At 42.0% G+C, this 144,179-nt stretch overlaps 4 protein-coding genes across 10 annotated transcripts; 3 read left to right on the top strand and 1 right to left on the bottom strand.

The window, feature by feature from the left end:
• The first annotated feature begins 52,010 nt into the window (after window positions 1-52,010).
• On the top strand, window positions 52,011-75,660 carry LOC143136138 (chloride anion exchanger-like). The gene is made up of 19 exons (XM_076296660.1): window positions 52,011-52,184; window positions 57,916-58,055; window positions 63,539-63,649; window positions 64,354-64,514; window positions 67,437-67,601; window positions 67,794-67,946; window positions 68,039-68,121; window positions 68,579-68,726; window positions 69,092-69,205; window positions 69,842-69,919; window positions 70,867-70,962; window positions 71,884-71,990; window positions 72,446-72,515; window positions 73,742-73,834; window positions 73,942-74,028; window positions 74,263-74,490; window positions 74,654-74,708; window positions 75,144-75,301; window positions 75,540-75,660. Exons 1-19 carry the CDS (start codon window positions 52,057-52,059, stop codon window positions 75,558-75,560), a joined length of 2,196 nt encoding a protein of 731 aa, XP_076152775.1. The 5' UTR covers window positions 52,011-52,056; the 3' UTR covers window positions 75,561-75,660.
• Window positions 75,661-75,839: 179 nt separating this feature from the next.
• cbll1 (Cbl proto-oncogene-like 1, E3 ubiquitin protein ligase) lies at window positions 75,840-80,548 on the bottom strand. Of its 2 annotated transcripts, none has more exons than XM_076296662.1 (6): window positions 80,469-80,548; window positions 79,543-79,710; window positions 79,221-79,327; window positions 78,885-78,968; window positions 78,478-78,551; window positions 75,840-77,833 (listed from the first exon to the last, which is right to left on the bottom strand). In XM_076296662.1, exons 1-6 carry the CDS (start codon window positions 80,479-80,481, stop codon window positions 76,777-76,779), a joined length of 1,503 nt encoding a protein of 500 aa, XP_076152777.1. In that variant the 5' UTR covers window positions 80,482-80,548; the 3' UTR covers window positions 75,840-76,776. The 2 variants fall into 2 exon arrangements, with proteins under 2 accessions (XP_076152777.1, XP_076152778.1); XM_076296663.1 differs by having other exon boundaries at window positions 80,404-80,476.
• Window positions 80,549-81,141: 593 nt separating this feature from the next.
• LOC143136135 (sortilin) lies at window positions 81,142-93,737 on the top strand. Of its 2 annotated transcripts, XM_076296652.1 has the most exons (21): window positions 81,142-81,461; window positions 81,688-81,750; window positions 81,890-81,966; window positions 82,110-82,212; window positions 82,813-82,980; window positions 83,440-83,513; window positions 84,027-84,073; window positions 84,321-84,457; window positions 84,595-84,678; window positions 85,948-86,008; window positions 87,046-87,201; window positions 87,710-87,807; window positions 88,013-88,112; window positions 88,433-88,604; window positions 89,212-89,405; window positions 89,638-89,830; window positions 89,993-90,109; window positions 90,352-90,478; window positions 91,499-91,605; window positions 92,244-92,361; window positions 92,992-93,737. In XM_076296652.1, the coding sequence occupies exons 1-21, from the start codon at window positions 81,213-81,215 to the stop codon at window positions 93,004-93,006; spliced, it is 2,460 nt and encodes an 819-aa protein (XP_076152767.1). In that variant the 5' UTR covers window positions 81,142-81,212; the 3' UTR covers window positions 93,007-93,737. The 2 variants fall into 2 exon arrangements, with proteins under 2 accessions (XP_076152767.1, XP_076152766.1); XM_076296651.1 differs by having other exon boundaries at window positions 92,244-93,737.
• A 1,199-nt stretch (window positions 93,738-94,936) lies between these two features.
• On the top strand, window positions 94,937-124,210 carry fam3c (FAM3 metabolism regulating signaling molecule C). Of its 5 annotated transcripts, none has more exons than XM_076296657.1 (11): window positions 94,937-95,036; window positions 95,188-95,323; window positions 95,798-95,841; window positions 96,054-96,158; window positions 96,621-96,647; window positions 98,934-99,057; window positions 99,467-99,525; window positions 99,949-99,999; window positions 100,125-100,209; window positions 118,774-118,900; window positions 121,285-124,210. In XM_076296657.1, exons 3-11 carry the CDS (start codon window positions 95,826-95,828, stop codon window positions 121,372-121,374), a joined length of 684 nt encoding a protein of 227 aa, XP_076152772.1. In that variant the 5' UTR covers window positions 94,937-95,036; window positions 95,188-95,323; window positions 95,798-95,825; the 3' UTR covers window positions 121,375-124,210. The 5 variants fall into 5 exon arrangements, with proteins under 5 accessions (XP_076152772.1, XP_076152769.1, XP_076152773.1 ...); XM_076296654.1 differs by having other exon boundaries at window positions 94,937-95,042; XM_076296655.1 differs by having other exon boundaries at window positions 94,938-95,055.
• The last annotated feature ends 19,969 nt before the right edge of the window (window positions 124,211-144,179 follow it).

Raw genomic sequence — 144,179 nt, 5'->3', positions numbered from 1 at the left:
GGATTGCACCATCTATTGTTAATGTACAGCACCAGTCCGCCTCCCTTCTTTTTGCCAGAAAGTTTACAGTCTCTGTCCAAACGAGCTACACTGAAGGTATAATCCATACTTATAATCAGGGTAGGAATTTCACGGCGGCCATGACGGCCATGGCCGTCGTTGCCCCTTGCGTTGGCCGTGATGCCCCTTTGAAAATCAGAGGTTTACAGGCCACGGTGGCCTTGGTGCCCCCTTCTTTCAATTCTGCTTTGCCTCTGACTAATAGCGATTTTTATTTAGCTTATGGCCTGTCAAAATAATCTTAGCATTCACAGCACAAATTAATTTAGTCTTTTACGCAGTGGAGAAAGTGACAGCGCACGGCAAGAAAGAAAGTGCGTCCAAATTCACCCATTCTTCTCAGTTGAACTACTCGCGAAGTAGCCTACTCATCACACAGACATCACAAGTATCACATCACATGAAAGAGCTTTTTCTCAGCTTTTAAACGATGTTAGCCATTAATTGCTGTGGTGAACGGTTCGCGAGAAAAGTAAATAATATAATTCAATTTAATCATAAATTCTACTTAAGGTTCTGCGCCCATCTCCCTACCCATTCATCTCGGTGGAATACTTCACGAACCCTTCGTTCAACACATGACAAACCATATATCAGAATAAACAGCAGATCTTACCGAACACAGAGGTGTAAAGCAGCCCCCTGTACAGTTAGCCGTTCCAGAGTAATCCAGTTTTGAATTTGCAGCAAATTTCGACATGCATTGATGTCTCCAAGTTTAGGCTTTAAGTTTTACAATGTGTTTAAATTGTTCTACATGGTTTTATAACGGGCCAAATACAAAATAAATGTTACAAATATCGCCTAGATATCTGTAAATATTCAAATCAGAAGACAGCTGACTAAGAGTTTGTGAAAGTAGCCTTAATGACCACAAAATGCTAAGCATGCATCTAGGCTATTTGAGTTTCTTAAAGCTGAGCTGTGCTTAAATTGTTCAATACATAATTTAATAACAGGCCAAATATAGAATAAATGTTAAATATAGCCTAGATATCTGTATATTAGATGATCAAATGATTTACAGTTCTATGTAATGTCATGTTTCATGTTTTTGTAATGTTTCATACAGTGATGGTCTACTGCTGTAAATAGGCTAAATACAACTTTGATCATTTTTATAGCCTACTACTGTAGTTAACTTTGGCCTTGGTGCCCTGACATGTGGCCTTTGTGCCCCCCACCAAATATGCCCAACTGAAGGCCAAGTGGCTTTGCCCCTAAAATGGTGAAATTCCAAGCCTGCTTATAATGGTGTTTCAATATTTTATGTTCCTATGGGTTACAGCTGAGTAGATTAACTGAACCTGAACAAATCTGATACATAGTGCAGCGGACAGGGAGTGAAACTCACCCTGGACACATCTTGTCTCCTTTCTTCTCTTGAAGCAACGCACAGTCAAGCAGAAGACGTGTTTACATGGAATCTACAAGAATAGACAAACATAATGTTAGCTTACACCAACTGATCTAGAGTTTACACCAACTGATCTAGACAGTTGAAGGCTGCTGTTGTGCATGTACATCTGCGGAATTGTGATTAATTGCACATTTATTACAAATTTGGAAACACTTTTCTTGACAGTATCGACATAAGTGGGACATGACAATGTCATAAACATATGACACTGTCATGACACATGAATCCTAACCCTAATCCTAACTCTATTCCTAATCCTAACCCTTAAACCTATGTTGTAAGAAAAATTGAGTGCAAGCAGACAGAGGCAGGTTTGAAAACTGAAAACATGGTGAAACATTTATTGGTTAACAATGGTGCTAGAACTACGAGCTCGGAGGCCAGCATATGAGCTCGGAGGCCAGCATAGCTCACCGCTTATGGCGGTGGCCAACTGAACCTCCAGAGCAGTGTCTTCCCTCTGCATTTAAAGCGTAGCCCACCCTCTTTGATTGTGTCAAGAGGAAAGGACTCATCATCAAATGATTAATTGTCGTCATGTGTCCTCATGTGGTTACAATGGGTCATGTGATACTAATTACATGTCAACTAATAGCCTCTGCGGTCTTAGGGCTGAGCTACACCAGATGCGTAACTGAAGCGTTCCGTTCGCGTAGCGTCTGCTGCAACAATTAGCTGCCACTATAATCAATGGAAGTAGCTACACCAGACGTGACAGCGGCGCGTACGTAAAAAAAAAATAGACCATTCATTTAAAATGGATTTTATGCATCGCGAACGGAACGCTTCAGTTACGCGCCTGGTGTAGCTCATACCTTAGAGAGAGACTTACAGCTTTAAGGCCTTTCATGGCGGACGTGTCAAGAAAGGACACGGTGGCGAAGTCCAGGACAAGGCAAAATATTTTTTTATCCGATTACTCGATTAATCGATGAAATAATCGCTAGAATACTCAATTCAAAAGAATCGATAGCTGCAGCCCTAGTCCAGTGCATTATGAAGAGTCTCATGTTTGTTTGTAAACAATTATAATTATTATTATAATGACTTATGATCGCCTAACAGTGACCTTCATAGAAAATGTTACCATTATGCTTAGTCTAAAATGCTGTCATTCTTATCATGCCAATGTGTTTTATTATCAGATAATCCTCTCACTCCAGTTGCGTTTGGTTTATGAACTGAACACTGTGGTCAGCTCTTCCTGTCGATACTTGATGGTCCCAATGTGTGTTAGTAATTGCTTTCAGTTTGCGTCAATAGTGTCTTGATTTTGGTTGATGAATACGTGAACACAAAATTCAAAGAAATGCAATGACGAACGAACTTCTGATAAGAAACAACATCTGAGCTGAAAGAACATCTCCGGGCCAATATTTTCTCAGAAGTGAAGTGTATTCTTAGAAGTGTTTCATGACCTTGGAATGGCTGTGTGTCTTCTAGTGTGATGACGTAATCCTGGGTTTGTTACAATTAAAACATTAGAAGAAATTCAATACATTTAACAACCATACAGCATATAATTCAATACAATATATAATTATCGATATCATTTGCCCTACACATAAGGTGATACACTAACGCCGCATCGGCAAGGGCTAGTTCTCCTGATTACAATGGTGTACGTAGCATGGCCACACAATAAGCCTTTTTGTCTCACAAGGGCATCAAGTATGAAAAAATGGAATGTTTCGTGCCGTCTGCAAAGGTCTAATAAATGTATCATAACTTTTGAACAAAAGGTGATACATTGATTCTGTCTTTATCAATGAGTAGAGGACAAAATTGTACAATTGACAAAATAGTTTTTCTCTATCTACAACAGAAATTGGGGAAAAAATTAGAGTAATTTTGACAAACTGATAGTTTTGTGTATATTTTATACCATTTGAAAGGGCTATTTCTCCTGATTATAATGGTGGGTAAATCTCTGTCATGTAGCATAATCACACAATAAGCCTTTTTTGTGCCATAATGCCATCGAGTATGAAAAAATGGAATGTTCGGCGCGGTCTGCAAAGGGTTAAAAGAAGCCAGGGCGACCGCTCAGTCATCAGTACTCATTCTGCTTGACTTATCGGCTGCCTTTGACACCGTTAATCACCGCAACCTTCTCTCTATACTCGCTAACATGGGAATCTCCGGTTCTGCTCTCTCCTGGTTTGAATCCTACCTCACAGGACGCTTGTTTAACGTATCATGGCTTGGTCAACTATCTGCACCTCACCATCTCACCACAGGGGTCCCCCAGCGCTCAATGCTGGGCCAACTTCTCTTTGCTATCTACACCACCTCCTTGGGACAGATTATCTGTTCGCATGGCTTCTCACCACTGCTATGCAGACGACACACAGCTCTATCTGTCCTTTCCACCTGATGACCCCTTGGTTTTCAGCACGGATCTCGGATTGCCTCTCAGACATATCTACATGGATGAAGGCACACCACCCCTAGCTGAACCTCTCAAAGACTGAACTGCTGGTCCTCCCAGCTAAACCTACCATACAGACATCAACATCAAATTTGACTCCCTGTCTGTTTCACCTACCAGGTCTGCAAGAAATCTAGGAGTTGTTCTCGACAACCAACTAAACTTCTCAGATCATGTTGCCTCAGTCGCCCGGTCATGCCGTTTCGCGGAAAATCAGGACTTACTTGACTCAAGATGCTACCCAACTTCTGGTTCAGGCAATAGTCATCTCACGACTCGACTACTGCAACGCCCTCCTGACAGGTCTCCCAGCCTGCGCAGTGAAACCCCTTCAGATGATCCAGAACACGGCAGCGCGCCTGGTCTACAAACAACCCAGGGCACATGTTACCCCGCTGCTCATCCAGCTACATTGGCTACCTATGGCGGCCCGCATCAAATTCAAGGCTCTCACCAGGGCCTGAAGTTAACTTTTTTGGCCACCAGCCACTGTGGCAGGTGAATTTTGAAATCCACCTGCCACAGTGGTTTTTTACCAGCCAAAATTATTTTGTGCCCAAAATAAAGGCGAACGACTCAGAAAATGCATAAGAATGGTTCTTGAACTTGTACAGAATACACATTACAGTACTCAAGTAAAAGTAAAAAAGTACTTTGTTAATAAATTACTCAAGTAGGCCTAACAAGTTACTTTTTTGTAGGCCTACATTTTTATATTTTTTATGGACCTTTAAAGGGATACAAAAGTAAGCTAATCATATAGTCAAACATATTTTAAAAGCCCAATTCAAATATATTTTATCATAGCCAGAATAAGCATTAGGCTACGTGGCTATGGATTGAAAAGCAGTCTTCCAATACATTGCAGCTGATCTTCTTCTGCTTTGCATTGCTAGAAGTCTGGTTATAACTTCACCATACAGACAATGTAACCTAAAAACAATGGCTATATTATGAGTAGACCTATATTTAGGCTATAGGTATATCCACTCGGGCAGGGCAGAGCGACAGAGCAGGCTATCTGTTTTCTCAGCCGACCGTCTCATGTCATGTCCTGCAACATTGCGCCTACATAAATTAATGCTAGGCTTTTTCTAACTTGTATGCTCGATTTCCAGTGCATTTGCTTTGCTTGTAAATTAAGTTGTAGGCCTACTTTCCTTGTCCAATGTGATTGTTGAACGATGCTGGCCAGAAATTAATATATGTGGAAGTTTCCGTGTCATGTCATACCTCTAGTCTCGTTGGCACTCTGGCAGGACGTCATTGCGTTAACTGAGTTGTTAGCTATATAGAACATATTTACTTCTGTATAGTAGGCTACATAGGCCAGCCATTACTTTTATAATCGCGGGGAAACGTAGCAATGCATTCTGAAGCCCTGTTTCTTTTCTCCCACGCCGTTGTGCACCGGGGGAGAGGTGCTCTTTTCTCCCTTGAGATACTTTCTCCAATAATAAACTTGTTCTCGTAACGAAAGGCAATTGAAAATGTAGCGGAGTAAAGAGTAGATTATTGGCTCAAAAATTGGCAATCCCGACAGTGCATCTCCTTGCTCAGTGTTGTGTTGTCTTATTGGCTACCCGCCAACGTGGCAGGTAGATTGACAGTTTCACCCGCCAATCACAAAAGTTACCCGCATTTGGCGTGTGGGCGGGTGCCAATTTCATGCCCTGGCTCTAACCCTTGCCTACAAAGTAGTCTCCGGTTCTGCTCCCACCTACTTGAATGCTCTCTAGCCCTACCACCGGTACACTCAGGCCAATCCAAACTTTTCTCTTCTGTTGTTCCTCGTTGGTGGAACACACTGCCAGTTCCTACAAGGGCAGGGACACCCCTCTCCATTTTCAAAAAACTCCTGAAGACCCAGCTCTTTAGAGAACATCTCCTCTCATAGCACCACTTACAACAAGTCTTGCTGATCCTAGCACTCACCAGCCGTCTTGAACTGACACGTAACTGTTAAAAACAGCACTCACTGATGGACTTATTCTTACTGTACAGAGTACTCTACCGTTTTTTTAATTGTCCTAAAATTGTTTAGAATTGCTTTAAAACTTAAACCGTTTACCATGTTGTTAGTCGCTTTGGCTAAAAATGCGTCAGCCAAATGTAATGTAATGTAATTAATTACCTTGGACCACCGCCACTAGTCCAGTGCTGACCCCGGAGACGATGTCATTCAGCAGCCTCTCCTTCAACCGGTGTCCTCTGCAGCTATAGTGCTGGAATTTATTTGACTGTAGACACCTGTACATCCTTGATGTCTTTAATGATTAACAACAATCTGAGAAATCCCTCTTGTAATGATTCCAGCTGCTTCATGCTAATTTGCTACTTTAAGCATCTGGCATGGTTAGGTCAGTGTGACCTTGACATTGGAGCACAGCCACTAGTCCGGTGTATCAGGTATACCTGAATATACAATTCAGGAAATCTGATTGGTTGTTGGAATCCTCCAATCTGATTTGCTATTGTAATTCTGCAATCTGATCGGGTTTTTGAATTAACATCCTGTATAACGACCAATTGGAATCGAACTTGGTTACCCATGTTTCTCATTTCTGGTTTCTTTCCTTATCTGTTACTCGGACAGTATTTCCTGGAAGACATTCCACAGGATGACTCCAAGCCATAAAATGATTGGGTGTCATTTAATCATTTTGTATAACCATGCAAGACCTACTTTTCCTCAATGACACACTTTCTGGTGCCCAAGGGGAAATTCAAGGTCTCAGTAGCATGCAGACATCACACACAACATGCACGTACAGCAGAAATGGTAAATATAAGTATAAACATATAACCAAACTCCACTGTACAATAGAGACAGTAGAAGATAAGAAAAACTAACAAAACAAAATACTAAATATACTATATAAATTAAATAAAAAAATCCACAGTGTGCTTGAGGGTAATCAAGCATGAGACGCTTCCAGTGACAGGGCTGGGACTGGCCTGTAGTTCTGTGTGCATGGTGAGGTGTTCAAGAGAGTGAGTGTCATGGTGAAGGTGCAAAAAGTAGTCCAACAGTAGTCCTGTAGTTCTGTGTGCATGGTAAGGTGCTCAAGAGAGTGAGTGTCATGGAGAAGGTGCAAAAAGTAGTCCAACAGTGCAACAGTGCAAGATTAAAGTCTAGCATAAGGTCTAGCATAGACCAGCATAAATAATATGGACAAATAAGAGAGTAAAGTATAATGTAGACAAGGTAATATAAAAAAAACTATGTCAGTGCAAGAATAGGTTGAGGTAATAGGGTTACAGCCAGGCGCGCCTGCAGGTGTACGTCCGTACGCACTGTGCGTACCATCACTCAACAACGAGAGAAAATTTACCTTGTGTGTGTGTATATTCACACCATATTGGCCTACCATACCTTTCCAACTATGCACAGTATCGCATTAGTTGCATGCCATCAGGCTATTTACAATTTTCTATTAAGTAAAGTTAGTGAACACTTATCAAAATTAACGCACACTTATCAAAATTAACGCGCACACATGTTTGAGCAGGAGAGAATACGCACGCAGGCACGCATAGGCTACTTGTTTTCTTTTACTCGGCTTTCTATATGGTTATCAGCACACAATGTTGAGCTAATTCACTAACTCAATACTCATCATGGATATCACAAGTTTAAACAACGAAAACAGAAAGGATGGAGGCAGCAACGCTAGAGGAGCTATTCAAGATGGGCAAGAACAAGGTTGGCTAAGCAATTGGTGTGCTTGTCAGAACGACTGCATTACAGCTGTTTAAAGCCAGACGTAGCTATAACACAACTAAAGGTAGCTTTAGCCTGTATAGGGATGTATAAAGTTGCCCAAATGAATAGGTAATTGTAGACGTTGTTGTTGCATTATTGCATGTGGATGTTGTTATGCTATGTATGCACGAACCTAAAGGAAAAATACTGTCCACGCGTGAACGTTTTTTTTTTTTTTTGGGGGGGGGATGGGTGTGCGTACCATAGCATTAATTCCTGTAGGCGCCCCTGGTTACAGCCATTCAGTATTGTAGCAGAAGCCATTGGTCATGTGTGCTAATATAGCATGAAAAACAGTGTCGCAGTAAAACAGTTGTAAAAGCATTAGGCTGTGGAAAGTAGTAAAACAGTAGTAAAGCAGTAGTGGGCAGTCAGCGGAGAAGTCTATCTCTCCTCTTCCCTTTAGTGAAGCATTGAACAGTTCAATGGCCCTGGGGACAAATGACTTCCTCAGCCTTTCAGTTGAGCATGGCAGTGAGCGAAGTCTCCAGTTGATCAAGCTCTTTTGCTTTTTAATAGTGCTGTAGAGTGGATGACATTCATTGTCCAAGATGTTGATCAGTTTGTTCAGGGTCCTTTTGTCAGATATTGACAAATGGATGTGAGGGGTAACACTTTACTTGACGGGTGAGTTCATAACACATTCATAGCAGCTGTCATAAACTGCACATAAAGCATTCATGACTGTTTCATGAGACATGACTCAACATTCATACCAAAACAACCTGATTTAATGCAATTTCAGTCAAATTTCTACCCTGCACATACGTCAATCCCATGCACACAGCAATCAGCATAGGCTACTAGACATAAAGGAAACCTATGGTGTGTTCATGTGCATGGGGAAAATAAATTCCCAGTGAAAATGTCATCTCATGTGGGAATAACTTATGTGAAACTGGGGAAAGTTTGCAAACAGAGTTGCCCAGTTATTGGCTTGTCGTCACTTTTGTCCTCATTCAAATGGGTGTACGTCATTTTGCATAAACTGTAATGGGACGATTAATCTGTCTGATCTGTCTTGACAACTTATATATAACTTAAACTAGATGTACCGCGTAGCGGTACAAAATATGACCGCCGCTCAGTCCTGCACATCCATTCCGCGAAAATAAATCCTACAATAAATTTGTCTCCATCTTCTACTCCATCCCCCACTCTTGAAACTTTTGTGTATGCTTGTTTGGAATGTGTGTTTGCACACATTCCGCACACAAAGTAGCCTACTGGCGCTGCAAAGGTGAATAGATTTGTTTCTGGGTCAAAAAATCTGTAACATTGTTATAAAACCTTTAAAATCTCTAAACAATCACAAGTAGGGCATCATCACAGTCCATCCATTGCAACTGGACTGATGAAAGGTACACCTGTAGGCTACATTGTATTTGAGAAAAAGCAGAAGGTAGCAGCATAATGTATTTATTTATTTATTATTAAACAAAACAATCCCTGTCAGTTCCATGCAGTTTTCAACAGCTATCAAGAAGAGAGGTCATGTCATGGATTTTTGTGAATGTTTCTTCTTCTACATATGCATAAGTTTAGTCATCTAGTTCAAATGATATTCAGCTTTATTGTCAATGCACAAATTAAATACCAGTAGTCTAAAACAAAATGCCGTTTTACCCAGTGGTGCAAATAACTGACATGTCCAAAAGGGCCTTCATGAAATGCGTTGCGAGACTGCTCATACACATTTTAACGGGCAAAGTTGAAGAGCTACTGTCCGTTATTGTTTGTGCAAATAATATGCTGATTCATGTTCCCTTGCATTTTGCAACCATGAGGTCCATGGTTAAGCTTAATCTTTTGACGCAATCTTTTGATTTTCACCCAGCCTAGTCCATGGTAGGCGCCCGATAGAAATATTGTTTAATTTTGCGATTGAGATATCCACGCACTGGCGCCCCCCCTGCGACGTGTTCGCCCCCCGATTTTAGAGCTATTCTAAATGCAAAAATGCATAGAGGGAGTTATGACAAAACCGTGACTGTTAACAAACTATAAGCTATATAAGGTAGGCCCTATGCTAGGCCTATTACACAACACAAATTGTCACTAGGCTATGCTGGCGACCCAAATAAAATCTCCGTTGGAACCAATGGCTTACACCTTACAGCAGGGGTCGGCAATTACGTTTGGACCCGGGCCAATTTTTTTTCAGACAATGGCATCGCGGGCCATAGCTTTTGTAATGGGGGGGGGGGGGGTGGGTTATAGGCCTACTATTTAAATTATTAATTATTATATTATATTAAAATAAACATCATCTAACTTTTAAAATGCATTTAATTTAATTCCATTAAAAACGTTTATTTGCTTATGTGCGCTGTTTTTATGCCGCCTGCTGCATCTCCTGTCGTCTCTCATGAAACAGGCGACTTGCCTAGCAACTTGCCGTAACTAATGTGTAGGCTACAAATATTATTCTTTTGGATGACGTGTAAATGATTAGCTGAACATTGCTATATGCTAGTTATCGATGCAAAATGTCGTTGTCAAAAGCCTTGAAAAGAAAAATTGATTCAGAATGCAGGACCTACAAAGAAGAATGGAAGCAGAGGTATGTGTTGAGCCTGCCTGCATTTCTTAATGCCAAGCCTATTAATTTAACGAAACATAGGCTATTTTTGACCTTGCCCACTGGAAGAGGGAGACAGGACACTGTTGTTGTTTTTTTGCACAAGATTACGCGCACTCGCGTGCCAATACCGTTCCGACCTGTGCGTCATGGATAACTGCAAGGATGTTCCACCTGTTTTGTCACTTTAGTAGGACTATCATCTATACCTCAATAAATGTTTTGAAATTTATGGGATTGCTGTAGGCCTTTTTTTCTTTTTAAAAACATGGGGTTAAAAAAAAAATTCATTCAACAGCAAATTAACGTCATCTCGCGGGCCAGATAGAATAGATGGCGGGCCAAAATTGGCCCGCGGGCCACTATTTGCCGACCCCTGCCTTACAGTATCAAGCTGCCACCTCTTGGCGAAAAGTTAATAGTTTTGCATATCAGTAGTAATACATTTCACGTAGCTGTGAATCACGGAAAGGGCGAATGAAGTGGACACTTATAAATGGAACCCAACCCACTGTACAGTAGCTCAAGGTCTGTGGCTAAAGCAGCCATAATGAAAGCGTTATCATTGTTTGGATACTTCACACACACGCGTTTTTTAATCGCATAGACTACAACTACCAAGCTGGAATCAAAGCACATCGACTCCCCTCTCACACCCTAAACACGCACTTCGAACAAACAAAAAGCGCCTCAGTCTCACGGAATAGCCATAGGCAAAACACGAGGCTGAACTTGGCACCAGATTCATTTCCGCGGGGGAAGACCACTTTCAGATCGCGGGGGAGTTAAGTTTCCGTTCCACCATAAATAATGCAATTTTCTACCTCGTCCACAAGGGGCCAGTGTTGACCGCAAATCCGCGATAACACAGGCATGTGCCTGTTGCAGATGAACAGGCATTGTTCACAGACGTTCAAAAGCCTGTATATCTTTTTTCTGTTAACTCTACTGCCGAATGTTTTGAGAAATGTTGCCTTTTGTGTTCTATTAAATAATTTGGTAATTTAGAGGGGGGGGTTATGTAGAGGGTGGCAGATTATGTCGTTTTTTCTTTATTTTCTGTGCTGGATCTTTTGATACATGTTGTGTTATGTTGTTTTCTATTAAACAATTTTGTCCATTTTACACTGGGGGGGGGGGGGGGGGGGGTGGGGGTGGTATGTAGTTGGTAGCAGATTTTGAAGTTTTTCTACAGTAAATGTATTCCCTACGGCCTACATGTCATTTTGCATCGGACTTTTCAACACATTCTGAAACTACACTCTCTCCTCTTTCCAATGACACCCCACTTGTGAAATTCTATGGTTGAAAATGCCCTTTTTTGCCCCTCTGAAAATATAATATGTATTTGTGAAATTGCAGAATCTCAGCACTTGAACAGGGACAGATAGCCCATGAAGGATTTTGCAAGGGATATTTCACCACATTCTATATCTACACTTCCTCCCCTTTCCAATGACACCCCACTTGTGAAATTCTATGGTAGAAAATGCCCTTTTTTGCCCCTCTGAAAATACAGTATATATTTGTGAAATTGCAGAATTTCAACACTAGAACAGGGACAGATAGCCCATGAAGGATTTTGCAAGGGATGTTTCACCACATTCTATATCTACACTTCCTCCCCTTTCCAATGACACCCCACTTGTGAAATTCTATGGTGGAAAATTGGATATTTAGCCCCTCTAAAAACAGTATATATTTTGTGAAATTGCAGAATTTCAACACTAGAACAGCGACTGATGTCCCATGAAGGATTTTGCAAGGGATCTTTCACCATATTCTGAAACTACACCTCCTCCCCTTTCCAATGACACCCCACTTGTGAAATTCTATGGTGAAAAATGCCCTTTTTTGCCCCTCTGAAAATACAGTATATATTGGTGAAATTGCAGAATTTCAACACTAGAACAGGGACAGATAGCCCATGAAGGATTTTGCAAGGGATGTTTCACCACATTCTGAAACTACACCTCCTCCCCTTTCCAATGACACCCCACTTGTGAAATTCTATGGTGGAAAATTGGATATTTAGCCCCTCTAAAAACAGTATATATTTTGTGAAATTGCAGAATTTCAGCACTTGAACAGGGACAGATAGCCCATGAAGGATTTTGCAAGGGATATTTCACCACATTCTGAAACTACACTCTCTCCTCTTTCCAATGACACCCCACTTGTGAAATTCTATGGTAGAAAATGCCCTTTTTTGCCCCTCTGAAAATATAATATGTATTTGTGAAATTGCAGAATTTCAACACTTGAACAGGGACAGATAGCCCATGAAGGATTTTGCAAGGGATATTTCACCACATTCTATATCTACACTTCCTCCCCTTTCCAATGACACCCCACTTGTGAAATTCTATTGTGGAAAATTGGATATTTAGCCCCTCTGAAAATATAATATGTATTTGTGAAAGTGCATAATTTCAGCACTTGAACAGGGACAGATAGCCCATAAAGGATTTTGCAAGGGATCTTTCACCACATTCTGAAACTACACCTCCTCCCCTTTCCAATGACATCCCACTTGTGAAATTCTAAGGTGGAAAATTGGATATTTAGCCCCTCTGAAAATACAGTAAATATTTGTGAAATTGCAGAATTTCAACACTAGAACAGGGACAGATAGCCCATGAAGGATTTTGCAAGGGATATTTCACCACATTCTATATCTACACTTCCTACCCTTTCCAATGACACCCCACTTGTGAAATTCTATGGTGGAAAATTGGATATTTAGCCCCTCTGAAAAAATAATATGTATTTGTGAAAGTGCATAATTTCAGCACTTGAACAGGGACACATAGCCCATGAAGGATTTTGCAAGGGATGTTTCACCACATTCTGAAACTACACTCTCTCCTCTTTCCAATGACACCCCACTTGTGAAATTCTATGGTGGAAAATTGGATATTTAGCCCCTCTGAAAATACAGTATATATTTGTGAAATTGCAGAATTTCAACACTAGAACAGGGACAGATAGCCCATGAAGGATTTTGCAAGGGATATTTCACCACATTCTATATCTACACTTCCTCCCCTTTCCAATGACACCCCACTTGTGAAATTCTATGGTGGAAAATTGGATATTTAGCCCCTCTGAAAAAATAATATGTATTTGTGAAAGTGCATAATTTCAGCACTTGAACAGGGACACATAGCCCATGAAGGATTTTGCAAGGGATGTTTCACCACATTCTGAAACTACACTCTCTCCTCTTTCCAATGACACCCCACTTGTGAAATTCTATGGTGAAAAATGGGATATTTAGCCCCTCTGAAAATACAGTATATATTTTGTGAAATTGCAGAATTTCAGCACTAGAACCGCGACAGATAGCCCATGAAGGATTTTGCAAGGGATGTTTCACCACATTATGAAACTACACCTCCTCCTCTTTCCAATGACACCCCACTTGTGAAATTCTATGGTGAAAAATTGCATATTTAGCCCCTCTGAAAATACAGTATATATTTTGTGAAATTGCATAATTTCAACACTTGAACAGCGACTGATGTCCCATGAAGGATTTTGCAAGGGATATTTCACCACATTCTGAAACTACACTTCCTCCCCTTTCCAATGACACCGCACTTGTGAAATTCTATGGTAGAAAATGCCCTTTTTTGCCCCTCTGAAAATACAGTATATATTTGTGAAATTGCAGAATTTCAACACTAGAACAGGGACAGATAGCCCATGAAGGATTTTGCAAGGGATGTTTTACCACATTCTGAAACTACACCTCCTCCCCTTTCCAATGACACCCCACTTGTGAAATTCTATGGTGGAAAATTGGATATTTAGCCCCTCTAAAAACAGTATATATTTTGTGAAATTGCAGAATTTCAGCACTTGAACAGGGACAGATAGCCCATGAAGGATTTTGCAAGGGATATTTCACCACATTCTATATCTACACTCTCTCCTCTTTCCAATGACACCCCACTTGTGAAATTCTATGGTTGAAAATGCCCTTTTTTGCCCCTCTGAAAATATAATATGTATTTGTGAAATTGCAGAATCTCAGCACTTGAACAGGGACAGATAGCCCATGAAGGATTTTGCAAGGGATATTTCACCACATTCTATATCTACACTTCCTCCCCTTTCCAATGACACCCCACTTGTGAAATTCTATTGTGGAAAATTGGATATTTAGCCCCTCTGAAAATATAATATGTATTTGTGAAAGTGCATAATTTCAGCACTTGAACAGGGACAGATAGCCCATAAAGGATTTTGCAAGGGATGTTTCACCACATTCTGAAACTACACCTCCTCCCCTTTCCAATGACATCCCACTTGTGAAATTCTATGGTGGAAAATTGGATATTTAGCCCCTCTGAAAATACAGTATATATTTGTGAAATTGCAGAATTTCAACACTAGAACAGGGACAGATAGCCCATGAAGGATTTTGCAAGGGATATTTCACCACATTCTATATCTACACTTCCTACCCTTTCCAATGACACCCCACTTGTGAAATTCTATGGTGGAAAATTGGATATTTAGCCCCTCTGAAAAAATAATATGTATTTGTGAAAGTGCATAATTTCAGCACTTGAACAGGGACACATAGCCCATGAAGGATTTTGCAAGGGATGTTTCACCACATTCTGAAACTACACTCTCTCCTCTTTCCAATGACACCCCACTTGTGAAATTCTATGGTGGAAAATTGGATATTTATCCCCTCTGAAAATACAGTATATATTTGTGAAATTGCAGAATTTCAACACTAGAACAGGGACAGATAGCCCATGAAGGATTTTGCAAGGGATATTTCACCACATTCTATATCTACACTTCCTCCCCTTTCCAATGACACCCCACTTGTGAAATTCTATGGTGGAAAATTGGATATTTAGCCCCTCTGAAAAAATAATATGTATTTGTGAAAGTGCATAATTTCAGCACTTGAACAGGGACACATAGCCCATGAAGGATTTTGCAAGGGATGTTTCACCACAGTCTGAAACTACACTCTCTCCTCTTTCCAATGACACCCCACTTGTGAAATTCTATGGTGAAAAATGGGATATTTAGCCCCTCTGAAAATACAGTATATATTTTGTGAAATTGCAGAATTTCAGCACTAGAACCGCGACAGATAGCCCATGAAGGATTTTGCAAGGGATGTTTCACCACATTATGAAACTACACCTCCTCCTCTTTCCAATGACACCCCACTTGTGAAATTCTATGGTGAAAAATTGCATATTTAGCCCCTCTGAAAATACAGTATATATTTTGTGAAATTGCATAATTTCAACACTTGAACAGCGACTGATGTCCCATGAAGGATTTTGCAAGGGATATTTCACCACATTCTGAAACTACACTTCCTCCCCTTTCCAATGACACCGCACTTGTGAAATTCTATGGTAGAAAATGCCCTTTTTTGCCCCTCTGAAAATACAGTATATATTTGTGAAATTGCAGAATTTCAACACTAGAACAGGGACAGATAGCCCATGAAGGATTTTGCAAGGGATGTTTTACCACATTCTGAAACTACACCTCCTCCCCTTTCCAATGACACCCCACTTGTGAAATTCTATGGTGGAAAATTGGATATTTAGCCCCTCTAAAAACAGTATATATTTTGTGAAATTGCAGAATTTCAGCACTTGAACAGGGACAGATAGCCCATGAAGGATTTTGCAAGGGATATTTCACCACATTCTATATCTACACTCTCTCCTCTTTCCAATGACACCCCACTTGTGAAATTCTATGGTTGAAAATGCCCTTTTTTGCCCCTCTGAAAATATAATATGTATTTGTGAAATTGCAGAATCTCAGCACTTGAACAGGGACAGATAGCCCATGAAGGATTTTGCAAGGGATATTTCACCACATTCTATATCTACCCTTCCTCCCCTTTCCAATGACACCCCACTTGTGAAATTCTATGGTGGAAAATTGGACATTTAGCCCCTCTAAAAACAGTATATATTTTGTGAAATTGCAGAATTTCAACACTAGAACAGCGACTGATGTCCCATGAAGGATTTTGCAAGGGATCTTTCACCATATTCTGAAACTACACCTCCTCCCCTTTCCAATGACACCCCATTTGTGAAATTCTATGGTGAAAAATTGGATATTTAGCCCCTCTAAAAACAGTATATATTTTGTGAAATTGCAGAATTTCAGCACTAGAACAGCGACTGATGTCCCATGAAGGATTTTGCAAGGGATATTTCACCACATTCTGAAACTACACCTCCTCCCCTTTCCAATGACACCCCACTTGTGAAATTCTATGGTAGAAAATGCCCTTTTTTGCCCCTCTGAAAATATAATATGTATTTGTGAAATTGCAGAATTTCAACACTTGAACAGGGACAGATAGCCCATGAAGGATTTTGCAAGGGATATTTCACCACATTCTATATCTACACTTCCTCCCCTTTCCAATGACACCCCACTTGTGAAATTCTATTGTGGAAAATTGGATATTTAGCCCCTCTGAAAATATAATATGTATTTGTGAAAGTGCATAATTTCAGCACTTGAACAGGGACAGATAGCCCATAAAGGATTTTGCAAGAGATCTTTCACCACATTCTGAAACTACACCTCCTCCCCTTTCCAATGACATCCCACTTGTGAAATTCTATGGTGGAAAATTGGATATTTAGCCCCTCTGAAAATACAGTATATATTTGTGAAATTGCAGAATTTCAACACTAGAACAGGGACAGATAGCCCATGAAGGATTTTGCAAGGGATATTTCACCACATTCTAAATCTACACTTCCTACCCTTTCCAATGACACCCCACTTGTGAAATTCTATGGTGGAAAATTGGATATTTAGCCCCTCTGAAAAAATAATATGTATTTGTGAAAGTGCATAATTTCAGCACTTGAACAGGGACACATAGCCCATGAAGGATTTTGCAAGGGATGTTTCACCACATTCTGAAACTACACTCTCTCCTCTTTCCAATGACACCCCACTTGTGAAATTCTATGGTGAAAAATGGGATATTTAGCCCCTCTGAAAATACAGTATATATTTTGTGAAATTGCAGAATTTCAGCACTAGAACCGCGACAGATAGCCCATGAAGGATTTTGCAAGGGATGTTTCACCACATTATGAAACTACACCTCCTCCTCTTTCCAATGACACCCAACTTGTGAAATTCTATGGTGAAAAATTGCATATTTAGCCCCTCTGAAAATACAGTATATATTTTGTGAAATTGCATAATTTCAACACTTGAACAGCGACTGATGTCCCATGAAGGATTTTGCAAGGGATATTTCACCACATTCTGAAACTACACTTCCTCCCCTTTCCAATGACACCGCACTTGTGAAATTCTATGGTAGAAAATGCCCTTTTTTGCCCCTCTGAAAATACAGTATATATTTGTGAAATTGCAGAATTTCAACACTAGAACAGGGACAGATAGCCCATGAAGGATTTTGCAAGGGATGTTTTACCACATTCTGAAACTACACCTCCTCCCCTTTCCAATGACACCCCACTTGTGAAATTCTATGGTGGAAAATTGGATATTTAGCCCCTCTAAAAACAGTATATATTTTGTGAAATTGCAGAATTTCAGCACTTGAACAGGGACAGATAGCCCATGAAGGATTTTGCAAGGGATATTTCACCACATTCTATATCTACACTCTCTCCTCTTTCCAATGACACCCCACTTGTGAAATTCTATGGTTGAAAATGCCCTTTTTTGCCCCTCTGAAAATATAATATGTATTTGTGAAATTGCAGAATCTCAGCACTTGAACAGGGACAGATAGCCCATGAAGGATTTTGCAAGGGATATTTCACCACATTCTATATCTACCCTTCCTCCCCTTTCCAATGACACCCCACTTGTGAAATTCTATGGTGGAAAATTGGACATTTAGCCCCTCTAAAAACAGTATATATTTTGTGAAATTGCAGAATTTCAACACTAGAACAGCGACTGATGTCCCATGAAGGATTTTGCAAGGGATCTTTCACCACATTCTGAAACTACACCTCCTCCCCTTTCCAATGACACCCCACTTGTGAAATTCTATGGTGGAAAATTGGATATTTAGCCCCTCTAAAAACAGTATATATTTTGTGAAATTGCAGAATTTCAGCACTTGAACAGGGACAGATAGCCCATGAAGGATTTTGCAAGGGATATTTCACCACATTCTGAAACTACACTCTCTCCTCTTTCCAATGACACCCCACTTGTGAAATTCTATGGTAGAAAATGCCCTTTTTTGCCCCTCTGAAAATATAATATGTATTTGTGAAATTGCAGAATTTCAACACTTGAACAGGGACAGATAGCCCATGAAGGATTTTGCAAGGGATATTTCACCACATTCTATATCTACACTTCCTCCCCTTTCCAATGACACCCCACTTGTGAAATTCTATTGTGGAAAATTGGATATTTAGCCCCTCTGAAAATATAATATGTATTTGTGAAATTGCAGAATTTCAGCACTTGAACAGGGACAGATAGCCCATGAAGGATTTTGCAAGGGATGTTTCACCACATTCTGAAACTACACCTCCTCCTCTTTCCAATGACACCCCACTTGTGAAATTCTATGGTGAAAAATTGCATATTTAGCCCCTCTGAAAATACAGTATATATTTGTGAAATTGCAGAATTTCAACACTAGAACAGGGACAGATAGCCCATGAAGGATTTTGCAAGGGATATTTCACCACATTCTATATCTACACTTCCTCCCCTTTCCAATGACACCCCACTTGTGAAATTCTATGGTGGAAAATTGGATATTTAGCCCCTCTGAAAAAATAATATGTATTTGTGAAAGTGCATAATTTCAGCACTTGAACAGGGACACATAGCCCATGAAGGATTTTGCAAGGGATGTTTCACCACATTCTGAAACTACACTCTCTCCTCTTTCCAATGACACCCCACTTGTGAAATTCTATGGTGAAAAATGGGATATTTAGCCCCTCTGAAAATACAGTATATATTTTGTGAAATTGCAGAATTTCAGCACTAGAACCGCGACAGATAGCCCATGAAGGATTTTGCAAGGGATGTTTCACCACATTATGAAACTACACCTCCTCCTCTTTCCAATGACACCCCACTTGTGAAATTCTATGGTGAAAAATTGCATATTTAGCCCCTCTGAAAATACAGTATATATTTTGTGAAATTGCATAATTTCAACACTTGAACAGCGACTGATGTCCCATGAAGGATTTTGCAAGGGATATTTCACCACATTCTGAAACTACACTCTCTCCTCTTTCCAATGACACCCCACTTGTGAAATTCTATGGTGAAAAATGGGATATTTAGCCCCTCTGAAAATACAGTATATATTTTGTGAAATTGCAGAATTTCAGCACTAGAACCGCGACAGATAGCCCATGAAGGATTTTGCAAGGGATGTTTCACCACATTATGAAACTACACCTCCTCCTCTTTCCAATGACACCCCACTTGTGAAATTCTATGGTGAAAAATTGCATATTTAGCCCCTCTGAAAATACAGTATATATTTTGTGAAATTGCATAATTTCAACACTTGAACAGCGACTGATGTCCCATGAAGGATTTTGCAAGGGATATTTCACCACATTCTGAAACTACACTTCCTCCCCTTTCCAATGACACCGCACTTGTGAAATTCTATGGTAGAAAATGCCCTTTTTTGCCCCTCTGAAAATACAGTATATATTTGTGAAATTGCAGAATTTCAACACTAGAACAGGGACAGATAGCCCATGAAGGATTTTGCAAGGGATGTTTTACCACATTCTGAAACTACACCTCCTCCCCTTTCCAATGACACCCCACTTGTGAAATTCTATGGTGGAAAATTGGATATTTAGCCCCTCTAAAAACAGTATATATTTTGTGAAATTGCAGAATTTCAGCACTTGAACAGGGACAGATAGCCCATGAAGGATTTTGCAAGGGATATTTCACCACATTCTATATCTACACTTCCTCCCCTTTCCAATGACACCCCACTTGTGAAATTCTATGGTGGAAAATTGGATATTTAGCCCCTCTGAAAATATAATATGTATTTGTGAAATTGCAGAATTTCAGCACTTGAACAGGGACAGATAGCCCATGAAGGATTTTGCAAGGGATGTTTCACCACATTCTGAAACTACACCTCCTCCCCTTTCCAATGACACCCCACTTGTGAAATTCTATGGTGGAAAATTGGATATTTAGCCCCTCTGAAAATACAGTATATATTTGTGAAATTGCAGAATTTCAACACTAGAACAGGGACAGATAGCCCATGAAGGATTTTGCAAGGGATATTTCACCACATTCTGAAACTACACTTCCTCCCCTTTCCAATGACACCGCACTTGTGAAATTCTATGGTAGAAAATGCCCTTTTTTGCCCCTCTGAAAATACAGTATATATTTGTGAAATTGCAGAATTTCAACACTAGAACAGGGACAGATAGCCCATGAAGGATTTTGCAAGGGATGTTTTACCACATTCTGAAACTACACCTCCTCCCCTTTCCAATGACACCCCACTTGTGAAATTCTATGGTGGAAAATTGGATATTTAGCCCCTCTAAAAACAGTATATATTTTGTGAAATTGCAGAATTTCAGCACTTGAACAGGGACAGATAGCCCATGAAGGATTTTGCAAGGGATATTTCACCACATTCTATATCTACACTTCCTCCCCTTTCCAATGACACCCCACTTGTGAAATTCTATTGTGGAAAATTGGATATTTAGCCCCTCTGAAAATATAATATGTATTTGTGAAATTGCAGAATTTCAGCACTTGAACAGGGACAGATAGCCCATGAAGGATTTTGCAAGGGATGTTTCACCACATTCTGAAACTACACCTCCTCCCCTTTCCAATGACACCCCACTTGTGAAATTCTATGGTGGAAAATTGGATATTTAGCCCCTCTGAAAATACAGTATATATTTGTGAAATTGCAGAATTTCAACACTAGAACAGGGACAGATAGCCCATGAAGGATTTTGCAAGGGATATTTCACCACATTCTATATCTACACTTCTTCCCCTTTCCAATGACACCCCACTTGTGAAATTCTATGGTGGAAAATTGGATATTTAGCCCCTCTGAAAAAATAATATGTATTTGTGAAAGTGCATAATTTCAGCACTTGAACAGGGACACATAGCCCATGAAGGATTTTGCAAGGGATGTTTCACCACATTCTGAAACTACACTCTCTCCTCTTTCCAATGACACCCCACTTGTGAAATTCTATGGTGAAAAATGGGATATTTAGCCCCTCTGAAAATACAGTATATATTTTGTGAAATTGCAGAATTTCAGCACTAGAACCGCGACAGATAGCCCATGAAGGATTTTGCAAGGGATGTTTCACCACATTATGAAACTACACCTCCTCCTCTTTCCAATGACACCCCACTTGTGAAATTCTATGGTGAAAAATTGCATATTTAGCCCCTCTGAAAATACAGTATATATTTTGTGAAATTGCATAATTTCAACACTTGAACAGCGACTGATGTCCCATGAAGGATTTTGCAAGGGATATTTCACCACATTCTGAAACTACACTTCCTCCCCTTTCCAATGACACCGCACTTGTGAAATTCTATGGTAGAAAATGCCCTTTTTTGCCCCTCTGAAAATACAGTATATATTTGTGAAATTGCAGAATTTCAACACTAGAACAGGGACAGATAGCCCATGAAGGATTTTGCAAGGGATGTTTTACCACATTCTGAAACTACACCTCCTCCCCTTTCCAATGACACCCCACTTGTGAAATTCTATGGTGGAAAATTGGATATTTAGCCCCTCTAAAAACAGTATATATTTTGTGAAATTGCAGAATTTCAGCACTTGAACAGGGACAGATAGCCCATGAAGGATTTTGCAAGGGATATTTCACCACATTCTATATCTACACTCTCTCCTCTTTCCAATGACACCCCACTTGTGAAATTCTATGGTTGAAAATGCCCTTTTTTGCCCCTCTGAAAATATAATATGTATTTGTGAAATTGCAGAATCTCAGCACTTGAACAGGGACAGATAGCCCATGAAGGATTTTGCAAGGGATATTTCACCACATTCTATATCTACCCTTCCTCCCCTTTCCAATGACACCCCACTTGTGAAATTCTATGGTGGAAAATTGGACATTTAGCCCCTCTAAAAACAGTATATATTTTGTGAAATTGCAGAATTTCAACACTAGAACAGCGACTGATGTCCCATGAAGGATTTTGCAAGGGATCTTTCACCATATTCTGAAACTACACCTCCTCCCCTTTCCAATGACACCCCACTTGTGAAATTCTATGGTGAAAAATTGGATATTTAGCCCCTCTAAAAACAGTATATATTTTGTGAAATTGCAGAATTTCAGCACTAGAACAGCGACTGATGTCCCATGAAGGATTTTGCAAGGGATATTTCACCACATTCTGAAACTACACCTCCTCCCCTTTCCAATGACACCCCACTTGTGAAATTCTATGGTAGAAAATGCCCTTTTTTGCCCCTCTGAAAATATAATATGTATTTGTGAAATTGCAGAATTTCAACACTTGAACAGGGACAGATAGCCCATGAAGGATTTTGCAAGGGATATTTCACCACATTCTATATCTACACTTCCTCCCCTTTCCAATGACACCCCACTTGTGAAATTCTATTGTGGAAAATTGGATATTTAGCCCCTCTGAAAATATAATATGTATTTGTGAAATTGCAGAATTTCAGCACTTGAACAGGGACAGATAGCCCATGAAGGATTTTGCAAGGGATGTTTCACCACATTCTGAAACTACACCTCCTCCTCTTTCCAATGACACCCCACTTGTGAAATTCTATGGTGAAAAATTGCATATTTAGCCCCTCTGAAAATACAGTATATATTTTGTGAAATTGCATAATTTCAACACTTGAACAGGGACACATAGCCCATGAAGGATTTTGCAAGGGATGTTTCACCACATTCTGAAACTACACTCTCTCCTCTTTCCAATGACACCCCACTTGTGAAATTCTATTGTGAAAAATGGGATATTTAGCCCCTCTGAATATACAGTATATATTTTGTGAAATTGCAGAATTTCAGCACTAGAACCGCGACAGATAGCCCATGAAGGATTTTGCAAGGGATGTTTCACCACATTCTGAAACTACACTATCTCCCCTTTCCAATGACACCCCACTTGTGAAATTCTATGGTGGAAAATTGCTTTTTTTGCCCTTTGAAAATATAGTATATAAATTGTATTTGGAAAAATGCAGAATTTCAGCACTAGAACAGCGATAAACATCCCATACTACATTTTGCATCGGATGTTTCACCACATTCTGAAACTACACCCTCTCCTTTTTCCAATGACACCCCCTATGTGAAATTCTGTCGTGAAAAATGGCCCTTGAAAATAAAATGTATTTGGGAAATTTAAGATTTTCAGCGCTAGATTTGGTTTAGACTTCCCATAATGCATTTGTCATGGGAAATTTATTTTGGCCTATTTTTCTGATTATACATTTTCAGCACTACATTTGGTCCCTATCACTTAAAAGTCATTTGCCACATTTCTGTCATTTTTGGGGCCATTAGTTTGAAGCTGCGTAGGGACCCTATAGGGCTAGTAGGATTTGTTATTATGCTTCTGTCTAGTGCCATAGGAGTCCATGGCAGCACATACAAATGTACATAGTAAAATGCTCATACTTTGCACACTTATTCTACTCAGGCCACTGACCAATTTCACCAAGTTACTGCCCCCAAAACCTCAAATATCTAGGACCACCAACTGGTCAAAATCCATCAATCTTTTAACAGCATTAATGCAAATAGCTCTGCGATGCTTTGATCTATGAAGCTCAAACTTTATCAGTGGATTAAGGCAAAAAGTAAGGCCCCACCCATTAATTTACAAGACTTTATCATGTGCACTGTAGCGCCACCAACAGACCAAGGTGAAAACTTTCCGAAAGCTTCACAGCTCTTGAATTTTGTTCATTTCTCTCTAAATTTGCAGCTCTGCAGCTATATTTGGGGGCCAAGCAGTTGAGCAGGAGCTGTCATGGCAACTCAGTTTTGTTACATTAAATGCATACACATCTTTCCACCATCAGGACAGTGAACTGTCATACTCTTCCTTCCTTTTGGCATTTGCATTTGCACACACCCTATTACCTGCTACCCCTCTCATCACACCTACCCCAACCCCCCCCCCCCCCACACACACACACACAGACCCACACTCACACTGATAAACCCCCTCCCCCTTACACCACATAACCTCTCATACCTAGTTTAGTTTTGATACGTTAAAAATTGGCTGAGATATGAGCTCATTTCCATAACTCTAGCACCCCCATAGTGGTAACAAGTCAACATAATATTGTATGTACATCCTCAGGATTTGGTCCCTAGCTCTCACACCAAATATGCGTTAGCATACACAGCCCCATTCTCATCAATGGGACTGAGGTGGAGTGTGACACCAGCTTCGAGTATGATTCTATGTCTGCATCTCGACCCTGTATAACATCTGTGCTGTTCTTCTGAACATGGATAATGTAAGGCGCCAGTGTTGATATCACTTGTTGTTGTCTGTTTTGCGTCAACAGCCATTTGTGTCATAGATTAAGGTAGCCTGGATGATTCCTGACTTTGCCACTGTTACTGTATGAATATCTATGCTTTGCTGTACTTAAACCCTGTATGATTCTCATGGATTTCATGTTTCACTTTGGTATGTAATATTTTACCAACAGCATCCCGGTGACAACCAACCAACTAAGCCAGCAAAGACCAGCTAAAATCAGCTTCCAGCATAAGCTGGTTTATAGCTGGGGGTTTTTTTCAACAAAGTAACAGAGTACGGAAAGACCACACACGGATTAGCAATACATATATTAGATTTTTAATAAATGAATAGAACTTAATAAAATGGAGTGGAGGTGGATTTGGAAAATAAAAGTGTAAGCAATCAGTATAATGTGGTGCAGTGAATAATTTCAATTTCAATTTCAACTTATATTTAATGTCACTTATAGAGCGCCAAAACATTACTCATGTCTCATGGCACTTAACAGAGTGTTAAACATTCAGAGTGTGCCTATAAGTAACAGGGACGAGGAAAAACTCCCTAGAATTGGAGATACATATAGGAAGAAACCTCGAGTGGATACAAGACTCAAAGGCCTGACCCATCTGCCTAGGGTCAGTTACAGGGCAGTAAGGTCTGTACTGTATACATAATAAATGAATAGGTTAGTTAGGTGTACAGAATAGAACACAACAACCTGAGGTATGTTACAAAGAGGTAGGATGGTTACATAACCAGTATGATGTATGCATGAATCCTATTTAGTGTCAGAAAATTCAAATAGTCCAATGTAGGGCATGTGTTGTCCATAGGGATTAGGAATTGTCATACAGTATGTCAAGTACTGGGTAGCTAGGCTGCACGGGCCAGGAATCCAGACAAGGGGACTGCAATGGTAGGTGTTAGGGCCAGCTCGTTCCCAGACCGAAACATAAAGAGGGACACGGACAACAAGGTTCAAACCAAATATATTAATTTATTAAAGTAAAGCACAAGGTTACCAATAGCAAAATGTCTAGGGGGAAATGAATGGGAGTGGTGGCGTGCGTGTATGAGTGTATGGATGTATGGATGCAAAGAAGCTAGTGAAGTGGGCCTAAAGACAAAGAAAGAGAAAGAGAGGTAGAGATACAAATGAGGGGAGAGAGCAAAGTGCAAGTGTGAGAGAATCAAAGTGAGTGCCTGCAAGAAGTAAGAAAAATGCCTAATCAGAAAGATAGGGAACCCCTTATATAGCCCCACCCTAACCATAGGTGTAATCAATGAGGGTATTAGCCCAACCAGGCCCAGCCCTTCCCATGCACTGACAGGAGAAGGCCTGAAGGGGCACAGGGTCATCACATAGGGCAGTCATAGGGATGGGACTTCAGGTGCGATGAGGGCCAAACACAAGGAAGAGTTTCTCTCACAAGTGAGGTAAGAGGGAAGAAAGAGAGATAAATAGTAGGTATTACTATAAGTCATGATGGTTAGCATTAATAAGTATATCAATGGTATTATATAGTGTTATACTATAGAGACAAAAGGCAAGAGAGGGAGAGTTGAGAGAGAGAAGGAGAGAAGAGGGAGTTGAATGGCAAGACAAAGACAAGAGGTAAGAGGGGGAGTTGAGAGAGAGAAAGAAGAAGAGTTGTACGGCGTGACACATGAAAAGTCCATGACAGCGCTATGCTATGGCAGCATACCTAAGGCATGGTGAAGGGTAGTCAGCACCAGCGCAGGTATGGTCAGTTGCCACCATGACACGCATGACTAGGGCGCCAATCACATGAGGACACAGCAGAGGTGGTCCATTCCAATAAAAACCCTGAGGTGGGTGAAGTTCCACACTACACCATACCTAACTATGGGAGGCACTAAAGATGTATGTGTTAAGTCTAGACTTGAAAATAGGGAGGGTGTCTGCTAATCAAATTGATGGAGAGAGTTAATTCCAGAGGAGGGGTGCGCTGTAGGAGAAAGCTCTGCCTCTACTGTTGGGATTACAAGTAATATTTTTAAGTCAATGAGACTTTTAACAGGTAGCCAGTGTAAAGATGCTAGGATGGGGGAAATGTGTTCATATTTTTTGGTCCTAGTGAGTGTGCGAGCAGCTGCATTTTGTATAAGCTGTAAGTTCCTTAGACCGGTATTATTGCAGCCAGTGTATAGAGCATTGCAATAGTCTATCCTTGAAGTGACAAAACTGGATTAATTTTTCAGTGTCTGGTAAGGATAAGGACTTCCTTATCTTTGAAATGTTCCTTAAGTGGTAAAATGACATTTTGGTGATTATTTATTGATAGGTCCTGGTCAATTATAACTGATAGATTTTTAGCACTTGTGGATGAGGTCAGTGGAAGATCACTATATGTAGCCTGTGATGAGGATAGGATATGCCTCATCTTTTTAGGACCAAAAACCATCTGAGTTCAAAAGCAGGATGTTTTGTTGTATATATATGTGTGTGTTTTTATATCTCTTATACATGTAACATGTAACATACATACAAGTTGGTTTAACAGGGTTAATTAATCGGGCTTTATGGAAAGGTATAATTGTGTATCATCTGCATAACAATGGAAATTAATGCCATGTTTCCAAATTTCAGAACCTAGGAGAAGCATATAATGGGAAAATAACTGGGATCCAATGAGCCTTGAGGCACTCAATATTTCACCATAGTCTGGGTATATGGTTCATTATGGACCTGTACAAATTATAAACGGTTAAAAAGGTATGGTATAAACCAAGCAAGTGCTGAGTCTTTGATGCCTATGGAATGTTCAAGCCTATGAAGTAGTATGTCATGGTCTATGGTGTCAAAGGCAGCGCTGAGGTCCAGGAGGATCAGTATTGATACATATCCATTATCAGCAGCAATGAGGAGGTCATTAAAAACTTTAACTAAGGCTGATTCAGTACTATGGTGAGCTCGAAAGCCAGACTGGTATAATTCCTGGATTTTGTTCATATGTAAGAAGGCACAGATTTGTTTGGACTCTATTTTTTCAAGTATTTTTGACATGAAAGGGAGATTAGATATAGGTCTATCGTTAGCCAGCTTGTAAGGATCAAGACTAGGTGACACAATAAGCTAAAACAAAATCCAAAACGGTGCTGTAGAGACGGAGCGGAAGTGGTTGACAACCCGGTCTCCATTGAAGCGCTTTTAAAAGCCCTGACTAGAAAATAATTAGCGTGCCTCCAAACACCTGCACCCAGCTCACCTGTAGGAGAGAGAGACGCAACACAGACAGGAGGAGAAGCCAGGCAAGGCTGTCACAATATCTGTCTATATGGTTCATACTGACTTTCCATATTTATTGAAATGTTCTTATAATATATTCCGTTAATACTCTACATAAGAAAGCAATATAATAATAATATGATATTTGGAGTATGATGGCAGGAAACATTTCAGATTTTATTCTTTCAATGATGCACAAGAACATCAAAGGAGAGACACATGTTTGTGTCATCCCAGCAAGGGTTTCACCAGAATTCTAGAAACAGGGCCACATCCCTTACCTATTTGCTGCAGGCAAGAGGGGGGAGGCTCTTGTTGTTAGGATCCTGTCTTGTCTTGTTTTCCCATTATGTCTGCTCCTCTTGTGTCTTCCTGTTTGCTTTGTTTACTTTCTGTGTCTTGTGCCATGTGCTCCTTTGTTTGTTTGCCATGTGTCTCACTGCTCACTGTGGAGCTCCAGTGCTGTTGATCACGGTGTCGAAGAGGCAGTTCTTCAGTCTGACGAATTGTGGCCGCTCTATCAGGTAATCTGCAATCCAGGATACCAGTTGAGCATCCACAATCATCTGCAGGAGTTTTTCACCCAGTCTGAGGGGTTGGATGGTGTTAAAAGCACTGGAGAAGTCAAGGAACATGATCCTCACAGCACTGTTCCCCTTGTCCAGAGGAGGGGGGATAAGGGGTATTTGGTGGCTGTAGACTGGTGGCTGGTGAACAGCGTTAGCGTAGTCGCATTGTTCATGATCACATTGTGGGGGAGGGGTGCATCAGCCTTTGATGGTGGAGGTGCACGTTGCACTGAGAGTGAGGGGTGAGGTGTGAACCGGCAGGCAAGCAAACAAGAGCAGTGTCTGAATTTAGTTGACTTTGTACTCTGCACAATGACAATAAAGTTGAGTCTAATCTAATCTATCCCTAGTGGCCAAACATCACCAGCATTATTGTGTGTCCATGAACCAAGTCTGGTTTCGGTACGAGAAAGCATTGCCAAGATATGAGCTCATTTCCTGTAACTTTAGTACCTCCTAGTGGTCCAAGGTCACTAAATATATTGTGTGTCGTCAGGATGGGGTCCTAAGTCCATATACCAAGTTTGGTTTCGGTATGCAAAAGCATTGCTGATATATGAGCCTACATCCTGTGATTATAGCGCCCCCACAGTGGTAAAAAGACTCCACATTATTGTGTGTTCTTAGGATGGGAAAACATATAAACACAGTGGGTGCCTTGCAGCTTCGATGCTTGGCCCCCAGTAATAGGAAAATGTACAAACACAATGGGTGCCTACATTGCATGGTCCCGAATAATAGGAAAGCGTAAATATACAATTGGGCTTTGCTACTGGCCCAAATAAGAAAAGGTAGAAACAGTAATGATGCTTCGCAGCTTCACTGCTTGGCCCCCCCATCAGAATAATAGCTTGTGGATTTTTTAATTAAAAAATCCTATTTTCTTGGATGGAATTGCTCATGGGGGATGTCATTGGAAGAGGACACACTCAACTATTCATCTAGGGTGGAATTGTTTGCAACAAATCAGTCTTGACCAATAGGGACCAATTTTAGTGTATAAAAAATGCAAAAATGTTTTTTATACACTAAAAATGAGAGAAATAGGCCATGGGAGTTCTAATCGAAAAAAAAAAAGCCATTTTATGCGATGGGGGTTTCACATGGGGGTTGTCATTGGAATGTGTGTAGCTGTTCAAGTCCTGAAAATCTGCAATTTCACAAAATACATACTATATTTTCAGAGGGCCAAAAAGGCAGTTTTTCACCATAGAATTTCACAAGTGGGGTGTCATTGCAAAAGAGGAGAGAGTGTACTTGTAGAATGTGGTGAAAGACCCCTTGCAAAATCCTTCATGGGCTATGTGTCCCTTTTCAAGTGTTGAAATTCTGCCATTTCACAAAATATATACTGTATTTTCAGAGGGGCAAAAAAGGGCATTTTCAACCATAGAATTTCACAAGTGCGGTGTCATTGGAAAGGGGAGGAAGTGTAGTTTCAGAATGTGGTGAAATATCCCTTGCAAAATCCTTCATGGGACATCAGTCGCTGTTCTAGTGCTGAAATTCTGCAATTTCACAAAATATATACTGTTTTTAGAGGGGCTAAATATCCAATTTTCCACCATAGAATTTCACAAGTGGGGTGTCATTGGAAAGGGGAGGAGGTGTAGTTTTTGAATGTGGTGAAACATCCCTTGCAAAATCCTTCATGGGCTATCTGTCCCTGTTCAAGTGTTGAAATTCTGCAATTTCACAAAATATATACTGTATTTTCAGAGGGGCTAAATATGCAATTTTTCACCATAGAATTTCACAAGTGGGGTGTCATTGGAAAGGGGAGGAGGTGTAGTTATAGAATGTGGTGAAATATCCCTTGCAAAATCCTTCATGGGATACCTGTCCCTGTTCAAGTGCTGAAATTCTGCAATTTCACAAAAAATATACTGTTTTTAGAGGGGCTAAATATGCAATTTTCCACCATAGAATTTCACAAGTGGGGTGTCATTGGAAAGGGGAGGAAGTGTAGTTATAGAATATGGTGAAATATCCCTTGCAAAATCCTTCATAGGCTATCTGTCCCTGTTCAAGTGCTGAAATTCTGCAATTTCACAAAATATATACTGTATTTTCAGAGGGGCAAAAAAGGGAATTTTCAACCATAGAATTTCACAAGTGGGGTGTCATTGAAAAGGGGAGGAGGTGTAGTTTCAGAATGTGGTGATATATCCCTTGCAAAATCCTTCATGGGCTATCTGTCCCTGTTCAAGTGCTGAAATTCTGCAATTTCACAAAATATATACTGTTTTTAGAGGGGCTAAATATCCAATTTTCCACCATAGAATTTCACAAGTGGGGTGTCATTGCAAAAGAGGAGAGAGTGTACTTGTAGAATGTGGTGAAAGACCCCTTGCAAAATCCTTCATGGGCTATGTGTCCCTTTTCAAGTGTTGAAATTCTGCCATTTCACAAAATATATACTGTATTTTCAGAGGGGCAAAAAAGGGCATTTTCAACCATAGAATTTCACAAGTGCGGTGTCATTGGAAAGGGGAGGAAGTGTAGTTTCAGAATGTGGTGAAATATCCCTTGCAAAATCCTTCATGGGACATCAGTCGCTGTTCTAGTGCTGAAATTCTGCAATTTCACAAAATATATACTGTTTTTAGAGGGGCTAAATATCCAATTTTCCACCATAGAATTTCACAAGTGGGGTGTCATTGGAAAGGGGAGGAGGTGTAGTTTTTGAATGTGGTGAAACATCCCTTGCAAAATCCTTCATGGGCTATCTGTCCCTGTTCAAGTGTTGAAATTCTGCAATTTCACAAAATATATACTGTATTTTCAGAGGGGCTAAATATGCAATTTTTCACCATAGAATTTCACAAGTGGGGTGTCATTGGAAAGGGGAGGAGGTGTAGTTATAGAATGTGGTGAAATATCCCTTGTAAAATCCTTCATGGGATACCTGTCCCTGTTCAAGTGCTGAAATTCTGCAATTTCACAAAAAATATACTGTTTTTAGAGGGGCTAAATATGCAATTTTCCACCATAGAATTTCACAAGTGGGGTGTCATTGGAAAGGGGAGGAAGTGTAGTTATAGAATATGGTGAAATATCCCTTGCAAAATCCTTCATAGGCTATCTGTCCCTGTTCAAGTGCTGAAATTCTGCAATTTCACAAAATATATACTGTATTTTCAGAGGGGCAAAAAAGGGCATTTTCAACCATAGAATTTCACAAGTGGGGTGTCATTGGAAAGGGGAGGAGGTGTAGTTTCAGAATGTGGTGATATATCCCTTGCAAAATCCTTCATGGGCTATCTGTCCCTGTTCAAGTGCTGAAATTCTGCAATTTCACAAAATATATACTGTTTTTAGAGGGGCTAAATATCCAATTTTCCACCATAGAATTTCACAAGTGGGGTGTCATTGGAAAGGGGAGGAGGTGTAGTTTCAGAATGTGGTGAAAGATCCCTTGCAAAATCCTTCATGGGCTATCTGTCCCTGTTCTAGTGTTGAAATTCTGCAATTTCACCAATATATACTGTATTTTCAGAGGGGCAAAAAAGGGCATTTTTCACCATAGAATTTCACAAGTGGGGTGTCATTGGAAAGGGGAGGAGGTGTAGTTTCAGAATATGGTGAAAGATCCCTTGCAAAATCCTTCATGGGACATCAGTCGCTGTTCTAGTGTTGAAATTCTGCAATTTCACAAAATATATACTGTTTTTAGAGGGGCTAAATATCCAATTTTCCACCATAGAATTTCACAAGTGGGGTGTCATTGGAAAGGGGAGGAAGGGTAGATATAGAATGTGGTGAAACATCCCTTGCAAAATCCTTCATGGGCTATCTGTCCCTGTTCTAGTGTTGAAATTCTGCAATTTCACAAATATATACTGTATTTTCAGAGGGGCAAAAAAGGGCATTTTCAACCATAGAATTTCACAAGTGGGGTGTCATTGGAAAGAGGAGAGAGTGTAGTTTCAGAATGTGTTGAAAAGTCCTATGCAAAATGACATGTAGGCCGTAGGGAATACATTTACTGTAGAAAAACTTCAAAATCTGCTACCAACTACATACCACCCCCCCCCCCCCCCAGTGTAAAATGGATAAAATTGTTTAATAGAAAAAAACATAACACAACATGTATCAAAAGATCCAGCACAGAAAAAAAAGAAAAAACTACATAATCTGCCACCCTCTACATAACCCCCCCCCCCTCTAAATTACCAAATTATTTAATAGAACACAAAAGGCAACATTTCTCAAAACATTCGGCAGTAGAGTTAACAGAAAAAAGATATACAGGCTTTTGAACGTCTGTGAACAATGCCTGTTCATCTGCAACAGGCACATGCCTGTGTTATCGCGGATTTGCGGTCAACACTGGCCCCTTGTGGACGAGGTAGAAAATTGCATTATTTATGGTGGAACGGAAACTTAACTCCCCCGCGATCTGAAAGTGGTCTTCCCCCGCGGAAATGAATCTGGTGCCAAGTTCAGCCTCGTGGCAAAACTGTATCTGACCGGTGTAACGTTGGTACTAAATCATCCATCGCAAAGAATGATTTTTGTAGCACGTGCAACAAATATGTGTAGGTACAGCCCTGCCCTGAATACATCTCAACGTGCACTCTAAAACATCTGGTTTAAATGGAGATGTAGATCATCACGGGTGCGTTAATAAATCTACATTGCGGCGAGTTGACACAAATTATTCACTTTGACGAATTTATGTAGTTTCAGTTACTTTACTTTGAGCCATGCTCTTCCTTACTTAAATCACCTTTGAAAATAGAGGATTGAAGTAGCCTATATGGGTGTTTGGGAATGAACGTTGACTCAGATGCTTTTTGAGACCTTGAGCAGAAATGTCCCAGCCCGGTGTTTAGGGTGCATCAGACAGGTTATCTTTCAGGTAGCCTATATATTTTCCATTAAAAAACCATCACGTAGCGAAAGTGTTGTGGCTAACTCACTTAGCTCCTGTTAGTAGCCTAGGTTATGGTCATAAGCAAATGAGATGACAGTCGAAAGATACAATTAGTGCTGTTATCGATTTGCTTGGTAGCCTATAAACGCATTTATGGTTTTCTACAAATACATCAATAATCAAATTGGCCTCCATCAGTCAACCATGCTAACGGTAACATTATTTTACCTACGTTCTGCTATTGATAGAATTAACGTAGCCTACCTGCAGTAAAAAACAAGCATGTCTGATAAACATTCTCAGATTTATTTCGGCTTCAAGAGGAAATGGGAATTACATGTCATGCAGAAATCATCCACCCTTAGACGTTCTCTGCAGTAAACTACTGTAGCCTACAGTCTTGTCCTTGTAGGAAGCGTAGTGTCTTTCCAACCCACTTTAGATTAACTTCCAACAAAATTACGTCTCACTGCAACGATGCGCCATCTAGTGGACAAACGACTACTTATCGCCAATACTGGAAATGCAGCCATGATGATGATGATGAATATTTATTTTGGCTTTCTTTTAATCCTAATGAATTTGTTATTATGTATCGGCCGTTCTAATACCGATAGTATGTGGGTGCCTGTGTGTGCATGTGTATATGTGTGCACCACCATCTACAGGCCAATGAGTGTACAGTCACTAAATGTACACATAACTTAATTTTTTAGACCCCCCCATGGATGAAATTCTACGAAACTTGGCATACCCCCAGAGAATGTCAGGTTAATCATACACATACAATTTGGTGCAGTTCTGAACGTCTTTACTGAAGAGAGGGGCGATTAAAGCAGAATGATATTGCATTTTCATTTTTTACCGGGGGGGTGCAAATCACAAATGAGTGATTATGGGCTAGGTTGATGTGGGCCCTTGAGACCAACATACCATAAAATTTTCTTCATCCTCGGTGCCACGGTTCAGGTAGTTATTTAGGAAAAACTGCATTTTTTGGGTTTCGGGGGGCCCAGCGCGGAGGGGGAGTGGCCCCCGGGGACCAAACAAATTTTTTCCGTAAAAGTCTAGTGGGGCTACATACCCACCAAATTTCATGTGCCCCGGTGTTTCGGTGTCCCGGGTATCGTTGACCAAAATTTCAGGAAGTAGATGACGGGGGGGAAAAAAAAAAAAAAAAAAAAAAAACCTTTGACAATCCCTATATGACCGATGTCATAATAATCTATAAGGTTTGGTTAGGGTGGTATGTTGTGTCATTATATATATATATATATATATATATATATATATTTTTTTTTTTAACCACTTTCTGGGATTTTAACTGAACAAATTGATAGTCAGTTAATGTTCCAACCAATCGGATTTTGTTGTTGAGTGGCGTGGTTTATCTTGGGCAGTTCAGTGGTTTCAGTGTTGCTAGCTTAGCATGCTAGTAAACCATAGGTAGAGAATGGGATTCCTGCTAGCATGGTAGCTAGCTTTGTATGCTAAGCTAAGCAAAAATACGAACAAACAAATCATATTGCTTATTACGAAACAAAATGTTAATGTTTGTATATGAAACAGTATGAATTACCAAAAATTCCCAGTTAATTCCCGTAAATTCCCACAATTTCCTTTAATTCCATGAAAGTTTCCAATTTGGAATATTCCCAAAAATTCCCCAGCTTAACTTCCCATGGAAAGTTTCCGGTAAGTTTCCGTAAATTTACCGAAAATTTTCCGCCCCTTTGCAACCCTAGTTATGAATGCTTTATGTGCAGTTTATGACAGCTGCTATGAAAGTGTTATGAGCTCACCCGTCAAGTAAAGTGTTACCATAAAAACTACAGGATAGTAAGAACTGAACTGTCGCTTAATTTATCCAATTTCCACCACCATGGAAAAAGTGGGCTGATCTTGGGCCTGAAATTCAAGCTTAAAAGTGGCCCCACTCCGGCCCTGTTAAGGCCCCCAACTATATGTGTCTAACTTCTGCTACTCTTCAGTGGTGGAAGACGCCAGGGTCTCACCGTACGTGGTCTCTATAGCAGGGCTCTGGGCCTCTCTCAGCCATGGCCGTCGTGGCCGCCGTGAAATTCCTACCCTGATGCAGTGTATTAGCAGTTACTTTAAGAGCAGAATAAATATGGCTATGTAAGATGAACAATGTATGAACAACATGGACAGATACAGTATGTGCAATGTAGCAGTAACATTATAATAGTAGTAATAATAATATAGATATATGCAGTGTATTGACAGAATATAAAATAAGAAAACAGAATAAATCCGGATATTCAGTATGAAAAATAAAGACCGATATGTACAGAATGTACAGCTATGTGCAGTGTGGTAACAGTACCATTTTAGTGCAGAAACAGTAACATTGTAAGAGTAAGAATAAGTGTATGCAGGATGAATAGTATGAAGAGCAGTAGAAAATGGCTATATGTAAGTGTACGTGTAATTATGCTCCCAATGTGCGTCGCGTTTTGCGCCTGCTGCGCCTCATGCTTTTGCGGAGTTGAAAAAAGTTAAACTCCAAGCGGAAAAGCGCCCGCATTCGTATGAAAACATAGTGCGCTCGATGGTGTTTTAAGCCACCGTCGACTCCAAGGCAGCGCTGCGACCGTCGACTTCAAGGCACCTAACCTTAACCCCAACCCTAACCCTTGCCTAACCCTAATACCTTCCATGCAGCGTTGCAGATGACGTTGGGGGCTTAAAACATCAAGTAACACGTAGTGCACCTCACGTTTTATAAGTGGCAAAGTGCGTCCTGTCAGATCGCACCCACAATCATGTTTGACACGCTCACACATTCATAAGAACACAACTGATTGGATGCGGAACAACATGCACATACTCTTACAACATTACACAACACAACTCACAGCTTTAACCCATCCTGACCCCACATTTAGTCCCCTAGCACTCCAGATAGCTAGCGGCTGGGCTAGAAAGCGGTACCACTCCAGACTCGCCCCCACCACTTTACAGTCAGTTCAACAGCTCCTGAATCCGCAAGCCCACCCTATCCCAACACAGAGCCCCCCACTCCCAGGCCCCCCAACCCCACATAGCTCCATTTCAACCACAGGGGATCCCCCTATAGGCACCCACCCTTTAGATCCGAATTACCTCACTGAATTCCCCTCCCTTCCCCGATCTAACACTAACCACTCTCCCCCTCCTAACCAGGACTTGGGAGATCCCACTACACTAGTTACAGAACCACAACTCTCACCATCTATCCCCCAATCCTCTACATACATTGACTTACAAAAACTGACTTTTACACTTACAACATCAGACCTAAGTTCTGATGATCCTACACCTGACACTCCCCCTCAGGATAACCCACCTCGCCAAACATCTACTGATACCCCCCATAATACTACACATAACACTACACAGAATACTACCAACATCAACACTTCCCCCACTACTTTGGTCACCACCAACCTAGCTCCTACACACAGCACTCCACCCACTACCACAGACCCCCTATCTACCACCCCACCACCCACTACTAACACTACCACTACAAATACACACCATACTACACATGGCCCCCCTTCCTTATCCCCTACACTCACACCAACTAGACCTGTACCTACACTACAGATATCGGCCCTAGTCCAACACAGTCTGGACAGCCCACCTGGTCCCCCCCAACAACCAACCAATAAAACCATCAGTAACACCTCAAAGCCCCCCAAACATCTGGTCACATCCTCACCACACGAAATAACTCCTTGTTTTTCCCCCCCAGAGCAGACATCAGTGGGAGGTACAGATCCTGGACAGTCCAACCCAATGGGGGTAGTGATGAGCAAAGGAAAAAAGAAAGCTAATCAGCTTACAATTCCAGCTTCTGAGCCCTCTTCCTCAGCGGGACAGACATCGTCCAGGATCATCGGCCCCTCCCACAACCCATCACCACCACACACAACACGCAGCAACACCAAACACCGTCAATCACAACCTCAACCACCTAGACCCCCTCCCCTTCTCCCACGGCCCCCCCTCCCCCTCTACCACCCCACGTACCACAGTTGGGAACACAACAGAATTCAGGAATGGCATATTCATGCCACCAAACCCGTACTACTAATAGGGGATTCCAATCTAGCACGCATCCCCCCTCACTCCTACCCAAACATCCAAATTGACAGCTATCCTGGGGCCACTGTCAATCACATGACACGCCTATTGGAAAAGACCCCCCCACAGGTGACTGTTGAACTGGCTGTCCTGTCGGTGGGCACCAACAACATGAGGCACAATGCCAAGGCCACCACCAACAAACAGTTAAACACAATGTTCAAGTTAGCCACCAAAATCTTCCCCAACGCCAATATCTACGTACCCCTTCTAAATTTCTCACACTCCCTTCACCTTGATCACATTCAGAACCTAACTGAAATCAATCAGTATATTTCAAAACACCTCCCCCACCTTCAGCCCCTCCCCGCAGACCAATACACCACCCTTTCTGACAATATACACTGGCCCCCCCACATAGGCACAACAATACTGCAGTTTTGGTGCCAACAGCTAAATTTAGGCCCCCCCAGACCCTAAGCCAGGACACCACCCCCCCACACACTTCTACCCTCACTGTTCCACTGCATACTGATACTTTGGTCCTTAACCTCTCTAAATCTTTCACTCTCACATCAGCTCAACGTTCACTCTTAGAAAAAGGTCTCTCCTTCATCCCCACACCCACCACGGTAAACCGGGAGGAGCTTCGAAGGGACGTCCACTACTATCACAGGCGACTCAAGTTAATAGATCATTTCAAGGACTCAAACTCAGACCACGACCCCACCCCATTTACTTTCCCCTCCACCTGGGAACCCCTTGATTCCCAGGTGGATGGGAAACTAAAGGCTCTCTTTCGTCAAGATCTTCATTGTTTATCCAATCATCTCACCCGTCCTTTCCTTCCAGGCCACTCCAACATCTCTCCATCCGAGAGACAGGCTATAACCCAACTCAGGACAAACCCCCACATTATCATTAAACCTGCAGACAAAGGCTCCAAAATTGTAATCCTCGACACCCACCAGTATCTTCTTGAAGCTAACAGGCAACTTTCGAACCAACTCCATTACTCACCCATATCTCATTCACTACAACCACAAGCACAAACTAAAATTCGCAAGCTAGTCCACACGTTGTATTCAAATCACTTTATCTCCAGAAAACAGTTTGACTTCCTTTTAGGCCCAGACCAACCCAGACCCCGTGCTTTTTACCTGTTACCCAAGATCCATAAGCCTCCCGACACGTGGACAGTCCCTTCCGAGGTTCCTCCCGGCAGACCCATTGTATCAGATTGCAATTCCACCACCTACAATATTTCCTTTTTTATAGATCACTTTATCAACCCTCTTTCCACTAGACACTCCAGTTACATAAAAGACACATATGACTTCATACACAAGATTCGGCCCATGGCAGTTCCCAACCATACTTACCTCTTTACCATAGACGTGGATAGCCTATACACAAATATAAACACTAGAGCCGGCATTCAAGCAATACATAATAAATTCCTCCGTTATCCAGATCCCACCAGACCAGACAATATTCTCCTCCAACTGTTGGAGATCTGTCTTACACACAACGACTTCCAATTTGATGACAGACTTTTCTTACAGATTCATGGAACTGCCATGGGCCAAAGATTCGCACCAGCATATGCCAACATTTACATGAGTGAGTGGGAGCAAGAAGCTCTGGCCAAATGCCCCCTCAAACCCCTGTTCTACTATCGCTTCCTGGACGACATCATTGGCGCTTGGACACACACACTAGACGAATTCAATGATTTCTTTCACATACTTAACACGCACCACACCACAATTAAACTGAAAGCCACAATTGATCTACACTCTGTAAACTTCTTAGACACTAACATCTTCCTAACACCCCTCTCTTCAACACATAGCTCCCTCAGTACCAAAGTATATTTCAAACCCACAGACACACATGCACTCTTACACAAAACAAGTTACCATCCAAAACACACCTTCCGAGCAATCATCAAATCCCAAATCATAAGATTCCATCGCATCTGCAGTTTTCCAGCTGGCGTCCAGGAGGCGATATTCACACTCTTTACAGTCCTCCGTACACGCGGTTATTCAAAAAGATTTTTACGCAAAATTAAAACAGACACTCTACATCTTCTTGCTCCCACTCACTCCAACAGATCACCACACCACACACATTCTAACACACAATCATTAACCCGTAGCCCTGACCCCCCTATCCTAAACCACACTATGGACACCCCTGAATCCACCCCGCAACCCCATCCACACCCCATCATCCCCCTCATCACAACCTTCTCTCATTCCACAACACACTTACATTACACTTTCAAACAACACTTCACACACCTCCAATCTTCTTACCCCACTTTTCAACACCACAGAATCATTTCAGCTTTACGCAAGAACAATAACTTACAGGACAAACTTATCAGGTCACGGTTCTCTAGGAAACCCCCTCCACAGCCCCTCCCACATGATTCCTTCTTCAAGCCCCAACAGTTTATTACCAACTTCCATTCCCATTGCACAGCCCCAAACACACCCCTTACACTGGACACCACTAATGCAGTTTACATCATTACATGTCACAAATGCCACCTACTGTATATTGGGGAAACAGGTAACACGATCCGCACCAGACTCAAACAACATCTTTACACCATTTCCCGGAACACACGCACTACCCTTCTAGTTGGCCACTTCCAGGTTCATGACACTACTAACCTTGGCATTTGTGGCCTTGAGAGCAACCCTGGCTGGAGCCCGGCACAAAGAAGGAGAGCAGAACGCCTCTGGATTTGCAAACTTAAAACATTTCTTCCCTTTGGTTTAAATGAGAGTTAATTCCTTTGGTCTTTTTGTCTCGTCCTTCCGTAAATAAAGTTATTTTTCTTCCTGTCTTCATCCTAGGTTCCTTTGGGTAGTTCTTAGTTACGTTTCTTTTTTTCTATATATGTATCAATTAATTTATCATGCCTCAAACCCCCCCCCCCCCCCTCCCATTGTAGATGCTCCCGTCAGTCCATCTACTACTATCTACTACCCCCTACTGCCCCCGCCCTACCATCCCTCCCCCTTGTACTAGGTCTGGACTTCTATTTGTGGTTATGTTTGTGTCTTTATTTTGCACTGACTTTTGATTCCAACACTGACTTTTCACTTTGTCATTTGAAAGTTTTGTTTTTTTCCCCCCACTCCAAGTTTTTTGTAGAGCACTTCTTGTTCACAAGCACTTTTAAACATTCTAGCACTTATCTGGACTTAGCCCCTACCTCCTACTTATCCCTCTCCCCCTGTCCCAACTCCTAACCTTAACCCAGTCCCAATTCCTAACCCCAACCTCTCCCCATTCCCAAATCCTAACCTTAACCCAGTCCCATTTCCTAACCCCCCCCTGTCCCAACTCCTAACCTTAACCCAGTCCCAATTCCTAACCCCAACCTCTCCCCATTCCCAACTCCTAACCTTAACCCAGTCCCATTTCCTAACCCCCCCCCCCCTGTCCCAACTCCTAACCTTAACCCAGTCCCAATTCCTAACCCCAACCTCTCCCCATTCCCAACTCCTAACCTTAACCCAGTCCCATTTCCTAAACCCCCTCCCCCCCAATTCCTAACCTTAACCCAGTCCCATTTCCTAAACCCCCCCCCCAACCTTAACCCAGTCCCAATTCCTAACCTTAATCTCTCCCCATTCCCAACCTCTAACCTTAACCCAGTCCCATTTCCTAACCCCAACTTTCCCCATTCCTAACCTTAACCCAGTCCCATTTCCTAACCTTAACCCAGTCCCCATTCCTAACCTTAACCCAGTCCCCATTCCTAACCTCCCTCATTTCCAACTCCTAACCCTTTCCCCAGCCCCCATCCCAAACCCTTAATTCCTCTCAGCCCCAATCCCACAGTCACATTTATTACATAATTTATTTTACACTTATTACACATTTATTACACATTTTATTTCACACTTATTACACAGTTATTACACATCACATGGTATCACCTTAGTTTTCTTACACCTTTATTATTATTATTTTTTCTGCCCCCTTTATCACACACATCTACCCTTTAGCACAAGACAGGTTTGCCCTCACACTCAGCACTGGTCTGCTCCGACCCAATTGGCCCGTGCACTCTAGGCGACTCTGCCCCCCTAAAAATCCATTTCCCCTCACCTAACCCTTGCCTAACCCTAATACCTTCCATGCAGCGTTGCAGATGACGTTGGGGGCTTAAAACATCAAGTAACACGTAGTGCACCTCACGTTTTATAAGTGGCAAAGTGCGTCCTGTCAGATCGCACCCACAATCATGTTTTTCATTCCATGATGCCCCCAATTAGACAGGTCTGGACTACAGACAGGCCATTTTAGCTATTGGACTTTTCCTCTATAGACAAAATACTGTGTAAATATGTGCAGAATTCATTTTGCCATTGTTTTCCTGAAATATTCAATGTCTTCCCTGAAAAGACATTGTCTGGATGACAGTATGTTGCTCACAACCCATGTACATCATTCAGAATTGATTGTGCCTAGCCAGATGTCTCCTAACCAATCAGTCTCACCAAATATTCATACTCCATTGCTCAACGGTAGCGAAAATATAATTGAATCACAGATGAGACGAACAATGTTGAATTAATTTACACCTATCGACATATTAGACCTCACTTCCACAATCTCTTCTTCAAAATCTACAACTAGTCTACTAGATCCTATTCCTACCCATCTTCTGAAAACTGCTCTCCCTTTCTTGGATAATGCTTTGCTCCAGATTATAAATAACTCACTGCTATCAGGCCATGTACCATAGTCGTTTAAGTTATCTGTTATTCAGCCATCCCTCAAAAAGCCTACCCTTGACCCTAACAACCTGGCCAACTTTAGGCCTATATCTAATCTCCCTTTTTTGTCAAAAATACTAGAAAAAATAGTGTCGAAACAAATTGGTACCTTCTTGCATATGAATAAAATCCAAGAATTATATCAGTCTGGTTTCAGAGCTCACCACAGTACTGAATCAGCCTTAGTTAAAGTTTTTAATGACCTCCTCATCGCTGCCGATAATGGACATATATCAATATTGGTCCTCCTGGACCTCAGTGCTGCCTTTGACACCATAGACCACAATATACTACTCCACAGGCTTGAACATTCGATAGGCATTAAAGACTCAGCACTCGCTTGGTTTAGATCATACCTTTCTAACCGCAGACAATTTGTACAGGTTCACAATAAACCGTCTACCCAGACTATGGTAAAATATGGAGTGCCTCAAGGCTCAGTACTAGGGCCCCTGTTATTTTCTCTCTATATGCTTCCTCTAGGCTCAGAAATTAGGAAACATGGCATTAAATTTCATTCTTATGCAGACGATACACAACTATACCTTTCCCTAAAACCTGACGAATTAACTCCGTTAGCCAAACTTGACACATGTATAAGAGACATAAAGACATGGATGACAAATAATTTCCTGCTTTTGAACTCCGATAAAACAAAAGTCATGGTTTTAGGTCCTAAAAAGATGAGGGATATCCTATCCTCATCACAGTCTACATTTACTGATCTTCGACTATCCTCATCCACAAGTGTTAAAAATCTAGGAGTTACAATTGACCAAGACCTATCACTAAGTAATCCCATAAAACAGATTACCAAAACTTAATTTTATCATTTAAGGAACATTTCAAAGATAAGGAAGTCTTTATCCTTACCAGACGCTGAGAAATAAATCCATGCTTTTGTCACCTCAAGGATTGATTATTGCAATGCTCTATACACTGGCTGCAATAACACCTGTCTAAAGAGCTTACAGCTTATACAAAATGCAGCTGCTCGCACACTCACTAGAACTAAAAAATATGAACATATTTCCCCTATCCTGGCATCTCTACACTGGCTGCCTGTTAAAAGACGCATTGACTTCAAAATATTACTTCTAACATACAAAGCCATTAATGGCCAGGCACCAGAATATATTAAAGATCTCCTAGTCCCATATAACCCACCCAGACTGCTACGATCACAGAATACTGGCCAAGAATCTCAAAAACTACAGTAAGAGGCAGAGCTTTCAGCTATCGCGCACCCCTCCTCTGGAATAATCTTCCTTCCTCAATTCGACTAGCAGACACCCTCCCTATTTTTAAGTCTAGACTTAAAACATACCTCTTTACTGCCTCCCATAGTTAGGTATGGTGCGGTGTGGAACTTCACCCACCTCAGGGATTTTTGGAATGGACCACCCTGCTGAGTCCTCGTGTGACTGGCACCCCAGTCGCGCGTGCGATGGTGGTCACTGACCATACCTGCGCTGGTGCCGACTACCCCTCACCATGCCTTAGCTATGCTGCTATAGTGCTGTCATGGACTTTTCATGTGTCACGCCGTACAACCCCCCCCCTCTCCTCTCTCCCTCTCTTGCCTATTCTCACTATGATATACTGTAACAATATATAGTACCACTGATTACTTATTGACATTAACCATTTTTTATTTTTTAGTAATACTAACCCACTCTACATTTCTCTTTCTTTCCCCTTACTGTACCTCACTTGTGAGGTATATCATCACCAGTCATCACCTTACTGTCCTATATAGAGCATCACAGTCCCGCCCCTCCTCCGAGAGAGCTTAGTTTCCGGAAGTAAATTTCCCATTCATTTCTCCCATTGACGTTTTGGAAAAATCCGTATCTAAAGAGTTTTAGAGCATGTCTTAGGCAGTGTTGGGCAAGTTACTGAAAATTAGTAATTAGTTACAGTTACTAGTTACTTCTTTCAAAAGTAATTCAATTACGTTACCAATTACTGTATCAAAAGTAATTAGTTACTAGAGAAAGTAACTTTTGAGTTACTTTTAAGTCTGCTTTTAAAATGTCAATGAACAGTACTGAACAGTCACACACACAATAAACCTAATTTTGGACCTATTTATTGTAGTTTCAATGGGCCTTCAAATCAATAGCCTTGTGCATGAGTTCTCAAACTTTTTCCGACCCCAAAACATTCTACCACGCATGAAGGCCTCCCTGACCTTGTTTTGGCTATGTTGTGAGAAATTGATATAACAAGGCTTTTGCGCAATAGGCGAAAAAGAGCAGAGATATACAACAATGCGCTTTTACTGTAGTGGAGATTACGAGATGGAAACGAAAGGGGAAAAGATGCCCATTTAAATTGTAGCCTAATGCACTCTTGTGTGTTTTAGCATAAATCCGAAATAAGGAGGAATGTGAGGAGGCTCCAACTGTAAAGAATGCATCTGCAATCTAAACATGAAACACAATCGCTGGAAACACAGCTAAGGTCGGGAGAGCAGCAAATGTGCATCTTGTCTGCAGTCATTCATTCAAGATCAACAGAGTAACGCAAGTAACGAACTCTTTGAAATTTCAGTAATTGTAATTGCTTTACTTGATTTACAAAAATACTTCATTACATGCTCGTTACCACTAAAAGTAGTGGAATTACAGTAACGCGTTACTTAGTAACCAACACTGGTCTTAGGCTAATCAGCTACGGCGTAACTCATAAGCATACAACATATCACTTCGAGTGAAAAAACGAAGAGAAAGTCTGTGTACATATTTTTATTTCCGAGCGAAGGAACTACTCATCCCATAAACCACCGCGCCTCACTGAAAAATATATAAGCAGCACGAACCAGCGCGAAAAATCATTTCCAACCCGGCGACAGAACGCAAACCCTTTCCTCCGAACAATGATTTTTTATATAGTTAATAGCAGTTATTTCAGGAGTAATTGTGTAAATAATAGTGTTTTGGTATTGAATGTTATATTTACCATCGTGTATTGTATATCGTGTGTGTGAAACGGTTAACGTTAACGTTAGCAACATTGTGCAGTGCTTCATATCGGACTGCCATCCTGATGCATGGACCGGTGCATGGTCTGCTCTTGGACCACCATATTCAGTTTATTAACTTGCTGTGAATTATTACACAAAATGTTCATTAAATGTACGAAGAAGTATTTCTAGGTTAATGATTGATGATATGGCTCGTACAGTATGAAGGCTACAGTAGCCTAGCTAATGTTAACTAGCATTACAAACCTCCCTGCAAAACTCACCACACAACTTCGTAGGTTTGATAGGTCTTGTCCCTCATGCTGGCCCTTACAAAACCCACAAACTGACTCTCGGACACACAACAGTCAATAATTTGACCCGATTTAAAGTGGCTTTCACCCCTTTGGACACTCACTAAAACAATATATTTCATACCTGTGTTGCAGCATGTAGGCTAATGTTAGCTGCATTATGTAATGACATACAATGTCGGAAATGCTAAAGGTTAGGTTTAAACTAACATTTACAGTGGTCTATTTGATAGTGTATTGGCCCCGACTAAGTTCGTGTGATGTATAAACCCCAATCCTTGTTGATACAAGTACCAATATTCCTCAAGAAAGTTTTTAATCACATTAAGATTTTCGCCATAGGCAGTAAAAGACTCCGCCATCTTTGTCAATATTTTTCGCTGAGAAAGTTTCAAACTATGACCATAACGGCCTTTCCACCAATCAGAGGCATCACTGTGGGATTGTGGGATTGTTCAGGATTGTGGGTAATGATGTACTTATCCAAGAGATCGCGAATAAAAGGCGTTTATCTCAAAACAAGGTTAGTGCCCCATAAACTCTTGGTGTCTATAGGAGCATATACAATCGCTTAGTACAGCCATAGCTGGTTTTAAGTCTACCACGTGCAGTTAAGTTTTTATGGCTTATACCCGAATTGTCAATGGAGAAATTGCATTGAATTCTTACTTCCGGAAACTCCTGTGGACTGTGATGCTCTATTGACCCTAGGCAGATGGGTCAGGCCCTTGAGTCATGGATCTGCTCGAGGTTTATTCCTATATGTATCTCCAATTCTAGGGAGTTTTTCCTCGCCCCTGTTACCCATGGACCTCTCTCTTTCTTTTCTTTTCTTCCTTTCTTTCCTTTTTCTCTGATTGCCTACATTCTGTAAAGCGCCATGATACTGTACATGTGTAATGTTTTGGCGCTCTATAAGCACAATAAATTGAAATTGAAATTTGAATGTGAAAAATGTACAAAACAACAGTACAAAATATGACCGCCACCCAGTCCAGCACATTTTTTCCACAAAAATAAGTCACGTTTGTCAAATTGTGTTAATTTCCTACTTTGTTCCTTTTTTGTGTTTGTAATTGAGTGTGTGCACAGTGTGGTTGTTTTTGTGTATATGTGTGCTTCTGTGTGTTTATTGAGTGTGTGTGCCTGCATGTAAGTTTTTTTGTGTGTTTTTTTTTGTGTGTGTGTGTGTGTATGTGTGTTTGTGTAAGTAGGTGTGTTTGTATGTGTGGGTGCATGTGTGTGAGGGTGTGTGTGTGTGTATGTGTGTTTATGTGTTTGTGTGTGTGTTTGTGCGTGTCGTCAATCGAAGATATTTGCCCGGAGATGTTCTTTCAGCTCGGATGTTGTTTCTTATCAGAAGTTTGTTCGTCGTTGCATTGGCATGATAAGAATGACACAGGATTTTGGACTAAGCATAATGGTTACACTTTCTATGAACGTCACTGTTAGGCGATCATAAGTCATTATAATAAATTATAATTGTTTACAAACAAGCATGACACTCTATAGCAATCTTAATAATGCATTATGAAATGTTACTTTAATGCATTATACCGGTAACTAATGGTTATACCAGATTATATCATTAATATGGACCAAAAATCTCATGTCATTTTGTATAATCCATTATACCTGCAACCTTGCCAACTACACATCTTGGGGCATTGTGTTGATGTATTATAACAACTTCACAAGATTATGAGTGTACTGATTGATATTGGATTAATATTGTTATTGGAGTTATGATATGTGAACCTTGGATATGTTATATGTGAATATTGATATGTGATGCTGATGTGAACATGGGACTAGAATTGAACTGCATATGGATATTGTTGTTGGTAATATACAGACTTTGGATGTAATCTAAGTCAGCGGTCCCCAACCACCGGGCCGCGGCCCGGGCCGTGGGACATTCCTAACCGGGCCGTAGCCTACGACATGAGTTTTTTTTAAAAAAAATGCATGCAAACTAAACTAAATTTAATTCGCAATAATGTCACGTTTTTACATGGCATAGGCCTATATGCAGTTGTTTGATTGCACGCATGTTTGCATTTTGCAAGGTCTATTTTCTTACGTCTGTCTGTCCGTCCCGCCTTCAGTACTTTACATATTGCCTTCAGCGCTGCGCAGCCTCAGGTCAGCTCACTTCACTTGATCAGTTTTTGGCGAACGGTAGTGTCACACGAAGTTAGCTAAACTGCTAGAATGAGCAACAAAAAACAAGCATCTTTAGCACTGGCCAGAGTGTTTGAGTTGCGAGAGCCGCTGCAGAGATTTCTTACAGAAAAAAAAGTCACCGTTAGCTGCACATTTTAGTGATGAGGACTGGGTGTCAAAACTTGCTTACCTGTGTGGCATATTCGGGTTGCTTAATGACCTCAACCTGTCACTCCAGGGGAGAATGACGACTGTCTTTAAACTGGCAGATAAAGTCACTGTATTTAAAGCCAAGCTTGATTTGTGGGGACGAATGGGAACGGGGTGTATTTGATATGTTCCAAACAGTAGTGGGGGTTTTGGGAGAGACTGAGGCAGGGCCCTTTCTCTCGCAGCTGGTGCGCGATCACCTTGTTGCGCTTTCAAATGAGTTTGAGCGTTAGGCTACTTCCCATCCTCCAAAGATCCACGGCAAACCAATGAGTGGGTCCGCAACCCATTTGTCAATATCCAGAATAGTCCTAACTTGTCAGCGCAGGAGGAAGAGCAGTTGATCGAAATTGCAAATGACGGTGGTATGAGGAAACCTCTCTGGCGGGTTTTTGGATCAAAACCATAGCAGAATATCCCGAGATAGCCGTAAAAGCGCTTAAAACGTTGCTACCATTTTCCACCACGTATCTATATGCGAGGCCGGGTTTTCTGCAATGACTGCAACTAAGACCAAATTGCGCAATCGACTGGACATTTCAAACACACTGAGGGTGTCACTGTCTTCCATCACCCCCAGATGGAACCTTCTTGTTGCAGGGAAACAAACACAGGGCTCCCACTGATTATATTCGTAATGCACGTTTAGTTCCCATGTTTTGTTCCCATATTTTGTTAAGCATGTTCACACTTGATAGATGTAGCTTCAAGTTGTTCAATTTTCATAGTTCATAGGCCTATTGTTAAATTTTTACTGAAGTTCACGTTTTTCACATTTTTAAGAGTTCGTTACCTTCACTGTTCATACATAACTGGAGCTAGTTCTTTTCAAGTAATGCATGCACAACATATGGAACATGGAACCCCCCCCAACCCACTACCCCCCCGGTCCGTGAAAAAAAAAATGGGAATCAAACCGGTCCATGGCACATAAAAGGTTGGGGACCCCTGATCTAAGTTATATTTGCACACTGCATCTTTGCACATTGGTATTTGCACATTGCATTTTTACCCATTATATGAGCTTGTTATTGAAGTTGAAGAACCTACTCTTAAATTATGTCTTGAATTTGAACATTGTTGAGAATGTTAACCTTGGAACTGATATATGTGAACATGGATATGTATAATAATGTGAATTTTAAATGTATATGCACTCAGGTTTGGACATTATCATTGGTAATGTGTGGACTTTGGATGTACTGTAATGTATGTGAACTTTGATGATGTGAGGACTTTATACTGGATTATATGTGAGCCTAGATTGTTAATAGGGTGGTATTTTGCACTAATGGGTGTGGTCATGTGACCTGGTAAATATCACCTGTCGGTGGCATGTGAAGATAAGAGTGAACCTGATGAAGCAAAGAAGAAACTATTCTCCCAAACTTTATTGCCTAAACCCTGATGCGATTGAACTGACCCACCTCAGCATTCTTACGTTAAATAGTCAGTCACATGGTCCAGTATAGGATCTTTCGCCGTCTGTAGATCTTCTCATATGTTTCCTGGAAAGATTCCTCAGAGTGTATTGGTCTGGCGACCACATAGTACTGACCCTGCGTATCCATTTTCGTATGATGAGGATCAGTCCAACATGTAGCCTACTGATCTTAGTTCAAAAGATGACCCTGTGCAGCGCCTTCCTTGACTTTTTATAAGTGTTTATTCCAAGGTCATGAAACACTTCTAAGAATACACTTCACTTCTGAGAAAATATTGGCCGGCCAATATTTTCTCAGAAGTGAAGTGTATTCTTAGAAGTGTTTCATGACCTTGGAATGGCTGTGTGTCTTCTAGTGCGATGACGCAATCCTGGGTTTGTTACAGTTAAAACATTAGAAGAAATTCAATACATTTAACAACCATACAGCATATAATTCAATACAATATATAATTATCGATATCATTTGCCCTACACATAAGGTGATACACTAACGCCGCATTCACACCAGATCCGTGGTGTGTGTGTTGTCACAGCTGTGGTGTGTGTGTGTGTGTGTGTGTGTGTGCTCGATTATCATGAAGCGGCTAGAATTATTACAAGAGGGATTTCTCAGATTGCTGTTAATCATTAAAGACATTACGGATGTAAAGTGTCTCACATAAATTCCAGCACTACAGCTGCAGAGGACACTTATAAAAAGTCAAGGAAGGCGCTGGACAGGGTCATCTTTTGAACTAAGATCAGTAGGCTACATGTTGGACTGATCCTCATCATACGAGAATAGATACGCAGGGTCAGTACTATGTGGTCGCCAGACCAATACACTCTGAGGAATCTTTCCAGGAAACATATGAGAAGATCTACAGACGGCGAAAGACCCTACTGGACCATGTGACTGACTATTTAACGTAAGAATGCTGAGGTGGGTCAGTTCAATGGCATCAGGGTTTAGGCAATAAAGTTTGGGAGAACAGTTTGAAGTTTCAAGTAATGAAGGTCTTATCCATTGCCCATGCCTCAGCATAGAGACACTTTCTTGCCTATCTTATTTATATTGATTAATTTGGCAGACACGTTTATCCAAAGCAACTTATACGACAATAGAATAACGTTTATTAACATTTAAGCATTTTAACATTTAATTTACAGCTAGAGTAAAAGAACATAATACTACAGTGCAGAGGAGACAGCTAGGAGTTAGCCTACCACTGTAGGCCTATCTGTCAATATTAGTAGAGGATAGGAATATTTAAATAAATGCTTTTATCAGAGAGATGATTTGCATAGGTATATAAAGAATATGTGTAGGCGGCATAATATCCTGTGACTAAACTCATATGTCTTCTTTGACACATAGGCCTATTCTTTATATAGCTATATCTGCAAATCATCTCTCTGATAAAAGCATTCATTTAAATATTCCTATCCTCTACTAATATCGACAGATACAGTGGTATGCTAACTATAGCTGTCTCCTCTGCACTGTAGTTTAAATTATGTTCTTTTACTCTAGCTGTAGCTCTGTAGCTTAAATGTTAAAATGCTTAAATGTTAATAAACGTTATTCTATTGGCGTATAAGTTGCTTTGGATAAACATGTCTGACAAAGTAATAGTAGTAATAATAGACCTTCACTACTTGAAACTTCAAACTATTCTCCCAAACTTTATTGCCTAAACCCTCATGCGATTGAACTGACCCACCTCAGCTTTCTTACGTTAAATAGTCAGTCACATGGTCCAGTATAGGATCTTTCGCCGTCTGTAGATCTTCTCATATGTTTCCTGGAAAGATTCCTCAGAGTGTATTGGTCTGGCGACCACATAGTACTGACCCTGCGTATCCATTCTCGTATGATGAGGATCAGTCCAACATGTAGCCTACTGATCTTAGTTCAAAAGATGACCCTGTGCAGCGCCTTCCTTGACTTTTTATAAGTGTTTATTCCAAGGTCATGAAACACTTCTAAGAATAAACTTCACTTCTGAGAAAATAAATATTGGCCCGGGCCAATATTTTCTCAGAAGTGAAGTGTATTCTTAGAAGTGTTTCATGACCTTGGAATGGCTGTGTCGTGATGACGCAATCCTGGGTTTGTTACAATTAAAACATTAGAAGAAATTCAATACATTTAACAACCATACAGCATATAATTCAATACAATATATAATTATCGATATCATTTGCCCTACACATAAGGTGATACACTAACGCCGCATTCACACCAGATCCGTGGTGTGTGTGTTGTCACAGCTGTGGTGTGTGTGTGTGTGTGTGTGTGTGTGCTCGATTATCATGAAGCGGCTAGAATTATTACAAGAGGGATTTCTCAGATTGCTGTTAATCATTAAAGACATTACGGATGTAAAGTGTCTCACATAAATTCCAGCACTACAGCTGCAGAGGACACTTATAAAAAGTCAAGGAAGGCGCTGGACAGGGTCATGTTTTGAACTAAGATCAGTAGGCTACATGTTGGACTGATCCTCATCATACGAGAATGGATACGCAGGGTCAGTACTATGTGGTCGCCAGACCAATACACTCTGAGGAATCTTTCCAGGAAACATATGAGAAGATCTACAGACGGCGAAAGACCCTACTGGACCATGTGACTGACTATTTAACGTAAGAATGCTGAGGTGGGTCAGTTCAATGGCATCAGGGTTTAGGCAATAAAGTTTGGGAGAATAGTTTGAAGTTTCAAGTAGTGAAGGTCTATTCGTACTACTATTAATTTGGCAGACACGTTCATCCAAATCAACGTACGACAATAGAATAACGTTTATTAACATTTAAGCAGAGCTACAGCTAGAGTAAAATAACATAATTTAAACTACAGTGCAGAGGAGACAGCTATAGTTAGCCTACCACTGTATCTGTCGATATTAGTAGAGGATAGGAATATTTAAATGAATGCTTTTATCAGAGAGATGATTTGCAAATATAGCTATATAAAGAATATGTGTCAAAGAAGACATAGTCACAGGATATTATAGGCCTACATATCAGACATCCCAAGTCTCCCGGAAGTCGCGAGTCTCCCGCATATTGATAGCGGCTCCCTATGCCCGCAAATTAGCCTTGATAAAATCTCCCGGGATCAGGAGCGAGCGAGCGAGCAAGAGAGCGCGCACGCGAGACCTACACCTCGAATTGCGTGTGCATCTGAGTGTAGCGCACACAAGAGGGAGAGAGAGAGGTGGTGCGTATGTGCCTGTCCAGCATCCTGATTAGCCTGTTTCGCTAGATCAACCAATCAGTTTTTAGTGTAGTCAGGCTTTTATCTCTTTTTCTTCCGAACAGGTGTCATTCATGGCTCCAACGTCTTGTCACCAGCAGAGCCACTCTACGGAGAGCCCCCCCACTCTCTAGTAATCCCATACAAACCGAATTTGGCTGCAGTTCACCAGAGTTCACCTAGATGGCGATCGCGGGCGAGTCCAAAATACATGGGGTCCTATGGAGCTATTGTTTTCACCTATTTAACAACTGAAACCCTCAGATTTTATTTTATTTTTAGCAAAATGGATATGGATTATCAATCAAAAGTGAAATAATCCTGGAGTCATGTCTTTTCGTTTTCTTACAGGTTGGGTCGTTGTTGCCCATAACACGCTAGCATTGATGCTATGCTATGCTATGATCATGCTAATGAATGACGTCATTGACACGTTTGAAAGGCTTTTTAGAACAATTAAGTGACTTTAAAAAATATAATACTCAACCAAGTGTATTGTCTCCCCTTTCGAATACAATATTCAAATTACTTGAAAAAAAATTATATCCCGAGAAAAGTGGATTTTGTGGGGTACTGCTCCATAGACCTCCATTCATTCTGGACTCGCCGCGAGCGCCCCTAGATGCAGTACCACACCGGAAGAGTTCCGAGAGTGAAGGTTCTCCCCTTATTTGACATTCTCTGTCACCAGCGATATGCTAATGAGTCCCAGAATGTCCACGCTCTTTTTTAGGTAAAGGAAGTAGGCACTTTGCTATTACCAGAGCCCGTCTACGGAGAGCCTGGCCACTCTGTATTAAAGGAATACGCCACTCCTAGGTGAAATTGGGTCACTCCCCGCAGTCCCTAGAGTTGGATGAGTGAGCCAAAGCGTTTTATAGCCGACCCAGCCATTGTCCTAATCTAGAAACGGCCCGGTTAGCTTTAGCTTAGCGTAGTCGCTCTAACCTGGAGATGTCAGCTAGCCTGTCGTTGCAAAAGTGAATCAAATAACTCAAGATTTTTGAGAATTGTTTCTCGTAACCTGTACATTCACATCGAGTACAAATATCAATGCAAATTAACACAAAGGGATTTACTAGACCAATTTAGATTTGGAACTATTTTCGGGCATAGCACCGGCAAAGCACCGCTGCCAGGCACAAAGACGTCACGCAGCATCTGTAAACCCTCAACTTCCGGCAATACACCAGCGTGACTACCAAGTTCTCTGCTACTAGGCTGACACTGACAGGTGGGCTTTCTCTAAGACAGTGGTCACCAACCTTTTTGAGCCCAAGATCCCTGACCTCGCCCTGAACAAAGACAAGATCTACCATGAAGCGTCAAAATAGAATCAAAGCTAAAATACTTCCAATTTAAGGCCTTTTATTTAGGCAAATGTATCAGGTCAAAAATAGCCTAGGCTATTACATCCTCCAACACCTTATAGGCTACAAGCATCAATGAGATAACAACACTTAACATAGTCTTTATTTACATGTACATGATTTTGGTTTTGATTTTCTAATTGAAGTAAGTGTTTGTGACAACACGTCATGATAAATTTGATAATGTTTGATCGCTGTTTTGGTATGAAGCGTCTTTCACGTAATGAATGCGCACTCTAGGAAGTAAAAGTAACCGTAAGTAATGTGGCCAAGGCCTAAAACGCGCTCCGTGCCTGTTACAGCTGTCTGTGCACGTACGTAATCGATTGAATTGTTCAAATGGAGAACAAATTTCTGACAGTTCCTGATCGCTAAACATTCGTTTTCTTTTTCTGTCAGTCAACAGTTGATGTAGAAGCACCTAGCATAATTTGACTTCAGCGGTGACAAGTCCTGTTGCGAGAGAGAGAGAGAGCGCACCTGCAAAGTGGTGCTGTGCGTGTGTGTGTGTCTGCATCATGGGGTATACGTTCGGTTCAAGTCAGATGTTGGTCCGTCCGGTCCCGCATTCACGCCGCTCCATTATTAGATTAACGTTATCAGACAGCGCTCTAAAATATGTGCAGGAATTTCTCGCATTATGATGGCTAGAGTTGCAGGTCTTGAATAAATCATGCGCTATACCCGCAATCCCGCGCTGATTTTTAGGCCCTGTTAACGTTGGCGACCATGCAAGAATTTGGTGACTGTTTTTATTTTTCCTGTTATTCTCAGGATCTACTGGGCAAGTCCTAAAGATCTACTGGTCGATCGCGATCGACGGGTTGGCGACCACTGCTCTAAGAGTTCTAATGGCGATGAATATGGAAGATTACACAACAGACGAAGATGATGACTTCGACTACCAAGATCCAAGACCCTACCTTTTCGAACCTGAGTTCACTGAAGAGGAGTTGCGAGCTTTGGATCTGGGAAGAGAGGACGTTGCGACTAGTCAAGGCGAGTCGGATGAGAGAACGAGAGCAAACACGAACTGGTGGTGTGAGTGTGGAGTGTGGAAAAAAAAGGAGGACTGCAGGATGGATCATTGCTGAGAAGTCGTCGGTAGCAGTGACACAAGTGCGGTCACACTCCTCTTCGGGAGCGTTGCCCACCATCGATGGCAGTATTTTATCCCACTCTGCACAGCATAAACACTCCATTTCAGTCGGCATGGGTTGGCACACTCCACACTCACACCACCAGTTCGTGTTTGCTCTCGTTCTCTCATCCGACTCGCCTTGACTAGTCGCAACGTCCTCTCTTCCCAGATCCAAAGCTCGCAACTCCTCTTCAGTGAACTCAGGTTCGAAAAGGTAGGGTCTTGGATCTTGGTAGTCGAAGTCATCATCTTCGTCTATTGTGTAATCTTCCATATTCAACGCCATTAGAACTCTTAGAGAAAGCCCACCTGTCAGTGTCAGCCTAGTAGCAGAGAACTTGGTAGTCACGCTGGTGTATTGCCGGAAGTTGAGGGTTTACAGATGCTGCGTAATGTCTTTGCGCCTGGCAGCGGTGCTTTGCCGGTGCTATGCCTGAAAATAGTTACAAATCTAAATTGGTCTAGTAAATCCCTTTGTGTTAATTTGCATTGATATTTGTACTCGATGTAAATGTACAGGTTACGAGAAATAATTATAAAAAATCTTGAGTTATTTGATTCACTTTTGCAACTACATGCTAGCTGGCATCTCCGGATTACAGCGACTACGCTAAACTAAAGCTAACCGGGCCGTTTCTAGATTAGGACAATGGCTGGGTCGGCTATAAAACGCTTTGGCTCACTCATCCAACTCTAGGAACTGCGGGGAGTGACCCAATTTCACCTAGGGGTGGCGTATTCCTTTAAGTCCCATTGTACCGAATTTTGGTTGCAGTTCCACCAGAGTTCCACTGGGGGTGATCGCCATGAGTGCAGAATGAATGGGAGTCAATGGAGCTAGACGGCTAAATTTGGCTCAATCACCTGATTGTCGTTGACAAATCTCAGATTTGATTGTAATTTGTATAACTTCAACATGGACTAAAGTTGAATGAACGAGTACTTATGCCCTTTTGATTTCTTACAGGTTGGGTTGTTGTTGCCCATAACACGCTAGCATTGTGCTAATGAATGACGTCATTGACACGTTTCAAAGGCTTTTTAGAACAATTAAGTTACTTTAAAAAATATAATACTCAACCAAGTGTATTTTCTTTGCCTCCCCTTTCGAATACAATATTCAAATGACTTGGAAAAAAATTATATCCCGAGAAAAGTGGATTTTGAGGGGTACAGCTCCATAGACCTCCATGCATTCTGCACTCGTGGACGAGCGCCCTCATGTGGAACCACAGAAGGAACTGCAACCAGTTCAGAAACCGGAAGTTTTCAGAGAGTGGCAGTTCTCCCCTTATTAGACATTCTCTGCTATTACTTTTGACAGAACAGTAGGCTACTTCAATGAGCAGGCACCATGCCTAAAAGCTGCTGTGTTGTATTTTGCAACAACAACAAAAAAATAAGGATTTGCGGTTTAGTATGTTGCCACAAAAAGAAAGGGAGGGAAAAGAAGGGGTTTGTCGCTCCAGGCAATCAGGAGAGAATCCCGATGGGAGGCTGTGGGACCCGAAGTCTAAATTTGTTTACGTCTGCGGCAAACACTTCATTAGCTAAAGTCAGTCAGTCATGCTAGCTAAAGTCAGTTGATGTCCGATGTTAAATATGTCTAATCCAATAATGAAGGAATGAATGAAACTTTGCGAACTAGGAGCTGTGATTACATGTTATAGTTCAGCTCCGAGTTAGCCTGCAACACCTAGCACTAGTGCTATTGTAGTTACCATGGTAATGATAAACAAAGCCGTTCTCATATTAAAACCCTTAAAGGTGTAGGTTTTTGAACATTCTAAGTTCTGCAACAATTGAAGGTTCTAAAATTCTATGTTGAATTCAATGAACCCAGATATTCTTTAGAACATTCATTTCTCAACATTCCCATCACACCGGTGTGACGGTACTCCTTTAAGGGTTAAATGCTACACTATCGTGGTTGCACTCTGCATGTTAAAAGCGCTATAAAATAGTGACACCGGTCAGGACTTGGAAGAGAGTTTGTATAACTCGTCTGCTGGCTGGCCATAGCATTAGATCGGTATAAATAGCTATATAACACTTGGGTGGGGTTCAAAAATGTAATGCACTGAAATTCTCATAGACCCTTATTCAAATATTTCCGGGTAGTTTCACCTAAAAATGCCCGGATGTGTCAAAAAAACGGAAAGTACCCAGATTGTTGGAGCCATGAATGGCAGAGGCAGAGTGCCACCAAAAAGAAACATTTAACACCCATTTCACATCAGACTACACAAAAGTGTACCCTTGTCTCATAAGAGTAAAAAAATAATGATAAGTCTTGCATGTAGCACTGTTTGTGGTGTTAACAGTGACTTTAGCATGGAGGGCTAAATGATTGCAAAATGTTGAGGTGAGTTTAACAAATGTCATTTTATGTGCATATTATTCAGGCCTATACTAGATGGCTAGTTGCCAAGGCTACATGAAAAGACCAAACTACCCAAATCTACATATTATCACAATTTCTATCTACAGACACTAATTCATCTAACTATATTCATCTGATAATGTACTCCACTGAAGGTGTACTCTCTAGCAAGAGGCTAGCACATGGCATTTACATGGATGTCTGGGCCATTTTTCCAAATCCAGTTGTGACTCCAAACGTGCTAAGAATGCAGCCCTGTCTCTGATGCCCATCATTGGCTGGCTGAGAATCTACCGGTTAAAGGAGTGGCTGCTGAATGACATCGTCTCTGGGGTCAGCACTGGACTAGTGGCGGTGCTTCAAGGTAATTAACAAACCCAGGATCAATTATCATCACACTAGAAGACACACAGGCGTTGGCACTGTTTCTGTGGCTTGGTTGTCACTGGACTAGTGGCTGTGCTCCAAGGTCACGAAACACTTGAACACACTTCACTTCGGGAAAGATATCGGTCAACCGATAGCCTGATGAGCCAGACCCACATCAAGATGTAGGGTCTGGGAACTGGCACTGCTTAATCCGAGGGGCGGGATAAACAGTTGTCTTTCAAATTTTCTCTGCACGCAATAAGATAGTGCTACAACTCATATGGCACGTTCCAGAGCCCATCCAAACCAGTGGGACGTGGGACTTATCCTGCCTCCACAACTAAGAAAAGTGCAGTGGAATGCCTGTCGAAGTGGAACCTCGTACCGGCGAACTCGGGGAGCTCGACCTAACCCGACCTCACCAAAATAAGTCGGAGGATAATGGTGGCGCCTGTGGAGTCACACTTGAGAATTAAAACTTCAAGGAATAGGCTATAAACTTTACTTCTCGTGTAGGGTTGTTTTAGACACTGCCATTTTCACACAACTTGTTGTTTCTTGTTTTGTGGCGTGAATTATCTGTTTGCATGAAGATATAGCCTACGGTCAAAGTATACCCAGTTATCTTACATAGTGAAATGCAGTGCTTTTACATATACGGCTCCAGAACAGACAAAAACAAATCGTGTATCAGCTTATCGTGGCGGTCGTCCATGTTTTAGTTTACATTAGTTAGATTTACATTTAGTTACATTTAGTTAGCTAGTGGGTCATTCCAAGTGAAAACAGCCAAAATCGGGGTATCATGTACATGGTACCTCTCAGATTTGGCTGAAAAGCGGTGAAAATATGCCTTATGTTACCAAACTGAGGAATCTGAAGTTTCAGGTCAATATCTCAAACGGTTTGCCCGTGCCGTCCATTTGAAATTCGAGTGCCACGGCCCTAATTGACACGTTGGAATTTCACATTTCATCCTTTGCCATTTTTGGAAGCCCATAACGTCTGTTCTAATAGTGGTAGAAGGCTGGAAACTGGTGTGGTAGTTCATTGTAGCCTGTACTACACAAAACAGAATCAACATTCCTTACTGTTTAGGTGAGAGGTGGGTCACCAAAGTCCTAAAAAATGTTGACGGCATGTGTGATTTTTCACTTTTTGGGTGGCCGTAGCACCACGATTAATGATCATATTTATTCTAAACAGGATTATTTGTTATGTTTGGGAACTTTGCTCTTTCCAAAATTAATTTGAGGGTTATGGTACCACTGGTGGGGGTTTTATGAGGGTCCAAAAACCCTCTCCGGCAAATGTGACTTTTTTGGAACCCCATATTTGGACCCCCAAATGACCATGTGGGCACTTGATGATCCTAATGGGATTTATACCAGATAAAGATACACATTCGTTCTTTCTTTTAATGAAATAAAAATGTTGACTATGAAGCTCCATAATATTAATTTTATTCTTCATAATGCACCATTTTGGACATTGTTTCCAGAAGTCTGGAATGTAGATCAGGGGGAATTTAGTGATGATAAAGCATGAAAATAGTGGAAATAACTTAGTATTATGCTCAGTGACGGCAAACAATTAAATACTGAGACTGTCACAGATTAACCCCTTATCCCCCATGAAAGAGACCCGCCATCAAACTTTCAAACTAAATAACAAGAATGTTACATAGTGTAAGAACACTACAAATAAAAGTGAGTTTTTCCTTGCCCTTGTCACTCCAAATAAAATTAAATTGAAAATTAAATGGAATAGTGTCTTTAAGTATTATCCAAGAAATTGTGGAAGCAGTGGCATCATTTTGTCATGGTCATTTTGGTCAAGTTCGTATTGGCGAGCAGTGCGTCCATAGATGTCTGGCACACTGACACAACAAATTATATGTTGGAATGGCACCCAACAGGGGATCTGTCTTTGGTCCGATGGCCATGTGAGGATGTTGTTGACACACTTCATGAATTTCACAAAAATGTCACCATGTTCATCTGAACGTTCAACAATGTTCATCTGAATGTTCAACAGGTCACGTCGGTGGCCGTTATCCCTCACATGTCAGAGTAATGACATTCAAAAACGTACCTTTATATTACATTACAATTTATAAAGGAACAAAATGTCAAAGGAATTAAGCAATATGTTAGCTGGATGACACTAATATTAGTAAGGAAAAACAAGATTTTTACTAGCCTGACTAGCCAGACCATAGACCAGGGGTCTCAAACTCAAATGAGCTGGGGGCCAATTCTGCCAAAGTCATCTGATTGGAGGGCCGGCTATTTCTGAAAATGCAATGTTCTTTTTTTCAAATACCATACAAAACTGCAAACAGAAAGTGCAAGTGTTTTTATCTAGTTTTAGACACCTGTGCTAGCAACCTTAGCTTATAAATAAAATAATGATAAAATAAATATTAATACAAATTATAAAACAAATGAAAAGCATAAAAACAGGTATGTGTGTGTTTCACACCAAATAAAATATAAGAAAGCAACACCATTGGATTTTTATATCAAAATTTCAAAAGGCCGTGGCTTGAAAGTGGTCAGAGATAAAGTCCTACTGTAAATGTAAAAATCTTTGAGTAGCTTAAAACAAAAGTTTATGAAGGGGGTAAATTTACCCATCTAATTTGCCACTGGATGGCAAGCACCTCAAATGATATGCACCTTTTAGTAAATACTGGATGAACATATTTGAGCAGGTTTACTTTCCTTTTTTCATATTAGGCCTACCCACATAACAAATTAACAGGAAAACACCTAAGATGTATACCAACACCTAAGATGTTTATGGTTTCTAAACCACAAGGCCTACAATTAAGTATTCTGGTCAAATCAGTTCCTATCGCGGGTAATCTGAGTACCCAGAAGTTCGCATTATATTGCGGGTGACTTTGTAGTTTAGAGCCCTATTTCTACTAGCCCTGCTGTCTGTATCACGTCCATTACGGACACTATCATCACGATTACCACTGCAACCTCCAAGCTATGTTGGGCAGAGGGTCGAAATAAGCATGGTATGCTTAGTGGACACCGTCGTATAGGCTACACGCAGACGCACCTCCATTCAATAGACGATGGATCATAATCTCCAAAAGGATATTCTCCTTCAGATTTAGAATAGGTGAATAACATAGCCTACCTAAGACTTCATCACACGTAAACGTTTTTCAACATTTGGTGTAGCCTAGGCCTATTTCTGCTTAATTTATGCTTCAATTTATGCAACACTATGGCCTGCATCGCTTCCGCGTCATTACAAATGCACGTCTTTGTGTTTCTCGCGTGTAGCCTTCCTGAAAACTTTGCGCAGCGATTTTGGGTTTGAATGAAGCTCTGGATGTCTACATAGTGGAGCAGAGTACAAATGAGATTTGTCACCGTACTTGGAACTATCGTCTATTTTAATCAGTATCGTTGTTTGTCGCAATTAAAAATAGTCTCAAGGGCCGGATTACATTATTATTTTGACATACGTCGCGGGCCGGAATTGGGCCGGACGCGGGCCGGGTGTTTGAGACCCCTGCCATAGACTGTATATATATAGTCTATGAGCCAGACCCACATTAAAATGTAGGGTCTGGGCACTCACCGTTCGCAGTGCTCAGTCCGAGGGGCGGGATAATCAGTTGTCTTTCAAATTCCCTCTGCACGCAATAGGACAGCGGCAGCGCTATGAGTCCCATGCGTTTCGCACCAGCGGAGCTAGTTGGCTAGTTCAAACGTTTGCCAACTTAATAAAGCAGGGTTCCTACGCAGTATGGAAAACCTGGAAAAGTATGGAATTTGATTTTAGTTATTTCCAGGTCTGGATAAGTATGGAAAAAAGAAACAAGGGTATGGAGAAATATTTGTGTTTCCAGACTATTGCATTTGCAGTACTAATCACTTCACTCAGGTCATAATGAACCATTCCTACTGTTGTGTAGCTTAACTGTCAGTCCCCATCGTCAAGATACAACTATGGTACAACTAAGATAGGCCTACAACTAAAAATGAACCAGCTAAATGGCGAATATTAAGTGTCATTTTTTAGTTCACTTCAGTTGTCCATACCTTTGTTTTCACCGAGTTATCCCAAACCAGAAGTGGCCGCAATGTCGAGAATATGGTCAGAAAAATCTACCGAGAAGTTTGGAAATTTGAGTATGGAAAAGTATGGAATTTTGAAATGGAAAATGTGTAGGAACCCTGTGTCACACTGTTCGCCAACAGCAACATCCATCTTATTTGTTTTCAAGTAGCAGGGAATTCAAGCCAAACCGTTGCAACTCTGCCATCAATCATTATGTTAAGCCCACCTAACGACTCTATACACGATTTCATCGGCCTGATTGAGTTTCGATTTCGAGGGGCGGGATAAACGGTTATCTTTCAAATTCCCTTTGAACGCAATAGGAGTCCCATGCATTTTCCCACCAGCGGAGGTAGTTGACTAGTTGATCAAACTTTTAAGTCCAGTCGCGCTGTTCGTCAGCAGCAGCATCCATCTTCACTGTTTTCAAGTAGCAGGGAATTCACGCGGAACCGTCGCAACTCTGCCGTCATTATGTTAAGCCCATCCATCGACTCTATACACGATGTGATTGGCCTGACCGAAGTTTGTTTTTTCCAGCTCACAAGCCAACGGAGAGTTACATTTGCTGCCACTAGGGTGCGTCTAGATTTCTAGGCTAAGGAGCAGGTGTTCTGGATGCAAATGAGAGCAATCCAAATGACAGTGAGGGACTGCACGATAAGGCCCTGTTGCACACACCTTTCGCAATTTCCTTGTGTTCTATGCTGATGTACAAATGATGTCAAACATGATAAGAAAATCAAGACTTTTAAGTAGCCTATGTACACACACACACACACACACACAGAGAGAGAGAGAGAGAGTAAGAAAGAGCACCAAACAAGTACAAACAAACTTAAAGGGACACCAGGCAACGTTTTCGTGTTAATTAATCATCTTCGTAATAAGTATATGGTTAAATGACTCATTACAGGGCGAATGAAGACTCTCTTGCCCGCCCCTACTGCCTGTAGGAAGAATATCCCGATTTCAAGTTTGGTGTATCCCACCCGCTGACCTTCAGTCTCAGACATCGCAAGAAGCAGGATCAGTTTACATCCTGCATCCCCAGCACAGGGGTAGGCTAACGAAATGCTAGTGATTGTTGCAAACGTGTGTATAATGGCAGAGCCGGCGAAGAAGCAGCGAAAACCCTTGACGGAAGATGCAAAGAATAGGAAAAGAGCTTCAGACCGAGCGAGGGCTCGCACACGTATCAACACGTACAGGCGCTAGTGGGGGCTTTGTAGAGAAAAAGCATCGGGCTTGCCTGGTGTCCCTTTAAAATATTTACTTCATAAGTTCATAAGTTTGATCTTTTTTGCAATAGGTCAGACATAAAACATGTAAACCCTGTGTACCTAAAGTGCCACTCTCCCTCTCTAATGTTGATGTGATGTCCTGCAGGCTTGGCCTTTTCCCTGCTGGCCTCGTTGCCTGCAAGCTATGGGCTCTACACAGCCTTCTTCCCCGCAATAGTCTACTTCTTCCTGGGCACCTCCCGGCACATCTCAGTGGGTGAGGACACAATAGTCACAATCATTGTTATGCAGCAATATCACATGGGAGAAACAGTGGGGTATTACAGAACAATAGTTTTAGAACAGCAGACTATGTAAAATAGAAATAGTGCTTACAAGATTCTAATTGGCTTGTTAAATTAATAAGGAAAATCCATGCTAACATAACATGCTGTAAGTGCTGTTACTCCACTTTCTATTTTGTTGCATGCATATACCGTACAAGCATGCATGCAGCACAACCACCATAGCAACCAACATGATTAGCCTAGCAACCACCATAGCAACCATGTTATTTAGCATAGCAACCACCCTACGTACCCTAGCAACACCATAACAACCATCCAAATTACCCTAGCAACCATCTTAATTACCCTAGCAACCAACCTAATGAACCTAGCAACAACCTAGCAACCACCACTATAATGTTACCCTAGCAACCACTATAGCAGCCAGCATGATTACCCTAGCAACCAGCATAGCAACCACTTTATTTATGTGTTTTGGCTTATTGGATGTTGCGTTAATGCAGATAACTTTTCATCCGTGTGCCCTGATTTTCAAAAATGAGGTACTTCTGCGATCCTTTTGGTAAACTGCACTTGATCAAGCCCACTCTTGCAGTTCCTCTGAGATGTTTATTGTAATTTTGGCACAATGTAAACATCTACATGTAGCCCCCCACACATCTGTGGTTTCCAGGCTCCTTCCCAGTTCTGAGTCTCATGGTGGGGCAGGTGGTGACACGTCTGGTGCCAGACACAGGGCCTACAGCCAACATAACCGGCTTTGAGGGACTCACTCCAAATGAGCAGAGGGTCCTCGTCGCCTCCTCTGTCACCTTTCTCACCGGACTGATCCAGGTGTGTGTTAGAATCAGAATCAGCTTTATTGGCCAGGTTTGCGTAAACAAACAAGGAATTTGACTCTGGTTAATCTTTGCTCTCAACACACTTAACGTAAAAGAATAAAAATAAAAAACATAAAAAGAGTAAAAGAATAAAAACAGAACAGTTAGAATAGAATGAAGGGCAGTAGAATATGGCCATGTATAAGAATAAATACAGTATGTACATAAATAAATAGACACTACGGGTGGTATAGGGTAATGCAATGTCCCTGTCAAGGTTGCCAAGTCGTAGACATCTCAACAGGCACAGGCAAGATGCAATATACAGTTGAAAAGAGGGTGGGAATAGTGCAATATCAGTATAGACTGAGGTTTAAGTTTAAGATTAAATATAAATTTAGTGCAAGGCAGATCAGTGCAATGATAATGTATTAATAACAATACTGTAACTGTGAGGTTGAAGTACACATGAGGTAGATGAGCAGAACAGTGTTGACTTGTTCAGTATGAGGGTGGGGGCTGTTTCTGAGTGTTCAACAGAGTGACTGCTTGGGGGAAGAAGCTGTCTCTGTCGGCTGGTTTTGGCAAACAGCGCCCTGTATCGTCTACCAGAGGGAAGGAGGTTGAACAGTTTGTGACCAGGATGTGAGGGATCTGTAGAGATTTTTGCTGCCCTTTTCCTGACCATGGACCGGTACAGGTCCTGGATGAAGGGAAGCTCCAATGATCCTCTCTGCAGCCCTAATTGTCCGTTGCATTCTGGCCCTGTCCCGTTTGCTGGCTGACCCAAACCAGACAGTGATGGAGGTGCAGATGACAGACTGAATGATGCCTGATTAGAAAGTGGGCAGCAGCTCCTTAGGCAGATTAAACTTCAGGTTTCACTTCTGCAGGTGGTTCTGACTGCACCACTGGACCAGCTGTTCCACCTCCTGCCTGTAAGCAGACTCGTCACCAGCCTGGATCAAACCAATGACGGTGGTGTCATCTACAAACTTCAGGAGTTTTACAGATGGCCTCTTTGAGGTGCAGTCATTAGTGTAGAGGGAGAAGAGCAGTGGGCAAAGGACACACCCCTGTGGGGCGCCTTTACTGATGGACCGGGTTTTGGATGAGATGCTCCCCAGTCTGACATGCTGCTGCCTGTCAGTCAAAGAGCTGATGATCCACTGACAGGTAGAGGCAGGCACTGAGAACTGGATGAGCTTCTGATGTAGGAGTTCAGGCATGATGGTGTTGAATGCCGAGGTGAAGTCCACAAACAAGATCCTGGCATATGTACCTGGGGAGTCGTGTCCTTAAAATAAGTCCTTAAAGGTTGGATATTCCCTCATTTTTTTTTTACTTAAAGCATTAAGATCAATTTCCAAAAGATGATTTTATATTCCTCTTTTTAGTCAACTTTAGCAGAGGTGCCAATAATTCTGGAGGGTAGCCTACTGTAGGTCAGGGGTGTTCAAACTGACTGAAAATAAAAACATTGTTTGATCTGTTTGGATTTTTGAGTTGTTATTTAGACTTGTTTTTGGTTAGAGTCAATATATTAGTTGGAATTAATATATATTTCCCGGTCAGGGAATGCGGCTTTGGGGCAGCCGTGGCCTACTGGTTAGCGCTTTGGACTTGTAACCGGAGGGTTGCCGGTTCAAACCCCGACCAGTAGGAACGGCTGAAGTGCCCTTGAGCAAGGCACCTAACCCCTCACTGCTCCCCGAGCGCCACTGTAGCAGGCAGCTCACTGCGTTGGGATTAGTGTGTGCTTCACCTCACTGTGTGTTCACTGTGTGCTGATTGTGCTTCACTAATTCACGGATTGGGATAAATGCAGAGACCAATTTTTCCTCACGGGATCAAAAGAGTATATACTTATATACTTATGAAATTACTCAAAAAAGCTAGTGAAATGTGTTGCCTTAAGTAAACGCAGAGAGTTTTTTTTACAGTGGAAGGTCTTGGTTTGCACACAGATGTCCTTGCAAAAACTGATGTAAGATGTTACAGTATCATTGAGGTCATTGAGGTCTGTAGCTGCAGCTTCAAAAGCGCTTCTGTTGGTGCAGTCAAAGCAAGCCTACTGCTCTTTGATTCTCTTTGAGAGTCCTAGAACTGCACGGGAACGGCGCAATAGGCATCTTTTAAAACGGTGTAACAGTGGTCCAATGTGTTTTTGTCCCTGGTGGGAATCTTGATATGCTGTCTGTATTTAGGGAGTTTGAGGTTAGCACTGTTAAAATCCCCAACAATAATGGCGATAATGGTGTTTTTTCTCAATATCTGTTCAGCTAGCTGTTGTAGTGCGTCTACTATGCAGGCTTGTGGTAGAATGTAGAAACAGGCCATAACAAATGAAGAGAATTCCCGCGGAGAATAAAAGGGCTTACAGTTTATGAAGACAGTCTCAGTGTGGGCTGTATGTCCAGCACTGTAACACCTGTACACCAACCTTCGTTTACGTAGAAGCAGATTCCTCCACCTTTCGTTTTCCCTGAAAGTTCTGGGTTGCGGTCCACTCGGATGAGTTGGAAACCAGGCAGTTGAAGTGCGTTGTCAGGGATGCTTTGGCAGAGCTCATGTTTCAGTGAAACACAAGGCAGCGGATCTATAAAAGTCCGAGTTGGTTTGGTTTAGAGTTTCAGTACACACCTCACCTGTGATTACACTATTTTATTGTAACTTTTGAGACTGAGGTAACCTAATGTGAGCAATGTGAAATGAAACAAACTCTATGTGACTTGTCAATCTGTCATGTGGTAATTATTTATCTAAGCATTCTTTGTTTTGCTGAAGGTGGCATGTTTGTCCTTTGTCTTTTTTGCTGATTTACTGACCCGTCATATTTAACAGGATTCACAAGATCTGTCCAAACAATGACATTGTGTTGAAATGTCATAACGTATCTTTGCCTTCCATTGTCCTCCATTTTCTTTCCACTCAGTTGGGGATGGGACTGCTGCAAGCAGGCTTCATCGTCATCTACCTGTCGGACACCCTGGTGTCCGGCTTCACCGCGGCTGCAGCCATCCTCATCCTGGTGTCGCAGCTAAAGTTCATCTTGGGTCTCACTGTACCTGGAATAAGTGGGCCGCTGTCCCTTATATATGTGAGTTGTAGTGCGAGGGTGTCAGCTGTCCACCTGTAGGCAAATAAAGACCAATATCCTGACAGGATGCTCACCTGTAACCTAATCCTATTTCACACACAAAAAAACATTAGTGTCATTAAGCACATTGGTGAATACTCACAAATGGTAAATGTAATGTAGTGCTGTCTCTTTTGATGTCTCCTATCACAGACACTGGAGAAAATCTTCTCCCAGATCACCTCCACCAATATTTGTGACCTGGTGATGTCCATGGTGATCATGCTAGCTGTGTTTGTAGTGAAGGAGATCAATGACAAGTACAAGTCAAAGCTTCCGGTGCCAATACCTATAGAAGTCATTATGGTGAGGGCACTGTTTTCTGCTTTGCATATCCAGTCTTACATAAGAAAACCTTGATTACTGTACTTGTTTATTAAGTTGTTTATTTGTACTAGACCATAATTGCATGCAGCGTATCGTATGGCTTCAACTTCAAGGAGCGGTTCAGGATAGACGTGGTGGGTCAGATGGTGAAGGGGTCAGTGAGAACAGTATAAACTATATAATCTGAATAAATGTTCTGTTCATTTTGTATCTTATTAAGTTATGGAAGCGTATTGCTGCCACACTAAAATAAATAAAAAGGCTCAGTATCACGTAATTATGTGAAAAGTTTCTTGTTATAACAATATCTTTTTCACATTTTAATAAGATATTTATCACGTTATTACATGAAATTATCACGTTATTTCAAGATATGATATTTTCACGTTTTTAGAAGATATTTATCACGTTATTTCAAGATAACGAAACTTATTTCACATAATTACGTAATACTGAGCCTTTTTTTTAGTGTGGCAGCAATACGCTTCCGTATTTACGTAAAGTAAATACATTCAGTTATTAATTTTATTTCAAATTCTCCATTCCATCCAATTATCAAGTATTCAGATTGTCCATGTTTACCCTTTTACAATGTACTTCTCTTTTCTCAGATATGAGTCCCCAATGCTTCCAAATGTGGAAGTCATGGAATGCAGCATAGCAGAGGCGATCCCCATGGCTATAGTGGGATTTGCGGTGGCCTTTTCTGTGGCCAAGGTCTTTGCTGTCAAACATGACTATGTCATTGATGGAAACCAGGTCAGCACTGTTCAAAGTCTGATGAAGGAATTGGCATTATTTACATAACTTTTAGATTAGGTACTTTGTGTTTGCAGACCTGTGTACACATTGGAAGCGGACATCTAGCTATCTTTACATTCCATGCACATAAAATATAAATAATCTGCACTTGGACATAGCTGAATGAGATTTTGAGATCTGAAACAATGCCTGCAGTGTGACACAAACATATTTTCCATCACTGTCTCAATTATAAAAAGTAGTTTCACCTCCAATAAAAAAATGCCACCATAAAAATGATAAGTCAGTTAAGGTTATTCATTACATTATATGCTGTCAATCTAACAAAGGTATATAACTGCATTTGTATCCCTCTCTGCTAGGAGCTGGTGGCTTTTGGGGCCAGCAACATTGTTGGTGCGTTGTTCAGATCGACTGTGGCGAGTACGGCCCCCTCGAGGACAGCAGTGCAGGAGAGCACAGGGGGGAAGACACAAGTAAACCAACACTCCAACAAACTGTGATAGAGCACCTTCACTACTGCTGATCATGTGCTCTGACTGCTGTACCAGTGGGACGGGCTCTGTTGTGCTGTGATCAGAGTGCAGTTTTTTTTATTTATTTTTTTACTTGGTTAGATCTGATTTCAGGCTTGCCAGGGTGACAGCTCTCGCCTATTCAATGGACAAATGTGATTTGTATCGAACTGCATTTACACTGCATTTACACACACATACACACTGTGATACATGCACAACAATACTGTGACACAACTTGAACTGTGAGCCGGTGTGGTTGTTCAAGCTGAATCCAAGGTGTTGACTTGATGATATGGCACAGACAATAAACAGTCATCTGAAAGCAATAAAAGATTGCCAAAACATGCGAACAACCTATTTATAGCACAGGGCATCTCTGTCCACCTGAATCTAGGTCAATGTTTTTGTAAAACCTATTTCCCTATTATAGCTAGGACCTTAAAGACATTACAAGTCTCTGTCCAGATTTTACAGTTTGATATGAAGCACACTGAAATGCATTCGATACTCTTGAAAACAACAGAAATCTGAGATTCAACGTGCTATCCATATATCTGTTAACATTAACATGCTCTCCATCTGTTGTATGCTTAGATTGCAAGTCTTGTTTCGGCCATGATGGCAATGATTGTCACTGTGGCGATCGGGTTCCTGCTCGAACCCTTGCCAAAGGTACCACTCACACTCTCACTCTGAACACACACATACACACACACACATGCACACACACACACACACACACACACACACAAAGTTATGCCTTTTATAACAAGCTTTTTGATGGAAACGTAGTGTTTAATTTCAAAAGATTTGTCTAGTAAACACATAAAACTGTCAGTTTGTAAGCAAAATCAAGAATTACGATCTGTGAGTTTGTTCATTGTTACCTAGCAACCAAAGCTTTAAGTTTTAAAAAGGTTTGCAATTTTAAAGTGATGTAGCACAGTGGTTAGAGGAGTGAGATTTGATCTAAGGATCTTTGGTTCAAATCCAGCATCAATCATTCTGCCAATGTTAGTTTTGAACTGGACATTTACATACCAACACAAACACAATACAAAACTTTTACAACACAAAAGGTTGTAAAAGTAGCCAAGTAAATTTACCCCTGACTGGCCACAGAAACGCAGACAAAACACTGCCAAAATTTGTGTCTGTAAAAAAGTTTTGTAGCTTTGTACATCCAGTGTTGCACACGAACGATGGATGTCACCCTTTTTGTCACACGTTTTTCACATGGGCACAAAATAATTCTGCAGATAGGCCTATTTGTATTGCATACAGACAAATTAATTCCACAGCTACAAAACGGTTCTACACATGTGCAAATCATATCCTCAAAGACAATTTATTTCGCACATGCACAGAATATTTCTACAAGTACAAAGTTTCTGTGCACAAGCACAAATTGTTTTATACAGCTGGAAAACTCTATTACACTATGTGAATATCTTTTCACAAGTACAAAATATTATTGCCATTGTTTTGTCTCCATACACTATCAGAAAGCATTACAAAGCATTGCTCCATAAGCAAAACATGCCAAAACTCAGAGAGCTTATGCATCATACAGTACTGGTCCATGCAGTACTTAACACTTTGTGCTTTCCTTGACTCAGTCTGTCCTAGGTGCCTTGGTGATTATTAACCTGAAGGGGATGCTGCTACAGGTGACTGAAGTGCCTTACCTGTGGGGGAGAGACCGGCTGGACTGTGTGAGTGGGTGCCATCTCCAGCTTGTCCAATCACCAACACGTCTAATGAGAATTCATTAATTAAATACTTTTTTAAAGAGCACTTTTGAGAAGAAAAAAAAAACATGTTTGAAAATCAAGAATCAAATAACCACCAGTCTATGAGATTTATGTTCATATAATTTTATGTCTTATAAATATGTCAAATAGACTGTGATCTTGATTTAGTTAGATTCAGTAATGAATTCATGTGTCAGTTGACTCAAATGAAATCAGAGAAATATGAACACCTGTTATAATCTTTATGAATGGAGATATGTGGAGAGAGGAGATCAGACAGTGGATGCTAAGGCATAGCCTACCTACAAACTCCCGTTTTTCCCGTATTTCAAGGTAATCTCCCTGCCCTCCCGTTTTGTTATTTCCCCCGGGAAACTCCTGATATTTGCATGACCAATCAAACTTAATTTCAAAATTACGGATCCCTTAATTTTTTCTCTTAGTCTGACATTTCCCGGGTTGCCAATTTGGGTATGATATACACCCTACACAGCCTACACAATGACTTAGGCTACTTTCAATTTCAACCCTTTTGTCATAAAAACTGGCAACTCAGAACCCAAATAAGGAAGCGGGTACACACTGCACAGCCACTGAGTCTCGTAAGCTAGAGGGCTAGGTAAGCCTATTTGTCAAATTGTTATGAAATGTTGTGTTTAAGGTTATTGAGTGTTGTTGATACACAATATGCAAAGTGTGTCCTCGGAACCTACCCAGATAGCAATTAGTCATTGATTATGTTAAATCAACATTATTTTGTCAACGTTAAATCATTGAATCAACGTTGCACTGCAACATCGATTCTATAACACTTTGCACCCTATATAGCTAAAAGCAAAATGTGTGGAAAGAAAAAACTGTGTAGCTTTCTCACTCCTCCAGGTGGTGTGGCTGGGGACGTGCGTGGCGTCCATCCTGCTGGGGCTGGACCTGGGGCTGGCCGCGGGGCTGGGCATCGAGCTGCTCACAGTCGTCTTCAGGGCTCAGTTGTGAGTTCAGACATTTAGCTTTGGTGGTGAAGTGCCGCGGGCAGAGGCATTCAAGGGTTAGTGGGTTAGTAACCGAAGGTCAGCGATAAATGTGAAATCTTTAAGCATTTGGAGATGTGATATACCAAGGACAACCTTCATCTTTTAACAGTTTGACATAATGTTTTCTTAACATTGGGTAGAGTACATGAGAGATTGCTCCTTAAAGTGTAAGTTCAGTGTACATTGAACCATAGTCGTTCAAGTTGTTCAAGCTCATCACCTGGCCTACGTTGTCCCAAATTGTCTCATTCTTTTTCCGATGGGCTGCATGTGGTGAGCTTGTACAACAGTTAACACTGAACTTACACTTTAACATGAGTTTGGCTTGTGAAATTTGAGAATTTTCAATATTGGTGAATGGTGGTTCAGCATCATTCACCAGCATGTTGACAGCATGTTGGCTCTTTCTCCAGCCCACGTTGTGCAGTGATGGCCAACATCTCGGGCACCGATCTGTACAGAGACCGCAAGGATTACCTCTGTGTGAGTAGGAACATCCTCAACTCCTCCAAAGTGACAACTGTTTCTGTGTACATAAGAACAGAGTAAACAGGTTGCTCATGAATGGTGCTTATGACACCACCAAACTCAGTGAACTGGTCATCAATACCTCTCTCTGTAACTGGATTCTGGACTTCCTAACCAACAGACCTCAGTCTGTTAGGTTAGATAAACACACCTCCTCAACCATCACCCGGAACACCTGCCTACCACAGGGATGTGTGCTGAGCCCTCTCCTTTACTCCCTCTTCACCCATGACTGCACACCTGTACATGGCTCTAGTACCATTGTCAAGTTTGCAAATGACACTATGGTGATTGGTCTCATCATCAACAATGATGAGATGGCCTACAGGGAGGAGGTCCATCACCTAACATTGTGGTGCACTGACAATAACCTGGCTCTCAACACCAAGAAGACCAAAGAGCCCATTGTGAGGAAGTCTAAAGCTAGCACACACACCCCCATTCTCATCAACAGGACTGAAGTGGAGCGTGTCACCAGCTTCAAGTTTCTGGGTGTCCACATCTCTGAGGACCTCTCTTGGACCATCAACACCTCTACCCTGATCAAGACGGCTCACCACCGTCTCTTCTTTCTGAGGAGACTAAAAAAAGTCCACCTGTCTCCTCAGATCCTGGTGAACTTCTACCACTGCACCATCGAGAGCATCCTCACCAACTGTGTCACAGTTTGGTATGGCCACTGCTCTGCCTACGACCGAAAGGCACTTCAGAGGGTGGTGAAAACTGCCTAACGCATCATCGGTTCCTCACTCCCCTCCATCAAGGCCATCCACCAGAGCAAGCGATGCTTGCGTAAGGCGTCCAGCATCATCAAAGACTGTTCTCACCCTGAACACAGACTGCTGTCACCTTACTGAACTCTAGCTCTGCACCCTGGTGACAACCAACCAACTAAGCCCCCCACCGCCCCTGCCTGATGCCTCCTTGCCTGTGCCTGATGGCTTCTACATAAGAGGGGTCCACCAGGGACAACAAGGAGGCGGGCAACCAGGGACAACAAGAAGGCGGACCCCCCCGCAACACCGTATCCAATCCACAGTGCTCTTCATACTATTCATCCTGCACATACACTTATTCTTACTACTCTTATAATGTTACTGTTTCTGCATAGCTGTACATATCTGTCTTTATTTTTCAATGAAGTTGAATCTAAAATCTAATCTAATCTTATGTGCTGCCAGATCTCAGAACCAGAAGGAGTGATGATCTTCAGAATCCCCTCGCCCATATTCTTTGCCAACATTGAGTTCTTCAGGACGAAGCTAACGGAAGCTGTATGCCCCATACTATATTTCTGTATATTCAAACATATCCATCACTGTTATTTAAATGCTGATAATCTGATAGCAATGGGTAAATATATAAATCTTGTCATTCTCAGGTGGGGTTCAGTCCTCTAAGAGTGTTAAGGAAGCGGAACAAGGCCTTGAGGAAGATCCGGAAGAAGGGGTCACTATTGGTTACAAGGGTATGTTTCAAACATATTGATGCTATTTGTGAAACAATTGAATCCTAATATGTGTATAGCACTAGCAACATGTATAATTTATTGGCTGGTAAGCCACAAAACATTTCCATGGATCTGACCACTGGAAGCTACGATATATTCCTTTCAGCTTGCAATTTTCTTACATTCAAATACTTCAAACAGTTTTGCATACCAGTACACATGCACAATGACCCTTGACCATTCTACACTTAGCGAGGAATTGCGCCCACTGGTTCCTCCCCCATTGATGAGTCGGAGGACGAACGCAACATGGAGGATCTGGACCTGCCCCCTGATTACTCCGACCTGCCCGTGCAGGTCAACTGGAACTCCCAGCTCCCCGCCAACATCTGTGTACCCCCAGTGCCCATCCACAGTCTCGTCCTGGACTTCGCCGCCGTGTCCTTTCTCGACACGTCCGCCATGAAAGGCCTCAAAGCTGTAGGTCTCTCTCTAAGAGCGCAGAGGCTATTAATTCTCCAAGCTTACATGAACATACATGTTTAATATTCTGTATTCTTCTATTATTAAGAAAAAGGAGAAAAATCAAAAATGTACTCCTGATGAGGAAAAACGGCAAGCTAAAAGTATCTTGAATTTTCAGGCATTAAAAGAATTCATACGAGTGGATGTGGAGGTCTACATAGTGTCCTGTGATGGTACGTAGCACTTGGTGGCCAGTAGCCTGGCCCTATGCAAACATGCCATGGCAATATCATCAGTTAAATTTTCCCTTGCATATCTGCCTATTGATGCCACTGGATACTGAAATATGTTGCCTAGTCTGACCTGTCCTCACTGTGTCCTTGCTTGATTCTCTTGATACCTTGCTGTGTGCTAATGTAATGTTCAAGAGGCTTCATGGCCATTGCACATAACTCCATTTCTCAATTTCAGCACATAGATAATAATCTATGTACTGGGGAATCAATGAATCTGGCAGCACTAAGATTTCCTCAACCATATAAATCACATAAAACATCAGGTTACCTGTGTGTTATCAGTTCATACTCAATCACACTGTAAAACCATCAGAGTTTCTGACTCGTTTGTCTCAGGCAGGCTTTAACTCGAATCTGAACTTGCTGTTGCAGTGGATATTTTGGACAAACTCTACAGGTCTAAGTTTTTTGACGACGAGATCAGGATATCTATGTTCTTCCCAACGCTTCACGATGCCATGATGTACGTGCAAAGGAAACAAGACAACACACGCAAGGACGAGCTGAAAGATGTTTACATCCAGGCAGAGGTATCTGAGCACAGCTTCCATTATGATCAATCACATTTCTTTAACAGGGATGTTCAGTGAAACCAAATCTGTTGCACAACCATCAATGTTGTCATTACCTTTGATAAAATCCAGAGTGACTTAAAGGCAGGAATACTGATGTGATTTTTGTTGTCTGAGAGATATGAGCAAACTACGCTCGTAATACCAGATCAGACAGACCAGTCCAGTGTTAGACACTGATATGTTTTCTCCGCAGGTTTCCTCCACCCAGATCTAGCGATGAAACTCCTTCCCGTGTCAACAAATCTCTTTGCATCAGTTATTCCAAAAGGTCCATCCAGTTGTAACTCACTAATGCAGTCTTTTTTTTCTCTGAAATGCACATCTGAAAAAAAGCATGGCATCATCTTTTATCCAACAGTTTGATAAGCTGTCTCTTTTCCTCAATTTTGAATTCAATAATACATACCTTTTTTCACATTTTTATATAAAAATTATAGAAACCGTGTTCTTGTTTATGTGTTCAGCCACACAATATCTGACTCTTAGAAACTCATAATGATGACTAGCTTTATTATTTTGTAGACATCTGGTCTGATGACATTGAATTAAAATACAGCAAACAGTTCTGTCAGAAAACATGTTTTTGGATGACTTATTGAATGAGTGCAACTACTAGGCTATATGTTGATCAGAGGACTCTCAAAACGGAATGTGCTTGACTGTTACAAACAGTCCTTATGAAAATAATAATTAATGAACTAGTTCTTAGTATATCCACTATACTATTGTAATTCCTAAACCCTGATACACTGATAAACCAAATCTCACTTTCAGTGCCCTAAGTATAGGCACAACATAGAATTCAATGGGACTACTGTAATAAAAATAATACAAAAAAACAAAAATAAAAGGGTCCTCTTAATATTAATGAACGATTTCCAAATGAAAGTAATCATCTGTCTCCATGAGTTAAACTGACTTGGTTTATTGTAGCAGTCATTTGTTTTTTATTTGATCACAATCATCTAAAAAAAATGCCCTAAATGTCAACAATTGTGTTAAGAATGAATGACTTTTTAATCAACAATACTGCGAAAATACAGAAAATAATGACAAACATATGCCAGTCCTGCAAAGCTCAAAAGTCAGTCATGGCTTTCCTGCACTTCTATTGACATTCATGGGCTAAGAACATCATTACCCTCACCCACTGTGACAAATGATGCAGATGGAAGAAAAAAAAAAAAACCCTAAAAGTTGTTTCTTTTACACGATTTTCAAACAACAACAAAAAAAGAGCATTATAAAAGAAGTAGATATGAGTGGACATTGCTGCAAACAGCCCATAGTAGCTTTGCTCCACAGAGGCGGCTAAGTATCACAGTTGGGCTAGAATCAGTGTGCCTTCTTTCCTTAAATCAGACAGGAAAGAGTAGGACGAGAGACATCCTACCATACAGAGTACGCTGGCAAGAGATGGTGGGTGGCCTTTACTGGTAATAGGGCCGATATCGTGACTGGTCTGGGTGGTGGGGGCCGGGCAGTTGGCCCTGAGGTGGAGGTCCCTGCATCCTGGGAGGTGGAGGCCCTCTAGTGGGCGGCCACATCCCAGGGCTGAGTCCCCCCGGCTGGGCAAAGGGAGGGCTGAGTGTGCCCTGGTCCTCTGAGAACTGGGGGTTGTAGTGGTGCGGAGGGGGTCCGGACACCGGGGGCCCACCGTGCTGCGGGGGCGGCCCGGGAGGGGGGTGGCTCATGTAGGGTGGCATCTGACCCATGAGGTGTCCTGGGGGAGGGGTGATGGGTGGGGGCGCGGAGGACAGGGGTGGGGGAGGAGCCTGGTTGTACACTCCCATGTGGGGGGTGCCCGATCCCTGAGGGGGGTGCTGCAGGGAGAGGGGGTTGATGGGAGGTGGCGGTGGGGGAGGGCCGTAGTGAGACTGTGGGGGTGGCGCCATCATGTGGTGCGGATGGGACACGACTGGTTGGTTGCCGTAGTCCCCGGGGTGATGCAGACCAGGCTGCGACGGTCCGGGGCCTGACTGGGGGAGGTTGTCCCGGCCCGACCCAGGGCCCGTGGGGTCATCCTGGATCGGCACGGTGATGAGATTGCTGTGTTTGCGTGTGGTGACTGTGGCGATGCGGAATGTCTCCTGCGCCATCGAGCGAGACGGCCCCAGGTCGGCTGGCGATGGTGGCGGCGGTCCGCCGCGCAGGTCGTCGTGTGACGTCGGTGGCGGCGGCTGCCCGTACGGGTCGTGCCCGCCGTGACCCATGCTCGGTGGCATCATGACGTGCGGCTTAGGGAGCAGCGGCGGCGGTAGACGGAAGCGGTCAGACACGTCCGAGGGCGGGTGATGATGGTGGGAGTCGGCGCGGCCGCCTGAGGGCTTGCCCGCACGCATGTGCCGGTGATTAACGTGCGCCTGCAGGTCGCGCTGGGACAGGTAGGTACGTTTGCAGCCCTGCACCACGCTGCACATGTACAGAGAGCCGCGCTGGCACTGCTCGATCCGCTGCACCGGGTCCGTGCAGCTGTAGATGACCAGGCTGAAACCATAGAGACGTTAGGATCAGGAAGAGGGGGCAGAGAAAGCAACATAACATAACGATTGCTACTCCCATGTAATTATTCAACAGACGATTTCACCCATTATTAAACAGGAGCCGCTTGTCACATCACCACTGTAACAATGATTTGCAAGTGCAAGTTTAATAAACATTTTTTTTTTAAACCTAACGGCTCCTACACACAGCTGCGTGCGTTGCGTTGCTGGAGACGCATTCCATTCACTTTACATGGGCTCACGTCATCCGTTGCCGAACTGAATTGTGGGTCCGCTCACGTTGAGAAGTTCAGCTGTTGCTGCACCGACAGACGGCACTGGCCAATCAAGCCAATCGTCAGACGGTACCAACCAATGAAATTACGGTTATACTTCAAGTCATTTGCATAGCTACCGTCGGGAACACCCACTGGCATGCGTTGTAGGAACGCAACTGTGTGTAAGAGTCCAATAGATTCTACAGAACCTAAAGCTTTCTTTTAAGCAAGCAATCTTCTCAGGCAAAGGTATAATCCATACTTTCGATGGCGTTCCAATATTTTAGGTTCCTATGGGTTACAGCTGAGTAGGTTTACTGAACCTTAACAAATCTGATACACAGTGCAGGGGACAGAGAGTGAAACTCACCCTGGACACATCTTGTCTCCTTTCTTCTCATGAAGCAACGCACAGTCATAACAGAAGACGTGTTTACATGGAATCTACAAGAGTAGACAAACATAATGTTAGGAGTTTACTTACCAACTCCTCTAGACAGCTGAAGGCTGCTGTTGTGCATACTATAGTACATCTGCGAAATTGTGATTAATTGCATGTTTGTTACAAATCTCAAGCTTTTTGCTTGCATCGTGAGTCTATAGACTATAACATTGCTGCATTGGTTACTCAGTTCCATCAGTGCAGGTAAATATAATGTAAATGCATTTTATGATAATCCTTGAGATTGACAATACTTCTAATAATCCTGTGCCAGTTAGCGCTTCCACTAAACCATAGAAATGAAATTCGATCTGGTGACTCCCATCCCTACTTACCATGCGACCGTAAGTCTTGACGGGAAGCCCACACTTGTCACAGAAATGCACGGGCGTCTCGTCCTTTTCACCCAGCAGGTTCAGCTGTGGGTCAGACAGAAGAATAAATTAATAAATGTCCCGTCACAGCACACACCCATAAAGCAACAGACTGTTTACAGGATGTTTTAAATCTGTGCTGAACACACACACACACACACACACAGTGTATTCCTGTAATATGCAATAACAGTCTTGTTGGGCTATTAATAGCCAAACCTCATGTTATTTACTGTGAGAATGTTTGTGGTGAGGGGTTGGTTACAGACCAACAGAGACAGACAGATAGACACCTACCTTATAATCCCAGTACATAGGCTGAGGGTAACGCCGTTGACTAGCAAAAACATCCCCAGCCTTGGCACCACAATCAAACCTTTCATCCTTCTTGTAGCTATGGACATCTGAATAAACAAAACACAATCCAGACACTGTAGACACAAATGCACATGTTCTGCCTAGCAAAACGGAATTGCAACTTTAGTGAACATGGCAAAGGCAGACATAATAGTGTAGACATTTAGCTTTCATTTCGCAGTTGTGGCAGTTCATTTCCCCTACATTTCGCCACAACGCATATTTAATACGGTGTGAGAAATGTAAAGTAAATCTTATTTACCTTCTTCACCGGCTTGGGTGGTTGAGCCCTGTCTCCCCGTGGGTCTCTGGGAACGGGTTACGGGTTTGCTCCTCACTGCCTGTTTGGAGAGCAACTTGATGGGAATCCTCCGACGGACATCCAGTCCCCCCAAACTCCCGGAACCCTCCGTGCCCTGCATGTCATGGTCTGTGGGTAGGAATGCACTCAGTCAGCACTTGGTCTCCGCCACACAAACAACCAAATCCATCCAACAAGAGATTATAATATGCAGCACACTTTATCATAATGAGTACACATGACCTGTTGTTACTAGCATAACGTACTATGCATTAACATTAGCTACAGTGAATTAACATTAGCTTAGCTCTAACGAGCTTCCTCCTGACAATCAATACATTGAACACCAACCCACATATCGTTAGCGTAAAAGAACTGATTATGTCAAATAAACCTGGTATGTCGGGCTGTTCACTATTATCTAAAACTGCACACAACCTCATGTCACGATAGGCTAAATAACCATCACGCCACAGGTGACCATATTTCAAGTTAACAAGTTAGCAAGCTAGTCAGCGATAGCAAAGAACATACCAAGCAACACAGTGCTGAGTGCTGATCTTAAACAAATTACTTGATTCGTTGAGTAAACTCTGTTCCCATATAACACACAGAGCCTTAATGCGTTCAGAAAACCTTACATTAAGCTAACGTTACCAAACTAGGTAACTTAGTTATCGTTAGCTTGCTAATAACCTAGCAGCTGTAGCTAGCTTGTGGTTAGGGCCGCATGGCATGCTGTAGCAATTTACGAAAGAACCGTGCAGCAAAGACCAAATAATACATTCTAATACATCATTAATTATGTGCACTATTAGGTACCATGTGAATCGAACTTCTGCTATGAAAAAACTGCTCAGGTTAGCGTTGTTCATTTCCCTCCTTACCATTTTGGTCCATGATGACACGAGGTGCATGCTGGGATAAGATGTTATGCGCGTACCTTCAGGAAGAGCGCAACGTCGTCGACATAGACAGAAGAAGTGATTCTAGGTGGCTTCACGTTACAAATGTATTAGATTATGAGGTTTCTATAAAATACGTCAGTAATCTTTAACTTGTGTGATGTCACCTCTTTGTATGTAGTGTAATATCACAACAACAACACAAATGTGCTCCTGAATGTGTGGATTTAAAGACGCTCAACATGACTTGAGAAACTACACCACCCAGCGTTAGTTTTTCTTTAGGCTACGATATTATGGGTAGCATAGCCGATCTAATATAATTATACAGTAGGGTACACAAGCTGCATGGTAGGCCTACAGGCTAAAATAGTAAGGTTTTGATACATCTTGAAGTTATGTCTTTGTTATGGCCATTGTATGTACTTATGTAGGCTTAATATACATTGATATGTCATAGAAGATAACAGCTTAAATGCTTGATATGCCCATTCCAATCGTACAATGCTGGAATTACTATTTTAAGCATTTGATCATTACTGGCAAAAACGTGTTGCGGACCCAAGTCTGTGAATAGCCTATTATGTAAATCAGTTTACATCCTGCCTCCGCCCATAGGCTACTGTCCATCACTGTGGAACTGTGAGGTCGCGCAAGTACGAAAGTAGTCTGTCAGTCGCCAATAGGTTGGACACTTGTCAGAGATATAGGTACATCAAAAACAGTATGCTCTGGAAAGTAACGGTTTGCTGTGGCGCTTGGTTACTGGTTCTGATCTCCAGTGGTGCCATCAGTGCAAAATCCCAGCGCGATCCCAGGACTGTGACTTTCACGCGGACGCTGCGCACTGAGAAGTTGGGTCAAGTGCGCTCCCGGAGCCGAAGGGAAAGCTGGTTTGGCGCGTCCAACTTTGCGTACTGCAGACAACCTTTAGATCCCTCAGAACATCAAACTTTGGACCAGAACACCCATGAGGTGAGATACATTTGTTTTAAGTAAATAAACGGGTGAGAGCATAATATGTAATATATTCCAAGGACTCATAACGGGCTAATTAAGTTTCTAACACACCTCTCTCTCTCTCTGGTTAAATAGAATACCAAAAAATAGTGAGCTGGGTGTGTGGTGTAGCAGTTTCATTTCCTCCCTAAATGGTTAAACTTAACCAAAATGAAAATGAATGTGTCTTTAATGTTTTTAGACAGGGTTCCATGGTGATGATGGATCTAGCTTCACTTTAACATGGGTTGGCGATGGCACTGGAGTAAGTCTCTGTCTCTCGCAGACACAGTCCACTTATCTCTGTATGAGAGTGTTCTACCCTTACATGTGCATACAGGCTTGGATAACCAGGTGAAGGCCATATATGTCTCTCTTGACACTGTTTCTTTCATACACTGCAGGTGATTCTTGTTTTATCCACCATCAGTGGACCACTGGATACATTCTATGAAGGAGGATCCTCACGCCTATATCGGAGGTAAGTGAAGCAGGCTGCGCTAAGCATGTACTGTAGATTTCTGTGAATGTGTGTCTTCCTGTGTCAAAAAGACAGCGAGGGACTGATAGGTATACACGTAAAGAGAGTTCATTTGACTGGTGCTTATGTTCCACTCTCTATAGTGAGGACTATGGAAAAACCTTTCACGATATCTCACACGTCATCAACAACACGTTCATTCGGAAGGACTTTGGGGTCAGTGCCGGACCTGGAAACTCAAAACAGGTTAGCAGGCCACCATCTGATGAAAAATGTCTGTGCTTTGTGTATGTGTTTGTGTGTGTATGTACGGCATCTGCACATACATGTGTGGACATTTGTTAAGTATGTTCGGTCCAATATTAAACCAGCACATGACCCAGTTTGGGTAGCTTTCGACCCTGTATTTTTGTGTATGTGGACATGGGTTGTGGCTTTGTAATCACTTTGAGTTTGCCTCACTAATCAGCAAGATTCATCTGATAGTGTTTAGAGCTATTTCAGCTGTTTTAGCTATTTCAAAAGAACAAAGTAGTTTAAACTATCCAGAATAGAATAGAATAGAATAGAATAGAATAGAATAGAATAGAATAGAATAGAAAATAATAGATATTTATTGTCATTGTCACAGGTAGAATGAAATTGAAAGTGCTCTGAAGTCTACGTGCTGAAAACTAGTGTCCTAAGCTATTGTTACAAAGAAACCAAGCACTATTTGAATGTGTAAGAGTTGTATTTAATACAGGCAGGTATCTACAACCATTGAGATTCAGCTAGCAGCTAATAGCTCAATTGAAATGTGTATGGCGCACTGTATATGATGTGGATATTGTGTTGATGCCACAGGTGATTCTCACAGCTGATCTTCCCATCATCAAAACTGAAGGGGGTGTCATTTTCACCTCGGAAGATACAGGCGTGTCCTTCACATCTGTCAGTCTGCCTTTTCACCCTGCTCAGCCAATCACCTTCAACTTCCAGAATCCCAACTATCTTGTGGCTATAAGCACTGATGTGAGTGACCCTTGGCAGGGGACTGTATAGAGTGAGTGAATGATATGATGGAGTGATCTTTTGCAGGGTTTGCAATAGGCGGTACACACTGTAACTCACTGTAACCCAGGTGAAGGCTGTATTTAGGATCAAAATGTCTAGATTTGATCTTCCTTAACACTGTACTATGCAGGTAGACCATGGCAAAGATGCAGACTTAATGGGGTTATTATGAGCAAGCCCTACTTAGCCCGTAACATGGAAAAATGCTAACCAAATTATACCATGTGAAATTTTGATGAACATGCAGATTTTTGAATAATGAAAGCTGATCATGTCTTTATTATTCGTTAATTCCTTCATTTTTATCATCTATTAGTTCCACAGATTGGGTGTGATGAATCAACAGACCTAATGTTACTGAATGAAGTTAGGTTGTTGTTATTGAGGCTGATGTGATGTGGTGCTTTCTTTGCCTAGGGAGGCCTGTGGCTCTCACTGGACTTTGGGAACAGATGGACGAAAGTCCACGAGGGAGCCCATTCTTTTATGTGGTGAGAACAAACAGCCACGGGAACACCTCTACAAAGCCATGTGTGTTTGATCCAGAGCTCTGGTTTTGCACAAACTTGCCCCCGTACAACCCATACCCCCCCCCCACCCCCGTACACACGCACGCACACACACACACACAAACACACAAACACACACACACACACAGACACACACAGACACACATACACACACACACACAAAAGACAGAGAGGTGTGACGGGGCAATTGGAGGTTACATACAGTATCCGCATTTTCACATGCCACACATTGAAGTAAAGTGACATTTTATGTGTTTTTGAACTGAACTAGCTTCTATTTTCTGCCAGTCTATTATTAATTAGGGTTGTGATGTTTTAGTGGTCAAAAATGTGGATAATGAATAGTTTGGGAATTTGAAGTATTTTTAGAAGTTAATTTCAAATAGCCCCCGAGACATGAGGACAATTCTCTTTGTTTGTGTTGTGACAATAATGAGCTGAATCTCAAATATGCCTTTCTCCTCATCTCTCCAGGGGTGCAAACATCACTCTTTACTTCAGCTACAGTCCCAATGGCACGGGTGAGCCCCATCTAGGTTTCAATTAGTGTTGCGCCAATCTCGTTTCTCCATCACTTCATGGGTAGAGTCAAAATGGTATCAGCTAACGTTTCTGATATGCGATTAGTTTGTGGATCATGCCATGCACCACTGGTGCAATCTTGGCTTTTCAATTACACAAGAATGATTTGGAAAAGGTGTTAACAACCCTTATCTCCCCCTTTCCTCATCTGTGTGTGTGTGTGTGTGTGTGTGCGCGTGTGGACAGTTGAGGCTGATCAAAGAGGAGAGCTGTTCTTGAAACGGACAAAGGATCTTGGCCTGACTTTCACAACCATTGCACAGAATATCTTCTCCTTTGGCTACATAGGAGGGTTCCTCTTTACTTCAGTTATGGAGAAACTGGTAAGATGGTGACACAAAACACACACACACACACACACACACACACACACACACACACACACACACACACACACACATTTACTTCTTTCCTGTGATTGTGGCTCATTCTTGATACCTGCATGGATTTTCCCCCCCAGGGGTCACCACGTGTCATCTATGTATCATCTGACCAGGGGGACAAATTCAACAAAGCTCAACTCCCCTCTGCCTCCACAGAACAGGTAAACAGCCCCACGCGTGGTTTCTGCAGCACAGTAGCCTTACTTAGTGTACTACTAGATAATTTTGTGTAGGTAGGTTTTTCTAGTGTAGGTTGCCACATTTGTTTTTCAAAGCTTCTGCAGAATCAGAAAGAATTTGTTAAGGTATAAGTATAAGTATATAAGTATATATAGTATAAGTATATAAGTATATATACTCTTTTGATCCCGTGAGGGAAATTTGGTCTCTGCAGTTATCCCAATCCGTGAATTAGTGACAGTAACACACACAGCACACAGTGTACACACAGTGAGGTGAAGCACACACTAATCCCGGCACAGTGAGCTGCCTGCATCAACAGCGGCGCTCGGGGAGCAGTGAGGGGTTAGGTGCCTTGCTCAAGGGCACTTCAGACGTGCCTACTGGTCGGGGTAAGAAACCGGCAACCCTCCGGTTACAGGTCCGAAGTGCTAACCAGTAGGCCACTGCTGCCCTCCAGGTCTTTTAACAAGTGAGGACGGTTTGTAACTATTGCCAGTTTGCCACCAGTTGTTCTTGTTCTTCAGAACAAAACCCACCAATGTTGAAAAGGAAGTAGTGGCCTTTAACAGAACCCTCTGAGTAAACCTTGCTGGGAGAAAGAAGCAGCTGGTTGAAACATTTGCAGGGTCACACTGAAGCCCTCTACTTAGGGACATTGTGTTTGTGTACCCAAATCCTGGTGACATTATTCACCTCTGTGGAACTGCATGTGCACTTCCCTAAACCGTTATGATATTACTCATTCATCCATGCATTTATACACTTTATTGTACACACACACACACACACACACACACACACACACACACACACACACACACACACACACACACACTAACACACACTAATATATTCACAAACATAGCCTGATGTGGAACACACACACACACACACACACACACACACACACACACACACACACACACACACACACACACACACACACACACACACACACACACACTCTCTCTCTCACTGCCAGTGGCACAGGTGCCTTGTCGCCCCCAGCTCCTCCATAACGGCCCTTCCAGCAGCATCCTGCTGACAGATACAGAAAAACTGTGCTCTCACACGATGATTAGACACGCACAATATCACACGTACACAAACAAACACACATCTCTCTCTCTCTCTCTCTCTCTCTCTCACACACACACACACACACAAACACACTCAACTCGCACACACATACAGAAAGCAATCATCCATTATCTGACCTGACATCTCGTTCTGTTGTTCCCCACCAGTTCTACTCTGTCCTGGATGGGGATGAAGACATGATCTTCATGCACGTGGACAAACCTGGAGGTAAAGCTGCCATACACTCTTTCTTTCTTTCATTCTTTCTCTCTCTTGCTCTCATAATTTGTGATACATCGCTTTCACAGTGTACCCCCGAGCTGTTCACACCAGCTTCACACCACCATTAGCAGCACATTTCCTTCTCCTCAGCCCTGTCTCAGTGGTTAATTGGTCAGTTTATTTTAATACCTTGACTGTGTTTGCACAAACTCATCAAAATCTATAGCCTCAGTCGCACGTTAAGCACCACCACCAACAGTAGCATCTTAACAGCTCCACCACAAGCGGTGGTGAAAGAGGAAAGACTCGTTTTGCAAGTCTGACATACTGCTGACGAACGGCACAAAAAAGAGCGTTTCTGGCAGACATTGTTGTGTGGCCGTGTCTTTTGGGTCAGTGCAGGTGGAGCCGGATCTGCGGCCTGAGTGTCAGGAGTTCTGTGGGTCGTGGAGATGCGACGGGAGATAAGGCGGGCGGCAGTGGTGTTGTCTTTCCAAACGCAGCACTGGCTTCTCCTCATGCACAGCCTTGTTAGATCAGCTGACACATAGGCAGGTGTATCAGGGTATAGCTGTGGGTTTTTCAGGACGCAGGACACACACACACACACACATTCAGTATGTAGCTGAATTTATTTAGCTCCTGAAGCTTCTAGCTTCTTGGAAACGTATATCAGTTTGTGTGTGTGTATGTGTGTTTGTGTGTGTGTGTGTGTGTGTGTGTATGTGTGTTTCAAGAGAGAGAGAAATTGTTTGATAGGGAGATAGAGTAAGTGTGAGAGAAAGAGAACAGAGAAGGAACGAGAAATCATGTATGGCCTTGTTTGGGTGTTCCTTTTGATGTTTTGTTATGACAGTCGAGTGATAATTACTGGCTTTTTCTTATCTACACACATCATGGAAGCTGTGTCAGCTTTTCTTTTACAACTGTGTGTGTGTGTGTGTGTGTGTGTGTGTGTGTGTGTGTGTGTGTGTGTGTGTGTGTGTGTGTGTGTGTGTGTGTGTGTGTGTGTGTGTGTGTGTGTGTGTGCCACGTGGCTCCAGAGGACACCTACTATGGGACGGTGTACACGTCGGATGACCGGGGCATCCTGTACTCCAAGTCTCTTGAGCGCCACCTGTTTGGTGGGGAGGGGAAAAGCGACTTCACAAACATCACATCGCTCAGAGGAGTTTACCTCACCAACGTACTGGAAGAAGGTAGGAGAACAACAGATAGCCCCTCTCTACAGTGCAGAGATATATAATCAAATAATATGTATAAGCAAATATTGTATGTATGAATAATATTTTCTTAAATAAATTGTAACATATGGCAAATTTGTCTAAGTTTACAGTAACACTATGGAAGAATTGACATTTAAGCCCATTGGGATATGGTGGGCAATAGGATATGCAGCTGAATTCATCAGCGGAACGCCTTACCTTGATGAGTAATTTAACCAAGATGAGAACTAAATTCATATTTAAAAAAAAGAAAATCCTGGAAAATATTGGGTGGGACAAACACCACGCCTATGATGGTTACACATGTAGTGTATAGAAGTACAACGGATAAAGTTAAATTATGGAAGATTATCATAGGAAGCCACCAGACAATCAACTGTCTAATCAATCAGTATCTAATTATATACTTTTTTGTGTACCAGTAATTATTTGAATTGAACAAGAACTGAATATCTTTTGGATAACCTCCTCTGCATTGCAGATGGTGGCATTCGGACTGTCATCTCATTCGACAGAGGAGGAGAGTGGAGACTTCTGAAGAAGCCTGAAAATGTCAAATGTGGGGCGAATGTTAAAAAGGTTTGTGTGTATGCCATTTGGTCTGTAACATCATCGTCTAGTCATTCAACTGAAATCACCTGAAATCTCTATACTCGAATCAAGAGTGTAGTGCTGCTGGTAATATTTCCACTGTTGATATGTGAAAAGTAGTAGGTTATATCTAGGTGGAATCTAGCACTGGTAATAGGGAAGGTGTTTGTCTCCTGTGTTTTGCATGTTACAGTGCAACCTGCACATCCATGGGGAGCACAGCCGCTATAACAACATCACCCCAATGCTGCCTCTCACTGACCCCACCGCCATCGGACTGGTCATCGCTCACGGTACCGACTCTTACACATGCATCTCCTAATGTCGCTCCATCTATGACTCTCACACATGCATCTCCTGATGTCGCTCCATCTATGGCTCTTACACATGCATCTCCTAATGTCGCTCAATCTATGGCTCCCCTGAGGAAATGTTTCTGTCCTGAAAAATGTCTTTTGTTTCGCAAAAAAATTATCTGATTTACTTCTCCTAATTCCCACCTTTGAGAGAAATTAAGAGTAAAAGAGTAGGTTAATAAAGAAGGTGAACCTGAATTAGACTTTGTGCTGAGTCATGAGGAGGGCTATTTCTCATGCCGTGTTTGACTCCTCAGGCAGTGTGGGTGAGTCTATGTCTGCGATGCGGCCTGATGTATACATCTCCAGGGATGGGGGCTACACCTGGTTCTGCATCCTGAAGGGACCCCATCACTACAGCATATTGGACTCAGGTGGACTCATTGTGGCTGTGGAGGCCCACAAGGATCGGCAGATCACCTCCATAAAGTAAGTAGGGGTCAAAGGTCAACAATGGCTGGGATAGTGTATTGCTTCCAATTTAGAGCTCAGATTGAGTAGTTTTGAGTACATATATATCCTAGACTCTTGAGGTCTATAAATGATAAATTTGCTAAATTTGACAAAAAGTATAATGCATTAAAATTGGAGGACTGCACAGTGCACATGCATGATGGATATTACAACAACCCACAGTTTTGTTAAGACAAACATTTCCACATACAGTAGGAAACATATTATATGAAATATCTTATGTATATCTGATATCATTGTGAAAATCCAGACAGTTCAGAGCCTCAACTTAATGTCATTAATATGCATAAATAAATAATGTCACCAGTAATGTAGGTTAATGTCAATATTAAGGGCCTACAGTACGTATGGGAAACCGGACCGAAATGTTTGCATTAATCTTACAATTTAATATTTTATTTATCAATGTACTGTATAACACTGTATTGGATAGCCCGCTTTCACAGACTTTACAGACGTACGTACGCCTTTAAAGATGTACAAATGACTTTACAGTACAGTAAATTATAGATCATCCAAGTAAAGGGTGACCTTTTATTTCATTTATGTGTCCTTTCCTCAGGTTTTCAACGGATGAGGGTCAGTGTTGGAAGTCCTATAATTTCACTGACCACCCCATATTCTTCGCCGGTCTGGCGTCTGAACCTGGCAGTAAAACCATGAACATCAGTGTGTGGGGCTATCGGCCAGAGGATGATGATCAGCCCATGTGGGTCGCCGTGACCATTGACTTTGAGCGTCTACTCACCCGAGAGTGTGAGTCAGTAAATAAAACAAATTCAAACAGCATCAGTCTCATAGGCATGGGCTGTTTTAATGCCACACTGATAAGCAGTAGTGTTGACTCAGTAATCTTCTCTTATGTCACTGCCACATATTCAACGAATCATCTGGCCTTCTCTTTAACTGGACCAACAGAGGATACATTGCATGTTCAATACTCAAGATTGAAGGCATCTTCATGTGGTGAACATGTGTCCTTCTGCAGGTCAAGAAAGGGACTACGTGACCTGGTTGGCTCACGCGACGGAGGGCGGAGATTCAGAGACGGATGGGTGTGTCCTAGGCTACAAGGAGACCTATAGGAGGCTCAGAAGACTGGCCGTCTGCAGGAATGGGCGGGATTACGTTGTCGTCAGGAAACAGACACCTTGTCCATGTACTATGGAGGATTACATGTGGTGAGGGTGCTGTTTTCCCATGATAATATAACATATATATAATAATAATAACAATAGATGATGATGACTATAATTGATGATGATGATGATGGTGATGGTGGTGATGATGGTAAGCCAGTTGTTGTTGGTCACTTAAAGTAATGTCATTTTTTGTCTTTACAGTGACTATGGTTACTATCGTCATAAGAACAGCTCAGAGTGTGTGAAACAGGCAGACTTCAAAGAAGAGACCCTCGAAGTGTGTGTGCATGGAGTGGTGGAAACGCTTCAGACCTCTGGGTATGACACACACACACACACACACACACACACACACACACACAGAGAGAGAGAGAGAGACAGACAGACAGACAGACAGACACACATACATATACAAAGATTTTCTCTGGCAATAAAACACAATAATGCACACACACACAAACATACATATATGCTTAGACTCTCTCCCACTACACCTCTCTCTGTCACACACAACACATACTGTAGCACAGACTCACTGAATGTCGCCCGTGTGGTTGCAGCTATCGGAAGGTCCCCAGTGATAAATGTGAAGGAGGCTTCTCACCCCTGCGGCGGATCAATTCAGGCCAGAAGCATTGTGGGAATGGCAGTCAGGCCTCGTCCATCAGTCCCAATCCTGAGAAACCTGTGAGTGGTACACACATATTTACATTTATTCAAGGGGATCTGTGGTGCCAGCAGCATTATACATCAGTTAGGTCCGGTCAAACTATTTATTACTTTCTGATTGGACCAGAGGCATTCTAGAGTGGGGATATCCCAGAACATCCCCACTTGGACTCTTCTCCCCTAGTAATCACCCCAACCTGAATTTAAAATCGAGAGAGCAGCGATTTGTTAATGTCACATTTGACAGTCATTGAGTGAGGAAATGGATGGAGTAGGGTGAATGTTCAATTTAGCATGTGACATGTAGACCAGCGAGTAGACAGTTACAAATTATTGTGTGCTGAAGAAGCACATATAGCCTCTCACTGAGCTTGGCTCTCGTGTGATATGCTGCGTTGCTTGTCAACAGGAGACACCAAGATTAAGCTTGGAACATTTTCTATCGTTTATCAAAATAAATGATAGAAAACACAATTTGATGTCTTTAATTTTGATTAATTGGTAGTACAACTGTTGTATAAATGCAATATGGCACGAGTGAGAGTGGGGTTGGTAAAGGGTATATTCGCAGCTATGGTTACAGCACTCCGGCTCCAGCCGAACCACAGCTGTAGGTATATTCTCACCAACCCAACTCCACTCCTACTTGTGCCACATCGCTTAAGCATCCCGACCATATATGGATCTGAGTTCCCGAGGAGACCTTGGTGCTATTCGGCCGTTTTGACCACCGTCAGTCATTTCTTGATTCCACCCCCATCTCTCTCTGACTCTCATAACCGAGCCACATAAAAACCAAAGTCCCCAATTTACTTCAAAAATACTTACATGTATTCATTTAGCAGAAGCTTTTTATCCTGCTAAACAACAATTACCGCAGTGTAAATGTACATTCTTTTATCTAAATGCTGTTAGTATGTTGCTCAGTTGCTCTATCATTTGAGCCATGTGTGAGGTTCACACATTGATTGTATGTATGTTTAGAAAGGATAAAAGAGTCGCAGGGTTGATGTGTGTGAACTTCTCTGTTACTGTCAGGTGGATTCACTGAAGCTGATTGTGGTGTGTGTGACCGTGGGTGTTGTCGCTGTGGTAATTTCTGTGGCAATTCTCATCACTGTCAGGAAGATGATTTCAAGGCCAAGGTGAGATCTGTCAATCAGAGTGACAAACAATTTTCCTATGGCCTTTCTCAAGGGGCAACTTGTCTTACCATTATTGTACTGACTCACAGTAAACAAAAATGATCTGTTAAGTAACCTTTAATGTAGTACCACATCTACCCAACAGGTGGTGCACCTGCATTTACCATCACTAAACACCAACATGTCTGTGAATGGCCTTAGAGTAAAATATATTCTGGCTCTCAAGATACTCAAAGTAATACATGAATAATGATATTTTGATATTCTGTTAGAATCTTTAACCAAATAACGACAAAATCAAATGCACTCTTAAAACACATGTGTTGAAAACAACACAACTTCCATTGTTTTTGTCTGTGTCCAGATAGGGACAACAGTTTGGAGTTGTTTCCAACACATTCGTTTTAAGAGTGTGTGCTCAGACCCAAAGAATAGTGGAGCCATATCACTCGGCTGATGAGGATTTGAAATGATTGAAGCTGTGTGATGATGATGATGATGATGACGTGTGATACTGTCCGTCTCTACCCTCCACAGGCCACGTGCGTATCTCTTCTCTGCCTTGCGGCTGCAGGATGATGATGATGATAATGATGATGATGATAACGTGTGATACTGTCTGTCTCTACCCTCCACAGGCCACATGCGTATCTCTTCTCTGCCTTGCGGCTGCAGGATGATGATCAGTGTATCCACCCGGAGCCTGGATCCCAGACCAGCAGCAACCGAGGAAGCTACCAGGCAGACTCAGATGATGTGTGTTTAAACGCACACCACAAATATTTAATCTCTGATTGAGAGCGATAACAATAGGTGTTACGACACACCCCAAATGCATATATTTACTTCCAAATGCCCAAGTGACTTATAAGAAAGGGCTGTATTTGTTGGTGACACTGACAACTGTCCAAAAGACGTTTTTTTTTATTATTTTTTTTAAATCAGCACAATAGCTTTAGTGTCTTAAGTGATACCTACATCTGTTCTGCAACAGGATATCAAACTGCACTTTGCCGCTCTCAAAATAATACCAAAACACTTAATCAAACTGATCACATATTCTCAAATGAAAACACATAATGAACACTACATGATAATGACCATGATTTTAAACACTAAATACTAGTATACTACTGTAGAAAAGGCCTACCAATAATTACAAAAATGTATATTTGAACTTGTCATGAGGGGTTAAGGATAATGCACATTGTTATGATTATTGATCAAATAAAAGTCAAGTTAAAGGCTGTTAGCTACCTAGAAGTTAATTAAGATCAGAAATCAGAATTCACACATGACCTGACAGCCCCTAATGTTATGTCTGTGAGGTTATAGTTACAATGTAAATCATTTTCCTTGATTTGTCTTTCTTGTTGCTGTCCACAGGAGCTCATTCAATGATCAAATGTACAGAAATGGGATCTTCAGATGAGCTAACTTCTAGAATGAGCTACTCCAGGGTGACTTGCAATCTTTGGATTTCTTGTCTAGTCATGGGGACACAGCTTGGTAGCTTGTCATGCCTTTATAAGGACAACTTTGATGCAGAAATGTGAAATCGTACTTATCTAAACCAGATATTTATTGCTCGACTTAGGGTTATTTTCTATTGATAATATATTCAGTTCTGTCTTGTGAGAGCAATTTTGAGTATACACTGTGTTTTTCACTCGCTATGCTATGTAGAGGTAACTTTTAAAGTAATCGCTCAATAATGGATCATACGCCAATGATCTAAATGTGATCAAAACAAGCACTAGGCATTGGAATATAAAAAAAACAAGCACTTGGCATGAAGACACTTCAACAATGTCATGAGATCAGAACTTAAATGTAATGTAAATTTTACAACGGCATTGAACACGATTCAGCCAATCATATTTAAGGACCGGAAGCATTTTACAAAATAAGTTTATTGCATCTACTGTGAAAAGAACATGATCTGTGGTGTCAGCTATGCAAACTGTCATTTAAATATTTTCAAACCATATCTGCAGGAATATGTTGAGACTGTTTCCTGTTTTTTGTTTTTTCTTTCCCGATAAAAATGTTAGCTGCTCAATATAACTTCTCTGGCTGCATGTATTATGATAAGTGACGCTGTTTCAATAAATATCCTTTCAACTGCTTAACAGTGTGCTTTGTCATTATTGTGTTATCACTGTGTTATCACCCCACTTACTGGCAGTGTGGTCATGGTATGCTTAATCAACTCAGACAAAGAGCTGACCTCCTCCCATTCAGGAGGAGATGACATCACCACCACAGTCTCATCAGTTTCATACCTGCCTTTGTTCCCCTCAGGTGTGCAAGTGGAGGCTCTTCACCAACCACCCCCACACGTCCCACAGGTGTAAGAGTCTTGTCCTGCCGTGTTCTGTTTTACTTTATGTGTTCTTTTGTTCACTTCCTGGTTTCCTGTTGCCTTTGTTACTTCCTGTGCCATGTGTCTCTGTTCCCTAGCTGTGCCTATGACAGCTTTAAGATGGATTGAAGTCAAATCAAATCATTCATATGCACAGATTCAATTGCAGGTATGTCAATTAGAGAAGATAATTGTAGAAGTTATGTATAAGTGTAGAAGACATATATTGTTGAGTATTAGAAACCTTGGAATTACAGTTCAGTTTTGTTGGGTTCCAGCACACATTGGGATCAAAAGTAACGAAAGAAGCTGATGAAATAAAGGCACTAAACAAGAATTTATATTTCAATGGGGAAAGAATAAGCCAGAACTTAGGTTAAATCCAAAATAATACAAAGATAGCAAAAATCTGAGTCTAGGGCTAAGCATTATCAGAAAATAAAAAAAATATGGGAAGAAAAAAGTATCAATATATTAAATAGGAGAGAAAAAGTATTCAAGACTAAGACTTGGTCATAATATGGTACTTAATGTGACATTGCAATTGGGGGGGTTGGGGGGGGGGGGGGGGGAGTAATGGATTATGCCCAGCATAGCAAACACATGACGATGTAGAACATTTTATTCAGATGCAAGTAGGCTACCTTTAACACAGACGGAGATGGCAAGGAATGGAAACAAAAAGCTTTGTTTATATTCCTTAAAGTCACTGGATTAATGAGAATAACTTAATGTAATTTAACCACCCATCACAGTGAATGACAGAAGATAGAAGTACACACGGTCTGTTTGTTGTGGTGCTGATCTCACCGTACATGGAACAGAGCCCTTATTAGACATTCTCTGGAACAACTAAGTTCCCCTACACACTCCAGTACAGTAGGTGGCGGTATACACCAATTGCAAGTTGCAATCTGCTAATAAAAGAAGTCGAAGTTCAGTAAGGACCCTCCCCTTTCAGAGAGAAACGAGAGTGGAAAGATAACAGCAGAGCTTCAAAGAAGAAGAAGCAAAGAAGAAGAAGAAGAACAGCAGAGCTCGTTTCTGATAACAGCGAACAGTCCAGGTGAAGGTAGATTTCTCAGGTTAGCTGTGTCTCCGAGTACGTAATATACATCTCATATTGACGGAGAAACAGATTCGTTAACTTACATTCATTGCGGAAGTCTTTCCATCAAATTCATTTGTGCCATTCTCTGTTTGTGCCTTCTTTTCAGCTTCAGTTTTGTAAGCCGTGAGGACATTTTATAGCATAACTATAGCAAGGTGGTACAAATGAACTAAAGTTAACGTTAGAGACAGATAACATTTACTTTACATCAAAGGTGTGTGACGGACGGCGTGGCCTTCCAGGTAAGCGAAAGTTGTTTGTTATTTGCCGTCTTGCTATGACACGAATAGTAACGTTGACATGCGTCTGACAGTCTTATTTGACGTTAACTGTAAGATTATGGTAAGGTTCATATTATTCTTCATAAGTTAATTTAACCTCCAAGAGATTTCATAGTTGCGCTGTTTTAAATCTGCAATCCCATTTCCTAACAATATATCTGAATAAAAGGGTTGGGGGACTTGATTTTAGCAAGCTAACGTGCGCTTTGGATAGTTCCTTGCGTTGACGTAGCCTTCAACTAGTCCAGATTAGATATCCAGTGTAGGCTAGGATCAGACACAGTCCATTAACAGTTTCGAGGATATACGCTAGACGCAGTGTCACCTTTCGTCCCAGCTGATGCTTTAACTTCCGCGAGCCAACGTTTTTACCCCTGTGGTAATGACATGCAGCCGACTGGTCAAATCACAGGAGGGTATTTCTTTCATTTCTAGGTGGTGAAGTCGGAATCACGGGATCAAGATGGTGAGAGCTGGAGGTATGTGGATTTATCCTAGGCTACTCTAAGTGGGCTGTAAACGAAACTTTATTAGTGTCTTCCTGGGTTTTATTGCTCATTACTTAATTATTAATGTCTCCCTGCTAATGTGTTGGAAAACAGACCTGGTGTGGTGTCGTGTCAATGGTGGTTAGTGTTGAGTAAAGCTAGAGGCTTGCCAACTTAGTTCAATTTTAATGTGTTAATAACAGGTGTTCTGAAACTGGTGGCTTTGGTTGCTGCCTTCCTGTTGGCTGTCTTTTTTGCTTTTGAACTTCTTGACATCAACATGGATTTCAACATCGGACAGGTGTTTGGTATGTACTCGAACAGTAGGTTAATCATACGTAAACTGGTTATACTAAGCTCTCATAGCCTGTGCAATAAACATACAGATCTAAAGATCTCTAAAAGTTTCAGTTCAAGTGGACATTTGCCACTGTAGGCAGAAAGTGTTGCACTTCCCTTTTGTGGGTTAATTGTCAGTTTATGGGTACGTTCAGGCTTGGCTTTTTTTCTGACGAGAAGTTGTGCAGACCACTTTTTCAGTAAAAAAAAAAAAAATCATAAACATTGAACATTCAACTTTAAAACAGTTTTGAGCTGCAATGCAGAAAAAGACGCCTGAGATTGCATTTTGAAAGAAGCCGAGCACTTTTTGAAAACACGGACTACGAAAAATAAGGTCTGCGAGAAATACGCCTAGTCTGCACGTACTCATGTAAGTTGTGCTAGTCACATCTCTCATACTTTACTCTCATATTTTGTCTCTTTTACAGCCAGATCAGCACCACAAGAAACAGGCCGTGAGTACTTCTATCTTCTGTCATTCATTGTGTGTGTTGTGGTTATTCAGGTTTTGGAAATTTGTCAGGAGTAGGTGTTAAATGGAATCGTATGCCTGAAGTACACTTTGCGGTATAGTGGGTTAGAGCTGGGCTTTTGAAACGCACAATTTCATGTCATGCTTTTGTCTGGCATAGCTATAAAGGATATACCTTTTGTCTTTTTGGCTGAACTGAACAGGACATCTGAAGCAACTGCAGGATTTGTGTGTACATATTTTTTAAATAATATCATTCTCTTTAGTTATTAGCTTGAGTCAGTGTCTGTGTGTAGTTATCTGTGAGTGATTCCCCTCTCCATCATTGTGATGAATAGTGTCCAGGTAATATGTAATTCCAGGGGTGATTCCAATTGGTTGAATGGATGTAAAATGCTTCTAAAATCTGTTATTTGTGGTCATTATACAGTTCTGTCTCAAATCAAATCATCTGGATGCTGGAGTATAATATTTACTCTTCAATGCAATGTTGTAATTGTAGCTGTAATGGACGGAATAAGAAAGAAGTGCACCTTTTGTCCTGGGAATGTGAAAATGCCTTTATGAAGTCTTCCCCTTTGTCTTTTGTGAATCGAGTTATGGCCTCCTTACACCAAGCAACTTTGACAAGATTTGGAAAAGATTCTTGAAAGATTGGATTCTTTTGAGTAAAGCTTGAATGGGGGGCATTAGTTAAAAGACTACAATCTTTCAAGAATCTTTCCCAAATCCTATCAAAGTTGTTTGGTGTAAGGTGGCCATTACATGACAGCCAAATAGCTATGTAGGACTTGAAAGATGAGATGCTAAAGATGTTTGTGCTAGTTTGGGTGAAAAATTAGATTGTTGTGTGTTTGTGTGTGTGTGTTTGAGTTAGTGAAACCAGTGTTTCCCCTACAATATATTCATCAGCGGCGCAGCGCCGCTCCTGGAATTCAAGCGCCACTGCAAAAAAAGTTGCCTAATTAAAAAAAAAAATAGACGCAAGTAAACTTCAGGAACAGCTGCCGTTCGTTCAGGTTTCATGTCAACAAATAATAGTAGGCTAATGTTGAAGGCGCAGTCAGGGATTCCACAGGAGATCACGCTTGTTTGTGTTTATGTTTAAGTTTATTAACAGACGCAATTTTGTGCAAAAAAACGTAGCCTACATTATGTTAACCAAGGAACCAAATTAAACACGCCAGCGAGATAGCTCGCCCCTACCTTCAGTAGCCTATTCCCAGATAAATCCACGCATTGTTTCGTTTTTGTTTGTGATGCAGGCAATGCTTTCAAGCCCTGTGTTGCTAACATACCTAGGCTGTGAAACTAAGGTCTAGCTAGCCTATTGGTGGGTTTAATTGAATTTGAGTAATAGGATACGTAAGCATTTACATCTGAGATAGTTTGTAATTCCTGTAGAGCTCACCAAAATTATAGATATGATACAAGACACTTATCTGCTATAATCCAAGATAGATTTTCTTCAAATTTTTGACCATTTATTTTACCAAATGACATGGGAAACATAATTCATTTCATCCACATATTCTTATGCACCATGCACAACAACGCTACTAAGTTAGCTTAAAACCGTGAGAATCAAGCCAGCGTCACGGGCCGTCACGGCATTAAAGTGACAGGCATTCATTCAATTCGACTTGCACAACACCAATACAGTGTAATGGCATGAAAGATAAGTCTATATAGTTTATACAGTGCTGTGCAAAAGTTAAGACACCCATGCTGAAATTGACTAAAGGGAGGAATAAAAAACATATTTTGCCTTTTGTCTTAATGCCTTAATAAAATAAAAAAAATGACATCAATTATTTTTTAATGCATCATGTATCATAAATAAATACATTATATATAAATGTCTTAACTTATGCACAGCACTGTATATTCTAAATAGTAATAGTTTGTACAGTGGCCTACAGTGTACAGTTGTATAGTGGCTAATACTAATAATGTAAATGAAAAAGGTGAAAGAAAAACATGAATAATCCTGTTCAAGTACTGCAATAATCATGCTTGTGTTGATGGTTATGTCATAATTTGTAACTCAATCTGTCCATTTCTTTCACAAAATCCACCAGAAGTCACCATTTAAGGAGTCATTTTTTCAAATGTTTTGGGGGGGGGTGCTTCCTACGATCAACAGCACCGCTGCTGGAAAAAATTCTAGGGGAAACACTGGAAACTATGGGTGGTCAATAAAGAAACAACCGTGGGAAACAGAATAAAACGGTGAATAACATTTGTTCACATCTTATGATATCCATAGCTACCATACCACCAAAGTACAAGTGTGGCCTTTCAAAAGCATGTCCAGAGGGACACTTCTCCTTTAAAATGACCAGTGGGGCTGCGAGTGTCGTTGGACCAAAGATATGCTTGGAAGACAACATGTAAGTGTTTTCATTGTCGCTCTCCCTTACAATGTCATTCTCTCTTTCTTTCTCGCTCACACACACACACTTGTCCAACATTTGCCCCTGTGCTCAAGATCCATCTGTGCTCAGGATTGAGCTGCATTGTGAACATTAGGTCCCACATCAATTATGACATCAGTAAACAACTTTACATTTCCCCTCACCAAATGTAGGGAACTGCCTTTTTTTAAAAAGAGGGTCTGGCAAACTTGATAAATAATTGCCTGTAGAACTGTGACGTGTGCTGTTGCGCACTGATATGCGTGTACTGGAATGTGTAGGGGTCATAAAGAACCCCATCCACGTGTCTGGCACAGGTTTGCGTAACTTCGACTGCTATTTGAAAGCCCTACCCTCAATGTCCACATCCTGATTGTTTCCACAGTGTGATGAGTGGAGTCAAGAACAATGTAGGCCGTGGGATAAACATTGCGCTCATTAACGGTACGTCACGTGACTCTGCAAGGAGTGCCTCACGGAAATCTTGCTCCAGGGCTCTGATGTTTGTTCTACATGTTTGAAATTACACTTTGTACACTTTGTTAGGTGTTATATCTCAATGGGTTTACTGGGTTAAGGGCATCTCTAGCAGTTCACACTAGTGGTTGGGATGTCTAAGTCATTGAAGGCAGAATTGCAGAACAGATAAAATAATAAAAACAAAAACAAATTGTTTTCAAAAGTTGTCAAGTGCTGTTGTGCTCAAAATCGTCAATTGTCAGTGTATTCAAAGTACTCAAATGTCAAATTGATGTTGTAAAGTAGAGGTAGTGTTTTAACAGTCTATTGTACAGTATAAGTGTTTTTTTTTGTTTCACTCAAAGTAGTCCATTGTATAACTGTGTGTGTGTGTGTGTGTTTAATCAGGAAAAACAGGAAGCGTTTTAAAAACAGACTCCTTTGATATGTGGGCTGGAGGTAAGCTTACTTATTTTTTTTTTTTTCAATATTGATTGTTTGATCCCACCTACTTGCTCTTCCTTATTTGCACAGGCCTTGCTTGTTTGCCTGATACAACTCATGGAATGTTCCTTTCTACTCAGATGTCAACGAACTAATCAATTTCATGAAGACCATTGAAGACGGAACTCTAGTCATGATGGCCACCTTTGATGATCCTGCTTCAAAGTAAGGACGTAACTAAAGTTATTCAATATGACACTTCACTACCAGGGGCTCAACCAGACCATTGAATTAATTATAAATAATGATGTAAGACATACAGTTATGTGCAGAATAATAGCAGTGTGTTTTAAATAATTGAATCCTTAGAATAGCTGTTAATTCCATAATAGCAATGCATTGGGAACACAACACATTCAATTTCAAATCAAAACATGACCAAAATTGATCAAGTTTGTGTTATACCAAAGAAAAAGGAATGTAGAAAAAGGAATGTTCGGTATTTTACACTTAAAGCCCTGTTTTCAGATAGTTTATGATTAAATAGAACGTTTAAAATTGAAAATTGGACACATGCTGCTGTCATGAGAATTTTCGGTTTCTGTGGTAGCACCCCCCCACCTCCACAACGCTGCATAGGTGCACTGGAACAATCTTTCTAAAACGCATTAAACTTTCGTTTACAAAGACGCGAAACTCACCGAGTGGTCAAGGGTGTTCACTAATATGCTCACACAAAAATAGCTGCAAAAGATTATTTCTAACAGGTTTTATCGTAGTTTTTGTCCAACTCCATTGACTTGTATTGGATGTGCTGTGAGGTACGGTATTACTATAGAGTGTCCCAGTGACGCCACTTCCATTTGCCTCCATGGGACCCATCTTTCAAAAAAATTTGAACGCCAGTCTATGGCGAAAAAGAAATTATTTTCTGGTCCCGGTTGACTTGTGCCTTGAATTACCCATATGATGTTTGTCAATTTTAAAGACAATTTTTCATGTAAAGACATTTGCAGTTTGTTTCGTAACTATTGAATTACAACATTGTGAAAGATTGTAATTCCAACAACTACAAACCCATCAGTCGCGCTAGTGACGTTAGCTCATTCCAGTGTTGTAGTCAAGTCACTATGCCTCGAGTTCGAGTCCTCAGTGTTCAAGTCCGAGTCAAGTCCAAGTCATTAAAAAAAAATTCCAAGTCAAGTCCGAGTCGAGTCCACTACTCATCCGAGTCAAGTCCGAGTCGAGTCACTATTGATCCACGTCGAGAGCCTGAGTCGAGTCCAGCACTAAAGTAAGCATAGCCTACATGTCGTTCCATTTTTTTCCATTGCAGATGAAATCCTTAAAAGCAAAACGGACAATCTTCTGTCTCCAAGCAGGGGTGCCATCACTTGTGTGAAAGTAGTATTGCCAAATTTCTTGCCAAACCCAATGTGTTATATTTATTATATCGGAGAGAATACCATACCATAGCTATACCATAGCCTATAGGCCTACTCATAATAAATGAGCAATCCACATCCCAATCACACAGTCACATTATGCTGTTACAATTCTATAGGCAGTGTTGTAGAAGTTCATACTTCACAAGAGCTAGATGAACGTTGGAGTAGGCCTATTTTGTAAGAGGTAGTGTGGATCATAAAAGGGCATTTTTTAAAATTCTGGCTGTTAAATAGCCTACACAATTTTAGCGCAGTTTGGGAGGGACAGAAACAGAGCAGGGCCCGTCTTGGTAGCTTCTTTCTGACTCCCGTGACGTGAACACTGGCTACCGGCAACTGCATAATTATGTTATCACTTCACTGACACTATGGAGACATATTTCACGTCAACAATAGAGATGAAAACTAGCTTTAGGTTAACGAAGATGCAGATCATCTGCCTAATTAATTTATTTGTGCAACAGGCCACGTTCATTTCAGCGAGATGAGTGAAATAAATGTTTTTTTAAGCTGCCATCGCCATACTATTTGCTACGATATTCACCTGTTATAAATAGAACACGTTGCTATTTCCTTTTTTTTTCGTGCAGTGGATTAGGCTATCAAATCGCTCGTTTGAACAGTAACAGTAATCCAGTTCATTCGTGGTTTTAAATATAGTTGTTTCTGGCCTACCCACGAGAGGTTAAGTTTGTCAGTTTCACTTGCGCAGACATGTAGGCCTACATTGACACTACATGGACACTCTGTCTCTTAGGCAATTTAATGTTATGCTTCTATATTTTATGACACCAAAATTAAGAAGTATGCTATATCTTGATCGGGAAAACGTTTAGTTTATTTTTATTTCATCCGATAATAGAGCTGCACAGTCCCGCCCACAGCCGATGCCGGATGTAAAAAGTCAATGCAATTTCTCCATTGACAATTGCGGTGTAAGCCATAAAAACTTAACTGCACGTGGTAGACTTAAAACCAGCTACGGTTGTACTAAGCGATTGTATATGCTCCTATAGACACCAAGAGTTCGTGGGGCACTAACCTTGTTTTGAGATAAATGCCTTTTATTCGCGATCTCTTGGATAAGTACTTCATTACCCACAATCCTGAACAATCCCGCAATCCCACAGTGATGCCTCTGATTGGTGGAAGTTTTACTGTCTATGTGGAAAGGCCGTTATGGTCATCATAGTTTGAAACTTTCTCAGCGGAAAAATATTGATAAAGATGGAGGAGTTTTTTACTGCCTATGGCGAAAATCTTAATGTGATTAAAAACTTTCTTGATGAATATTGGTACTTGTATCAACAAGGATTAGGGTTTATACATCACACGAACTTAGTCAGGGCCAATACACTATCAAATAGACCACTGTAAATGTTAGTTTAAACACTCAAACTTTTCAGGTAGGCTAGCACTAGCCGACAGGCTAACCTTTAGCATTTCCGACATTTTATGTCATTACATAATGCAGCTAACATTAGCCTACATGCTGCAACACAGGTATGAATATTATGTTTTAGTGAGTGTCCAAAGGGGTGAAAGCCACTTTAAATCGGGTCACATTATTGACTGTTGTGTGTCCGAGAGTCAGTTTGTGGGTTTTGTAAGGGTCAGCAGCATGAGGGACAAGACCTACAAAGTTGTGGTGAGTTAGCTAAGCAGGGAGGTTGTAATGTTAATGCTGCTAGCAGTGCTAGTTAACATTAGCTAGGCTACTGTAGCCTTCATACTGTATGATTCATATTAATCATTAACCTAGGAATACTTTGTGCATTTAATGAACATTTTGTGTAATAATTCACGGCAAATTAATAAACTGAATATGGTGGTCCAAGAGCAGACCATGCATCAGCCCGACTGAGCAGTGATGACAGCATAGGATGAGTCAGGTAACGTTATATGGCAAGCGATTTTAACATTTTCCCGCTAGACTAGATATGTATTGCAGATATCTGTAATTCAGTTTTGCCTAGTCAAAACGAACATTTTAGATATCCGCAATTGAATTCTTCCTATCCATAATTGTCATTTCAGATATCCACAAAGACATTCTTCCTAGGACAAATGACGCCACATTTGCCATTCATTTCTATGGGGTTTATCATTACGGATATCTACAATTCAGTTGCAGATATCCACTATGTGAATTACGGATATCTGCAATTGAATTGTAGATATCTGTAATTCCAGTTAGAGATATCTACAATTTGATTCTGACTAGTCATAACTTCAGTTAAAGATATCTTTAATTCACTTCAATTCAAGATAGTGTAGTGCCGAAGAGTAGTTAGGAGACGGGGAGGCTGGGATATCGTTCCAAACTCCGGTTATTTATTTCTCAATGGATGTACAGACTATAGGTACGGGTAGCAGGAGGTGTCCACTACAAAACAACAAACTGATCTTGATAAAATAGCTCTCATTCACTCGTGATTCACTCTCAACGGCAGACAACACAACGCAACACAACCCACTCGCACGTAATTTTCTTCTCCTCTGACTAAACTTACTAGACGTCTTAGAACCCCCTATTCTATTCCCTCCCCTTATCAATCGCTAACCTATCCGAACCCCTAAATATTCCCTCCCGGACACCTCCCCCCAATCAAAACACATCAGAACTTATTGACACATTCTATGACACAGAAGGGAGAGGGAGACACAGACACTCTCGCACGCACACACACACACACACGCGCACACGCCGGGAAAACAGAAGACACAGGGGAACACAGGGGAAAGTCCAACACGGGGCAAATAGCCTCGGCGCTACACTGCCCCCCCCTTTAAGTTCCTCGCCCTCGAGGAAAGATGGCCTCATCAAAGCGTCGAGGCGGGCGAAGCCCTCTCCTGGGCCTCAGGCTATACGCAGGCTGATGTTGCTGGAGCCGCTGCGGTGATGTCCCCGGAAGCACAGCACCAAGGGGCGACACAGGAATGTCGTCCGGTGCTGCCGGTCTTCGGTGGGCGCGTGATCCCACGTCCGCGAGCCGGTGAGCTGAGCGCCTACGAGCCCTCTCCTCCCTGTGGTTGTCAGGCGCAGGCGAGAAGGAGCACGCTGCCGCTGGAAGGCCCTCACCTGCTGGTCTCCGCTGGGGCCGACGCCCGTGAGCCCTCTCCTCCCTGTGGTCGTCAGGCACAGGCGAGGAGGGGCATGCTGCCGATGGACGGCCCTCACCTGCTAGTCTCCGCTGGGGCCGACGCCCGTGGGCCCTCTCCTCCCTGTGGTCGTCAGGCACAGGCGAGGAGGAGCACTCTGCCGCTGGACGGCCCTCACCTGCTGGTCTCCGCTGGGGCCGACGCCTGTGGGCCCTCTCCCCCCTGTGGTCGTCAAGCGCAGGCGAAGCGGGGTTTGGCCAGCACAATCCCAAGCCTGGTTGAACCTGGTTGCCTCCAGGTCCACCTGGCGCTGCGTGTTCAGCTCCTCCAGGTGTTCCTGGAACACTCCCAGGGACCAGGGCAACGGGATGACAGACCTCGCCCTCCTCTGAGGTTCCCCACCCATCCCCTGGCGCTGCGTGTCCAGCTCCTCCAGGTTCAGGGCAGTTCACCCCAGGGGAACGACGCGGACTTCCACGGACAAAGGGATTACGATCCCCTCGGTACGGAGCCAGCCTATCACGGTGGAGGACCACACACCGCGCTCCAGGTCTTTTACGGATGCGATATGTCACCTCCCCAACTCTCTCTACCACGTACGCAGGCCCGTCCCACGCTGAGTCGAGCTTGGGCGACCGTCCTTTTTTCCGTTTTGGCCCATACACCCAGACCAACTCACCCACAGTAAAGTCACGTCCTGCACTATGGTGGTCATATGCTCTCTTCTGCCGAATTCCAGCTTGAATGGCTTGATGGCGTGCAAAGTCGTGAGCTAGCTGGAGTCGGTCCTGCAGTTGGTGTGCATACTCAAGCCCTGCAGGGGCATCTGGAGCATCTGGGGGTAGGCCCATGAGGAGTGAGGGTGGGGTCCGCAGCTCTCTACCAAGCATCAACAGCGCTGGAGTACAACCTGTGGACTCTTGGACTGCAGTGCGGCTTGCCATGAGGACCAGAGGAATCTGCAGGTCCCAATCTCTCTGATCCTGCTGCACACACAAGGCTAGCTGTTCGGCAAGGGTGCGGTTGTACCTCTCGACTAGGCCGTCACTTTGAGGGTGGAGAGCAGTGGTTCGAGTCTTCCGAATGCCCATCCGCTGACAAAAATCTGCAAAGGTGCGGGACTCAAAGTTCCGCCCTTGATCCGTATGGAGTTCTGCAGGCACTCCGAACCGAGCAAACATGCCTCCAAGGAGCACCTCAGCTGTAGTACACGCGTCTTGATTGGACACAGCGTACGCCTCGGGCCACTTGGTGAAATAATCCACAGCCACGATGATGTAACGGTTTCCCCGGGGTGTCAACGGTAAGGGCCCCATCACATCCACAGCTATACGGTCCATCGGATAGCCTACCCTCCTCTGCTGAAGTGGAGCATGGGAACGGCCCACGGGTCCCTTACGGGCAGTGCATGCGTCACACCGGCGGCAGTAGGACTCTACATCCCTCCTGCACGTGCTCCAATAGAACTGTTGCCGCACACGCTTCAGTGTCTTTTTCACCCCAAAGTGACCCACTCCAGGTTGCCCATGCATGGCTGCGAGGACCAATCCGCAGCTAAACATCGGGACAACAGTCTGCCATTTAGGTAAACCTGTTGCAGGCTCCACCCAGCGTCTCTTCAGCACCCCGTCATGTAGGGCCAACCCATCCCTCATGGACCACAGGCCCCTCACTGTGAGTCCATGAGCAGCTACATCTTCCCAGGATGGGCGCTGTCCAGCCTCCACCCAGCTGATCACAACCTGGAGCTCTGGATCTTTACGTTGTTCGGTAGCCCAGGACATGTTGGAGGCCGGTAGTATGGCTCGGCACTGAATGGCTAGCAGTTCATCCTCTAATACGTCAGGCAACGTGCCCTCAGCGCTACCAGGTAGACGACTGCACTGTGGACACACAGCTGAACAGCTCCTCCTGGACAGCCCATCAGCATTCTGGTGGTTTTCTCCCTTCCGGTGCTGAATCTCAAACTGAAACTCCTGTAGCTGTTCTATCCAACGGGCAACCTGACCCTCTGGCTCACGGAAAGAGAGGAGCCAACGCAGGGAGGCATGGTCAGTCCGGACCACGAAAGGAAGGCCACACAGGTAATGCTTGAAATGACGAACAGCTTCGACAACGGCTAACAGTTCTCTCCGGGTCACACAGTAGTTGCGTTCAGCTCTGTTGAAGGACCGACTGTAATACTCGATGACCCTCTCTCCATCTGCAGTCACCTGGGATAGGACGGCCCCGAGGCCTACATTGCTGGCATCCGTGTCCAGGATGAAAGGGAGCTTCGGGTCTGGCGCCACAAGGATTGGTGCACTACAAAGAGCCAGCTTCAGATTGTCAAAAGCACGTTGTTGCTCAGGCCCCCAATGAAATTTCTGTTCCCTCCGAGACAACTGGTGGAGTGGGGCAGCCACAGTGGCAAAGCTTGGAACGAAGCGGCGGTAGTATGAAGCCAGACCCAAGAAAGACCTTAACTGTCGTAGGTTGCAGGGGGCTGGCCAGTCACGAACAGCTTCGGTCTTCCGGTGTTCCGTAGCAACCCCCTCTCCAGTCACGTGGTGTCCAAGGAAGGTGACAGCGCGTTGCATCAGACTGCATTTCTCTGGGTGTAGCTTCAGGCCGGCTTGGGCTATTCTTGTGATGACTGCATCTAGATGACGCAATGCAGACTCAAAGTCTTTGCCATGTACGAGCAGGTCATCAAGATACACAAGACACCTTTCTTTGGGAATTCCCTGCAGCACACGCTCCATCAGCCGCTCGAATGTTGCGGGCGCATTACAAAGCCCAAATGGCATGGTGTTAAACTGCCACAACCCTGTCCCCGTAGTGAACGCTGTCTTTGGTCTGGCATCAGCAGCGAGGGGCACCTGCCAGTAACCAGACCGGAGGTCCAACGACGAGAACCACTTCGACCCACCCACCTGATCCAGGGACTCGTCAATCCGGGGTAGTGGATATGAGTAGTCCTTAACAGTCACCTCGTTGAGCCGCCGAAAGTCGATACAAAACCGCCAGCTGCCATCCTTTTTTGGGACCAATACAACCGGAGAAGCCCAGGGGCTGTCAGAGGGCTCGATGACTCCAGCAGCCTTCATTTCCTCCAGACACTGTTCTGCAGCCAGCTGTCGAGAATGGGGCAAGCGACGTGCACGTTGACGGATAGGGGTTGCATCACCAGTGTCAATGCTGTGCTGAATCAACGGGGTCCTACCAACATCACCGGGGGTTGCAGCAAAAACAGCACGATGATGGTCCAGCACAGCCCATAGCATCTGTTTTTGTGACTCATCAAGGCCTACGCTGTTGTCCTCCCACAACTGATGGATGGTGTGTCTCTGTGTTGGTGGATCAGTGACCAGTGCTGGAGGCTCAGGTTCCACTACAGCAGGAAAGGGGCGTAGGAGAAGTGGAGTCTCGGACCCAGAGCAGGCTGCTGAAAACGGCACAGGAAGATCTGGGGTAGTGGGTATGGTCTCAGGTGCTGGCGGGTCAGAATTCTCAGCCGCATGGAGCACGCCAACACAGTTTAACAGTGGTCGAAGGGGTGAGGGGCTGAAACAGATGGGCGCAGTGTTTGACTCTCCAAGTCTGAGGCATGCTGCCCCTAGGTCAATGACAGCCGCTGCAGCATGAAGGAAGTCAATGCCAAGGATACAGTGCTCAGGAAGTTCAGCAACCCAGACGCGTATGAAAAAGCATTGTCCAGCCACCTGGATCTCCGCCTCACACTGGCCGACCATAGGCACATGCTCGCCGGTGACGGTAGTTAAAGGGACACTGGGGGGTTGTAGTGCATGGTTCACTAACAAGCTGGGGTGGACTAGAGTGACGGTGGAACCAGTGTCTATTAAAGCTTTAACTGGATGACTATTTACAACAGCAGATACATGACAGCACTCGACTAGGCCACAATCAGATGAAACAACACTGACGGGAGACTCTACACTGCACACAGGACCAGGAGACACTCCCATTACTCCGGTCCCTTCCCGTTTCCCTGCTGTAAAGAGCCAACAGCTGAGTCCAGTGTGGTGCAGTCCCGGCGCAGGTGGCCTCTCTTGCCACAGCGCCAGCAGACGGCAGAGTCATGGTCAAAAGAGGTAGGCCTACGAGCAGATGGAGGATGGCTACCATCACCTGGATAAACGGCAAAGGCCCTAGGACGGCTACCCCAGCTGTTCGCGGTTCTTGCTGGCTGTTCGTCAAAAATCCCCTCAATGGCATGGGCCTGCTGAAGCGCCTCTTCTAGAGTGGTGGGTTGCTGCAGCCGCAGTTGTTGCCTAAGCCTCTCGGGTGTCAGACCACGAATAAATGCATCCAAGGTGAGGGCATCTCTCACTTCCACATTAAAAGATGGATAGCTGCACTGAGCTAAGTGCTGTAGGTCAGCCATGAAAACACCCAGTGTCTCCTTGTCCTGCCGCACACGTTCCTGGAACTGCTGACGGCGTGACACAGTGGGAGTGGTGTCACCGAACCGACGAGACAATGCCCTGTGTAGAACATCTGCCTGGGTCACCTGGCTGCCGCGGACGTCAAGAAAAACCTGCAGCGCATCCCCCTCCAATGCAGCTGCCAACTGCCCCACTCTATCCTCTTCACTCCAGCCATTAGAGTTAGCCATTAGCTCAAACTTTTCACGAAAGGCTTCATAAGAGGTACGGCCATCGTATCTGCCCAACTTCAGGAAACTTCTATTACGCACAGGTTCAGGTGCAACCAGAGGGGTCAGGGGGACAGACGGCCCAGTCTCTGTGGCTGTAGCATGCCCGCCGGTAGAATGACTGACCCCCCAGTGAGGCCCAGTCACTGGGGAGTGAGCACACTGATGGGGTGAAGGTCGAGTGTCTGGCAACTGTGTGGTGTTCTCTCTATGTGTATAAAATAGACGGGTTGCCTCGTCGGAGCCTTTTTGCAGAGTGTTTGCCGCAATGCTAGTGTGTTCGGATGGGAAATTAGCATGCATGCTAAGGGGCTCAATATCAAGGAGCTGATGGGAGTTGCAGGCGTTTGGTATTGGACACATAAAACTGGGTGGTGTGGGAAGTGAAGGAGCAAAAAGTGCTTCTGTAGAAGAGGACTCGACTTTATTTAGAAGGCAATTGGGATGTGAATCAATTAAGCAAACAGTATTGCTGCTACCGGAGTAGCGACTAGCTTCTCCCGCTAGCCAGTTAGCTTCCGACAGCGCAGGGCAGCCACCACTAGCGCCGCTAGCCACTATTGGCGTACTAGCGAACCGGATGTTTTTATTGAATACTTTCCGGTTGATCTCTTCGCCGTTGCCAGTAGCAACAGGAAAACGAACGTGAGTGTCACTGTCAGGGGCACGAGCGTTAGAGTCAGGGCTTAATGAACATTCGGTTCGTAGTAATGGCAGAAAGGGGTTATTGTGAGACCATCTAGCAATAGCTCTCTGTCCCTCCGGACCTCGGTGGTCCTGCCCATGTCGGGGCACATCCTTATCAGGGTCCCTAGTCTGTCCAAGTAAAGGGAACGACCTTACCAGCCCAGCGATGTCATCCATTTTCGGCAGAGGTAACGATCCCACTTCCAGACACCAGTGTAGTGCCGAAGAGTAGTTAGGAGACGGGGAGGCTGGGATATCGTTCCAAACTCCGGTTATTTATTTCTCAATGGATGTACAGACTATAGGTACGGGTAGCAGGAGGTGTCCACTACAAAACAACAAACTGATCTTGATAAAATAGCTCTCATTCACTCGTGATTCACTCTCAACGGCAGACAACACAACGCAACACAACCCACTCGCACGTAATTTTCTTCTCCTCTGACTAAACTTACTAGACGTCTTAGAACCCCCTATTCTATTCCCTCCCCTTATCAATCGTTAACCTATCCGAACCCCTAAATATTCCCTCCCGGACACCTCCCCCCAATCAAAACACATCAGAACTTATTGACACATTCTATGACACAGAAGGGAGAGGGAGACACAGACACTCTCGCACGCACACACACACACACACGCGCACACGCCGGGAAAACAGAAGACACAGGGGAACACAGGGGAAAGTCCAACACGGGGCAAATAGCCTCGGCGCTACAATATCTACATGTTCCTTTTCAGATATCTTGAATTAAGTTTTGACTAGGTGAAATTACATTGTAGATATCTGTAAATGGAATTTTGACTAGTCAAAATGACGTTGTAGATATCTCAAACTGGAGTTAGGGATAGTCATAATTTGATTGTAGATATCTATTATCAAGTTATAGATATCTTGAATGAGTTTTGATTAGAGATATCTGAAATTGGAGATATCTATAACTTTCATTCTGCCTAGTCAAAATGTAATTATAGATATCTTGAATTAGAGTTTTGACTAGGCAAAATGACGTTAGAGATATCTGTATTGCTATGCAAATTAGGCCCGCATCCCACTTTAGGCGGGAGAAGAGCGTGTTGTTCAAATCATCAAATCACATAGCACCTGTTAACTGTTAACTTTGTAATTAGCACTAGCACCATGTCAGAGCAGCCAGAGGGCGAAGGAGTTTTTAATCGTCTTTTTAATGCTGCAGCCTATGCAAGACAGGAGCTGGCAGCAAGAATTGATGATTCAATGTTGCTTTGATTTTTTCGATTACAGCCAACACTGTAGATGGTGCTGGTGCATTTAGTAGCCTAGGCCTACTAATTAGGCTACGAAACAGAGATCAAGCCAGTGGATAACGTGAGAGTCTAATAAACCTGCACGGTGTCCCTGTGGTTTAGTTATTTTAGATGTCAACAAGACATTACAGCCTGCTTATTCTTCTTCCATTCATAGAAATAAGGAAATAAGCCCACTTTTTCTTCGATTATGTTGGGGAGGGGAAATTAGCTGACAGAGAATGTCTAATAAGTAGATGGGCTCTGCTACGGAACTAGAGCAACGTCTTGCACAATAATTTGCACTAGTCATAATGACGTTTGAGATATCTTCACCTTTCATTCTGCCTAGTCAAAACGGAATTAAAGATCTCTGCAATTGCCATTTAAGATGTGTGACGAGTTGAATGTTGTTTTCAATGACGTGATGACAGATATCTGTAATTCAGTTTTGCCTAGTCAAAACTAAATTACAGATATCTCTATCTGACGTTTCGACTAGTCACAATTACGTTACAGATATCTTGAATGACAATTCCAACTATCCAAAATGTAATTGTTACTAGTCAGAAAGACGTTGTTGATATCTACAATGTTAATTCCAGATAGTCAAACTTAGCGGGTAAATGATAAAATCGCTTGCCATAAACGTTACGAAGCACTGCCGTTAACGTTAACCGCTTTCACACACACGATATAAAATACACGATGATAAATATAAAATTCAATATCAAAACACTATTATTTACACGATTACTCCTGAAATAACTGCTATTAACTGCACATTCACTATATAAAAATCACTGTTTGGAGGAAAGGGTTCGCTGCTGTCGCCGGTTGGAAATGAATGCTTTCGCGCTGGTTCGTTTATGGGATGAGTAGTTCCTTCGCTCGGAAATGAAAATATGTACACAGTCTTGTACCTTTGACTTTTTTTGGATTTTCTCTTCGTTTTTTTACTCGAAATGATATGTTGTATGCTTATGAGTTATGCCGTAGCTGGTTAGCCTAAGACATGCTGTAAAACTCTTTAGATACGGATTTTTCCAAACGTCAATGGGACAAATGAATGGGAATCTTACATCCGGCACCTAACTGCGTTTTGGCTGTGGGCGGGACTGTGCAGCTCTATAGCCTGCTGCAAATTAACAGACAGATCAGGGCACGCCCCTAATGAAAATGAATGAATGGAACCTCGCTTCTCGCGTCAGTCAGGGAAAACACTGTTCACCAAGTCACGATGATCAGCTATCCAGCAGCAGTGTGTGTTGTTTAGCCTAGGCTGAGTGTAATCTTAGGTAATGTTATGTCATGTATGAGAACTAATATTGCCTGGCAATAGCCTAATACATTGAAATAGCGGCGGCCATATCTCCAGGCATTTTGGTGTTAAAGTTAACGTTAGTTTGCTTTGCATGTGAACATGATGTAACTTGCGATGTAGCCTACGACACGAAGCAGTAGCCTAACATTCCCTTGAACTAAAATTAGTATTATGAATAATTTAGATATTAAAATCATATAGCAAATTATAGCCTAATTACATACTACAATTATAGCCTTATGATATATTACAAAAAAAGTCGAGTCCTCGACGAGTCATCGCGAGTGCGAATGCACGAGTCCGAGTCCAAGTCGAGTCATCAGTGCTCAAGTCCAAGTCAAGTCACGAGTCTCTAAATTGAGCTAATGACTCGGACTCGAGTTCGAGTCTCGGACTCGAGTACTACAACACTGGCTCATTCACAGCCAAACTAGATTGTACAAGCATACCAGCAACAGGTCTTAATTGGGCTTTCCTTGCCGATGAAAATACCATGAGTCAGAGGATTAAACACATCAGGTAAGTTGTATTCGTCCATAGACTGGACATTAGATACTGTTAAGTGATATAGCAGGCAGCAAGATGCAATCGTTAACTAGCATAACAGCTAATCTTATCGTTAATTACATAGACTGTATATATAGTTCTATATATACAGTCTATGGTTAATTACGTTGGTGACGTACATCGTTCGAGACGAGAGATGTAGTCCACTGAGCGGATTCGCACAAAACCAACATAACTTTTGAAGTCTATCGAACAACAGTACGTTCTTGACGTGAAAAATTATCTTTTAAATTCACACACATCATGTGAAATTCGTGGCACAATTCAAACTGGACCAAAAAATAATTGTTATCTCTCCATTAAAGGAACACGCCACCCAAAAACAGTAGTAATATATGTTCTTACCTTAACTTTCACGAGTTGAGTCATACCTCTCCCGCGCAGGTAGGTGCACTCAAACGGTCTGTTGCGCGGCGCGAATGTGTTAGCATGTTGCTATGCTAGCGGGCTCTGCCGTGGCCGTAGAGAGAGGAACATAGCAGTAATCTAACACCTCCACTTTTTCCCTACTTAAATACAGTTGCACGAGTAGTTGATAAAAATGTGTACGTCACACAACATGAAACGTGGCGATTTTCCAAGCGAATAAACAGGAGAACTACAATGTGTGGCGCAATAGCACTTGGGAGTACTTCGACCTAGCGTGGTAATATTATTAACACCTAATTGTAGATCCTATCCACCACAGAGTTTAGAATCCATGCTGAATCGACCCTCAGCCTCTCCCTCCCCTCTGGGGATAGGCCTAGCCAATGTACGACTTTAGCCTTTTAATATATTTGCTTCATTAGATCAGTCTTTCTAGAACAGGCAAGGGCTTTCTAGCCTCACATCAGCAGCGCTGCATCACCCATATAGCCTACATTAAAACAACCAACGGATGGTGGGCGGGTGCGATTTTGAAAATTGGTCAACAAACTTTGGTGCTGATGGATGATAAGTTTTGCTATGCAGTTATGGTTGAAATAATAGCCCATCAGCGCATCTCTAGTGTGTGTGCCTCTCTCTAGCTCAGAGGGGAGGGAGAGGCTGAGGGTCGATCCAGCATGGATTCTAAACTCTGTGGTGGATAGGATCTACAGTTAGGTGTTAATAATATTACCATGCTAGGTCGAAGTACTCCCAAGTGCTATTGCGCTTATTCGCTTGGAAAATCGCCACGTTTCATGTTGTGTGACGTACACATTTTTATCAACTACTCGTGCAACTGTATTTAAGTAGGGAAAATGTGGTGTTTGATTACTGCTATGTTCCTCTCTCTACGGCCATGGCAGAGCCCGCTAGCATAGCAACATGCTAACACATTCGCGCCACGCGACAGAGCGTTTGAGTGCACCTACCGGGGCGGGAGAGGTATGACTCAACTCGTGAAAGTTAAGGTAAGAACATATATTACTACTGATTTTGGGTGGCGTGTTCCTTTAACTCCCGTTCATATTTTTTTGAAAGATAGGTCCCTTGTAGCGGAAGTAAAACGGATTGGGGTTGTTTGTATTCTTTCTGTAGTCTTATGCAGTCGCGGTATCGTAGGCTACGCTATCCACATTATTGTCACGTCCATGGCCATGGCTAATGCTAAAATGTCTTGGAACTTGCACGATGTGAATGATAACGTAATCATTCATGTAGGTTTTCATCATGAAAGTTCCACAGCCAAAAAATAGTAAACGTACAAAATCATGTAGCCAAATTATTCATGTAGGCTAGGGTTAGTCTTATTAGACATTCTCTGGTGTGTTAGGCTTATGATGTGAACATGACAGGTTATGGACATAACAAATAAGTTAATTTTCCGCCTGTTACAAACGTTACGTTACAAAATGTCAACCGCCAAAGTTATTCCAACTCTCGTCCCAGGAGGTAATGTGGGAACCGCTGTATTTCTCAGGCGAGAGAGCTTTTTGGGCGATTTCTTTCCACTTCCAGCGAAGTTCAGTAAAATGCAGACCGCAGAGACACGGTGATCAGCTTTCTGCAGATCCTCAACAGGTGTGCTCACATCCAACCCCAGACATAACTTTAGCCTTTCTAGATCGTTGAAAGGAAGTCTGTGACAACTTTTTTGCCACGAATTTTCCCGCAATTCGGAACTGCACAAAATCGCCACATTTTTAGCTGTCTGTTGCAAAATACTTCAAGACAGCGATTTTCTGCTACCACAGAAACTGAACATTCTCGGGACAGCAGCATGTGTCCACATTTCAATCTTAAACGTTCTATTTAATCAAAAACTATCTGAAAACATGGATTTAAGTGTAAAATAGCGAACTTGTCCTTTAAAATAAAATAGCAGTGTGCATTTTTCTTTACAAACTCAAACATTTACTGTATGAACTGAAAAATGTCAATGCCAAATGTGAATCACTGCACTAATATCTAGTTGCATTACCATTATTTCTGAGAATTGCTTCACATCTGTGTTGCATGGAGTCAACCAACTACTGGCACCTGTGAAAACAATAGCCTACTCAATTTATTTCGTTTGACACCTTAATGGCTGATATGAGAAGACTTACCTCTATACTTGGTTTTCTTTTTATCTTCTTCCTTTCTCTGTTTTTGTTCATGTGCACAAGAGTGTAGAATGTAGAGAGAAACTGTACTTTTCATAGCTATTCATTTTGGGAATCAACCTCTGTGAAGCTTGATCAACGCAGCTGAGCACTTGCCTAACGTAGTGTAACAAGCACTTCAAGTTTAAGATATAATCTACGAGCTAAACATTGTTTACATTCCATTGTTACAAAGAAACTAGTTAAAAGTGCCCTAAACAATGATGGGTAACGTCACTTCAAACAGAACAGAGAGTTAGCTTGCCCCTCCCTCCCCCTCTCTCTCGTCCAACTGAAACTCTCCTGAACACACATCTCGTTAGTAATGGCTGGGAAAGTTTGTTCTGTTTCATGGTCCAGGCTGCACCAGGCTGTTTTTGTTGCCGTATGCAACAAAAAATGTTTTAGCTCAGAAACCGTGTGACATCGCTTAGAGCAGGGGTCCCCAACCTTTTATGTACCATGGACCGGTTTGATTCCTATTTTTTTTTCACGGACCGGGGGGGGGGTTCGGGGGTTCCATGTTCCATATGTGTTGTGCATGCACAACTTGAAAAGAACTAGCTCCAGTTATGTAGGAACAGTGAAGGTAATGATCGATCTCTTGTGAAAAACGTGAACTTGAAGAAGTGAAAATTGAACAATATGAACTATGAATATTGAACAACTTGAAGCTACATCTATAAGTGTGAACATGCTTAACAAAATATGGGAACAAAACATGGGCTATGTGCGCCGCGGTGGGCTTTGCCGCGATTATGGACACATACCAAATGCTTCATGTGAAATGCCTGTGGGCGCATTGGAGAAAGCCATGAGCGTCCCTCTCGCACGATAAAGGTGTTGAAAACGGCCAATAAACTCCTCTAAGCAGGCAATAGATGGCATGGGCATGTCACATATTATTGTCTTTTTGATTAGGCCTACCAAGCACATATTCACGTTTAAATGAAGGTTACTGGATAATTTAAAACAAAAGCAAATTGTCCTGAAAGCATCTGATATGTCGCCCTTGGATTGAAAGTCAAAACTTTGAATGCGTCTTATGAAGCATTGGAGAAAGCCATGAGCGTCTCTCTCGCAAAATAAGTATAGGTATAAGTATATATACTCTTTTGATCCCGTGAGGGAAATTTGGTCTCTGCATTTATCCCAACACAGTGAGGTGAAGCACACACTACCTGCAACAACAGCGGGAAAAAGATGGGGACTAAACGTGTATTATGAATATAATCAGTGGGAGCCCTGTGCTTGTTTCTCTGCAACAAGAAGCTTCTATCTGGGGGTGATAGAAGACAGTGACACCCTCAGTGTGTTTGAAATGTCCAGTCGATTGCGCAATTTGGTCATAGTTGCAGTCATTGCCGAAAACCCGGCCTCGCATAGATACGTGGTGGGAAACGTTTTCAGCGCTTTTACGGCTATCTCGGGATATTCTGCTTTGGTTTTGATCCAAAAACCCGCCAGAGAGGTTTCCTTATACACACTCTTAAGACCACCGTCATTTGCAATTTCGATCAACTGCTCTTCCTCCTGCGCTGACAAGTTAGGACTATTCGGGATATTGACAAATGGGTTGCGGACCCACTCATTGGTTTGCCAAAACCCCCACTACTGTTTGGAACATATCAAATACACCCCGGTCCACTCGTCGTCCCCACAAATCAAGCTTGGCTTTAAATGCAGCGACTTTATCTGCCAGTTTAAAGACAGTCGTCCTTCTCCCCTGGAGTGACAGGTTGAGGTCATTAAGCAACCCGAATATGTCACACAGGTAATCCTCATCACTAAAATGTGCAGCTAACGGTGACTTTTTTCTGTAAGAAATCTCTGCAGCGGCTCTCGCAACTCAAACACCCTGGCCAGTGACCTGCTAAAGATGCTTGTTTTTTGTTGTTCATTCTAGCAGTTTAGCTAACTTCGTGTGACACTACCGTTCGCCAAGAACTGATCAAGTGAAGTGAGCTGACCTGAGGCTGCGCAGCGCTGAAGGCAATTACTGTATGTAAAAGTGTTGAAGGCGGGCAGACAGACGTAAGAAAATAGACCTTGCATAATGCAAACATGCGTGCAATCAAACAACTGCATATAGGCCTATGCCATGTAAAAACGTGACATTATTGCGAATTAAATTTAGTTTAGTTTGCATGCATTTTTTTTTTAAACTCATGTCGTAGGCTACGGCCCGGTTAGGAATGTCCTGCGGCCCGGTACCGGGCCGCGGCCCGGTGGTTGGGGACCGCTGGCTTGGAGCATTTTACCTGAACTGAACATAGTTAATGGAGATATGGACTAGGCTATTTCTGTTTGTTTTGCACTTAATTGAAATGTGCTATAGGCTGAGGCTACATTTTGCACATGCAATTGTGCATATTTCTCAATATGAAATGTCCTTATTTTCAACTGAACTCAAAGATAATGAATATATGGAGTATTTATTTGTTTGTAATGCCATTTATAATGTGTGTACATTTTGTGCATGCACTTTTGTAGCATTTATTTCAGTTTATTCAACTATATTTCTGAAGAAAACATTGGCCTCATTTATCAACCAAGTGTAGAAACCAGTGCAGATCTGAGTGCAGGAATCTTCAATTCTAGTGTAAGACTGAATGTGTGTTGGTAAATGTAGTGGCTGAAAAGAAACGTAATTAAAATACCACACCCTTGCATGGGCTCCATTTAGAGGCCTAGCCCCTAGAAATTACACTAGAAAAGTCAAGATCAAGAAAGCCGGGAAACTATAGCGATTTAAGTGTAATACACTTTATTTTTTGCAGAGAGAATGCATCATACTACAAATACATTAATTACAAAACCATATGACACCTGGCATTTGCCCCTTGAAAAAAATTTTTTTTGACTGTTGTGCTTTCCAAAGCAAAAGTAATTCTCTCCACATATGATGCTAAGCCATCAAATATGTCAACATAACAGACTAGTACATTACAGAAAGTAGGCTACAAATATGCAGGAAAAGTCTTAGGTCCAAGATATTCCATGAATTCTACCCTTCAACTTTCTAATCCTCTGCCGATTTACTGCTGCACCGTAGGGGTTGGCATATCGATCCAAATATCGATAGTATCGATACCAACATTGGTATCAGTATCGGATCGATACCAGCGAACCATTATATTATATTTGTACTATATTTGTGTGTGTGTGTGTGTGTGTGTGTGACAGGTTGAATGAGGAGGCCAGGAAGATGATTGCTGATCTCGGCAGCAGTAGTGTGTCCACATTAGGCTTCAGGGACAATTGGATATTTGTTGGAGGGAAGGGCATCAAGACAAAGAGTCCCTTCGAACAGGTAATTCCCATATCTCCACCATCTCTCTCTCTCTCTCTCTCTCTCTCTCTCCCTCCCCCCCCCCTCTCTCTCTCCAAACATTCACTTGGGATCAATTAGGATAACTTCACATCTGCACACCTGCCCCCTACACTGCAAAAAAGAATCTCACATTACAAAAACAAGGAAGTTTATCTGCCAGTGGACTAAGTAATTTTATCTTAATTTAAATTTACTAACTCCACTGGCAGATAAATTTACTAGTTTTTATGTCTTCATTTAATAAGATTGACTTATTTAAGTCAAATAATCTTACAAGAAAGCTCAAAGTAAGTATCTTTATACTAAAAACAATACTAACTAGATTTTTTATCTTAATATAAGATTATAACACTTGGTAAGATATCATTTTATTGCAGTGTAAGTGTTTTGGTTGGTTCACTGGGATTTGCACAACGCTGAAAAAGGCACAAATTGTTTACTAGCACACTGCTTCATGAAAACTTCTTAGTTGCTCATATGACTCGTATGGCGCTTTTGGCATGTGGTGGCACCCTAACACCATGTCCTAACTGCATGTGACGTGAACGAGCATCAGCGACAGTCTGATTACTTTGTTTTGAAGTAGAATGTCCTAACTGGATACGAGCCAATAACTGCTGTGCAGGTCGCTAATGTGCAACATCTTGACCAGAACCTAAAATAACTGTTGTTATTATGACCACCGCACAGCGAAGCGGCGGTCATATAGGTTTAGTCAGAATGTTTTTTTTTTTTTTTTTTTTTTTTTTTTCTCGCATGCCCAAATTTCCGTCAATGAGTCCCGGGACACTGAAAGACCGGGGTACACGAAACTTGGTGGGCATGTAACCCTACATGGATAGCATGGAACCATCGTTTTTGATCTGTAGCCCCCCCGCTGGACTGGACCCCCCGAAAGGAGGGTAGGGCAGACACAGTTTTCTGTGAATATCTCGAAAACCGTAGGGTTTAGTAGGACCATTTTTTTTTGTATGTTGATCTCAAGGGGCCATGTCAACCCATTCCATAACCACTCATTTCATGTATAGCGCCACCTAGTTAAACACAAAAAAGTAAAAATGAGGTGTTGTAATCACAGGTATCTGTGACCTAACATAGTCAAAACTGCACGAAATTGGAAGTGTAGGATCATTATGACACCCTCTGTATGCACGCCAAGTTTTGTGGAATTCCGTTCATGGGGGGCCACACAATAAATTAATTTATGTTACTATACACCAACTGGCCTGTAGGTGGCCGGAGACAGTTTTCTGTGAATATCTCGAGAACCGTAGGGCCTAGGAGGTCCACCTTTTTTATGTATGTTGGTCTTTAGGGGGCATGTCAACCCATCCCATTACCACTTATTTCATGTATAGCGCCACCTAGTTAAAAATTAAAAAGCAAAAAATTAGGTGTTTTCATCACAATATCTCTGGCTGACAAGGTCAAAACTGCACGAAATTAAAAGTGTAGGATCATTATGACACCCTCCGAATGCATGCCATGGGGGGCCTTACAATAAAATCATTTATGTGTTCATTTAGTGACGTACACCAACACGGATTTCCGGGACACTGAAAGACCAGGATACACAAAACTTGGTGGGCATGTACCCCCACATGGATAGCATGGAACCGTCATTTTTCGTTTTGATCTGTAGCCCCCCCCGCTGGACTGGACCCCCCGAAAGGAGGGTAGGGCAGACACAGTTCTCTGTGAATATCTTGAGAACTGTAGGGCCTAGGATGACCATTTTTTTCCGTATGTTTGCCTCCAGGGGTCATGTTAACCCATTTCACCAGATACACACACACACACACACACACACACATACATTCACAGTAATCATACGTATGACACATACTCACACAGTAGACATATGTACGGGCACATACGCAGGCACACACGCACACCCACACACACACACACACTCACACACACACACACCCACACACATAACATAAACATAACACAAACAATCAAGAATTTCTCATAATTATGAACAGGCAAGATGGAGGTGGGGTTGTATAAAATTCATTTTACATGTGAAATCTATGAACTAATCATGTTTTGGTACTTGTTGTCTAGCAGATACCAGTGAGAATTGAGTGTGGATAATGCAATTTAGTGAGAGTTAGAATCATATAGGCCTTTCAGCGTGATTTCTTTTTGTGGAAAAAATGTGCTGGACTGGGCGGCGGTCATATTTTGTACCGCTCTGCGGTACATCTAGTTTTCTTTCTGTTACTTACTTTTTTCTGCTATATTGAATGAGAAGAGGCTCATTGAGGACAGGGAGCATTCAATGCTATGCGATATTCGAACACTTGCATGCAGTTGAGGCAAGCTGTAAGACGGTCACTCTGTGTTTTTGTCCCCAGCACATCAAGAACAAAGCAGAGACCAACAAGTACGAAGGCTGGCCAGAGGTGCTGGAGATGGAGGGATGCATCCCACAGAGACAAGACTGAGCTAAACCTCCATCCCCTTTTAAACACACACACACACACCACTGAAATCTACCTTACCCATTCACCACTACCACCACGTAACCTAACACACACACACACATTCCTTTGGTTGATGCCTTGACCATTTGGTGATTTTGTAGCATTTGATATATAAATATCTAAGTAATTTATTGAACCGAGTAATGTAAAAAAAGGGAGAGAAATCATTGCTGGTATATTGCTGTATAAACCCCTCCTCTTTTACTTGTATTCCCCAAATATAAATGTGAAAGATTGATCAGTGGTCTACTGTGGACAGATGTGATGTGTTAATTTAAAATATAGCTAGTCAGTAGCAAAATACTTGATTTTTGCTGTTTTCCAAATTCTTTTTTAGTAGTTTTGAACATGCGTTATACGTAGTGAAAGGGAACAGGCTTAAAGCTTTTGCCAAAGCTGTTAGTAGTGTGAGAGAGTGTGAGAGTGAGAGCGAAAGAGAGAGTGAGTGACTTACCAGGCACAATTAAACTCACCAAGCCATCAAACTCCAAAATGCAGTTAACAAGGTTTGTCATAGTCACTTTAGAGCAATGTGAAAACCTTCCACCCCACCCTCCCAGCAAATGCCCTGGAGCAGTATTGGCCACCCATCAATACAATCCATTTATTCCTGTTTGAGTGGTTTGGGCAAAGTTCCTACCACAACTGTAGTGTCATTTGAAAGCCTTAGGGGTTTAGTGCACAAATAGCAGTTGCAGAATGAAGAGTTGTTTTCTAGAACCTTTTTTTTTTTTTTAGTTTTTCAGTTATTCAGAAAGGACTTCTTCTGTTTAGAGATCTAAAGGAAAAGCACAAGAACAGATTGTTCAGAATGTCAAATACCATACGCATATAATGTTTGATCCATATTTTTACATTTTGTTGACAATGTCTTTTCATTAAATTAATTATTGTATGTGATTACCATTGATGATTGTCTTAGGAAATTGTTTGTAATTGATTTGGTTAATTTACATTTTAACAACATTCATGTGTTTCAGAAAAGAAAGTGTTTTATTTTTGTAAAGAGAACAGAGAAAAAGTTGTAACTACAAATTGAACCCTCGTTTCAGACATAACTTATCACCTTTGTAGACTTGCACACATAAAATGTATTTTTTCGGTGAATACATAAAGTGTATTCTTTCAGTGCTTGCACCAATCGGTTTAGTGTGCTTAGATCAGTCCAGATAGTCCAGGGGTGGCGAACCTGCGGCTCTTTGCCTCCTCTCGTGCGGCTCGCGGCTGCTCAACTGATGTTCTCACTTCTCCTTGGAGTTTTTTTTTTTTTTTTTAAATAGCCTATTATTTCTGGTAAAAGAAAATGCTTTTCATAAGTTGATAGTACTGCTAATAGTTAGGCTGCAATGTTTAAATTAAAATAATTTTACCGTCATGTTATGGATAGGAATCTAGCCTAAAAAGAAGCAGACTTTGTGTCTTTAACCAGGTGTAATGATACTGTTGCAATCAGGAAAATCCTGATGCTAAGCGTAAATAAAAAGAGGACATTCAAAAGGAGGATTCATCTTTTTGTAGGCTAGCATAGCCTTTCTGGTTAATATGTCAACGTAACCTAAATAACACCGTTAAAAAACGTGTTCTACGCTTTAGTTTGGTACTTGGTATGCCAGACTTAACTGTTGCATAAAGCTTCAAACCTAAACATTTCCCAAAGGCACTGACTGACCTTTGCAAGTACAAGGTAAAGGTAGGCTATATAGACGTCAGTCAGAGAAGTAGACTCGTTTTCTTTTTGTGTATTTTCTTTTAAAAAAATGTACTGAACACTAGACGGAACATTTACGGACACATTGGCAGCATATCAGTTGTTACATTGGAGCGTTTCTCATGCTAATAAGTCATTCAGTGAGGGGGAATTTGTGATGTGTGTCAGATTGTTGCTTGCTACTCATTCCTGAAAACGATAATTTGTAGCATCTGCCAAGTGTCTCACTTTAAATGAAAAGAGAATATCTATTTTTGTAGGCCTAAGTCGCTGTTGTAGTGTGGGCATCTTTTTTTTGTTGTGCGGCTCTTTTGAGTTGTGTGGAATTTTTTTTGGCTCTTCATGCTGACCCCTGAGATAGTCAGTCGAGAACTGTGTGTGTGTGTGTGTGTTAGATATGACATTCCCTATTCACCATTCACTGAACTGTGTACAACCAATTACAAGAAATCTCACTATTCAGGATGCTAAACATTCAGGTCAAACCCTGATGTGGAGTCACTGTCGAATTCTTAGCTTTCCAGACTCATTAACACGTCTCCCCTATATAATGTGAACTGGTCTGACTGTAAAAGGTCATACTCACATACCTCTACAATTAGGGATGAGAGCCTTAACCTTCCCAACAATGCAGTGTGTTGACAACTTAAGCTTGTGTCTTATAGTTTGATCTTTGATACCTACTTAAAATCTTTTGGGTGCCTGTGTGTGTGTGTGTGTGTGTGTGTGTGGGTGCATGTGGACGTGTATGGCTGAGTCATCTAAAAAGATAGGGACTTAAGGCTGTTTAGCACTACTGTAGTGCAGCACATTGAATTAGTTTTTTTTGTACACTGCGCCACCAAGTGCTTTTATTGTCCTACTCTGATCGCTTTTGCCACGTTGAGGACTGAAGTGCTTCCTTTTTTCTATCATATCTGTCTGCAGCTCTGAAAATGTGCCCACCACCATGTGCCTTGTCCTGTACAAATTCCCGCCTGCTTGTAAATTGTACATACAGTGCTCTTATAATATTCACTGGTGTAGTAGTGATGCCTTGTATAAGTAAACCTGTAATTTGGTGTTCAAATAAAACCAGTTGTCAAGAGACCTGTGGCATTACTTTTGTGGATTTGTGGAATGGAACTGTTGTTTTGTGTAGAAAATGAAAACTGAACTTCTCCCATTGGAGTGTTTAGAGGGACTGCAGTGTAGGTCAGTATGAGGCTTAACCAGACTCAGGGGGAGGCAGTTGGCCTTTGTCTAAGAGGACAACTGGTTTAGTCAGGGGGCCAATTCTGAAAAGGGCTTCCGTTAAGACTTTGCGGACATGTTTTGGTACAAGCTGTCACCCTATTTTTTTAGGTAGAAGACACCCATATAAGATATTAGGGTGGCTGTCAAGCTGATTTTTTTAATTTTTTTTTTTGGTTTCCTGCTCAACACGACATGCCAACAATAAATATTGAATATCTCCACAACCACAAGGACCATATACATAAAAATGGTATCAAATGAAAGCCAACACTCATGGGATGCCTGTTGAAGTGTCAGAATGAACATGTATTGTACAGTGTAAGAGGCAACAGAACTAGAACATGAAAAAAAAACAATCTCCACCTAAAGAGACCAGGCTAGGTGCAGATAATAAATCCCCATGGTAACTTATGAGCCATCTCTTTTGTGAAACCAAGTCAAGGCTAAATTCATCCAGGATAACCTAAAATCCCAGCTTAATCCCTTATCTAGGTTTTGTGAAATACCCCTCAGGTTGAGTGCCGTGGCTGAGTTGAGAGGTGGGGCTATGTTGTCATAAAGTTGCCGGCTTCGCACCTACAGGCGTCTACACGGCGAAATTTAGCCGGCGGTTTCAAAAGTTCCCACTTCGGAAGCCGGTTTCAAAAGCTATCGGTTTCAGTCTCCTAAACTGCCGGCGTCGTGTACATGCAAGGCGTAACCGTTAACAAAACCTCACCGGTTTCACAAAAACCGGCGTCGTGTGCACGGCCCCTAAGGGGAGGCTGTGAAGCTGCGGATCCTTAGTGTGACAGTTTGTTTCATTGGTTGTTTGTTTGATCTGTTTAGGTGCTGAGAGCCGAAAGTGGGAGCAGTTCCTGGTGGTGATGGGTTCCCAACTTTGTGTGCTGTGACATTTGTCTCACTGAGTGTATCACTGCCGTGTGTGTGTGTGACCAAGCACGTGTGATTGGGGTGCCTCCTTCGGATACACATTATTAGCCACTGCCCTCCCACCGGTAAGCCTCAGCCCTCTTCCTGTGTTATGTGTATGTAAATTTACAGTGTAAAAATATATATTTTTTTTTATGGAACCATGTCTCTGTCAGTTCTACGAACCTGAGTGCCTTACTGGGTTAAGGATACTGATCTCTGAATTATATCTTTGGGTGCAAGTCCCATCGTGGCGTAGTCAGCTATTGTGTAAAATCTAAGCCACTTGCCACACTAACATAACTGCTTTCTCACTTCTTTAGGGTTAGGGGTTAGTAACTAGTTTGTACTAGTAATAACTAATAGTCGGATGGCAAAGGTATGTTTTTCCCCATCCAAGCAGTGACACTCAGGTATAGGCAGCCAACAGAAGGCACCCAGGGACCATGTCCATGTGCTCAAAGTCAAGGGAACTCAAAGTCAAGCTGAAGGAGGCTAAGGAGGACTACAGATGGAAGGTGAAACAGTAGTTGCAGGAAAACAACTTGAAGGAGGCATGGGACGGCATGAAGATTATCACTGGCCTGAAGAAGAGCAGCAGCTCTGTGGAGGGGGACCTGGACAGGGCGAACCAGTTGAACCACTTCTACAACAGGTTTGACTGCCCTCAGTCAGTCAGTCAACAGCCATCAGACACACAGATCCCAGATGCACCCCTCCCCCTCCCCTCCCTTCCCTTCCCCTTACACCCCCCATCATCACAACAGATCAAGTGAGAGCCCAACTAAAGACACTGCGCATCAATAAAGCAGCGGGGCCTGACAGACTGTGTCCAAGGCTACTCAAGGCCTGTGCTGCTGAACTGGGGGAGCCACTGAAGCACATCTTCAATTTGAGCCTAAATGGCCTTGGACAAGTTCCAACACTGTGGAAGACATCATCTCTCACCCCTGTCCCTAAGAAGCCACACCCTAGTGAGCTTAATGGCTACAGACCACAAAGAAGAAGGATGCGGGGCGATGCGGGGCCTCTAGAATGATTAATCACCACTATGTGGAAACTGTTCTTAGAATTGACTTAGATTAAGTATCTATATATCTATCTATCTATCTATCTATATATCTATCTATCTATCTATCTATCCATCAATCCATCCTGGTCAGGGATGCAAAAGAAGAGTTTACCTTCCCAATACAAAACATGCATGCATGCATGGAATGGCATAATATAATTTTTTAATTTTTTTATTTTAACCTTTATCTTACCAGGAAGGTCCCAGACACAGTGTCTCTTCTGCCAGGGAGTCCTGGTCAAGATGGCAGCAATTATTTAAATTAAAATGTAATCTACAAAACAGGAAATACAATATCATGCCAAATAATCTGAAATGGCAAAACTCAATAATAATGATGTGATGAGTATTCTTGCACCAAACTGCACAGGCACACCCACATGCCCCACTGTAAAATATTCCACTTTTTCGACATCAACACTGCCTGGTACTGCACTGACTTCCACTTTCCTTGCATCCACATATTGTCAGCTCCAAGCACCTGGCCTGTACAGGCTCTTTGGTTAAAAGCTGGAGGACAAGCATTCCATCCTTCATGTGCCAACCACAACTGGTTGGTGAGGGCAACTGGATGGGTCACTAGTGACTGTTTCCAAACCTTTGTTTGATAGTGGGCCCTCATGAGGTGCAGAGACAAAGCATCCTGAGTTGGTGGCAAAGTATTCACTTTGGCTTTCACTTTCCAAAACAGGGCACAGCGAACATCATGGATTTAAGTGCTGGAGTGTGGAAAAGATGAAGGCACTGCTAGAACACTTTCCATGATGTCCCTTTTCCTATTCCAGTGAACTGACTGGAAGTGTCACTACCATTATGAAATGCCAACAGACCATCCAAGTCAAGTCAAGTCAAGTTTATTTATATAGCGCATTTCATACACAGAGGTCATTCAATGTGCTTTACATAAACAAAACCAAACAATAATAACAAATAAAAGCATAGAAAGGCAATATAGTCAAAGAATAGTTAAAAGGTAAAGATCACAATAAAAAGAAAACATAAAACACAAGGTAAAATAATTTAAAAATAAAGAATAATTAGTAAGCAAAAACAAAGTCAAAAGTAGTAAAAAAGTAATAAAAGACAAGGTAGAACTAGATGTACCGCATAGCGGTACAAAATATGACCGCCGCTCAGTCCTGTACATCCGTTCCACGAAAAGAAATCACACTTCAATTTGTCTCCATATTTTACTCCATCCCCCACTCTTGAAACTTTTGTGTATGCTTGTTTGGCATGCCTGAGTGTGTGTGTGCGGCTGCACAGAAAGTAGCCTACTGGTGCTGAAAAGGTGAATAGATTGTAGACAAGGGCGTAGGTTTGGTCTGAGCTTTGGTGGGGACACTACCCACTACCCCCCCCCCCCCCCCCCCTAATATATAAAATGATTAAAATGTGCTACTGTCCAACTTGATCTAACTACACTGTGTAGCCTACATAATCTGATTTTAATATGTAGGCTACAGATATGTTTAACATTTATTTTCTATTTGGTCTGTTATGAAATCATGCCCATTTAAGCACAGCTCAGTTTTAAGAAACTTAAATACATGCATGCTTAGCATTTTGTGAAAAGAAATCATTAAGGCTACATTGACAAACATGAGCTGCCTGTATATTCTCTGATTCTAATATTTACAGATATCTACGCGATGTAAGCACAGCTCAGTTTTAAGAAATGCAGCCGAAATGTTGAATTTTGCTATAATTTATTTCAAAACCGGATTACTCTGGAACAGCTAACTATACACGGGAATGCATTACACCTTTGTGTTCGGTAAGGTCTGCTGTTTATTCTGATATATGGTTTGTCATGTGTTGCGTGAAGAGTGTGTAGGCCTACGATATTCCACCGAGACGAATGGATGTGGAGATGGGCGCAGAGAATAATTATTAAATCTCTTGGAAGTTATTTTTCTCGCGGACTGTTTATTACAGCAAACAGTGGCTAGCCAGCACCGTTTAAAAGCTGAGAAAAGGCTCTTTCATGTGACACGTGTGATGAGTAGCCTACTTCTCGAGGAGTTCAACAGAGAAGAATGGGTGAATTTGGACGCGCTTCATGCTTGTAGTGAAGTAAAGATGAAGCGCTGCATGCTGCGCAGGAGACTGCGGCTCACTGGTAGTTATTATAGGTATAAATGCCACCTATAATAATCTATTGATGTCATTGTGGTTGAGATATCTGACATTTTTCTGTTAAAGATTGGCATGGAGACAATGGGACATGGTTGCCTTTGTCAGTGTCCTTATGTGAACTTGCACAGGTCAACTTGCTCATCTTTACTTGCGTACCACTTCACACCAGTGCTTCAGACCAGGGCTGATGCTTCAGCAATAGCCGTCACTGAAAAGCTGTAAGTGTTGTTGAACACAGCTGTTCTCACATTAGCTGATTGCGATAAACATAAACCATTGTTGCCTAATTACCAATTATTCATTACACCTGTGTGTAGTATCTACTTTTTTTGTTTTTTTCACATTAAGTATTTTGCAGTATTTTTAAAATACAAAAATACACACCAATAAAGTATTTTGATACAAAATACAGAGCCATTTCCTTCAACCCAATAAAATACAAATGACAAAATACTATTTTGCATTTGAAACACATATTACATGCTTCAGAAATACTACCCATCCCTGGGAACAGGCAGATTACATCTTTATAGTCGGCCATATGATGACATACTTAGGTTAATACTGTATTTCACCAGTTAGGGCACCAAAATGGCCAGTAGCTGCACTGTGTATTTGCACTGTGGGTTACAATATACAGGTAGTGGGCTCTCTGTTGATTTTAATGAGTAGGCCTAAGCCTAAAGTTACAGCATTTCTATCACAATTGACCAGACTTTGACCTTTTGTCTTCTTTAAACAAAATTCTGGCTATGATTGTTCCTTGTATTGCATCATGAGCCATCACTGCACCTATTGCATTCTACTGTAGCCTTAAGCCTAGCTCAGTCATTATGTTGTACCACATCACCCTCCATTAGAAGTGCAATGAGCTGCATTGAGCATAATAAACAGCATTTAGAATTCCAAATCCATATTTGGTAAAAGTAACTTAAAAGTAATACAATAGTAGTGTAATGCCTTACAATTCAGAGACAGTAATATTATAATGTAATGAATTACTTTGAAATGACAGTAATAAGTAATACATAATATATTACGATTTTGAAGTAACTTGCCCAACACTGATTAAACCACATGTCACTGCTTGACTAAATGAAAAATATATAGGCTACTGAACATGCATGGAGATCGTCATAGAAATCGTGATAGAAATTACGATTTGTGCCAACATGTTGTAGAAACACAACCACATCCTTTAGGCCTATTTGGTGCAAATCTTCTACATTGGTGATAGTCAGCGATTCACATTAACTGTAGGCTATCACCACAAGTGTATACTAAACGTTTTTGCCCAAGTTTGTGTGCCGTCATCATATTTTGCAAAATTAGGCTACCTTCGTTACTAACCTACCAGTTGATACTTTTTACATGCATCGACTTGCGATTGATTGTGCATCTAATGTAACACTCGGTGGAGAGACTTCCACTTTCCAAGTTCCACTTTCACTGTCGTTGTGAGCTAAAAGGCTGCTATATGGGAAATACTTTGAAGTTCCTTTTGAGTCCAAACATGAATAGGTTTTATTTAACCTGTGCTACACTTTTCCACCAAGTTGTGCGAAAATTGTAGGTACCCGGAGTTTTTTTTATGTTGACAGACAAACCGCACTACAGTAGTCTACATGGTGCAGTAAATGGAAGCTCTTCGTAGCGCGTGCAACTTACGTCTATAAAAACAATATATGGAATAAAATTAGACACCTCTACATTTAGTGACTGTACACTCATTGGCCTGTAGATGGCGGTGCACACATATACACATGCACACACACACACAGGCACCCACATACTATCGGTATTAGAACGGCCGATACATAATTACAAATTCAGTAGGATTAAAAGAAAGCCAAAATAAATATTCATCATCATCATCATGGCTGCATTTCCAGTATTGGCGATAAGTAGTCGTTTGTCCACTAGATGGCACATCGTTGCAGTGAGCATAGGCAGTGAGACGTAATTTTGTTGGAAGTTAAAAGTGGGTTGGAAAAAACAATGGACGCTTCCTACAAGGACTAGTTTACGCAGAGAACGTCTAATAAGGATAGGACGATGTTCACATGAAATGTAATTCCCATTTCTTCTTGAAGCCGAAATAAATCTGAGGATGTTTATCGGACATGCTTGGTTTTTACTGCAGGTACGTTAATCTTATAATATCAATAAGGACCTAGGTAATGTTACCTTTAGCGTTGGTTGAGTGATGGAGGCCAATTTGATTGATTGCATTTGTAGAAAACTATAAATGCGGTTATACCAAGCAAATTGATAGCAGCACTATAATTGTATCTTTCGACTGTCATTTGTTGCACGTGCTACAAAAATCATTCTGTGCAATGGAAGATTTACCAACGTTACACCGGTCTGATACAGTTTTGCCTATACATGCGTGAGACTGAGACGCCTGTTTATTTTGTTTTCAGTGCGTGCAGGGTGTGAGAGGGGAATCGATGTGCTTTGATTCCAGCTTGGTAGTTGTAGTCTGTGAAATTAAAAAGCACGTGTGTGTGAAGTATCCAAACAATGACACCTTCATTTCATTATGGCTGCTTTAGCAACACACCTTAAGCTACTGTGTAGTGGGTCCCATTTAGAAGTGGCTACTTCATTCGCGCTTTCCTTGACTCATGGAGCTGCGTGAATTTTATTACAACTTTTCGCCACGAGTTTAAGTCCGCTTGATACTGTAATTGGCGTAAGCCATTGGTTTCCAAAGGAGATTTTATTTGTGTCGCCAGCATAGCCTATTGACAATTTATGTTGTAAATAGGCCTACCTTATAAGCCTACCTGTATCTTAGGAAAGCTAACAGCTTTCTATTAGGATCTAGTTTGTTAGTTACAGTTTTGTCATAACTCCCTGATGCATTTTTGCATTTAGAATAGCCAGAGCGTGGATATCTCAATCGGAAAATTAAACAATATCAGGCACCTATGGACTAGGCTGGGTGAACCCAGCCTGATCTGCCCGCTATTTATTTTTGGATTTCTTAAAAGATTGAGCTTGGTCTGGTGAAGGCCAGACTAGCCATGGACCTCAGTTACACAATGCAAGGGAACATGAATCAGCCTATTAGCACGAACAATAACGGACAACAGCTCTTCAACTTTGGCCCGTTAAAATGTGTATGAACAGTCTAGCGACGCATTTCATCAAGGCCCATTTGGACATGTCAGTTATTTGCACCACTGGTTAGATGTAAAACAGCATTTCGTTTCAGACTACTGTTACTTAATTTGTGCATTAACAATAACGTTTCAGACTACTGTTACTTAATTTGTGCATTGACAATAAAGTATCACATGAACTAAAGATGACTAAAATCTTATGTAGAAGAAGAAACCATCCATCCAAAAAATCCATCCATCCAAAAATGACCTTTGTTTTTGATAGCTGTTGAAAACGGCATGGAACTGACAGAGATTTTTTTGTTTATAAATAAATAAATAAATAACATTATGCTGATACCTTTTGCTTTTCCCAAATACAATGTAGCCTATAGGTGTAAGTGACCTTTCATCAATCCAGTTGCCATGGATGAACTGTGATGAACTGCCCTACTTGTGATTGTTTAGAGATTTTAAAGGTTTTATAACAATGCTACATCTTCTTTGGCTATTCTACAATCTATTCACCTTTTCAGCACCAGTAGGCTACTTTCTGTGCAGCCGCACACACACACTCAGGCATGCCAAACAAGCATACACAAAAGTTTCAAGAGTGTGGGATGGAGTAAAATATGGAGACAAATTGAAGTGTGATTTCTTTTCGCGGAACGGATGTACAGGATTGAGCGGCGGTCATATTTTGTACCGCTATGCGGTACATCTAGTTTGAACTAGATGACTAAACTTATGCATACAGTATGTAGAAGAAGAAACATTCACAAAAATCCATGACATGACCTCTCTTCTTGATAGCTGTTGAAAACTGCATGGAACTGACAGGGATTGTTTTGTTTAATAATAAATAAATAAATAAATACATTATGCTGCTACCTTCTGCTTTTCCCAAATACAATGTAGCCTACAGGTGTACCTTTCATCAGTCCAGTTGCAATGGATGGACTGTGATGAACTGCCCTACTTGTGATTGTTTAGAGATTTTAAAGGTTTTATAACAATGCTACAGATTTTTTGGCCCAGAAACAAATCTATTCACCTTTGCAGCGCCAGTAGGCTACTTTGTGTGCGGAATGTGTGCAAACACACATTCCAAACAAGCATACACAAAAGTTTCAAGAGTGGGGGATGGAGTAGAAGATGGAGACAAATTCATTAATATGATTTATTTTCGCGGAATGGATGTGCAGGACTGAGCGGCGGTCATATTTTGTACCGCTATGCGGTACATCTAGTTTTTTTAAATTATGTATAAATTACTTGTTTGTTTTGTAGCCTCATTTGAATACTTGCAGTAGCATTACACTGATGTTTCTCACGCCATTTCCGGCACTTCTCTCACAAAACAAGTCAGCTGTCAGCATTCAAGTTTTGCATGTTGTGTGTGTTTCCCAGACAGTGCATGCCTCTTCTCTGCAGCCAGTCAGTGTGGAGAATAGCCTAAAGCCTGGAAGTCTAACCCAGTGTTTTTCAACCTTTTTTGTGCCACGGCACACTTTTGACACTTAAAATGTCCCACGGCACACTAACATCCTGTGTGAAGAAAAAATAAACATACCATAGCCTAAAATTTCAAATAACACACAAATATGGTCTTTTTATGGCTTCTAAGACCTGCTCAATAAAACAAGCACCCTCTGTTTCATTTGTAGGTGACTATATCTAATTTAATTGTTGTTATGAACTGGATATGTGATGATTCTGTGAATACTGGATGTGGGGCCCCCGTTGTACAATGCCTGCATACCACAAATAGTGCAATCATACAATCAATGAGAGCATGTGGTTATAAATTCTTTGATGCAACAGCTGCTCTTCTGGACCAGTGAGTGACATTTGGGTAATTTTCTGCAGCACACCTGATGATCTCTCACGGCACACTAGTGTGCCCCGGCACAGTGGTTGAAAAACACTGGTCTAACCCATATCAGCCTGTTTGTATTTGTAGCCTACTTTTAGTACATTTAAGGTGTAAAAGGATAAACATTTACTCAATAAACCATCTTTAACTCCATGTTTTGCCCTGTTTTCTCATAGAAGTATTCAAATCAAATTCAGTATGTCATTTTGTTATTGCAACAGATCAATGAATATCGGCTATCAAACAAAGGTTTCGAAACAGTCATTAGTGAACCATCCACAGTTGCCTAGCCTCGTGAGACCATCCTGATCTCGCAAGCTTCAGGGTTTCACTCGCAGATCAGTCTGGCAACTTTTCGTTAAAGAGAATTTGGAGCAGTTTACCAAACGAACGTCCAATCAGCGTTGGCTTTGAGGCGGGTTGAGGTGTGACGCAACAAACAACATGACGGCATCCACAGATGAGATGAGCATAGCTATCGCGCAAGTTTTATTGAAATTAGAAAGTATTCCTGGGTAAGCTGTGAAGCTATCTCTCAGTCTCAGCCATGCAGCTGGGAGGAATGAACGACACAGACATCCTCCACGGCCGATTCCAGTTCATAATGGAGGAATATACTTTCTTCAGAAGTGTAGGGCCTACCGTGAAAACTTGATGGGAATTGTCGTTGATTAGGTTCATGTCACATACAAATGGTAAGTTAAAACATCTTAACGTTAGTTACGTTACCTAACTTAATTGTATGTTAAATGAAGGCATTAGAAGAACACTTTGTTCATCTAATTGGTTGATTTGGCCCGTCGATAACCAACAAAGGTGGTGATAGACAGATGGTTTATCCAATCAGCTAACCAGTATTTCCGCCCCTTCCCAAAAGTTCTTCAATGAAAAGTTCCCAGATGGATATGCGGAGCAAATCCATCTGGCGGAGTCAGGTTAACAGTTGCCCTCACCAACCAGTTGTTCCATCCTTCATGTGCCAACCACAACTGGTTGGTGAGGGCAACTGTGGATGGTTCACTAATGACTGTTTTGTTTGATAGTGGGCCCTCATGAGGTGCGGAGACAAGGCATCCTGAGTTGGTAGCAAAGTATTCACTTTGGCTTTCACTTTCCAAAACAGGGCACAGCGAACATCATGGATTGAAGTGCTAGTCATTTTTGGATCATACAGTTTGCAGACAATCTGTTCTGCTGAGGATAGAATAGCTGGACTTGGCACTTCATCCTCACCAAAGTTGTGGAGAAGATGAAGGCACTGCTGGAACACTTTCCATGACGTCCTTGACGCACCCTACCACCCTAATCTCCCCTTATCTATCGGTGCCTTCTAACTAAAAACATAGCGTGATATAAATATAAAAGTATAAAGTTTTGTTCAGACTGTTGACACCTGCTGTGATCCTCTTCTCTGGATCTGCTGCCTTGTGCGAAATCACAGCTGTGCTGACACAACAGTGCCCCTTGTGGTGTGATACTCTTGTGGTATTTATTGATGATATCATGCTTGCATATTAATTGGATTATATTCCACATTTGCCAAAATTACAGTAGGTAAAACACGGAAGAAGGATAGAAGGATATAAGGAAGTTTATTGTCACATGCATATAGTTACTGGAAGTAAGAAATGCAGTGAAATTATGTCTGGTGTCAGCCTATTTGTGCATTAATGGGGGTAAAAAGTGCAGTAGAAGAGGGGTTTAGTAGATTAAGTGTCAAGGGCTGCATAAGAAAGGTGGGGGAGGATTGGGATGGGGGGGGGGCACCAACAAGGAGCACCCAAGAGCAACAGGGGCAAGGAAAAACTCCCTTACCAAGAAAGAAACCTTGGGCAGATCCACGGCTCAAGGGGCTAACCCAACTGCCAGGGGTCTTGGTGTGTGTGTTGGGGGGATGACAGGGGAGATGGGATAGTGTGCTGTGTATGTGGCGAGAGGGCAGTGTGCTGTAAGTATGTTGGGGACGTGTGTTGGAGAAGCTTCCTGATGAATGAGGGGGGGGGGCAGTGTACTGCAAGTATGGTGAAGGGACTTACTATTGCAAGCAGAGTACTGTATGTATGATGTATGTGAGTGATGACAGTGAAGATGTGTGTGTGGGCGGGAGGGGAGTGGAGCAGTGACTGTGTGTGTGTGTGTAGTGTGTGTGTGTGGGTAGGTGGGGGCAGTGTGCTGTAAGTATGTAGAGGATGTGTGTTGGAGAAGATCCTGAAGACAATGTGCTGTGTATGTAGGGAGGGGGGGGGCAGTGTGCAGCAAGTATGTAGAGGAGGCTTACTGTAGCAAGCAGTGTGCTGTATGTATGTGAGGTGATGACAGTGATGATGTGAGTGTGTGTGTTTTTTGTGTGTGTGTTGGGGATGGGGGGGGGGGGCAGAAAGGCTAGGCAATCAAGGACATGGGTAGATGGAGGAGAAATCAAAAATAATAAATAAAAAGTTCTATGGAGATGTGCAAAAGTTGGAGAAAATCAGATATATGTGTGTGTGTGTGTGTGTTTTGACGTGTGATGAAATAAGAAAATAAATAAAAGGTCTGTAGCATAGGGTGAGGGATGTAAAAGTGCTAAAAGTCTTGTAGGTGTGTGTGTGTGTGTGTTGGGGGGACATGAGTGCTGAGGAGTGAATGAGTGCAAAGTCAGTATAGTGTGAGTTCAGAGATTGGGAAATGTTTGAGAGTGCTGAGGAGTGAATGTGTGCAAAGTCAGTATAGTGTGAGTTCAGAGTTCGGATGGCCTGGGGATAAAAACTTCTCCTGAGTCTCTCAGTTCTGGCTTTGTGACTACATAGGCGTCTTCTTGATTTCAGCGGTACGAATAACCCATTGTTAGGATGAGAAGAGTCCTTCAGAATCTTTCGGGCTCTTAGGAGTACTCTTCTGGAATAGATATCTTGTAGAGCAGGGAGTTGAGTTCTTATAGTACGTTCAGCTGAGCGCACTACTCTCTGCAGAGTACTACAATCAAATGTATGCAGCAATTTGTCACTTTTGATAATATATTATTTAAAATAGTTTTTATTAGTGTTTTTTTCTTTTTAAAGCAACAACTTAACAACAAAATCTATTTTAGATAGTAAGCTTGATAGACTTAAAGCCACACTGTGTATCGTTGCTTTAATAAAGGTGTAGGTGGTTTATGTAAACACCTCTTGTATGTTGGCTTTGGTCTGAATCCAGTGCCTGAAGACATAAGGATGTGAAGAATGTTTTCTCTCGTAACGGATGGCTAAATTTGAGTTCTCTAATGTGATCTCCAATGACCAGTTACAAGCTTTCTCATCCGTGTTACTCATTTGTGTCTGTGTTGGTTTCAACGTAGTAATAGCTTAATGGGGAGGGAAAATATAATGTCATAAAATAATATAATACCTTTAAAATTACCAGATTTGAAATAATGTCTGGAAAATTGCATGATTCACGTGTAAACTGTTGATATTCCAAATAGCAATTCAAAAACTGTTGCTGTTTCGGTATTTTTCCACAGGGTGGCAATATTGCCCATTATTTAAATTTTTACCTGAGCCAACTAAGGCATCAATACTGGCCTACTGTGTGTATCATTACCTGCTACACGATTTAAAAATATATTTGTTTGGCTTATTTGGCCGAAAGGTGGGTAAGGCGGGCAGTTTTCTGTGAATATCTTGAAAACCGTAAGGCCTAGGAGGACTACATTGTTTAGTATGTTGGTCTCAAAGTGTTGTAATCGCAGGTATCTATGGCTGACAGGGTCAAAACTGCACAGAACTGGAGGTAGGATCATTCTGACACCCTCTGAATGCATGCAAAGTTTCATGGAATTCCGTTCATAGGGCAACATACAATAAATTAATATATGTGTACATTTAGTGACAGTACACTACGCATGCACACACACATGCACTCATGAACACACGCAAACAAAGACACATAAAGATACATGCACACACATGCAGGCATACACACACACACACACACACAAACACACACACACACACACCAGGGCTCGAATTATCTTTTTGTCTTTAAGGGGGTCTCTCTATCTCATAAAAAGTTGGCACACCCCGCGCATAGCCTAACAAGGCGATACAATGAAATAGCCTAGGCGCAAGTGGCGCTTTTGCGCAGTACAGTATATGCGCACGGCTTTACCTTGACACACGCACACAACAGACATAGATTTTTCATAGAAATTGATTACTTTTCATTTATTTCAACATATTATTGATTATAATAGTCCATATCTCATTTCAATTTCACAATACAAAGAAATAGACTAAACGATTTAGTCTGTGCCATTCTCAATTTCACAACGTAACTCATTTAAACCAAACCACCCTCTCAGATAGGCTATCCTCAGTGTCAAACACAATAATGCATGTAGTGTAACTTATACACAGGGGAAAAAGCACTAACTGGCAGAAATGAATAAAGCCAGCCAAACTATGTTCTAGTAGGCTAATGTGTTGAACCATGGAAAATGAATAGACAAACAATTTTGGAGTTTGCACTGAGATATTGTCGGGTAGCCATTGAATATTCCGACATCAGAGATTGCTAACAGGTGTTTCAAAATAGCTGGGAACTTTCCGGAGCTCTGAATGGCAGAGGATAGCTAGATCATCAGACAACACAATCATTGTAGGCTGCATTATGGGCCATAATTTATGGCTTTGTCAATCAACATAGAATAGGTGAAGTTCAACAGCAAACAGGACTTTTCAGCACGTATCAAACCACGTAGGCTAGCCCAATGAACGCCTATGCAAATAGACAAAACACTCACATCAAAGCAGGGTGACTTCTTCAGATTTGCGAGTGCTGTCAAATCGATACGGTTTGCTCATATAGTCTAGGGGTGTGGTGGTGAAGTGTCATGCTGCGTTCAAGAGCGTAGTGTAGGTCTACGTCCCGTAGCCTATATTTTAATTTAACGTCTTTAATGGTAAGAGATCGCACAGGGATGGATAATGAGCGGTTGTTTAAGATTAAATTACAATGCCAGACACCTTCAGATATGAGAGACCCCCTCAGGTTTTTGACTTTGTTGCTTTCATGGGAGCCAGTCCTCACTCTATGGGAGCTCAGCTCCCTCTGGCTCCCACATAATTCGAGCCCTGACACACACAAAAACACCCACACACCCACACACGTAGACATGTAGGTATAGGTACGCATGCACACACACACACACACACACACACACACACACACACACACACACACACACACATAAACACAAATACATACACACACATGCAAACACACACACACACACACACATAAACACCCCACCCCCCCACCCAACACACACACACCCCACACCCCCACCCAACACACACACACACACACACAAACACGCACACACACATAAACACACACACACACCCACACACACACACACGTAGACATGTAGGCATAAGTACGCACACACAGACACACACACACATAAACACAAATACATACACACACACATGCAAACACACACATAAACACCCCACCCCCCACCCAACACACACACACACAAACACGCACAAACACACACATGCAGGCAAGCAGGCACACGCGCACACACACACACACACACACACACACACCCCCCATTACCCCCACACACCCACTCACACACACAGGCACGGACACATAAAACACATACACATGCAGGCAAGCAGACTCACACACACACACACACACCCCATTACCCCCACACACATACTCACAAGCGAAAACACACACAGAGAAGCACACATATACACAAAAGCAAAATGCACACATGCACACACTCATTTACATACACAACAGTTTCAAGAGTAGGGGATGAAGTAGGAGATGGAGACAAATTGACAAGCGTGACTTATTTTTGTGGAGAGAATGTGCAGGACTGAGCAGCGGCCATATTTTGTACCGCTTTGCGGTACATCTAGTTTGCCTTGCTTTGGCTACGACCTAATTCTTCAGCTGTTCGTCATTTTTATTTAATCTGGAACACAGAGGATATGAAATAAAATAGAATAGAAACTGGCCCATTCTCTTGAAATGATTAGGCGTCCCTTTGAAATACTGACCTTTTGTGGCTTGTTGTCTGTGTGCAGATGTTACAGTAGTACACACTCAAACCAAACCACCCACTCACTGGAAACTTCCATCTCAGGTTATAACCCAGTCTGTGTGTGGTTACATACAGAAAGTGTGGTTACATACAGAAAGTGTACATTTCGATGAAATGGCACACCGTTATATATGGGTATGACGTCAGAGCATTGAATCTTTGTATCTACCCTTTAATGTTTTCTTATGCATTGGTGAGTTTTTTGCTTCGATGACGTGTTTGGATGGGGGAGCATTTGCTGAGATAGCAGTTAGTTGTGCAAGGGATCCATCCTTGAACTGATGCGTATGTGGGCCACATATACCATAAACTGTCTGCTACTGGGTCTTCAACACAGGCCTTGTAGATGGTAAACAGAGAATGCCACCACCTAAGCTCTAAAGCTTTGACAGTATTTCTCTCTCTAGCTCTCTCTCTCTCACACACACACACAGAGGAATCTTTTCACGTGTAACTGGACAGAAGCCCCGTACAGTGGCTGTTGGCTGCCATTTCTCCAGAGCTCTGACCTTTGGATTTCCCACACCGCCGAAAAAGAGCTTCCTTGTTCTGTCTGAGAACTTTTTTCTTCTTCTTAAGTACAGGGTAAGACGCACTTTCATGTTAAACGCGTCACATTTAGAGCCTGATTTTCTCATGATTCCTAGCATGTGGTTCGCGTGTTCCTCTTAAACTCTGCTCCGAGTCCTCCTGGGCAGCTTGCGTGTCATGCTTTATTGTATGTTTCATAACAAACGCTTAGCGTGTTTGCATATTTTCCCAAAGGGCAGGATCCATGATGATGTGAATGTTTATCCACAGGAGAATGCAGGCTGTTTTCCTGGCTCCTGCGTAATTAAACTTTAATGTATACAATGTATACCAGTCAGGCGAGCCCTTTCATACTGTAATCCTGAAGACAACATTTCAATATCTTTGAAGCCTCCAGGATGAAGGTATACGAACTCATGGGATGCTTTGGGGATAAGACGTACTCTGCTCTAGTTGGGATCAACAGAGTAACTTACGACAGATGTGAACAAACAGATCGTCTTTCTTTCTCTCTTTCTTTCTCTCTGAGAGAAGGAGGGAGTGTATGTGTGTGTGAGAGAGAGAAAGAGTGTTGACATCATGGTGGATATATCCAACATGCTGCTAATAACAGAATTCCCAGCACTCCTCGATCGATCGATCAGACTCACTAAGACATGAAGTTCCCAGCAGACTTCTTCCGCACTCTTCTGACCAAGGCAGGTGATGTCAAAACCATACTCTCAGCTACACAGTTTCACAGTAATCCTCCACCCACCTTCATATTCTCGATGACCCTCACAGGGGTCACAGTCCTGACCTGCAGACTTCCCAAGACGCTGATATCATTGGTCATCCAAGCTATCCTTTGAGTTGCCCCGGCAACAAGGAGGACGTCAGATTGTCTGAGAAGAACAGCTGCATTCTAATTAGGTGGCTAACATGTAAAAACTGTGGGCAGCCGTGGCCTACTGGTTAGCACTCTGGACTTGTAACCGGAGGGTTGCCGGTTCGATCCCCGACCAGTGGGCCGCGGCTGAAGTACCCTTGAGCAAGGCACCTAACCCCTTACTGCTCCCCTAGCGCCGCCGTTGAAGCAGGCAGCTCACTGCGCCGGGATTAGTGTGTGCTTCACTTCACTGTGTGCTGTTTGTGTTTCACTAATTCACCGATTGGGTTAAATGCAGAGACCAAATTTCCCTCACGGGATCAAAAGTATATATACTTATACTTATACTTACTAAAACGACCGAATTGGCTGACAATTCTCCCCCTTTAATCATTGTCTACACTGACATGCACTTCGGTATCTCGTATGAGACCTGTCTTGATTTTGATCATATTCAGGATGTAGTGAACACAGAGAGATCTGTCTAACCAATCCATGATAAATTCTAGTATCCCGGGTTACTGATTACAATGACAATGTTCTCTCATGGTGTTCTCGAGTCTCGACAAAGATTTTAGAGAGCTCCACTCTGCTCCAGAGCTTTATATCTAGGGCTCTGCTCTAATCAGCAATCTGGCATGTATCACTGTAGAATCTGTCAGAAACTCACAGAAATCGGGATAAGGTGTATACAAGCTACAGTATTCCAGTTTCTTTTGGAGTAGGCTAGGCCTTCTCCAGGTAGCATAACTGGATTTCTCACAAAATCTGAAAAATAAAAAATCCAATTATAACCAGGATACTCAAGGTCCATGTAAACACAATCATTGTACTGTATATTTAATGATTATAATATTAATGTTTATTTCACAAAGGCAAAGATGCATTTTTCAGTCTTGTTGGTAAACAAGGAAATAAGAGAAAATAGGATTTCTTCCTGTTTACAAATGTCTTATCATAACATCACTGGCTAACTGAGGGCCTCAGGCATGTTCTGCATAAAATAATTTATAAAATTACATGACGCACATAAAGCCATTCACAAGGTTTAATCTCTCTCTCTCTCTCTCTCTTTCACTCTCTCTCTTTCACTCACTCTCTCTCTCTCACACACAGACACACACTCACTGTTAACTCATGCTGTGTTTTCCCTCACTCTGTCTATTCTGATACCAGTAACAATGGGCCCATTGATCACTTTCCTTATTTATAGCCGCCAGTCTTCAGTGAGGTGGAGGGAGGATTCTAAGGTCTTACAAGTGCAAATATTTTGCCCTCTCACTATCTCTTTCCCCCAGCTGAGCTGACCTGCACATAAAACAGTTATGTGCCAGCTGAGTTCTACTTACCCGTGTGTGTGTGTGTGTGTGTGTGATGTAAACACTCATTACCTCATTGCTTTCGGAAACAAAATATGGTCAGAAAGTCCAGGAAGTTATCAGAAAGAAATGGAAGATACAGTGGCAGTCAGAGGTGGAAAGTAACGAAATACATTTACTCACGTTGCTGTATTGAGTAGTTTTTCTGTGTATTTTGTATTTTTTAAGTAGTTTATAAAATCGGTATTTTAAATTTTACTTGATTACTTTTTGAGTGAAGTATTGTACTTCGCTACGTCAAAAATCCCATCCGTTACTTGAGTAAAAAAAAAAGTTAAGACTAACGAAAACAGAAAGGGAGAGAAAAAAAATTGCGCCCTAAACCACTAGCCTAGTGATAATGATCAGCATGTAGCCTACAACAGGACATGAATCAAGCTGACGCCATGTAGTCTTTCTGAAAGTGATGGAGATGGAGCTGGATCACGAGATGCATCAGATTAGCCTAACCTATGAAAGTGTATTTTCCGCTATTCCAATGGGTTGTCTCAGTTCGTTTTAGCACCAATGATTGCGGAGATATTCAAGCAAACACAATGGGATTTCGTGTTTTGACGTTTGTGCTCACCTTTCTTTGGAAAGAAGTTTATTAGCAGTTGTTTCCAGGGGCATCACTAGACCTTATTCACTGGGGCACGTGCCTTAGTAAAAGTCTCCAGTGCCCCAGTAAAATTCTAGCGCTGCTCTCGCTGGAAACGGCATTCATGAGCGCATCTCCATGCCTGCTTTAGTCATGAATCGAGCCTGTCACTTACCAGCCAATAAAAAAAAAAAAGGAAAAAAGAAAGGGGCCATAATAGCCAATCAGGAAATAGCACCTCTGTAGCTGGGTAAGATTGAAAGCAACAACCAATGAAAATCGTTCACATGATTCTTTCGAGTGTTTCGTTGTACACACACATACACAGTGGAAACTGCTGCACATTCACAACTTGTTTGACAGAAAAAATGACAAGTTGATCGCTGTTAGAGAATGTTGCCACATAATTAGCATCTGTTTTTCAATGCTTAGCGTCATTGTAGCCTAAATTTAGCAACAGTTTACCAGCTTGTGCTCTCTCCCTCACACACACACCATGCGTAGACTGCATGCACACATGCGGACAATTAATAATGATACGTATACTGTAGAGAAAGTCCTGTAAAAGTAGCCTATACTGTTTGTGAAGCTGTCCTACTGTAAAACTAAACATAGCCTTCTGATAAACTATTCAGAGATGGACATCATAAAATTCTTCCTGAACAGAGGCAGAGGTAGAGGAACAGTGAGGAGATGAGGAGGACGAGGGAGGTATGATAATTGCCCACATTAACGGTAACATTAACATTTATGCTGGTAATAGCCAGTGCTGTGATTTTGATCAATGGTTTAATGGCAAACTTAAATAAGTTTGCTTCATTTGCAAATGTAGCCTATAATAATCTACACAGATATTTGCAAATGATCACCAAAAGTCAGTATGAAGGCTTTAGTAGGCTATTTAAGCTACAAAGAACTATTGCCAGTGACTATAGGACCCTTGCCTGGGAGGGAAGTTTATCTCAATTTTGACAAAAAAAGTCAGGAAAGCCTATTAAATTCATGCAGTGAGTATAGGCCTACTTATGCCTATGTGTTTGGATGTTGCTGGATAGTGGCTGCTACAACAATTGAGGGAGAGAGTGCTGGAGGAGGAGGAGGAGGCAGAGGAGGAGAAGAAGGTCGAAGAGAAGGAGAAGAGAGGGGAGAAAGAGCACAGGCAGGGTATCTGTAGGCTAGCCATTTATTTCATATTGCACGCACATTTTTTTTTTGTATTGGGAGTTGGGGGCCTGTGCCCCAGCAAAGCTCTAGGTCTAGAATCGCC

This window comes from Alosa pseudoharengus, unplaced genomic scaffold (assembly GCF_046254945.1).
Source record: "Alosa pseudoharengus isolate Yale_2024_CS ecotype anadromous, Long Island Sound unplaced genomic scaffold, YU_APseudo_1.1 YU_APseudo_1.1_scf_20, whole genome shotgun sequence".
Lineage (NCBI taxonomy): Eukaryota > Metazoa > Chordata > Actinopteri > Clupeiformes > Clupeidae > Alosa > Alosa pseudoharengus.
This window is presented reverse-complemented; position numbering and strand designations above follow the sequence as displayed.

What these genes read in the sequence shown, in the direction of transcription:
- LOC143136135 (XM_076296651.1), top strand. Translation starts at nt 81,213, where the DNA reads ATGCTCTGGAAAGTAACGGTTTGCTGTGGCGCTTGGTTACTGGTTCTG. An exon ending in TCCTCACGCCTATATCGGAG is followed by an intron (nt 81,967 to 82,109) that starts GTAAGTGAAGCA and finishes CACTCTCTATAG; the next exon opens with TGAGGACTATGGAAAAACCT. An exon ending in GCGTCTACTCACCCGAGAGT is followed by an intron (nt 89,406 to 89,637) that starts GTGAGTCAGTAA and finishes GTCCTTCTGCAG; the next exon opens with GTCAAGAAAGGGACTACGTG.
- fam3c (XM_076296657.1), top strand. An exon ending in CTTTGATATGTGGGCTGGAG is followed by an intron (nt 100,000 to 100,124) that starts GTAAGCTTACTT and finishes CTTTCTACTCAG; the next exon opens with ATGTCAACGAACTAATCAAT. An exon ending in CAAAGAGTCCCTTCGAACAG is followed by an intron (nt 118,901 to 121,284) that starts GTAATTCCCATA and finishes TTTTGTCCCCAG; the next exon opens with CACATCAAGAACAAAGCAGA.
- cbll1 (XM_076296662.1), bottom strand. An exon ending in CACCCAAGCCGGTGAAGAAG is followed by an intron (nt 79,328 to 79,542) that starts GTAAATAAGATT and finishes TTGTTTATTCAG; the next exon opens with ATGTCCATAGCTACAAGAAG. An exon ending in CTATGTACTGGGATTATAAG is followed by an intron (nt 78,969 to 79,220) that starts GTAGGTGTCTAT and finishes TCTGACCCACAG; the next exon opens with CTGAACCTGCTGGGTGAAAA.
- LOC143136138 (XM_076296660.1), top strand. Translation starts at nt 52,057, where the DNA reads ATGGATACGCAGGGTCAGTACTATGTGGTCGCCAGACCAATACACTCT. An exon ending in ATGTCATTGATGGAAACCAG is followed by an intron (nt 68,727 to 69,091) that starts GTCAGCACTGTT and finishes CCTCTCTGCTAG; the next exon opens with GAGCTGGTGGCTTTTGGGGC. An exon ending in TGCTCGAACCCTTGCCAAAG is followed by an intron (nt 69,920 to 70,866) that starts GTACCACTCACA and finishes TCCTTGACTCAG; the next exon opens with TCTGTCCTAGGTGCCTTGGT.